Consider the following 111,882-nt stretch of genomic DNA (forward strand, 5'->3'; position numbering starts at 1 on the left):
AGATCTTTTCTTTTTGTATGTCTGTCTGATTTTGCATATTAGTGTGTGTATCTGTGGAGTTGATGCATATTTGTGTCTGTAACTTTGTATCTGAATATCTATACTGTTGTGCTGATTACAATTGTCTGTGTTGTTTGTGTATGGAAGGTACCCTATGCAAGTATTTATACCTTTCCATATATGTCAGTGTGAATCTGTAGACATACACTTAGTGGCCACTTTATTAGGTACAGGAATGGAACCTGGTGTGGTCTTCTGCTGTTCTAACCTATCCACTTCAAGGTTTGACATATTGCTCATTCAGAGATGCTCCTCTGCACACCACTGTGGTTATTTGCGTTACTGTCACCGTGAACCAGTCAGGCCGTTCTCCTCTGACCTCTCTCATTTTTCACCCACTGAACTCCTACCCACTGTATGTTTTTTTTTGTTTCTCGCACCATTTTCTCTAAACTCTAGAGACTGTTATGGGTGAAAATCTCAGGCGATCATCAATTTCTGAGATACTCAAACCATCCATCTGACACCATGTTCACATTTCTTCCCCCATTTTGATGTTTGGTCTGAACAACAACTGAACCCCTTGACCATGTCTGCATGCTTTTATGTGTTGAGTTGCTGCCACATGATTGGCTGATTAGATATTTGTATTAAGGAGCAAATATAGCTAATAAAGTGGCCACTGAGTGCATGTGTGTGTATTTGTATCTATATACAAACGTCTGTGTTAAGACTTGTGCCTGTACAAGTATTTCAGAGTGTGGGTGGGAGTTTGTTTTTAGTACAGTATGCCTGTGTCATGATAATAGAAAGATAGACTTTAACCCTCTTTCACCAACAAAGCGATCAAAGTAAAATCGCACCAGAAGTACACTAGCTTTGTTTTAATTTAAATCTATAAACAGCCGTCATCTCTCCATTCTGCTCCCAAACATTTTGTACAAAAATACACTTGTTGATTTCCGATTAGTTATAAACGGAGCGGGCGGGAGCGAACACCCAAGAAATGTTTGCTCTTCCTTTTGTCCATTGGGGGATTTCACAAGCCAATCCTTGTTGGGGAATGTTCAGAAGGAAGGAGCACCTGGGTTAGCGCTTACAGCCAATTGAAGAGTTCTTTCCCTTATTCTACGCTTGACTGAGGTAGGGGTCGGCTTTGTAAGAACATTGTTTTAGGAGCAGTTCCAAAAGCAAGGACGGAGTAACCCCCGAAGGAGACGCAATCAAAGTAGGGAGACTCGTGTGAATGCACTCGTCTGTGGCAGGGATAATTTGCCAGGTAAATGTGGATTAAAAACTAAAACTTTTTGTAAGGGGGGGGGAGTTAATTATTCACATGATTATCTCTCGTGGTTTCATTCCAGCGCACGAAATGTATCAAATCGAAAATCCAGCAGGTCGAAGTTTTGGGACAGAGATAAACTTCTGGCCAGTCGCAAGCTTTTTCTCTCTCTCTCTCTCTTTAAACATTCGTTTCAAGCCCACTGGTATCTGTTGTTGGACCTCGTTTTGCATGGCGCTTGTTTTGTCAGTAAACCGAATTGTAAGTGCAGTTTTAAACTGGAGGTAGTTTGGAAGTGAGCGTAAGTCGGATTTCACATTCCCCACCCCCCTGACTGGACCCGCCAGTTAAAACTAAAGGCGGCATCTTGCTTCGATTCCATCCGGGAGTGTATCGACAGATCGTTTAGGATGTACTTGCCGTTCCGTTTTAGTTAGATAACAATAAGCGAACATTGTAGCAAACTTTGTTTTATTCGCCCACTCACACCCTCTCATAGAATCTCCTTTTCCTAATGTTGTCTCTAACCAAGACCTACCTAAAAGGATACCAAGGAGCTAGTTAGAGTGTAGAGAAAATTTACAAGGATGTTGCTAGGACTTGACATGAGTTATAGGGGAAAAGTTGAATAGGTTCGGACTTTATTTGCTGGAGCGCAGGAGAATAAGAGGAAATTTGAAAGAAGAACAGAAAACTAGGAGGTAAATGCAAGCGGGCTTTTTCCACTAAGGTTGGGTGAGACTGCAAGTAGAGGTCATGGGTTAAGGATGAAAAGTGAAATGTTTACGGGGTGGGGGGGTGCTCTTCACTCAGCGGGTGCCCGTGGAGATGTTGGATGCGAATTTGATTTAAACATGGGATGAAGGGGTGTGGAGGGCTATGGTCTGAGTGTGGGTACATGGGACCAAGCAGATCATGTTGGCATGGACTTGATGGGCCAAAAGGCCTGTTTCTGTGCTGTAGTATTTCGTCTCTGTAACTACATTGTTGTAATTCTGCTCTCATTCAGTCTCCACTATATCTTCAACAGCTGTTTCCTTTACTTTCTCTTGTGCTTTACTGCTTCTTTGGGCTAATGTTCTGGGTCATCTAACCTAAATATTATTTCCTGTGATTCATTTAATGGGCTTTGTTCTTTGAGATGGCTTTTTCCAATTTAAACTTTACTATTGGGGCAGCACTGTAAGGTAGTGGGGTAGTGGTTAACACGAGGCTTTACAGTACCAGCGACCCAGGTTCAATTCTTGCCACTGTCTGTAAGGTGTGTGTCCGTCTCCCCGGGGCCGCGTGGGTTTCCTCTGGGTGTTGTGGTTTCCTCACACAGTTCAAAGACTTACTGGTTGGTGGATTAATTGTAAATTGTCCAGTGATTAGGCTGGGATTAAATCGGGGGATTGTCTCAAAGGACTGAAAGGGCTTGTTCCCCGTTGTATCTCCATAAATAAAATTATTGAAACTGGTACCGAGGTGACAATAGGTGCAGAAGTAGACCATTCGGCCCTTTGAGCCTGCACTGCCATTCTGAGATCATGGCTGATCATCTACTATCAATACCCGGTTCCTGCCTTGTCCCCATAACCCTTGATTCCCCTATCCATAAGATACCTATCTAGCTCCTTCTTGAAAGCATCCAGAGAATTGGCCTCCACTGCCTTCTGAGGCAGCGTGTTCCACACCTCCACAACTCTCTGGGAGAAGAAGTTCCTCCTCAACAGTTGGAAAAAGTTGTGTAGTTTACCATCCAGCATTTCATTTCATTATGGCAATACAACGAGATAGTGTAAGTGCAGGTAGAAAATAAGATGCAAGGCCTTAATGAGGTAGATTTGTCTTATAGTCTTATAACAGCAGGTAGAACTTAGTGACATGATAAATTTCAATATTCTTCCTGAGAGCTTTAGCATTAGGCTATAGGTGCAACTCAAATGTTGTGATGATGCTGTATATTCTAAGTAGTAGAATTTTTGCTTCAACAGCCGTGTTCTGGAGCTGTTATTCCTCTTGAGGTACCTTCTGCTCATCCCATACAATGCCAGCTTCCTGTTTGTTTGTGCAGTTGTCTGCCTTGTGATTCTCATTAGTCATGTCACTACTCCTGTGGAGAGTTCCACACTGGTGTTCCCAGTAAAATTCCTTTCATTCTGCTGAATTCCCAACAGGCAATGTTAGTGACCCTTTATATAATTCAGAATGTTCTTTAGTTATTAATTCTCTTAATATGTAAACTCAATGTTCAAGTCTACATGTTCTTAAATACTTGTCTTTTTCTTTGCTATGTGTCTTGCTTTGTGCAAGAGATTCTACTGATACTGGAAATGCAAAGTAACACACCCAAAATGCTGCTGGACCTCATCAGGTCAGGTAGCATCTATGCAGAAAAATAAACAGTCAGCATTTTGGACCAAGACCTTCGTCAGTTCTGATGAAGGTTCTCGGCCTGAAATAGCGACTATTTGTTCCTCTCCATAGATGCTGCTCGACCCGCTGAATTCCCCCAGCATTTTGCCTTATTTTGCATAGTTTTTATATCATTGTATAATTTATATTCTATAATGCTGCAGGAAGCAAGTTTTATTGAATTTGTGCGTCACCATGTTTGTATTCCAGTACTTGATGTTAACACATCATCAATTATCCTTTATTAACGAGATTAAATACTTAATGGTTTCATTGTGATTCCTGGTTTTAACACAAGTATGTAGTCTCAGTGGCCACTTTATTAGGTATGTCTGTGTAACCATGTGTAAATATCTAGTCAGCCAATTGTGGCAGCGATTCAGTGCTTAACACATGCAGACATGGTGAAGAGGTTCAGTTTCTGTTCAGACCAAACATTAGAATGGGGAAGAAACGTGATCTGAGTGACGTTGCTCGTGGAATGATTGTCGGTGCCTGATGGGGTGATTTGAGTATCTCAGAAACTGATGATCTCCTGGGATTTTCTTGTACAACAATCTCCAGAGCAAGGGTTCCCAATTTTTTTCATGCCACGGACCCCTACTGTTAACCAAGGAGTCCATGGACCCCAAGTTGGGAACCCCTGCTGTAAAGTTTACAAAGAATGGTGTGTGAAACAAAAGACATCCAGTGAGCAGCAGTTCTGTGAGCAGAAACTGCTTGTTAATGAGAGAGGTCAGAGGAAAATGGCCAGACTGGTTCAAGCTGACAGGATCTCTCTCTCTCTCTCACACACATACACACACACACACACACACACACACACACACACACACACACACACTACAACAGTGGTGTGCAGAAGAGCATCCCTGAATGCACAACACGTCAAACCTTGAAGTGGATGAGCTACAACAGCAGACGGCCACACTGGGTTCTACTGTGCCTGATAAAGTGGCCACTGAGTGTATTTATTAGCTGGTGTCCTACCCCATAGAACCCCTTGTCTGTTATAGTGATTGCTGCCACTTTAAGAAGCTTTCTCAGCTGTTTCCCACTTTATTGCAACAGAATGTTTCTGAGAAACTCATCGCTAGCTGTGTCATGGAAGAGCTGCTCCACAAAGAATGCTGCCTCAACATTGTACACTAATCTTTACTAATTTACCCTGAATTCTTTCAGTATCCAGAGAGAATTGCTGAAATACTTGTTATTGGGTTTTTTTGGGGGGAGGGGGTTAATGGGAATCCCATAAAGCTTGGACAGACAGCTTCATTAAATTAACAATTCAAATGTTCAATTTTACTACTGCCTTTCATGATGGCTACTCTGAAGTTGACCTTGTAAATTATTTTCGTCTCTTCACTGTCACTGTAGCCTTTATTTGACTATAGGATCTAGAATTCTTCACAGTGAGCCTAGCATTGCACACTATTTACATTTCTAATCATCTTGGCAGCAACCTCTCTGCGTACTTTATCCTCTGGAAAGATTTTTTTACTGGCAATAAATTATGCCAAACCTTGAACCGGCCTCAAAAAGTTGTACAGCATGGTCATAGTTGTACTGCATGGAGACGGGCCCCTTGGCTTAATGTGTCCGTGCCAACCATGTTGCCTACCTGAGCCAGTCCTATTTGCCTGTTTGGCCCATTTCCCTCTGAGCCTCTTCTCTCTATGTACCTGTCCAAATCCCATTTTTTTTTTTTTTTTTTAAATTTGTGTTGCAATTTTTAAAAAATTTGATTTATGGGATGTGGGCATCACCAGCTAAGCCAGCATTTATTGCCCATCCCTAGTTGCCCTTGAGAAGGTGGTGTTGAGCTGCCTTCTTGAATTGTTGAGGTGTGGGAGCAATACCTCAGAAAAGTGGTGTCCATCACTAAGAATCCGCATCACCCAGGTCATGCCTTATTCTCGTTGCTGCCATCCGATTTCTGAACACTAGCTCACTACTTTTTCTATTTCTGTCTTGCACTACTTATCTAACTATTTTATATAATATGGTTAAAATGTGTAATTATTTCATGACATGCTGCTGATATTAATTTTGATTCTCTACCCACCTTTACAACTTCTGGTACTACATTATATCCACCCACCACCTTCAGTGTTTTTTTAAAAAAAAAGTTGCCCTTTCAGTCCAGTTTTAAATTTTCCCCAAATCCTCCGATTCTAAAACTAGTCAGGTTTATTATCACTGTCATGCGTCATGATATTTGTTTTTGTGGCAGCAGTACTGTGCAATACATAAAATATATTATAACTTACAATTTAATATGTATTTTAAAAATGACAGTGCAGAGAAAGAACAGAAATAGTGAGGCTGTGTTCCTTGTCCATTCAGAAACCCGGCAGAAACGAGAAGCTGTCCCTAAAACGTTTTTTCAGGCACCTGGCGGTAGTGATGAAAAGATGGCGTCTCCCCTTGATGATGGTGGAGTTTAATGGTGGATGCTGCCCTTTTGAGGCATCTCGTTTTGAAGATGTCCTTGATGCCGGGGAGACTAGTGCCCATGATGGAGCTGGCTGAGTTTACAACCCTCTTCAGCTTTTTTCCAATCCTGTGCCATGGCCCCAAGACGGTGATGTAACTAGTTAGAATGCCCCCCATGGTACATCCGTAGAAATTTGCTAGTCCTTTTGGTGACATACCATTGGGAAAACTCCTATCCCAGATCACGACCATTCACCTTATCTAGGCCCTGTGATATTATAAATCTGTAAGCTCCCTTGTTGGCCTTGTAGCTAGAGGAAGATGTCCTAGCCTGGCCGTGTAACTCAAGGCTTCCAATCCCAATAACATCCTTGTGAATCTTTTCTGCACCCTTCCTGGCTTAGTGACATTCTTGCTCTGGCTGGGTAAGCAGAACTGCACATGATATTCCAATAGGCTCTCCCATTGTCATGTACCGTTGTCAACTCCTGTACTCGGTGCTTTGACCGACAAAGATAGCATGCCAAATGTCGCCTTCACCATTCTGTGTACCTGCGTTGCCGTGTGCATGAGTTCTGGGCATATTTACTCTGCCTGGAGGGAAAATGGGAGACGTTTCCTCACCCCAGCAGTACACATGCAGTAAAATGCTAGAGGAAAAGGGACTCAAGCAGGATTGATGGAGGGGAATAAACAGTCCATGTTTCGAGCCACAGCCCTTCATCAGGAAGGAAGGGGTTGGGGACAGAACAAGAATGTGGGGGTGGGGTAGGAGATCAGTGAAACACGCGTGGCTGTGATGGTGACTGTGTGAGAACGTAGTCGAAGAGTCTGAGAGCAGCCGTGATCTGAAGAGAACAGTAAGAGAGGATCTTGGTGAACTCCACATTTGGTGGGACTGCTCCTGTGAGTTTGCCAACTGTGAGCCTGCCAGCAACTATTTTTTAATATATTATTCTGCTTAAGATTCTGAGTTTGGGTTTTGGAACAGTACTTTGAAGCTCATAAAATTTGGAATTACTATCATTTATGGCATGACCAAATATTTTAATGAATTCTATATTTTATAAATGAAGTATTTCTAAGGTCAATACTTAAGGGTGGACTCTAATCTGGTAGTTGCCAGATAGCACTGACAAATTGCTGCATTGTCTGCAGTACAGTGTCTATCATTGGTGCAAAGATGTGCAGGGCAAAGTTTTTTTTCTTGCACGGAGTAGTGGGTGCTGAGAATACACTGCTTGGTGGTGGTAGTAGCAGCAAGTATGAGAGGTGATGAAGAGGCTTTTGATAATCACATGAATAGGCAGACAATGGACAGATGTGGACCACATGCAGGCAGAAGGGATTAAGTGGCATTAGCTTAATTAGTTTGGCACAGCATCATGAGGTGAAGGGCCTGTTCCTGTGGTGTAGTGTTCCATCTTAAAGCAAATACTTTTGGGACTAACCTTTTCAAATGAGAGTGCAGCAACCGGGTCTGAGTATTGATATACTGAGAGCTGGTACAGTAAAACTGATAACGTATTATCCAACAGTTCAGCAACCCCAGTGATTTGGTGTCTGACTCACTGGATAATGGCTTCCTACGCTCCCCACTCACCAGAGACCCCAGGTCCCATGCTCCCTTTAAACTTGCCTCATTTGCTGGAAAGCCTATTGTAAAAACAAAGTACCGATGCAGAGTGTTGATAGGAAACGTTCCCCTCTACAGAAGGTGCTTGACTCTCAATTCCTCCAGCAGATTGTTTGGTGCTCCAGCTTTCAACCTGGAACAGAACTGTGCTGGAAGATACATCAGTATAGCACAGGAACAAGCCCTTCGGCCCATAATGTTGTGCTGACCCAATTAAATTACTATTCCAATGGCTAACTAAACTAACCTGTTCTGCCTACACAGTCCATATCCTTCCAGTTTCTTTACATTTAAATATATCTGATGTTTCTGCCTATACCACCACACCAGGAGGTGCATCCCAGGCCCCCACTGCCCTCTGAAAGAGGGTAGGAGGAAATTCCTTTGAAATTACCCACTCCCATCTTAAATGCATGCCCTCTAATTGACATTTCAACCCCTGGAAAAAGACATTGTCCTCATAATCTTATAAACCTCTCAGATCTCCCCCTCAGCCTCCATTGCTCCAGAGAAAGCACCTAAGTTTGTCCAACCATTATAGCTCATGCCCTCTAATCCAGGCAAAATCCTGGTAAATCTCTTCTGCACCCTCTAAAGCCTAGGCATCCTTCCTGTGATGGAGTGACCAGAGCTATGCAATACTCCAAATATGGCCTAACTAGAGTTTTATAAAGCTGCAATATAACTTCCTGTCTTTTGAACTCAAAATCTCAACGTATAAGGGCAAGCATGCCATATGCCACCTTAGCCATCCTATCACCCTGTGTAGCCACTTTCAAGAAGTTACGAACTTTAACTCCAGGATCCCTCTGCTCATCACCACTGAGCATCTTGTAATATCTCTTTGTATCTGACCCAGCAAGATGCAACCCTTCACGTTTGGCTGGGTTAAACTTTATCTGCCATTCGGGACATAGAAATCTACAGCTCGTTACAGGCTCTTTGGCCCACAATGTTGTGCTGACCATGTAAACTATTCCAGAAACTGCCTACAATTTCACTACCACATAGCCCTCTATTTTTCTAAACTCCATGTACCTATCTAAGAGTCTCTTAAAATGACCCTATTGTATCCGTGCCCACCACTGTCGCTGGCAGTGCATTCCACGCACCCACCACTCTGTGTGGAAAAACTTGCCTCTGACAACCCCCTCCCCCCCGCCCCTGTACCTACTTCCAAGCACCATAAAACTATGCACCCTCGTGTTAGCCATTTCAGCCCGGGGGGGGGGGGGGCGGGGGAGAAAGCCTCTAGCTATCCACACGATCAAAGCCTCGCATCATCTGATACATCTCTATCAGGTCACCTCTCGTCCTCCATTGCTCCAAGGAGAAAAGGCCATTTCTCTGCACATACCTGCTACTGATCAATTTCCTGTTGTATTCTTTGCCAGTCTTCTACACTATCCACAACACAACCAATTTTCATATCATCTGCAAACTTTCTAACCCATCCATCCACATTTTAATTCAGGTCATTTATATACATCCTGGTATGGATCCCTGTGGAGCACCATTAATCATAGACCTCCAGGTAGAATAAGTCCCTTTGACCACTAACCTTCGTCCCACAAAACTGAGCTGAAACTAGGCAACACACACAAAATGCTGGAGGAACTCAGCAGTCCAGATAACATCTATGGAAAAGAGTAACCAGTCAAGGTTTCAGGCCTAGACCCTTCATCAGGACTGGAAAAAATGAGAAGTCAGAGAAAAAGGGTAGAAGGAGGGGGAGGAGGAAGAACAGGGTGGTAGGTGATAGGTGAAACCGAGAAAGGGGAAGAGATGAAGTAAAGAACTGTGAAGCTAATAAAAGGTGAAGAGCTGGAGAAGGTGGAAGACCATGGAAGAAAGGGAAAGGGGGAGGAGCACCAGAGGGGGGTGATGGGCAGGCAAGGAGGTGAGGTGTGAGGGGGGGAATGAGAATGGTGAAGGGCTGGGCAACCACCAGAAGTTCAAGAACGCAAACGTGAGGAAATCTGCAGATGCTGGAATTTCAAGCAACACACATAAAAGTTGCCGGTGAACGCAGCAGGCCAGGCAGCATCTCTGGGAAGAGGTACAGTCGACTTTTCGGGCTGAGACCCTTCGTCAGGAATAACTGAAAGAAGGGATAGTAAATCTTACTATCTCTTCTTTCAGTTAGTCCTGACGAAGGGTCTCGGACGGAAACGTCGACTGTACCTCTTCCTAGAAATGCTGCCTGGCCAGAAGTTCAAGAAATTGTCTTTCTTGCCTTTGTGCTGAACTAGTTAATTAGTAATCAAGTGGCCATGTAAACTAATCCCTTCTTCCTACACATTACCTATTTCCTTCCATTTCCTTCCATCTTCTTTGAACTTGTGCCCTCTCACCTTAAATGCATGTCCTCTGGTGTTAGACATTTCAAGTTTGCCGGGTGGGGGAGAAGATGCTGGCTGTATACTCTTATCTATGCCTCTAATATTATAAACCTCTGTCATATCTTCTTGGCTTCCACTACTTCTGAGAAAGCAGCCCAACCTCTCGTCATAGCACATGATCTCTTATCCAGGCAGCATCCTGGTAAACCTCTTCTGCACCTTCTCCAAAGCAACACTGGGGTGACCAGAACTTAATGCAATACTCCAGTTGCAACCTAGCTAGAGCTTTATAAACCTGCAACAAAACTTTCCGACACTTGGACTCAGTTCCTTAACTAATAAAAGCAAGCATGCCATATGTCACCTTTACCATTTTACCAATCTGTGTAGCCACTTTCAGGAAGTATCTGTAATCTTTTGTCTCAAAGACAAGTAAGAATGTGTTAGAGTATTAAGACCATAAGATGTAGGAGCAGAATTGGGCCATTTGACCCATTGAGTAAGCTCCACTATTTCATTATGGCTGATCCATTTTCCCTCTCAGCCCCACTCTCTTTGCCTCCTCCCTGTATCCCTTCATGCCTTGACTAATTAGGAATCTATCAACCTCTGACTTAATAGAAAGAACATCCAATTGCCTGGAAACATGTGTTCATCCAGCAGTCCTGTGTGTGCCAGATGATCAGAATTTTATTGTGCAAGCTGAACCACTATAAAGTTGCAAACTTCTGTTTTTTGTAAATTTGGCTTTTGACCAAGTTGTTGTCCGCCTGTTGTGTATTTCCTGCACAGGAGGGTGATGTGTTTTGTCCAACACACCTTATGTTTTTGGTACAATTAATCTTTCATACCTCAGGACTTATCTGAATTGTGGGTGCCTCCTCATTAACTAAGTTATGGCTGTACACTTTAAGGAAGCTTCTCCATCAGAGGTTTATATCTGACCACCTGCACTCGGCCAGTTGTGATTTACCATTTCATTTTGGGGAGATTGTATTTCAATTTGACCTTTTCAGGGGGCCATTTGCAATTCAACAAGGCAATAATTTAATGTGTCCACAGGGAGAAGGCTATTTGTAAACTGGTTTGCCTTTATCTTGATAAGCCTGTGTAACTGGTCTCAAATGGAAATATTTGTACAGGAATTTGAAGAATGTCCTCAAACTTTCAAAAAGGTTGCACAATGATCTCTGGTGACAAGAAATTTGTTATTTCAGAATTCAGTTAGCAATCCTGTGGTCTTCAGATGGTATAGACAACTTAATAGACTCTGTTACACAGTTTATTATGACCTCTGCCTGTCCTAGTGGTCTCTAACTGGTGAATAACAAGTTGATGTATTATAAAAATATAATATGATTCAAAAATCCTGAGAAGTGCAGTGAAAGAGTTACATATTTTGTGATTAGATCCAAATTTGCCAGTAGGTTTTAATGTCTTCATAGAAAGAAACGATGGACTTCCAGATTTTAGCATGTAACCTCCATTTCATCATGGTTGATACATTGTCCCTCTCAGCCCCAGTCTCCTGCTTTCACCCTGTATCATGCGCTGACCAATCAAAAATTAGAAGCACAACCATCAATAATAAAAATCACAATTAAGGAAGATTAGATGAGATAAAATTAGCTTTATTTGTCACATTTACATAGAAACATACAGTGTAATATGTTTGCATCAAATCAGCAAGGATTGTGCTGGGGAATCCCACTAGTGTTGCCCTTGTCCTGGAATCTCTGACGTTTCTTGATACCATGGAGAGTGAATAGAATTGGCTGAAGACTGACATCTAGGACAGTGGGGATCTCAGGAGAATGTTGAACCCTATGTAGTCAGGGATAAGCCCCTTACAGACAATGGTGGAGGTAAACCCTGATCTCGTAGCTGGTTTTGCAAAGCATTCACTAACCACTGCATTACCATGCTGCCCTTTCTCTGGGTCAGCATTGACTAGATGAGCCAAATGGCCTGTTTCTGTGCTGTAAAAATCCATGACTGTAATGTGCTCAATGATAAGAATAACATCAGTTTGGTGATGAAAGTGGTGGGAGGGGGAGCTGTCTGAACCACCACTAAAGAAAGAAGTGAAGGGAATCTCACGACCATCTTGGTGTGGGATGAAAGTGCAGAGGGATTGGATGTCCATTGTGGAACTGAACTGTTTGGGACCAGGGAACTTTGTCAAAGGAGATGTCACAGATGTAAGTGTGATTGGATTCAACAAGGCGGAAAAAAAAAAAAAGTCTGAGTCAAATTAGAGGTGTCTGGATATCTTCAGTTGTTTGATGTCTCTGAGCTTGTCATCACTGATGTTTAAAAGAATTGGGGGGGTAGAGGGGGGAAATCTCATTGAAACCTATCAGATTTTGAAAACCCCAGAGAGAGTGGATGTGGCGAGGATGTTTCCTATAGTGGGGAGTCAAGGACCAGAGGGCACAGCTCAGAATAGAGGGACATTCTTTTAGAACAGAGATGAGGAATTTCCTTAGTGGGAGGGTGGTAAATCTGTGCAATTCATTGCCATGGATGGCTGTGGATGTCAAGTCATTGAGTGTATCAGAAGTGAAGGTTGATAGGTTCTTGAGAAGAAAGTGCATCAAAGGTTATGGGGGAGAAAGGGCAGGAGAATGGGGTTGAGGGGAGTAATAAATCAGTCCTGATGGAATGACTCAATGGGCTGAATGGCCAAATGGTTTATTTGGAGATGCAGTGTGCAACAGGACCTTCTGCTCCAACAAGCCACGCTGCTCAGCACCCCGCCTGTTTAACACCAGCCTAATCACAGACCAATTTAAATGACCGATTAACTTCCCAACTGGTGTGCCTTTGAACTGTGTGAAGAAACTCCATGTAAACTCCTTGCAGATGGTGCCAAAATTGATTTGTTCCCGTGACTTGTGTCTTGTCTCCTGTGTTCAGTCCATTGGGTCAATCAGTCCTTGCAACCCAGAGCAACAAGTGGTGCCTTGAAGGTCTGTACAGGTTGAATGGCATATGTGTTGTGATGGAGCGGGTGGTAAGGAAGGAACTACCTTGTAGGTTCTACACTTAGTGATCACTTTGAGTTACCTCCTGTACCTAATAAACTGGCCAGTGGGTACCTTTGTTCTCTTCTGCTGCCGTAGCCCATCTGCTTGAAAGTTCAACGTGTTGTGCTTTCAGAGATACTTTTCTGCACATCACTCTTGTAATGTATGGTTATCTGAATTACTGCTGTCTTCCTGTCAGCTTAAATCAGTCTGGTCACTCCCCTCTGACCTTTCTAACAAGACATTTTCAACTACAGAACCACAGCTCGCTGAATGTTGTTGTTTTTTGTTTTCCACACCATTCTCTGTAAACTCTAGAACTTGTTCTGTGCAAAAATTCCAAGAGGTCAACAGTTTTTGAGATACTCAAACCACCCCATCTGACACCAACTATCATGTCATGGTCAAAGTCACTTAGATCTTTTTATCCGCCCATTCTGGTGCTCGATTTGAACAACAACTGAACCTCTTGACCATGTCTGCATGCATTTATGCATTGAGTTGCTGCCACATGATTGGCTGATTAGATATTTGCTTTAACGAGCAGGTGTACTTAATAAAGTGGCCATTGAGTGCACAGAAATGCTCACAACTCTCAGCCCCCTCCCTAGTCATTTATGAACAAGCCTTTTAAGGGAGTGTTATACTTCAAAGTAGATTGTACCTGGCACTACAAAGACATTACTGAATGCAATGTGCCTTTTGTCATTTTTTTTATATGAAGTCCCATTAACCCAGGTTGGATTACAGATGTCTGAAGTCTTGCATATCCGTGCCAGTCTTCACTGACATTTCATTTCTGGTGCCAGCTGAATTGACGTAGCTTCAAGCCTTCTCACATTCCTTCTCAGGGAGTCATGGAGTCTGAATCCGAATCAGGTTTATGATTGCTGGCATTTTGTAACATTTGTTGTTTAACGGCTGCAGTGCAATACATAAAATACCCTATAAATTACAATAAGAAGTATAATGGTAAAAGTTAGTACAGACAAGAGAGCAAAACCAGTGAGCTGGTGTCACAGGTTTATTGTCTGTCAGGAAATCTGATGGTGAGAAGAAGCTGTTCCTAAGCGGCTGAGTCTTTGGGCTCCTGTATCACCTCTCTGGCAGTGGATGAGAAGAGGGCTTGTCCCAGGTGGTGGGGTCCTCAATGATTGACGCTGCCTTTGTGAGGCATCGCCTTTTAAAGAAGGCCATGATGGTGAGGAGGGCAGGCTCTCTCATTTCTACCATCAAGGGGGAGGTATAGGAGCCTGAAGACACACCCAGCTTTTCAGAAGCAGTTTCCTCCATCCCACCATCAGATTTCTAAACAGTCAATGGGACCCATGAACTTCACCTTGCTACTTTTCCTGTCGTTATGCACTTTATATTTCTTATATACTGTGTTTCTTGTGATTTTATAGTATATTTTGTCTTGCATTGTGCTGCTGCCACAAAACATAAAACAAAACCGTGACATGCAGTGTGTCAGTGATGATGAACTCCATTCTCATTCTGACCTCCAGATAGAGTAGAGAGAGCCTGGGGAGCGAGGGAGAGAGATGAGTGGGCCAGGGGCTTGCAGAGAGAGTGGTTCCCATGGATACGGATAGGAAGGGGATGATGTGGCTGGTGCTGGGATCACGTTGAAACCGGTGGACGTTAGAAACCTAGAAAACCTACAGCACATTACCAGCCCTTCGCCCCACAAAGCTGTGCTGAACATGTCCTTACCTTGGAAATTACCTAGGGTTACCCATAGCCCTCTATTTTTCTGAGCTCCGTATACCTGTCCAGGAGTCTCTTAAAAGACCCTATTATGATCATGTCCGCATCCACCACCATCGCTGGCAGCCTACTCCACGCACTCACCACTCTCTGCGTATATTAAAAAAAAACTTACCCCTGACATCTCCTCTGTACCTACTTCCAAACACCTTCAAACTGTGCCTTCTCGTGCTGGCCATTTCAGACCTGGGAAAAAGCCTCTGACTATCCACATGATCAATGCCTCTCATCATCTTATACACCTCTATCAGGTCACTTCTCATCCTCTGTTGTCCCAAGGAAAAAAGGCAGAGTTCACTCAACCTTTTCTCATAAGGCATGCTCCCCAATCCAGGCAACATCCTTGTAAATCTCCTCTGCACCCTTTCTATGGTTTCCACATCCTTCCTGTAGTGAGGCGACCAGAACTGAGCACAGTACTCCAAGTGGGGTCTGACCAGGGTCCTATATAGCTGCAACATTACTTCTCGGCTCCTAAACTCAATCCCACGATTGGTGAAGGTCAATCCACCATATGCTTTCTTAACCACAAGAGTCTTGCCATTGATACTATATTCTGTCATCATATTTGACCAAAATGAACCACCTCACACTTATCTGAGTTGAACTCAATCTGCCACTTCTCAGCCCACTTTTGTGTCCTATTAGTGTCCTGCTGTAACCCCTGACAGCCCTCCACACTATCCAAAACACCCCCAACCTTTGTGTCATCAGCAAATTTACTAACCCATCCCTCCACTTCCTCATCCAGGTCATTTATAAAAATCACAAAGAGTAGGGGTTCCAGAACAGATCGCTGAGGCACACCACTGGTGACTGTCCTCCATGCAGAATATGACCTGTCTATAACCACCCTTTGCCTTCTGTGGGCAAGCCAGTTCTGGATCCACAAAGCAACGTCCCCTTGGATCCCATGCCTCCTTACTTTCTCAACAAGCCTTGCATGGGGTACCTTATCAAATGCCTTGTTGAAATTCATATGCGCTACATCTACTGCCCTATCATCATCAATGTGTTCAGTCACATCCTCAAAAAATTCAATCAGGCATGACCTGCCATTCGCAAAGCCATGCTGGCTATTCCTAATCATAGTGTATTGCAAATAGATAAGACCTCTTGGTCATCTGTGATTGCTTTCAACACAGATTCGTGTGGTGATGAACTAGCAATGGTTGCACTGTTGCCTGTGCATTTACACAGCATGAATCTGTAGATGCTAGGATCATCGAGGGACCTTGCAGCTATTAATTTGCAACCTTCATGGTTAAGGTTGTTTACTTTCCAGCGCGTTCCTTTTCATTTCATCTGTAACATTTTGGTCTTGATTTAATCGGATTTGTCTTTGGAAGAAAGAACCCAAGTGTTAAAAGAAAATTGGAGGAGGTTGGCAAGACTTGGGAAAAGCTTGTAAACGCACTTGTGGGAAATGGGATATTTGGCCTGCTCGCAGCCAGCTCCTGTGGTCTGAATGCAAGTCCCAAAGAATCATAATTTTTTGTCTTGGGTTGCTAGCTTCACTTCACTTGAGCAAGGAAGTGTAATCTGATGAAATGCTGAGATTTTAATAAGATGTTTGGCAAGCCACACTTGGAGTATTGTGTGCAGTTTTGGGCCCCTCGTCTAAGAAAGGATGTGCTAGCATTGGAGAGACTGCGGAGGAGGTTCATAAGAATGATCTTGGGAATGAAAGGGTTAATGAGCATTTGCTGACTCTGGACCTGTACTCCCTGGAGTGTGGAATAATGACCGGGGGGGGGGGGGGGTGAAATCTCATTGAAACCTATTCCATATTGAATGGCCTAGAGTGCACATGGAGAGGATGTTTCCTATAGTCTGGGACCAGATGACACAGCCTCAGAATACAAGGATGTTTCTTTACTACAGAGAAGAGGATTAATTTCTTCAAGGAGAAGGTGAATTTATGGAATTTATTGCCACGGATGGCTGTGGAGACCAAGTTGTTGGGTGTACTTAAAGCAAATGTTGATAGGTTCATGATTAGAAAGGACATCAAAAGGAATAGGGAGAAGGCAGGAGAATGAGATTGAGAGGGAATAATAAATTGGCCATGATGGAATGGCAGAGCAGACTCGATGGGCTGAATGACCTGTATATTTTCCTATGTCTTGTGGTCTAATCTGTGTGCGTCTGTTGTGCAGTTTTTGCCACTTCGCATACCAAGAGGATTAGACCGCATTCTGGCTAAGCATGGAGCAGTTGAAGAAAGGATAATTGTCGACTGCACCTCTTCCTACAGATGCTGCCTGGCCTGCTGCGTTCACCAGCAACTTTGATGTGTGTTGCTTGAGTTTCCAGCATCTGCAGAATTCCTGTTGTTTGTCCTCCTCTTCTCTTTTAGCTTAATGACCATTCCTCCTTACCACCATTCTGCGATTTGATGAATCTTTACTTAAGGCAAAGGTCACTTGGCAAGGAAGGAGGAAGATGGAGCGTGGTTTTAATCAGTTTATTGCACCGAGCTAGTGAGGAGCTTCGATTGCATCAGCCTGAATTTTGTTAAGCAGTAGAGCAGAGCTGAGGGGCCAAATGGCCATATGCAACTCTTTGCCTCATGTATGAGAATTGCCTATGCCAGTCTCCACCTCTTTTCACACACCAGGAGGTCTTGGAGTGTTTGCGTGAACACAAGAAAGTGCGCTTATTAAACATGTATCCTCTGTGAAATGTTTGTTAGTGCGCTTTGGGTTCGTTCAAACACCCTGACACCTCCGGGTATGTGGAAAGAGAAGAACACCGGCCATCTGCTTGGCGGACTCTCTCCAGCTCACCACTTCCTCAGTTAACACGGAGCCAGTTAGCAGGGACATCAAGCCAGACCCCAAGAGAACAAACGGACTCTATTATTTGAGAACTACTACCACTACTTTTTAGTTGAAGTTTATTTTCTCTCTCCTAATATAGCATTTTAATTTTGGCCTAGCCTATAACTACTGGACTTGGGTTTGGCCTATAATTGTTGGTCTGCAGTGTGGGTTTTTATTGCAAAGTCTTTTGAATCCAATGCTTTAGAATCCACAGGCAGCTTTGCTGTATTACCAGCCAAGTTGTGTTGCCTTTACAATGGTGTTTTGTTAATGTACTTTGTTTTTTTTTAAAAAAAATCTTAGTGAAATATGAATTTTTGGTTTTCTTTCATGCAGCCTACTGTGAAAGAGAAACTTTTTCTGTTTCCGTGGTTTTTCTAACTTGAACTGTGACTGACCATTTGTTTTCCTTCTCCTACCCTTCCCCCCCCCCAAGTGTAAACCAGCTTGAAGCTCGTCCCAGAGGTATTAAACACGAGTAGGTGGTGCCGAGAAATCCATTCATCAAAGCAAGCTTGTGTAGTGTGGAACACTGGTGCTGCTGATCTGGATTACTGCGCAAGGGGCTCGGAGCAACAAGGTACCCGAGTTTTAAGCTACAACAGCGCAAAGATCATAACCACGTTGTGCACGGTTACCGGCCGAGCAACAAACTCACAATGGACTCCATGAAGGAATCTTTCTCCACTGAAGAAAAAGACTATATGGATTATTCCAACTGGTACATTGATGACAGTTTGGATCCCACTCCCCCTCCTGAGGAGTAAGCTTCACTTTTGGGTTCTGTTGTTAAACAAGTTTATTTTCATGAATGGATTTGTTTTCAGTTCTTTAGTGTTTTCTTTTGTTTTGCTCTGTAGGTTAATACCGTGCAATCCAGTTATCCAGGTTGATTTATTTCATATTTGTGCAGCGGGAGTCTCTGTAAGTTTTCTACCCCACTTATAACATATTTCTGAAGCTTATTGTATTAAGTGCATGTTTTCTAGCCTGATTAACTGGTTTTGACTATCCCCTGTAAAGTTTCTCTCCTGGTGAAAGTGAAGGCTGAGATGTATTGTCACTCAGTAATCCTGAACCAGGGAAGGGGTTAAAAGCTATAGTAGGTCAAATAGATATGATTACTTCTCAAAGATTTTGTACACTTCATCATAAAGCACCCCTGATGTGTTGCAGGGCATTTTCACCTGTTTTAGTGCTGTAGCAAGATCCTTAAGACCATAAAGACATAGGAGCAGTATTAGGCTATTCAACCCATCGAGTCTGCTTTGCCATTTCATCATGGCTGATTTATTTTCCCCCTCAACCCCATTCTCCTGCCTTCTCACTGTAATCTTTGACACCCTTACTAATCAAGAACTTTATTAACCTCCACTTTAAATATACCCATTGACTTGGTCTGCACTGCCTTGTGTGCAATGAACGCCACAGATTTAACACCCTCTGGCTAAAGAAATTCCTGTAGCCAGACATGGAGTGGTAAGTTATGGAGGTGCTGCTTTGTCAAAGGAAACACTTAAGACAGATCTTTACCTGTACCTCAGATTCCTTTCAAAAACCATGTGACACTATTTTGGAGAAATGTTCTATCCAGGATAGTGTTTATCTTGCATCTGCCACTTGAATTTATCACACACAAAATGCTGGAGGAAAGAAGGGTTGAACTATTGACTGTTTATTCCCCTCAGACGCTGCCTGATCTGCTGAGTTCCTCCAGCATTTTGTGAGTGTTGCTCCAAATACACTCCGGCTTTTGTGTGAAGAAGCCAACCTAATGCCCTGTTAAGTCCCTCCCGTCTGATTTTTAAACCTAAGCCCAACACAGCAAAGCAGGTAGCAAGTACGGAGAAGAATAAGCAATTTTTTTTCTGCTGGACTTGCTGATTTTTCTGCAGCATTGTGTGTGTGTGTTGCTCAGAATTTCCAGCATCGGCAGAATTTTGTGTTCTTGTCCCATTGCCATATGTGGGACCTCGTAGTCAAGCCTACTTCAATGCAATCGACGTAATAGATGGTTCCGCTAGCGGTATGCTTGTTTCTACTCTAGATGTGGCTAACTATTAATAGCAAGTGGTGATGTTTTTCTCAAAGATTTTGTGTCCAGCCCTGCAATCCTGTGATTGAAATTCAAAATTGTTAGTAGCAGCTTTTCTTGGAGATTCTGCACAGAGACCATTGAATAACTTTGGTTAACACATCAACCTCCTCAGCAAACTCAAAAGCGGAGTGTGGTAATACAGGTGGAAAAGTTGTTGTTTATGTCCAAAGTATTTATTTGCTTCAGTAACTGGCAAACTAAAAGTAAGTCAAGAGGAGCTACTAGAGTATACAAAATTGAACGGTATAGATAGAGTCAGTGCAAATGGGCTTCTTCCATTGGGTAAGACTAGAGTGAGAGGTCATAGGTTAAGGGTGAAAGGTGAAATATTTAAGAGGGATCTTCACTCGGGGTAGTGTGAGTGTGGAACAAGTTGCCAGTGGAATTGGTGGATGCAGGTTCGATCGCAACATTTGATGGGTATATGGATGGGAGGGGTATGGAGGACTATGGTCCGGATGCAGGTCAATGGGACTAGGCAGAGTAACAGTTCAGCATGGTTGGGGCGAAGAACCTGTGTCTGCTGTAGTGCTCAGAGTGTGAGACTTGCAAATGGACCTCAAATGCTAGAACTAAGTATGAAGTTCCAAACTATTTCAGCATTATTTTAAATAAAGGATGTTCTCCTGGCACTCAGCCAGCCTTTCCTTGTGACCAGTACTGAAGGGGACATGGATCACAAAGCCATGAGAACGTGAATGACTGGAGGATGTAATGGGTCAGAAAGTTGCATTATGTGAAATTTTTTTTAAAAACCTGCAAATACTGGATATCTTAAGAAGTTGGAAGCAATCCCAACCGCACCTCCCTCCACTGCCTGCAAGTAGCAACTGATGCCAGCTTGTTTGTTTCATCTTTCTAAATCCAGGGATTTAGCCAGCTGAAGTAATTGCAGAATGTGAATCATGAGACATTGAAACAGAACAAGCCAGTTCAGCCCATTGATCCTGCTCCATTCTATCATGGCTGATTTATTATCCTTCTCAACCTCATTCAACCTTCTCCCTATAACCCTCGATGCCCTTCCCTATCAATCTCTGCTTTAAACATACCCAGTGACTTGGCCTCTGCAATCATCTGTGGCAATGAATTCCAGATTCACCACTCTCTGGCTAAAGCAATTCCTCCTCATCTCCATTCTAAGGAGCAGCTTCTGTAATACCTTAACATGTCCATTTCTGAAGTACTCCCCAAAGCACTTTGCATCCAATGAATGATTTTGAAGGCGTGATCTTGTTCTGTCACAAACATAATGGTTGTGATGGTTGGTGAGAGTGTGGAATGAGCTTCTGGTGGAAGTGGCAGTTCTGGTTTGCCTTCAACATTTCATAGAAGTTTGGGTAAGTACGTAGATGGAATACATAGGGGTATGGAGGGCTGTGGTCCAGGTGCAGGTTGATGGGACTAGACAGAATAATTTAGCATGAGCTAGGTGGATTGAATGGCCTGTTAACATAGAACATAGAACATAAAATAGTACAGCACAGTACAGGCCCTTCGGCCCACAATGTTGTGCCGACCCTCAAACCCTGCCTCCCATATAAGCCCCCACCTTAGATTCCTCCATATACCTGTCTAGTAGTCTCTTAAACTTCACTAGTGTATCTGTCTCCACCACTGACTCAGGCAGTGCATTCCACGCACCAACCACTCTCTGAGTAAAAAAACCTTCCTCTAATATCCCTCTTGAACTTCCCACCCCTTACCTTAAAGCCATGTCCTCTTGTATTGAGCAGTGGTGCCCTGGGGAAGAGGCGCTGGCTATCCACTCTATCTATTCCTCTTATTACCTTGTACACCTCTATCATGTCTCCTCTCATCCTCCTTCTCTCCAAAGAGTAAAGCCCTAGCTCCCTTAATCTCTGATCATAATGCATATTCTCTAAACCATGCAGCATCCTGGTAAATCTCCTCTGTACCCTTTCCAATGCTTCCATATCCTTCCTATAGTGAGGCGACCAGAACTGGACACAGTACTCCAAGTGTGGCCTAACCGGAGTTTTATAGAGCTGCATCATTACATCGCGACTGTTAAACTCTATCCCTCGACTTATGAAAGCTAACACCCCATAAGCTTTCTTAACTACTCTATCCACCTGTGAGGCAACTTTCAGGGATCTGTGGACATGTACCCCGAGATCTCTCTGCTCCTCCACACTACCAAGTATCCTGCCATTTACTTTGTACTCTGCCTTGGAGTTTGTCCTTCCAAAGTGTACCACCTCACACTTCTCTGGGTTGAACTCCATCTGCCACTTCTCAACCGACTTCTGCATCGTATCAATGTCTCTCTGCAATCTTTGACAATCCTCTACACTATCTACAACACCACCAACCTTTGTGTCGTCTGCAAACTTGCCAACCCACCCTTCTACCCCCACATCCAGGTCGTTAATAAAAATCATGAAAAGTAGAGGTCCCAGAACAGATCCTTGTGGGACACCACTGGTCACAATCCTCCAATCTGAATGTACTCCCTCCACCACCACCCTCTGCCTTCTGTAGGCAAGCCAATTCTGAATCCACCTGGCCAAACTTCCCTGGATCCCATGCCTTCTAACTTTCTGAATAAGCCTACCGTGTGGAACCTTGTCAGATGCCTTACTAAAATCCATATAGATCACATCCAGTACACTACCCTCATCTATATGCCTGGTCACCTCCTCAAAGAACTCTATCAGACTTGTTAGACACCATCTACCCTTCACAAAGCCATGCTGACTGTCCCTGATCAGACCATGATTCTCTAAGTGCCTATAGATCCTATCTCTAAGAATCTTTTCCAACAGCTTTCCCACCACAGACGTAAGGCTCACTGGTCTATAATTACCTGGACTATCCCTATTACCTTTTTTGAACAAGGGAACAACATTCGCCTCCCTCCAATCCTCCGGTACTATTCCCGTGGACAACGAGGACATAAAGATCCTAGCCAGAGGCTCAGCAATCTCTTCTCTCGCCTCGTGGAGCAGCCTGGGGAATATTCCGTCAGGCCCTGGGGACTTACCTGTCCTAATGTATTTTAACAACTCCAACACCTCCTTTCCCTTAATATCAGCATGCTCCAGAACATCAACCTCACCATCATCAAGTTCCCTCTCATTGGTGAACACCGAAGAGAAGTATTCATTGAGGACCTCGCTCTCTTCCACAGCCTCCAGGCACATCTTCTCACCTTTATCTCTAATCGGTCCTACCTTCACTCCTGTCATCCTTTTTTTCTTCACATAATCGAAGAATGCCTTGGGGTTTTCCTTTACCCTACTGCCAAGGTCTTCTCATGCCCCCTTCTTGCTCTTCACAGCCCCTTCTTAAGCTCCTTTCTTGCTTCCCTATATTCCTCAATAGACCCATCTGATCCCTGCTTCCTAAACCTCATGTATGCTGCCTTCTTCCACCTGACTAGATTTTCCACCTCACTTGTCACCCATGGTTCCTTCACCCTACCATCCTTTATCTTCCTCACCGGGACAAATCTATCCCTTACATCCCGCAAGAGATCTCTAAACATCGACCACGTGTCCATAGTACATTTCCCTGCAAAAACATCATCCCAATTCACACCTGCAAGTTCTAGCCTTATAGCCTCATAATTTGCCTTTTCCCCAATTAAAAATTTTCCTGTCCTCTTTGATTCTATCCTTTTCCATGATAATTATAAAGACCAGGGAGCGGTGGTCACTGTCCCCCAGATGCTCACCCACTGAGAGATCTGTGACCTGACCCGGTTCATTACCTAGTACTAGATCTAGTATGGCATTCCCCCTGGTCGGCTTGTCCACATACTGTGACAGGAATCTGTCCTGGACACACTTAACAAACTCTGCCCCATCTAAACCCTTGGAACTAATCAGGTGCCAATCAATATTAGGGAAGTGTTGCTGTGCTGAGGTGCTCTATGACTCTGACTGTAATATGGCAGTGATCTCCCATAGATAGGATGATAATGTCGACAATGACTGATATTCTGATCTCTTGATTTATTTGAGGTACAAATGCTGTGAGGTTGTATAAAACACAAGATGTGTTAGCGCTGTCACATGAACATTGAAACATCCATTGAAATGCCCTGTTTGTGTCAAATTAAGCTGGCGAGGATTGTGCCGGAGCTTCGCTGTGCTTCCGGTGGAGACATGGCATACCCACAACCTACTGATCCTAAACGTACATCTTTGAAATGCAGGAGGAATCTGGAGCAGCCACCGGAAACCCACGTGTTCGTAGAGGAGAATGTGCAAGCTCCTTACTGACAGTGGTGGGAATCGAACCCTGATCTCGCAGTTGGTGCTGTGAAGCCTTGTGCTACCATGCTGCCCTTGATGGTCACTTTGCCCCACACCGTCCATGCAGCCCCAGTACCTACCCATGTTTATCTCATTTATCAAGACCTTCCATGCCTTGTCAATTTCAAATGCTTGTCTAAGTACACTCTGCCTCCATCACCCCTTCAGGCAGTGTTTTCCAAATGCTTATAGCTTCCCCCTCTAAAGTATTCCCCCTTCACATTTTAAGCCCCATGTGCTCTGGTTATAGACACCTCCCAGGCCAACGGGAGGTGTGGGTTCCAGCATGGAATAGTGGCTGGTGCAGCGCTCTACAACACCAGCTTGAAAATCACTTCGGCTTCCATTCCTGACATTGTCTGTAAGAAGCTTCTACGATCTCTCTGTGACTGTGTGGATTTTCTCAGAGTGCTCCAGTTTCTCCCCTCATTTGAAAAGGAGGGGGTAAGGGTTAGTAAGTTGCCAACATACTATGTTGGAGCCGGAAGCATGAAGACACTTGTGGGTTTCTCTGGCAAATCCCCAGACTCTGGTCATTGACACAACTGATACATTTCAGTACGTTTCAATGTACCTAATTTTATAATAATCTAATCTTGCTGCCCTGTGGGTAATGTTACGGGGCAAGTGAGGAAGTCTTAATGTCTGAAAGGTGGTGTCTCTGATGCTGCATTTAGCTATTGCACCTTTTGCATTTTAGTTCAACGCGTAAAGTGGGACTCGAACCCACACCTTCCAATTGTTGGAAGACTGTGTGTGACCAGTGAGCCCCTGGCTGATTAGAGGGCCGAGTGGCCTCCTCCCAGTCTTGGTGTTTCAGATAATTGTTTGTCAGGATTGCAAAAGGTGTTCAGTTTCCAGTTGGTTTGGTAAGTAGGGACACAGTGAGTCCTTTACACAAATTCTCTCTTTCAGGTTCTGGTACTGGTGTTCCTGTCCCTGTTTGTCAAGCGGAGACGGCTGTGCAGGGACTGCTGCGCTGGAGTTCCGGGCCTGTTACAGTTAAGTTGCCACTTGAACCCTGGTTGAACTAAGCAGTCAAATTCCTGAGGTCAGAACCTTGACATTTAGTGTAGGTTCACCGCCTGCCCAGTACCCTGGGAGCACCAAGACCTCGTCACCTCAGTAATGTTTATGCAAGAAAGTTCCTTTTGATGCCTGATCAAAAGCACTGCCTGAATTCACTCTTAAACTTTTAACTCCTGACTTTAAACTAGAATCAGAATCGTGTTTATTATCACTGACATGAAATGTGTTTTTGCAGCAGTACAATGCAATACCAAATATACTGTAAATTATAAGAAATGTATAAAAAATTAAATTGTGTAAAGATACTGAGACAGTACTCATGAGTTTGGCCATTCAGAAAAATGGAGAGAAAATAACTGTTCCCAAAATATTGACTGTTCCTAAAATATTGACCCTTTCCAACATTTTGGTCCATGGCCACCTCTTGTGCCAAGGTGAGGCCACCCTCAGGATGGAGAATCAGCACGTTGTATTCCATCTGGGTAGCCTCCAATCTGATGGCATGAATATCGATTTCTCCTTCTGTTAAAAATATTTTCCCTCCCCGCCCCTCCTTTTATTCCCCACTCTGGACTCTTGCCTCTTCTCGCCTGCCTGTTGACTCCCCTGGGGTCCCTTCCTCCATCCCTTTCTCCTACACATCACTTCTTTCTCTCTAGTCCATTATCTATCCTTTCCACTTGGCTTCACTATCATCTTCTAGCTATCCTCCTTCCCCTCCTCTCCCCCTTTTTATTCTGGCATCTTCTCCCTCCCTTTCCCGTCCTGAAGAAGGATCTCTGTCTGAAAGGTTGACTGTTTATTCATTTCCAGAAAGGCTGCCTGACTCTACTGAGTTTCTTCAGCATTTTGTGTGTGTTGCGTAGGACTTCCTGCATCTGCACTCTTTCTCTTGTTTAACATTTATTGTGTGTATTCCCTCCGGTGTCTCCTTCCTGATGTTAGTATTGCGAAGAGGACATGTCCTGGGTAGTGGATTGGTCGGTTCCTTAATGAAGGATGCCACACTTTTTATTTGAGGCATCGCATTTTGAAGATGTCCTCGATGTTGGGGAGGCTGGTGTCCATGATAGAGCTGACTGAGTTTACAACCCTCTGCAGCTTTTTCCAAGCCCAGGTAGTGGCTCCTCCATGCCAAGTGATGATGCAACCACTCAGAATGCTCTCCATGGTACATCTGTAAACAATTTTCTAGAGTCTTGGATGACATGCCAAATTTCCTGAGATTCCAAGTGAAATATAGCCACTGGTGTGTCTTCAATAATTGCTTCAATATGTTGAGCTAAGAATAGACCTTCAGAGATGTTGATACCCAGGAACTCGAAACTGCTCATTCTTTCCGCTGCTGACACCTAGATGAGCGTTGGTGTGTGGTGTGGAGGTGTATCATCTCCCAAAGTATAGCTCAACTTTTTTCCTCATTATGCAAAGTCATATTTTGTTCCTCATTTGTGTGACCAGGCTTCAGTTCCAATTACTTTTTCTCCTGTCAGTGTCCTTTGAAAATCTCTCCTGTCCTCCCTCAGAAGTTTTAAATTCACTGAAGTAGGAGTTCTGCTGTTTTTGTTGTTTAACTAGGTTGATTGCAATTTAAGTATTGGGCCTCCATTGATGAGGGTCAGCGGCGGTTGTTGTGTCCTAGCTGTCTACGCAAGTTGGTGCACAGGCCGGGGTAGTACAGTGTGGAGAGCAAGCTGTTGCCCGTGCAATAGGCTCCCCCTCTTCGCGCAGCTGAAGATTCTAAAGGAACGGCAGAGACCGATACAGTTTGGCACCAGCTGCATCGCAGGAGTTGCCAGTCAGCATTGAACTTGATGTAGGACTGCCTTGGGGGCTCCAGCTCCACATTTCCCATCAGGGTTTACTCCCAAGCCTTCCCCCTGAGTGGGTATAGCTGCAAGGCAGCAGGGGTTTGAGGTTAGTTGTCCTTCTAGATGAGCTGTCAATCACGGCTGATAAGCCTCAACTGCCTGAAACGACTGGCTTTAAGATGCCAGTAACTGGCCTTTGCCCCTTCTTGTGTCAGTAGAAACAGTTCCAACAGGCTCAGTAGCTAAGCCACATGTGAAAGCCGGGACCTGGACAAGGTTGTCAGGGGCTATTTGACACACATGGGATTAGGAATATTTAATAGATAGTGAGAGCCTATCCCCAATTCTTTCTTTTCTCCCCACCCCCCTCAAATATGACAGCCTTAAGGAACCAACTTGAGCACGTGTGACTAAATTCCGTAATGATCCTTGCAACTGAAACTCATTCAGAGCACTCACTATTCAATAAGCTACGCAAGGCTTTTATTTCCTCCTTTTGTTCCCCTCAAATCTGCAGTTCTGTAACCACAAGTAGTATTTGGTCTGTCTAAGCTTCATTTTGTTGTGAAGTGCTTTATCCTGGCATCGAACTTTGGCATTCCAAAGGCTCCTTGGCAATTTGGATTTAAATGCTAGCCAGTGCCAAGTCAGGAGCACAAAGCACTGAGAGTGAGATTTTTTAAGGAGCTTAGACTTATTTGTGATATGTAAGAGGAGAAATTGCTGAGGGTGCGGACCAGTTCTGCCAGAACAGAGGGTGGTGGTGCCGGGGAACTACTTGAGAGAGATGCGGAGGTCTTTAAGGCCTTCTCGATGGGGAATAGGGACTGCACATCTATGGTGAAAGTGAGGCAGTTAGGGCCAAGGAATTGAAAGTTGTTGAGCTCGCTTGTGAAGTTCTGCAGGAGATAGGAAGGGACTGAACCAAGGGGGAAAGAATGGAGTTGAGGTATATAGACAAGAGTTCAGTGAAGAAGGAGCAGGCAGAGACAACTGGTCCTCTCAATTTTCCCTTCGGCTTCCCCCACTTTCTCCGTACTAGGATTAGCCATGGGCATCCACATGGGCTCTAGTTACGCCTGCCTTTTTGTTGGCTATGTGGAGCAGTCCATGTTCCACCCTTGCCTGGTAATGCTCCCTAACTCTACCTACACTAAATTGACCGATTGGTGCAGCTTCGTGCACCCACCTTGCGATTGTCAGTTTCATCATATCAACCTCCAACTTTGCTCTTAAATTCACTTTGTCCATTTCTGACACTTCCCTCCCCTTTCTTGCTATCTCTCGGTGTCCCCAACTCTGGAGACAAACTGTCCACTGACATCCGTTATAAACCTAACTATTTCCGTTGGCTTGCTTGACTATACCTCTTCCCACCCTGTCAACTGTGAAAATGCTATTCCCTTTTCTCAGCTTCTTCGTCTCTGCCACATCTGTTCTTGGGATGGGACTTTCCTTCCAGGTCATCTGAGATGTCGTCCTCCTCCTTTTGAAGAACGGGGTTTCCCTTCCTCCAACATTGATGCTGCTCTCACAGGTACTCATCCATTTCCCAGACATCCACGCTCAAACCATCTTCCCACCACCTTAGCAGGGATAGATTTCCTCTTGTCCTCACCCACTGCTCCACGAGCCTCCACATCCAACATATCCTCTGCAGCTCCCATTATCTTCAACAGGGATCCTACTGTCAAACACATCTTTGCCTTTCCACACCCCCCACCTCTGCTTTTTGCAAGGATCGATCGCTCCCTCCATGATTCCCTGGTCACTTCATCACTCCCCATAACCTCCCTCCAGCACTTATCCCCGCAAGTGACAGAAATGCTACACCTGCCCTTTCACCTCCTCCCTCACCTCCATTCAGGGCCCCAAACAATGAGACAAGCACTTTGCCTGCAAATCTGTAGGTCTGTCTATTGAACCTTATCCAATACAGTCTCCTCTATAATAGTGAGACCCAGTGTAAATTGGTGGGGGGGTGGGGGGAGGAGGCTGCTTTGTTGAGTACCTCTGCTCCATTTGTCAAAAACAGAATTTCCCAGTGACCAACCATCTCAATTCCTCTCCCCGTTCCCATTCAGACATGTTGGCCCATGTCCTCTTTTTGCTATGATAGGGCCCCTCTCAGGGTGGAGGAACAAGACCTCATATCCCATTTAGGTAGCCTCCAATGTGATGTCATGAACATCGATTTCTCCTAGTTTAAAAAAAATAAAAAGTTCCCTCCCCTTCCCTCTTCTATTCCCCTCCACTCTAGCCTCTTGCCTCTTCTCCTCACCTGCCTATCACCTTCCTTCTTCCCTTTCTCCCATTTTTCACTCCCCTTTCCTATTAGATTCTTTCCTCCTCAGACCTTTATCCTTTCCCTCCCACCTGGCTTCACCTATCACCTAGCTATCCTCCTTCCCCTCCATCCACCTTTTTATCTTCCCCCTTTCCAATCCTGAAGAAGGGTCTTGACTCGAAACATTGACTGTTTATTGTTACGTACTGCGTAACTGGGTTGCCAAACCAGCAGAAATGGATCACTCAGTTGGAGTCTGGATTACTAGAACTAAGAAAGTTTTATTAAAGAAACAAGCAACACAGTACTCTAATCAAAAGGATAATGAATGCAACAGTTCAACAATGATAAACACACATGTACACAGAATTAAGATAACAGGATCAATCAAGCTCTATCATTGTCTAGGGGTAAATGACCAGTTTAAAAGTAACGCAAAGTTCAGTTTAAGTTAGTTCAGTTCAGTTCGCAGTAATTGCTGCCGTGGCGATGGACTGTGGGGGGGGGGAGGGGGAGGAGAGAGAGAGCAAAAACGAATGAATATTCAGGGCTTCCACACAGACCTTCGCAGTCAGCTTTCGGACAAGTTCTTTGTGATGTCATCTGAGGTCACCGACCGTGACCCCTCCATTTCCAGATACGATCGTTTCCCTGTGCTGAACCTGGCACCCAGGCAAGGGTGGACACACACCAGGTTCCCGCCGATCGTGCCTTTCCACCCTGTGCGTTTATGGCCCGGTACTTCCCACCGACTTGTGAGAGACGCACCGCTTCCAGGGTCTTGTTACCTCGGGTGTTGTGTGTGTCCTTAGCGAGCCTGTCCCTTTTTATCCCCCTGCTGGGGTATCGCCTGTCCATCACTTCAAACAGTTCAGGGTTCAAGGGGGGAGCCACTCTTGCCAGCTCTCCTTCCTTCATTAACATCTCCACATGCTGCTCCATTGTTTTCCTTATCTCCCTCTCTCCTGAAGACAGGTGGCAGACCAACTGCTGATCCCACCGGTGCCAGCACAGGACAGCTACATCTTAATCTATGTGTATTCTTGTCACACTTCCCCCCGCTTTAAGGATTTTTACTGGGGGGGGGGTAAAAATTACAAACATGAATACATTATTTGATACACACACAAATATACATCTTTATCAGCTATTTGGCTAATACAGCGAGTTTGAAGTTGTTAACACCTTGACAGACAGTCAGCCATCACATTTTCTGTTCCTTTTATATGTGTTATTAATAATCCCTTAGACCAGGCTCCAACTTAGCAAACTTCATAGTGGCCAAAAACATTGATGAATTGTGATCAATGTAACCTCTCATTTGGTTTTGTCCCGGACCACAATAACAAGGGTTGTCCCATTCCGACTTAGTTTTCTCTCGCAAGGGCTTAGTAGGAGGGGGAGGGGTAGTAACCGCAGAGTTATTGCAAAACTTCCTACAGTACCCCACCATCTCCAAGAGCCTTCTGAGGGCCCTCTTGTCTGTCGGGGTTGGGAGGTCAGCGATAGCCTGCACTGTAGCTTGCATCGCTGCCAGCTGCCCCTGTGTCACCACAATTCCCAGGTAAGTGACCTTCGTGTGGCCGAACTCATTTTTTTCAAGGTTCACTATCAAGCTGGCTTCAGACAGCCGTATTAAATTGCCAATACACACCTCTGTGTTCGTCAGCCCTTTAGTCACTTTATTACTCATTCTATATGGCTGTTGCTCGCTAGGCTGACCTAGTGTAACAGACACCACCCAACGTCCCAGTTCTTTGCATCGCCTTGGGACAATCAAACACACGTGTGCGAGTCGTTTAATTACTTCTCCTAAAGAGTCGCTTTGTTCGGGGATTAAGGGAGAGACCTTATCAGCAGAGCTGGCCAAAACAATAGCCTTCTCCCATCTGGTCGATACCATACTCATCTTTTCAAAATGGTTTTTTTCTCTTATTAGGGGGACCCTAGCTTCATTGATTTCTGCGCTAACACCGACTAGATTTGTTAGCATATCAAAAGCCTGTGACCGTGTCAGTTCGCGTCGGCCATAATCAATAACATCCTTCCCCCTGGGCAGCCGGTAAACCACTTTCATGATTCCACCAACTGTTTCCTCCAGCACCGCAAAATGTCCACCGGGGGGTACCTTATGGGCCAGGTTAAAAATCTCATCCCCATAACTCTTTTGCACCACCCCCCATTCCTCATCTGCGGGTACGGTACTTGGTCTCCCTTTCTTCCTTAGCACTTCCTCCTCCACCAAAACCATCAGCCCCTCGTCTCGCTCCTGCGCCTGCATAAATTCTTTCCTGGCTAATGCTAATTCTGTCTCAGCTCCCTCACTACCTCTTGTTTCACTACACTCCTTCTTTTCACTTTCTACCCCCTTCTTGTACAAGGCTGGCAGAAACGCCTCAGCTAAATTTACTACCGCGGTCCCGTGATGAACCTGTGAGTCCATGGGCAGGGCCTCAATGCTGGCAGGCTGACCTGTCAATCTCACTGCTTCGAACACGATTCCCCCCGGTGACGTCATTACCGAGCAAGACTTCCACGCCTTTCATCGGTAATTCGGACCTCACCCCGATCGTGACTAGTCCAGAGACCAGGTTGCTTTGTAAGTGTACCTGGTGCAAAGGGACTGTCTCTGTCCCTTCTCCAATACCTTTGACCTTGACCTCCCCAGTCTGGGTCTCTGAGCTAAACTCTAATACACTCTTCAGTATTAGTGGCTGACACGCTCCCGTGTCTCTCCAGATCCGCACCGGAACTGGTTTTAACCCCTCCTTCACTGACACCAATCCAGCCAAGATAAACTTCTCGCGCCCTTCCTGAACTTTGGCAGACCTGTCCTTCCCTAGCGGTTCGTTTACCAGCTCGATACAGCCAGTCAAAATCGCCGTTTTTCCTTTTCCCGTCTCCTCCTTTGGGGCAAAGCACCTGGACACAAAGTGTCCGACTTTCCTGCAATTATAACAGACGACCCCAGGAGACTTCCTACCAGACTGCTCCCGGTCTACCTTATCCTTCTCTCTAGTCCCCGGCTTACTTTCTGACTTTTCCAGCGGACTCTCCCCGCCATCCTGACTACCCTTATGGTAGCCTTTACTCGGGGCAAACTTCATTTTATGCGTCAACGCATACTGATCTGCTAACTTAGCAGTTGCGGCTAACGTGGCTGCCTCTTTCTCATCTAGGTAGGGTCTCATACCCTCAGGGACACAACCTTTAAACTGCTCAATCAGGATCAGCTGCAGCACTCTGTCATAATCCCCCTCTACCCCCTTCGAGGCACACCAACGCTCACAATATGTCTGCATCTCATGGGCAAACTCTAAATACGTGCGGTCCCACTGCTTCCTCACATTCCGGAACCTCTGCCGGTATGCCTCCGGGACCAACTCATAAATCCTGAGTATGGCCTCTTTCACCACCTCATACCTCTGGGCATCTTCTGCGGACAAAGCTGAGTAAGCTTGTTGGGCTTTCCCTTTCAGTACACTCTGAAGCAAAACAGCCCACTTATCCCTCGGCCAGTCCTGACTTGTAGCAACTTTTTCGAAATGGAGAAAGTACCGATCCACGTCGGTATCGTCAAATGGGGGAACCAGCCTAACCTCCTGGGTCGCCCGGAACCCTCCACCTTGGTTCGGCACAAGCCCCTGCTCTGCCCTTAACCTTAACTTCTCCAATTCGAATTCCCTTTCCCTCTGTTTCTCCTCTCGCTCCAGCTGTGTGTGTGTGTGTGTGTGTGTCTCTCCCTCTCTCCCCCTCCCTCTCTCCCCCTCCCTCTCTCCCCCTCCCTCTCTCCCCCTCCCTCTCTCCCCCTCCCTCTCTCCCCCTCCCTCTCTCCCCCTCCCTCCCCCTTCTAACTGCTTCTCTTCGTGTTCTAACTGCCGTACCCGGAACTCGTTCTTCAAGCTGCACCTGTACCGCGTCTCCGGCAGGTTTTTCAATAGACACCACCTCCAGCTCGCCTTGGGGAAACACACCTTTAGATACATAGTGCTCTACAATAGCTCTGTGTATCTCCTCTCTCCTCATTGTCAACTTCCCCTTAGCAAGATTCAACCGTCTGGCCACAGCTACCAATTCCGATTTCCTGGCATCCTCTGATGCCTCCAAGGTCGGCGCCTTTATAATTTCCTCAGCCTCCATTTCTGCTGTTTGTCTTTTCTTTCTTTTGGGAATTTTGACCCAATCAATTTACTCTGTCCCAAATTTAGCGTTCAAAATCGCGGACGAGAACCCCACTTATGTTACATACCCCGTAACTGGGTTGCCAAACCAGCAGAAATGGATCACTCAGTTGGAGTCTGGATTACTAGAACTAAGAAAGTTTTATTAAAGAAACAAGCAACACAGTACTCTAATCAAAAGGATAATGAATGCAACAGTTCAGCAATGATAAACACACATGTACACAGAATTAAGATAACAGGATCAATCAAGCTCTATTGTTGTCTAGGGGTAAATGACCAGTTTCAAAGTAACGCAAAGTTCAGTTTAAGTTAGTTCAGTTCAGTTTGCAGTAATCGCTGCCGTGGCGATAGACAGTGGGGGGGGGGGGGGGGAGGAGAGACCAAAAACAAATGAATATTCAGGGCTTCCAGACACGGACCTTCGCAGTCAGCTTTCGGACGAGTTCTTTGTGATGTCATCTGAGGTCACCGACCGTGACCCCTCCGTTTCCAGATACGATCATTTCCCTGCGCTGAACCTGGCACCCAGGCAAGGGTGGACACACACCAGGTTCCCGCCGATCGTGCCTTTCCACCCTGTGCGTTTGTGGCCCGGTACTTCCCACCGACTTGTGAGAGACGCACCGCTTCCAGGGTCTTGTTACCTCGGGTGTTGTGTGTGTCCTTAGCGAACCTGTCCCTTTTTATCCCCCTGCTGGGGTATCGCCTGTCCATCACTTCAAACAGTTCAGGGTTCAAAGGGGGAGCTGCTCTTGCCAGCTCTCTTTCCTTCATTAACATCTCCACATGCTGCTCCATTGTTTTCCTTATCTCCCTCTCTCCTGAAGACAGGTGGCAGACCAACTACTGATCCCATCGGTGCCAGCACAGGACAGCTACATCTTAATCTATGTGTATTCTTGTCACATTATTCATTTCCATAGATGCTGCCTGACCTGCTGAGTTCCTCTAGCATTTTGTGTGTGTGTGGCAACAAATTTCATTGAATTTTTATTTTATTTTAGAAGTTTTGTTTTTATTGAGTTCCTGCTTTGTTCAGTGCTTGTTTGGGACTTCGCCAATAGTGACTTGATACCTGTAAATGCAAAAATAATTCTTAAATATCTATCTATTTGAAATGGAGTTCCATTTATTTCTTCAACAAATTTCCTTGCCAATCACACAACTGTACTTCAAAAATGGTCCAAGTGCAAATATTTGATCGGAGTATCGCGTATACAGAAGGAATACATTAGTCAATGTTATTTCTACTTCATTCTAATTTGGGCCATATGCTGCATTTTCAGTCCAGCTGGTTTCCTTGAAAGTGACTGCCACCGAGGCATTGCTGCTGCTGTGTTTGGGGTGCTCTTCTCCTCCCTGTGTGTTGTCGTCATTGATAGCAATCCTTTACCCATTGGCCTGGACTTCTCCAAGGACACCAAAGGTAAGTGAGCAAAATTTGTCTCCACCCTCCTCCCAAAGTGCGGAAACTCCTTCCAGCAAAGAATCAGAAAACTATGCACTGAAGGTTACCTTTATAATTTTGAGATCATGTATAGAGGACTGACAGATGAAATGAGCAACGTCTGCAATAAATCAAAAATTGATGACATAATGTTAATTTTTTTCTCATTCCACAGATGTTGACCAGCTTGCTAAGTATTCCCACCATCCTGTTTTTTTTTAAATTTCTGGTTAACCAACATTTGCAATGTTGCTAAGTAATCTCTCAGATTGCGGTGATCTTTTGGTGATCCAGGTGTTAATTTCATGTATTCCAATTTGTGAAATGACTGGTGAACTGAGCATTATCCTACGTAGCTTTGCAAGCCAGCAATTCGTTTAACTGCACCCTGATGCAGAGATCTAGTCCTTGCAAAGTAACGTTCATCATTGAAATCAAAGTACTGGATGGGCAATAGTCCTGACCATGATCATTTCAAAATATTTGCACGAGACTGCATCTTCTGCCCTTCAGGCAATTGATTTATATTTCTCTATGCGACTAGACAGATTCAGATTTTATTTTGAAAATGAGCAGTTTGAAATCTGTATTGGGTCACTTCCTGTGCAGTCAGGAAATATTAAGTAGGAAAACACATTAGCTGACAGAAGGCCAGAGGTTTATGTTGGGCGCTAAAGAAGCTCCTATCTAAAGCCATCCTGTTGTTTCCCCAACAGAAGCATTGCTTTTTTTTCATTCCTTGTTTACTATGCCATGCCATTGAGTCTACGATAAAACCAAGGAGATGGAACACTATATGTTGACCCTCTTGTCATATTTGAATGGATTTTGTCTAGTTGATGTTACAATTCCTCAGCAAGGGAAGTACGCTGCAGATTCTGTGGAGAGAAACGGGCATTCGACGTTTCAGGTCCATCAGACATGGCAGCAGAATTAGCCCATTCGGTCCATCGAATGCTCTGCCATTTGATCATGGCTGGTTTGTTTTCCCTCTCAGCCGCATTCTCATGCCCTCTCCCCGTGACCTATAACACCCCTATTAATCAAGAACCGATCAACATCCGCTTTAAATGCACCCAATGACTTCATCTCTACAGCCGTCTGTGGCAATGAATTCCACAGATTCACCACCCTTTGGTTAAAGAAATTCCTCCACCTTTCTGTTCTAAAGGGACATCTTCTATTCTGAGGCCGTGGTCTCTGGTTCTAGATTTCCCACAGTAGGAAACATCCAATCTGTCTGGGTCTGGCATGTTGACTGTTCATTTTCCTGCCAATGCTTCCCGACCCACTGAGTTCCTTTGGTGCTTTGTGTGTTAATTCAATTTGTAGATTAAACTAGTTTTGACTCTAACATTATGAAATAGAATTTATCATATGATAAATGGCATAAAGGCCAAGTTTTAATCGAGAAGTCTATAGAGTTTCAGTGCTTATCTCCAGAGATAAGAATGCAAAACCAACTACTGCCAGGAAATTATAAATCAATTTTATTTTTGAGGGAAAAAAAAATTAGTTATACACTTATTTCCAAGTACATCATCCACATTATGTGCCATGTCATATGACGTGGACAATTATGATCATTCCATGACCATGATGGTTCTTGGCAATTTTTTTCTACAAAAGTGGTTTGCCATTGCCTTCTGGGCAGTGTCTTTACAAGATGGGTGATCCTAGCAGTTATCAATACTCCAGGGATTGCCTAGTGTCAGTGGTCGCATAACCAGGACATGCGATATGCACCAGCTGCTCGTACGACCATCCAGCACCTGCTCCAGTGGCTTCACGTGACCCTTATCGGGGAGGGGGTGTGGGAAGAGCATGTCAGCAGTTGCTACACCTTTCCCCAAGGGTGACCCTGCAAGCCAGCAGAGGAAAGGAGTGCCTTGCACCTCCCTTTGGTAGATTGGCATCTCCACCCCGCCATCATTGCTGGCACAGCACATGCTGCTTGCAAAACGTATTGCTTTTCTTTTTTAAAAAAAACACTTTGGTTCTGTCCTTCTGGTGCATTTGAGATTCTAAGACCGCAGCAGTGTGGTTGGTGCTTCAACACTGGAATGATTATGTAACCTTACATGTCAGTGTCAAAATAAGACAACTGCATTGTCCCTGAAAGCTTCACAGATTGCAGCAGCTCGGGTGGCTGTCCTTAATGGAGTTTTGGGATCATCGATGGCCCACTAACACCCAGAACTTGTGTGAATAATTAAAGATTTAGTATCATTATCCTGTATGATGTGGAATTTTTGTGGGAGCAGCATGGTGCAAAGATATAAAATGATTATAAATTATAAAACAGTGCAATAAAAAGGGAATAAATAGGTGGTGTTCATGGACCATTCAGAAATCTGACGATAGAGGGGAAGAAGCTTCCTGAACTGTTGTGAGTCTTCAAGCTCCTGATGGTAACAAGAATAGGATGTGTCCTGGATGAGGAGGGTCATTGGTGACGGATGGGGGCTTCCTGAGGCACCATCTTTTGAAGATGTCTTTGATACTGGGGAGGGTGTGTGCATGATGGAGCTGCTGAGTCTATGACCCTCAGCTGCCTCTGGCACTGGCGGTTCCATACCAGGCTATGATGCAACCAGTCACAACACTCTCCACCTTCCATCTACAGAAGCTTGTAGGAGATGTTTCTCTTGGAGATAAAACTTGCAACAGGCCCTTCGAGCCCTACAAGCCTTACTGCCCAGCTACCCTTCTATTTAACACTAGCCCTATCACAGGACAACTTGCAATGACCTACCAGCTACTACATCTTTGGACCATGGGAGGAAACTGGAGCAGCTGATGGAAATCCACACGGTTACGGGGAGAATGTACATGCAAACTCCTTACAGCTGGCACCAGAATTGAACGCTGCACTCCAGAACACCCTGAGCAGTAATATAAATTACAAGATAAAGAGTCCCTAAAGTGAGACCGTCGGTTGTAGAAACACCAGAAGTAGAATGTGTAGTTATCCCTTTTTGTTCAAAAGCCTGTTGGCTGAGGGGTGGTAACTGTTCTTGAACCCGGTGATGTGAGTCCTGAGGCTCTTGTACCTTCTGCCTGATGGCAGCAGTGAGAAAAGAGCATGGCCTGGGTCATAAGAATGTTTGATGGACGCTGCTTTTCTATGGCAGCATTTCATGTAGAAGTCCTCGAAGTCTGGGAGGGATTTTTTGAGATGTACCAGGGCGAATCCAGTTCCTTTTATAGGATTATTTTGTAGGGATATTCTGAATATTCCTGAAGAATCTCAGCCAAAAATGTCAACTGTTTACTCTTTTCCATAGATGCTGCCCGACCTGTTGAGTTCCTCCAGTGTTTTTTTTTTTGTGTGTTGCTTTGGATTTCCAGCATCTGCAGATTTTCTGGTGTTTGTAACTATTATCTCTGTTGGGTACACTGCTGTAACGGGTTGTGCTCTCTTATATTCCCCCACAGAATACTTGAAGATTGCTGCATTGCTTTACTACCTTGCTCTGTACTACCCTCTCCTTGCTTGTGCCACAGTAAAAAACAAAGCAGGTTACCTTCTTGGAAGCCTCCTGTCCTGGCTGCACTGTGGCGTTCTCACCTGGCAGAAATTCGAATGCCCTTTATCGGCAGAGGTAATTATTTATGCTTATGCAACCTTCTTAAGTTTAAATTGGGGATTTTGCTTCAGCCCTAAGGAGTGCATGAACAGTATGACTGTTGTTGCAGCTCGAAAGTGATTTATACTAAAACCAGGACAATAGTCCTTTTCTCTTTGTTATATGAAGTAGTAATCCATTTGGCTTCAGTGCTGAGAACCAGCAAGGAGAATACATCTCCTCCTGCTTGACTTGGTTTTCATAAAATGCTGACTGAATTCTTGTTCAGATAGTTGTTTGCATGATGTAACAAGGGTTGCTGTATTCTGGCTCAACCTTCAGCATTTCTGTAGCTGCCTTTGCATCCTTTCCGCAGTTTTCTAAAACTTAACCCAGCGGATAAGTTACTGTTAAGAGTGACACTGTGATGCAGTAAACACCCCTGCCTCTTTGTACACAGCAAGCTCCCACAAATGATGTGTGACAATGACCTTTCAATAAATGTTTAGACCTTTCAGGAAAACTTCACTGCGAAGGAAGATGAGAGATGACTCGATAAGAGATGTACAAGATGATAAGAGGCATTGATAGGGTGGACAGTCAGAGACTTTTCCTAGGGTAGAAATGGCTAATACAAGGGGGCATAATTTTTAAGTAATTGGAGGAGAGTATAGGGGTGATGTCAGATGTGTTTTCACCCAGAGAGTGGTGGGTGCATGGAACTCCCTGCCAGGGGTGGTGGTAGAGACAGATGTATTAGGGGCATTTCAGAGGCTCTTAGACAGGTACATGGATGATAGAAAAATGGAGGGAAAGGTTAGATTGATCTTGGAGTAGGTTAAAAGGTTATCACAACATCATTGGTCAAAGGGTCTGATACTGTTCTAGGTTCTTTGAAATGTGCCATGGGATCTTTGAAATTAGCATGAGCCTTGGATGGAGTAGCCAGCGGCTACCTTTTTCCCGTGGGGTTAAAATGTCTAACAAAAGAGGGGAATGCATTTAAGTTGAGTAGGAGAAAGTTGAAAGGAGATGAGTGGGCCAAGTTGTTTTCTTTTAAAACATGGTGGATGCCTCAAATGGTGAAATGCCTGCTTCGCTGCCGCTGCTACTGTGTGATCGAAATCTCTGGAGGGGAAGGCCACGAGTCCTTGGCTTTGCCTGTTGCTTGGCGGCCAGGGCCAGGGTCGAAGTGCTCGGCAGAGATGGTGCTCAGTGTCGGAGGCCTGGTCAGAGGCTCGAAGTTTTCGGACAGACTCAGAGTCGGGCTGTGGTCGGGTGCTTCCAGGATGCTGCGTCGGCAAGTTTGCGGCTCTGGAAGCTCATGGTAGGGAGAGTTTCTCCCTTCTACCGTCTGTGTGAGATGATGGGCTATTGGGACTTTGAGATTTTTTTTACCATGCCCATGGTTTGCTCTTATCAAATTACGGTATTGCTTTGCACTGTTGTAACTATATGTTATAATTACGTGTTTTTTGTCAGTTTTAGTCTTGGTCTGTCTTGTGTTTCTGTGATATCATACCGGAGGAACATTGTATCATTTTTTAATGCATGCATTTCTAAATGACAATAAACGAGGACTGAGTGTCCTCATAATCTAATCTAATCTTAAAAAAAAAAAAAAAAATGTGCTGCCAGGCTTTTGGGTAGGCAGCTGCATATGCAGAGAATGGTGGCTGTGGACTATATGTAGGCAGATGGGATTGGATGTCATTAGTTTAATTCAGCACAAACATTGGGGGCTGAGGGGCTGACCTGTGCTGTACTGTTCTGTTCTGTGCTTTGCATCTACATGAAGAAACAGGATTTTGAGTTGCATTGCTGCTAGAGTTATAGTTGCCTCCAAAGACGGCAAAATTAGTTTGACCCTCCTAAAGCCACACTCAGTGCTGCTGCCTTTCTGCGTGACCGAAGTCCCAGGGTATGATCACGATGACCTGGTCTGTTCTCTTTATTTGATTCAGAATCTGGTTTAATGTCATTGGCGTATGCCTTGAAATTTGTTTTGTGGTAGCAGTACAGTGCAAGGCATAAAGTAAATATATAATGCCATAAATTGAAATGTATTTATTGCAAAAATAGTGAGGTAGTGGTTCGTGAACCCTTCAGAAATCTGATGGAGAGTGAATGTGCCTCTTCAGGCTCCTGTACCCTTCTCCCTGATGATAGTAATGAGAAGGGTGCGTGTCCTGGATGGTGAGTGTCCTTAATGATGGATGCTGCCTTTTTGAGACATCGCCTTTTGAAGACGTCTTCAGTGTGGGGAAGCTAGTTCCTCTTCTGAAGCTGGCCGAGTTTACAACCTTCTGCAGCTTTTTCCAATCCAGTGATCTGATTGATCGTTTCTGGATATCAGGGGATTCGTCGATTAGAAATGATGAGTTCTGTGAAACAAAGTCAGAAGTTTGTGCACTTTGCAACTAATTCAGGTACTGAATCTTTTTACCTATTTGTTTGCCTTTGCAATCCAGGTCTATAAATACTATTCCTTGCTGCGAAGCCTCCCCCAACTCCTATGCCTCGTGTTTCTAAGCATCATATACCCTGTCTTGCTTATGAGGAATGGCAAGACCTCAGGAAATCTGACCTCGCACTTGGTGAGTGCCTGCATTTCAGAGGGCAGTGTGGGGATTGGTTGGGGACTTGCCATCAAGTGGTTATCTTTCTGGCCAATTTAAAAAATTATTTGAAAAGAAGCAACCAGCTATGGGAATGGGGGTCTATCACTACCAAACAAATGAATAGAAGGGTTTGTAAGTCCATGAGAAGAAGAAAAATACTTTTTTGGACTTGGAGTTTGGGCCTTGCTGCTGGAAAGGATGGCAGAGGAAGAAGCTGTAATCATGTCTAAATGCTGCGGTGGAAGGTGAGATGAGTTCCTTATTCCTCATTGACCTGGTTGGCAAGCAGGGTAAAATAGCACTTGTCATACATTGTGATAAAGTCAAGAAACTATCATACTCGCATGCTGGCAGGTAATATTGGTCACCAGGAATTGCAAGTCCATCTTAGTCTCAGCCAGTCATTGTGCTTTCCTGAGTCTTGACAGACCATTAGATCAGGAGTTACCAACCGTCTTTATGCCATGGACCTCTACCATTAACAGAGGGGTCAATGGACCTCGGGTTGGGAACCCCTGCATTAGATCAATCTTCCTGTTGAGTAGTCAATAGTTTTGTTGCTTGCATGCTCACCCAGGTCTTGTAAGTTTTCTCTTTTCAACAATGATGTTGCCTTGACTTGAGGACCTGAGTCCCAGTGGTAGGTTGAATAAGTTAGGGGTTGTCCAAATGTAGAGTGAAATGCATTGTTTATGTTAACAACCAATACACCCTAGGGTGTGCTGGGGGCAGCCGGCAAGTGTCACCACACATTCTGGAACCAACATAACATGCCCACACACACACAGAAGCGCAATGCAGATCATATCAAGCAAAAAATAACCAAAACAAGCCCCAACCCTCCCTCCCTCCCACCCACCCACATACGCAGTCCTTTAACCTCAGGGCAGGCCTCCAGCAGGCACTGACACAGGCCTGCGGCCACCGAGCTTCAATATTGGTAGAGTTGTACCACGTTGAGGGGTGTAGGGTAGGGTGAATGCATGTAAACTTTTCCCTTCAGCTTGGGTGAGACTAGAATTAGAGGTCATGGGTTTAGGGTGAAAGGTAAAATATTAAGGGGAACCCGAGGGGGAACTTCATTCAGTGGGTGGTGTCAGTGCAGAACGAGCTGTCAACAGAAGTGGTAGATGCTGATTCAATTTTAATATCTGGGGCAAGTATGGATAAGTACATGGATGGGGGGATGTGGTCCGAGTGAATGTAGGTGGCACTAGGAAGAAGATTGGATCAACATGGACTTGATGGGCCAAAGGGCCTGTTTCTGTGCTTGTACTGTGCAGTTAGTTGTATTAACTGTCCAAAACTAATGGGCTGTAAATCCCAGGGTTGTGCTGTTGGATCTTGGTACCTACTGGTCACCAAACTTTTTTTTTCTTCTTCCCTCCCGCCCCCCTTCAGTGTCAAGCTGATGAATACTACATAGATTACCTGAAACTCTTGCTGAGGAAAAGAACATCCAAGAGCAGGTTTGGGATTTGCCACCACTGGAGCTGATTTTAACTCTTCTCATGTGACTTCAATGTTTTTCAAGAGCTCAATATGTTTTTTTTTTTTGCCTCCCACCTACCTCATTAGAGCCTGCACAGATGAGCGAAGTCTCTCATCCAAAATTTGGACTTCAATGCGATCTTACATCTACATACCAATGAAAGGTAAAGTTGGTTTCTTTTGAACTCTCAGCAGTCTACTCGCATGAGGGCACCAATAATTGGATGCATTTCAATGAAGTTGTCTCTATTTTTCTTAAGTACAACTGAAAAAGCCATTTGGCCTATTGGATATGTTCCAGCTCTGACCTGCTTATCATGTCATGCATATTTCCAGTCCCCTTTGTAAATTTGCAATTAAATCTCCTACAATTGTGCATTTAGATAGCAGCACTTCCTTCCCTAAACTAAAACCCAACTAACTTCACAGCTTAGAGCACTTCATAAGTGGCCCCGGATCCCAGCTCTCATTTTGAAAAGGTGGAACTCATTGGGGTATTTGTCTTCATCCAGTTTGAAGGAATTAGTGTCAAATGACTTTTGTGCTGGTTTTAAACTTGGTCAATCAGAGGTTCTGACTTCCTGCCTGGTGCAGCTTTGGTGTAGATGTTTGGAAGCTTGGCCTTCTGCGTTACTTCCACACCCCTTGAAAGCTTAGGTTGCATTTCCCTCTATATATAATAGTGAAATATTTTTGGCAGCAGCAGTGGTATTGTCTCAGTCAGTGTCTTTGCCTGTTTCCTATGATTAAACAAGGAGCTGCTGGTATTGCAAATGGAGTCTCCAGGGTCCCTCATACTTGAATGTTTTGAATGCAATATCTTTAGTTTGAGCTGGGAGGTCATTAGGTGAATGAAGTTGAATTTTTTTCTTTACACTCTGAAAATGACTATAAATAATCTTGATGGGTGCATTTTCTCGTTTTCAACTCTTGATCCCTGTCTACTTGGTCATGGTGCTTGCACCTTATTTGTCTACCTGCACAACATTTTACCTGTTGTTCTAGCTCCATATTCTGCATTCCTTCACTGTTCTCCTCTTGCCCTACTTTAATGTCTGGAATGAACTGTCTGGATGGCACGCAAACAAAAGCCTTTTACTGTATCTCAGTACATGTGACAATATAAACCAAATGCTTTTCTTTCTTTAATGCAGGATTCCAAATTCCACCAAAGCTAATTGTGGCGATGGTGGTGGCTCTGGTTACTGTCTATCAGGTAATTATCTTGATTCCACTGTGGGTTTCATAGTCAGTCCAGTTAAATATCACTGACATATGTCGTGAAATTTGTTTTGCAGTACATTGCCATACGTAATTTTTTAACGTATTTCTTATTGCAATTTATAGTTTTTTTAATTAAATAAGTAGAACAAAAATAATAAATAAAAATAGTGAGGGATTGTACATTGGCGATTCAGAAATCGGGTGATGATGGAGAACAAGCTGTTCCTAAAATGTTGAGTGTGTATGATGGTGGCATTGAGAAGACAGCATGTCCTGGGTGGTGCCATCTTGAATCTGCACCACCTGTGAATCTTCATTCATCCCATGGAATATTTCAGATATTCTGCTCTCATTATTTTTTACCAAGGTCATTAGTAGAGCCAGTCCCACCAACATAATGTCTGTGTAGGTAGTCAGCTTTGTGTGCACATGTGCCTTAAGAAGAGACGTCAGTCTTTCTGCATTTGCCCTTCAATAGCATCACTTGAGCAGGTTATCTATTTTTATTATGAATGTGCACAGGCTTCCCCCACCCCCAGGGAAAGGGAATCAAATATTAAAGGGCTTTGAGTTAAGGGTAGGGGATTTTAAAGGATTTAAAAGGGGCATGAGGGGTAATTTCAGAGTGGTCTGTAAATGAAACAAATTGCCAAAGGAAGTGATTGAGACAGGAACAACAACCCCATCACACCTCCCCAACACCCTCAACTCACTGCTTTATCATTTCCTGTCAGTCCCCTCGTGTACCTCGGTCTCCGGTACCTAGTGTCACTTTATGGACATGCAATCAATCTATATAAGCTGCTTGTGTATGTATTTATATTTATCATGCTTTATTATTGAACTCTTTATCTTGGCTTTTTTTTTGGCTGCATCGGATCCAGAATAACAATTATTTCATTCCCTTTTACACTTGTGTACTGGAAATGACTTTAACCAATCTTGAATTTAAAAGTCTCTTGGACGGGTAGATGGGTAGAAAAGGTTTAGAGCAGAGGTTCCCAACCTGGTGTCCATGGATCCCTCTGTTACTGGTAGGGATCCATGGCCTGAAAAAGGCTGGGAACCCCTGGTTTAGAGGAATATGGGACCAGTTTAGTTGAGCACCTTGGTTGGCAACGATGGGCCCAATGGCCTGTTTTCATGCTGTATCTCGGACTCTATTGCATTTGTTGTTGGTGTGTACAAATGTTTTTGCCTTGCTAATACTTTGCAGCCATGAGACTGCAATGGAGACGGCAAGACTTCATACGGCTTCTCAGTAGCCAGGCACTCTAACAGGGTTGTCTCAATGAACTAGAACGGAACTCAACACAAGCACCAGAGAGCACAGCCTCAGAATAGGAGTACATCCCTTCAGAACAGATGAGGAGGAATGTCTTTAACCAGAGGCTGATGAATTTGTGGAATTTTTTGCCACAGATGGCTGGGGAGGCTAGGTCTTTGGGTATATCTAAAGTGGAGATTGATAGGTTCTTGATTAGTAAGGGCATTAAAATTTGCAAGGAGAAGGCAGGATAATGGGGTTGAGAGGGAAAGTAAATCGGCCAGGATCAAATGGAGGTGCAGACTAGATAGGCTGAATGACTTGCTTCTCTCGCTCTCTCTCTTCCTGAAAGTTGCTTTTAAATTCTCACTGATGACTACTAGCTACTATAACACAAACTACTGGAAAATATAGTGAAATCAAACTGCTGGCCTCGCACTTGGGTCAGGCAACATCTGCCACACATTGATGACTTTTTGGGTTGATTAACCTTTATTTACAGTGGGATGGTGGGGGGACTGACCTCCAGATTCTGCAGATGCTGGAAATCTTGAGACGCACGCGCACGCACACACCTCGAGGAACTCAGCAGGTCAGGCTGCATGTATGAAGGAAGGTTTCAGGTCAAGATCCTTCATCTTAAAGGTCGTGATGAAGTCTCTCGGCCTGAAATGTAGACTGTTTATTCCCCTCTGTAGATGCTACGTGACCTGCTGAGTTCCCTCAGCATTTTTTGCTCAAAACACTTTTTCATTTCCTAGTTTTTAAAGACTGATCTTTGACCTTCTCTCTCTTCCCAAGTGCAACCTCACCTGCAGAGTGTCTCCAGCAACCTGCTTTTTATTTCCGTTCTCTTTTGCCTGTAATGTTGATTGGGTCAGTCACCATGTTAAGGGTTGTGGACGGATTTGAATCTTGCATAAGAACTGTCAACGGCCTCTCTCCTGGATGCATTTAATAGTCAGGCTTTTTAAAGATTAGCTTTATGTCACATGTGCATCAAAACGTGCAGGTGAAAAGCATCATTATGACAATGACCGACTTAGTCTGAGGATATGCAGGGGGCATCTTGAAAATTTTGCCCCCACACTTCCAGCGCCAAAGTGGTATGTCCTCAACTTACTACGTCTAACCTGTACGTCTTGGGAATGTGGGAGGAATCTGGATGAAGCCCACGCGGTGAGAGGGGGAGAGAGGGTGAGAGAGAGGGGGGGAGAGGGGGAGGGGGGGAGAGAGAGAGAAAACGAATGAGAACTCCTTACCGACAGCAGCAGAAATTAAACTCTGATCGCTGCTACTGTAATAGCTTTGTGCCAACTACTACACTATCGTGCGTCTCCGATTTATATTTTTATTGGGCATTGGCGTTGTCATATTCCTCTTTATGTAGCTCTGTTCCTTTCTCCTCTGGTAGGTTGCCCTTCTGCTTGTGGTCACCGTTGTCCCAAGCCTACAGAAGATGCGAGCTGGAGTCCGTGAAGAGATATCCTATGTGCTTGAGGGGTTTGGGATCAAACTTTCCGATAAGAGGAGTGAAACTCTCAAAATTGTCAAATATTTCTTTTGGATCTTTGAAGGTATCATCTGGATTTCTACTTGGAGTCCTGTGTTTTTTTTCTTAAATAAGAGAAATAGTCATCAATACTCTCTTAGTTGTCCCGCATGGGAGTTAAATCTAATAGCAAGCTTTATAGTTAATGGAAATATCTTGGATACACTGTGTGGGGGGGGGGGGGGAACAACTAAACTCTAAAGTTGATGGCAGCTAACATTCAAAGAAATGTATCTGCTGAAATATAATGTGTTGACTGAATATCTTTACACTTCCTTTCAGAATGATGTCAGGTAGATTTGGTGAATAAACTCATTTCTTTCTCTTACAGTCTGCTACGTGTCTGCCGTCACTGTGTCCTGTTGCATCGTCCTCCTAATGTTAATGAGGTCAATGGTTTTGCACAGGTAACACTTTTTTTTAAATACTTAGGTGTTTGTCATTTCCTTGTGATCGGTGGGTTTGCTAATGTTTTTTTGAAAGTGTTTAGAAATTTATTTTAAGCAGAGAATTAAGATTTTTTTAAAATAATAAAAACTCCTGAAGAATTTGGAAAATTGAATTTTCACCATTATAAATTCCTGTGCCTAGTTGTGAAGCAGACAATTTTCACAACAATATACTGTAAATTTCCCTCCCTTGACATGTCTGTGGGTAGCATGGTGTTACAGAGCATAATAGGCTCTTTAGCCCACGCTAATTTTTATCATATTGCCTACTGAATTGCAATTGGCTTTTTTTTAGTTGGGAGATGATGGCAGCACTGTGAGGATCACATTTTTTGATTTCTCAAATGCCTGCAATACCATCCAGCCCTCATTGCTGGGGAAAAGCTCCGATCAATGCAGGTTGGCACTTTCATTGTATCCTAGATAATGGACTACCTGACTGGCAGTCTACAGTTCGTGTGGCTTCAGAGCTGTGTGTCAGACATGGCTATAAGCAGCACTGGGGGCCACAGCGGTCTGTATTGCCTGCCTTCCTGTATACCTTGGACTTTAGATACAACACTGAGTCATGTCATCTGCAGAAATTCTGATGACTCAGCAATAGTTGGGTGTATAAAAGAAGGACAGGAGGATGAATACAGGGCCCTGATGGAGAACTTTGTCAAATGGTGCAAGCTGAATCATCTGCAGCTCAACATCAGTAAGACAAAGGAGATGGTGATGGACTTTAGGAAGACTAAGCCTGCACTGCTCCCTGTCACTATTGGTGGTGTGGATGTGGTGAGGACCAACAAGTACCTGGAGCTGCACCTGAATGACAGACTTGAGTGGAGCACCAGCACAGAGGCAGTGTACAAGAAGGTCCAGAGTCACCTCTGCTTCCTGAGGAGACTGAGGTACTCTGGAGTATGCAGGCCTCTCCTTCAAGTGTTCTACCAGTCTGTTGTTGCTGGTACAATCTTCTATGCGGTGGTGTGCTGGGGCAATGGCATCAACACATGATGCCAACAGGCTCAATAAACTGATCAGAAAGGCTGGCTCTGTTATAAGAGTCAAACTAGATACACTGGAGGCTGTGGTAGAACAAAGGACTGTCCAGAAAATCCTGCCGATTCTGGGCAATGTTCCTCACCCTCTGCATGCCACCTTGGCTGAACAGAGGAGTACTTTTAGTAATAGACTCAGACAACTCTGCACCTCTCCAAAAAGTGCTGTATGAGGTTGTTCTTGCCCTTGGCCAATAGACACCATAATGAGTCAATTTATAGCCGGGGAAGTGATGAGTCCCTCCTGTTAGACTGTTTGAGGTAACATGTTTTTATTTATTTTTCCCGTCTATTATTTGTACATCTGTGAACTTGTAATGCTACTGTGACACTGTAATTTCCCTGGGATCAATAAAGTATCTATGATCTTCTAATTATTCCAACAATAACTAGAAGATGCACTTATACACAGTATTCCTCTTCAACATCTATTTGTTGAACCAACCAGCATAACCCCACTCTCTCTAGTTAATAACACTGACTACTTTCCACTAAAAGTTTTTTTCTACTTGCGCTCTTTATTGAAAAACATTGTGTAAAATATGTTTAGTTTACATTTTTTTGTGATTGTTGCTTATAAGATATGTACCTGCGCTGCAAAAAAAGGTCCAAATTCTCAAACTTCTAGGAATTGTTCACCACCCCCTCCCCACCATACCCCATTCCAGTTTCCCCCTCACCCTATCTCCTTGCCAGCCCATCAGCTCCATCTGGTATTCCTCCCCCTTCCCTTTCTTCCCTGGTTTTCTGTCCTCTCCTATCAGATTCTCCCTTCAACAGCCCTTTATCTCTTTCACCAATCAACTTCCCAGCTCTTTACTCCATCCCTCCCCCACCCCTCCTGGTTTCACCTATCACCTACTATCTTATACTACTTCTCCTCCCCCAGCTTCTCACTCTAACTTCTCCTCTTCCTTTCCAGCCCGAAGCATTGACTGTTTGCTCCTTTCCGTAGATGCTGCCTGACTTGCTAAGTTCCTCTGTCATTTTGTGCATGTTGCTTTGGACTTCCAGCATCTGCAGATTTTCTCCTGTTTGTGAACCTCTTCATTGTACCCACGTATATGACGATAAACTCAACTTTGATTTCAACTGGTAAACCAACCGAAGGTGCTTCAAAAGTTCTGTCTGCTTCCTCATAAAACGCCCCTTATGAACCAGCCTCTGAAAACTTTCAGGGAAGAGAATTCAAGATTCACCAATACCTCTGAAAATATGTCCCTGCATGCCTCCATTTTAAATGACAGCTTCATAATTTTTGTGGCAAGTCCACTTGTCTCACATTCTTCTGGTGTTGGATATAGCTTGATATCTACCTTGGGTGCATTTCAAGGTCCACCCCTCATTCTCTTGAACTGCAAATGGTATAGATCTATTTATATAGCTGCTTCTGATAGAAAAGTGCTTTGCCTATTTTCTATAGAGTGTCACTGTCTACTTGTGTTGAAGTTAACCACTAAATTCCTTCGTTAATAGAGAAAATCTGAAGGCCCTCTATCAAGGAGATTCACGCAAAGTCTTCAACGTCCAAAAGCGCACCAGACCCTCTCGGTCTGCCATTGTCAGTTGGATGAGCTTCACCAGTTACCAGGCTGCGTACATCTCTTTAGGTAACCGGTTTGGAAGGATTCAAATTGGTCGTTTCCATGTTGAAACTAAAAGAATTTGGGTCAGAGCCAAGTGCAAGCCTAGGTTAGATATCACTCCGACGTGGTGGACTTGTGTTCCCCTTTAGATATTAGGTGCCTGTATAGAGTCAAGTACAGTGCATCAACAGACCATTTGGCCTATCTACCTTAATGCTTGCTAATGTCTTGAAGAAACTTGCAACTTAGTCAAGGAACACTATACCCTTCCTTTCTAATCATGGCCAGAGAATTCCATTGCCCTGTTCCTGCAACTTTACCTCCATATTGGAATTTTGAGGGTCCAGCATCTTATGGTGGCTGATCCAAAATGAGCCGTTTAAGTTATTTTTTTATTTGTAGGTATTTTTTGTTTTAATTTTGAGTGTATGAGAACCTTTTAGAAAACCACACACAGAAATTGAACATTCACCTAGTAAGTTTTAAGGTATTATAATATTGGGGTTCATAATTCCAAATGGTTGTGCTTTCCAGGCGTACTGTTATGACTAGAACTTGCCCCACCAACATCTACACGTCTCTGGTCTTCTACTAATTTTTATTCCGGACTCTGTAATATTTCCATATCTCAGAATCAGTTTTATTATCACCAGCATGTGTCGTGAAATTTGTTAACTTAGCAGCAGCAGTTCAATGCAATACATAATCTAGCAGAGAGGGAAAAAATAATAAATAAAATAAAACATAAACAAGTAAATCAATTATGTAGGTTGAATAGATTTTTTAAAAATGAGCAAAAAATTTTTTTTTAAATGTGAGGTAGTGTCCAAGGGTTCAATGTCCATTTAGGAATCAGATGGCAGAGGGGAAGAAGCTGTTCCTGAATCGCTGAGTGTGTGCCTTCAGGTTTCTGTATCTTGGTAACAGTGAGAAAAGGGCATGCCCTGGGTGCTGGAGGTCCTTAATAATGGACGCTGCCTTTCTGAGACACCGCTCCCTAAGATGTCCTGGGTGCTTTGTAGGCTGGTGCCCAAGATGGAGCTGACTAGATTTACAACCTTCTGCAGCTTCTTTCGGTCCTGTGCAGTAGCCCCTCCATACCAGTGATACAGCCTGTCAGAATGCTCTCCATGGTACAGCTATAGAAGTTTTTGAGGGTATTTGTTGACATGCCAAATCTCTTCAATCTCCTAATAAAGTATAGCCGCTGTCTTGCCTTCTTTATGACTACATCAATATGTTGGGACCAGGTTAGATCCTCAGAGATCTTGACACCCAGGAACTTGAAGCTGCTCACTCTGTCCACCTGTCTTTTTAATTTAGCCTTGGATTGATTTATTGCTATTAAGGCCTCCTTTACTCTCCATCCCCAGTTCTCTGAGGGGTTGTTAACCGCTCTGTCAAACCACTGCAGGCTCTTCATCTGTAATGTTTTGAAGTGAGTTCCAGGACTAGGACCAAGCAATGATATGAGGCAAGATGTGAGCTGGGGAGACTATGCAGTGGTGTTCCCATACAATTGCCGCCCTCTCTTTGGTAGAGGTACCTTTTTATCACCGGTGAGATGGCTCTGCTACAGAGAGGGAGAATGTTGCCCAGATTTCTGCATTATGGATGTGGACTCGGACTGTGGACCTTTTTCAGTCTTAGGTATTTTTGTACTGTTTTTTGCACAATCTTGCTTTTTTTGTGAGGGGAAAGGAGATGGGGGTCAATGTACTTGTTCTATTTTTTTTGGTGCGGGGAGGAGGGATTTCAGGGTTGATGATTGCTGCCTTTCTGGCTGCATGGCTATCTGGAGAAGAAGAATTTCAGAGTTGGATCCTTTAATAATAAATAAACCTGTGGTAGAGAACCTCCTCTCGCAATGTACAAAACCTAGAGCAAACTGCCAGGAAAGGTCATTGGCTGCAATCCACCATCCCTGCTGGACTTTGTTTTTTGTGTGTCAACAGAAAAAAATAATTGCAGACTCTACCCACCCTGTAAAAACTGCCTTTTCCGAAAGTTCCCTTCCGGAAAATGCTATAGGGCTATTAAAACAAAAACGTTGTGCCTTCTTAAAAGTTTCTTCTCCCAGGCAGTTAATCTCAACAATCATTCTAGTTGCTCCCCCCACCCCCCAACCCCTTCTCTTACCTCAGGCTGTAAACACTGTAAACACTTTCAACAATGTAAACATTATAAATAATTGTTTAATGTTGGTTTTTGCATGTAGTGCCAACACACCACAGCAATTTCCTAATGTGTTTAAATTTACAAATTTGATCTTTTATCCTTGAAGGATTTGAAAACTGCTACCGAAGTAGCCTAGCAGAGCAACCACAGTGTGATCTTAGACCACAACGCAGCCCCTGGTAGTGGAGAGAGTGAATGAATAATGGGGAGCCCATCGCACTGAGTACTTTATCCTGCATGAGCTTGTTAGAGCTGAACATGGAATCAGGTTTAATATCACTGACATGAAATTTGCTTTGGCTTGCAGCAGGATATGTATGTATGTGGTGCAAAAATAGTAGGGTAGTGTTCACGTGTTAGTTTGTCTGTTCAGAAATCTGATGATGGAGGGGAAGAGGCTGTTTCTAAAAAGATCGAGTGTGGTTCTGCAGGCTTCTGTACCTCTTCCCTGATGGTGGTAATGAGAAAAGGGCATGCCCTGGGTGATGGGCATCACCTTTTGAAGATGTCCGTGACACTGGCAGGCTATTGCCCATGCTGGAGCAGGCCAACTCTGCAGCCCTCGGCCGCAGTTTCAGATTCTGTCCAGTGGTTCCTCCATATCCAACGGTGATGCAACCAGTAAGGAAGAGAATATTATATCACTCCAGGTCTAAGACTTGAGGACAGGTGAAGCTCTTGAGAGAGAATTGGTTACTGAAGAATACCTAGTCTCTGACTAGTGTCAAAGTGGCCCCGTCTGTGATTATGCGACTAATCCGGTGAGGATTCCTGGCCGGTTGAACCTCCTGACGGCTTATGGCGGTGGTAGAACTTGTCAATGAGATTGAACATTGGTGTTTATTGCAACGCTCAGCACATAAGGTTGATTAACCAATAAAAGGAGAACTTGAATATTGATCTTATTGAAATTGTAATTACATTACTTGTGAATCTTCTATGCAGGTCTCGTCATACAAGTCGTGGTGTTATACTTGTGTTTCCTCCTGTTTTCCTTTCTCGTTGTCGTCCCATTGCTCAACAGACAAAAGCTGCTTCTCTTCAAGGTCCTAGAGAACATGTGGTGAGTGTACATGTTCCTAATTTCCTGTTCCTAAAAGATTAAGATTAAAATGTTCTATAGGTGACTGGCGAAAGGAAAATACTGCATGCTTTGTCTTTGAATGCAAGATGAAGGGTATAGGGCTGAAATGTCGACTGTTTATTCCCCTCCATAGATCCTCCTTGACATGCTGAGTTCCTCCAGCATCTTGTGGGTGTTGTTTTGAGTTTGATATTAGTCATAAGGCACAACTAGGCACTTTGGCCCATCTAGTCTATGCAGAACTATTAACCTGCCCTAGTCATGCTGATCTGGACCACAGACCTCCATATCCCCTCCCATCCCCGTACTTATCCAACTCCTCTTAAATGCTGAATCATTTTGGTCTTTTTATTTACCTTTTAGTGGGCTACAACCTCTAAGTGACACCAGTAAACTCTTGATTCTGATTCTACTATGAACCCATGAATAGTACCTCACTATTTTGTTTTCTTTCTACACTACCAAGTTATTTTTTTGTATTCCTTTTTGTAACTTGTGGTTACTATTTTATGCCTTGCCTGTACTGCTGCCGCAAAACAATTTTCATGATGCACCTCGGTGATAATAAACCTGATTCCGAAAGTGTCGGCTTTAGCGAAGCCACTGATGGACACACTACCTCCTGAAGATTTGCAGTTTCCTCCCCAACATTTCCTGTGCATACAGCTCAGTACATGTTTAGGATATCACTTAACAGTTCAAATTCAGGTTTATTTATCGCATGTACATTGAAACGTGCAGTGACATGCATTGTTTGGGTTAACCAACATGTGTAGGGGTGTGCAGGGGGCAACTCGCAAGTGTTGCCACGCATTGTGGTACCAACATCGTTTGCCCACCCACCAGAACATAAACAGCAGCAAAATAAGCCTCTTTCCACCCACACATGTGGACAGTCCATCATCTCCAGGGCAGGCCTCTAAGCCCCAGGGTTCAGCCATTCAGCTTCAACTTCCAGGCTCCCAATCAAGCTTTGACCCCTGGATGAGCTGATGACAGGACTCCAAACTCCAAATACGCTGACTCACTTGCCCCCATGCCTCCTGCTCACTTGGACATCTGATCCCAAAACCCATGTTCCTGGGACAGCCCAACATCCATGGATGTCCTTTGTCACCCATCCATATCATTGACTTTTGGGCATGGAATAGAGGCCTGGCCTCTAACTCCCCCCACATTCCAGTCCTTAAACCCTAACTCCCCTCCCTAATTGTCCCTCTGGGGCAGGGGTTCCCAACCTTTTTATGCCATGGACCGCTACCATTAAAGAAGGGGTCCACGACTACAAGTTTGGAACCCCTGCTCTAGGAAGCCATTGGACTCTGTGCATACTCTCCACTTCAGTCAGACTATGGCTAATTTGCATCTTAGACCTCTGGATCGGTGTTGCTTTTGCACAGCAAAGTTTAATGTTTTGAAGTTATTTCAACTGGCTTGTGCCCTCACCTCATTTGGAAAAAAAAAATCACTTCTCTCTGATGTGTGGCTTGATTTCTCTGAGGTTTGGTTACTGATCAGTATCTACCCATCTGAAGAAACAAGACCAAATTAGGTCATTCAGCTCATCAAGTCTCCACCATTCAATCATGGCTGATTTATTATCCTCTCAACCCCATTCTTCTGCCTTCTCCCCACAACCTTTTGACACCCTCACTAATCAAGAACCTATCAACCTCTGCTTTGAATATACCCAATAGCTTGGCCTCCACAGCCACCTGTGGCAATGAATTCACCACCATCTAGCTTATATTATAAAAAAAAATATTCCTCCTCATCTCTGTTCTAAAGGGATGTCCTTGTGTCCTGAGGCTGTGTCCTCTGGTCCTAGACATCTCCACTATAGGAAACATCCTCTCCACGTCCACTCTAAGCCTTTCAGGATTCAGTGAGGTCCCACATTTTTCTAAACTGCAGTGAGTACTGTCCCAGAGCCATCAAACACTCCTCATAAATTAACCCTTTCATTCCCACTGTCATTCTAAAGTACCTCCTCCAATGCCAGCACATCCCTTTATAGATAAGGGGCCCAAAATTCTAATTGTATTTGTCCTGAGGTCTGGATCCATAGGTGGTCCTTGGCTTTTTAATAAGAATTATTAAGTTAAGGATAACTTGATCTATTTAATTAATATTTCTTTCATTTCATTAAGGCCCTTTTGGTTGGCTTTGTGTGTGGTCCTGTCTGTTCAACACTTCTTGGCTCAGTTTTTCTTTCTGCAGAAGGATGGACGAAGCCTGAGCATCACTAACAGGTAGAGGAATCTTTGATTTACGTTAGTGTATTGTCATACACACCAGGTAGCAATGAAACTCTGCATGTGTGAAGAGTGAAAGGTATACACAGTAATTAAGAGATGGTGTTGAGTGCAAAACAAACTGGTGCAAAAATTATAGTGCATAAAAATCTTAGTGAAAGCAGAGATGAATTAGCTTTGATAGTTCAATTTAATATCAGAGAATGTATATATTATACAACCTGAAATTCTTGCTCTTCACAAACAACCACAAAACAGAACAAAAACCTGAAAGAATGAACATTATTTATCATGTGTACATTGAAACTTAGTGAAATCTGTCATTTTTGCGTGACCGACATAATCTCTGGATTGTGCTGGGGGCCATGCTTCCGTGCCAACAACTCGCTGACCCAAACTCGTACATCGTTTGGAACGTGGGGAGAAAACCAGAGCACCGAGAGGAAACCCATGCCGTCATGGGAACTTGCAAACTCCTTACAGACAGCAACAAGAATTGGTGATAACTGGCACTGCAATGGCATTATGCTAACTGCTACACCACTGTAGAGAAATAGTCAAGAGGTAGGTTAGAGAATCTGAGAATGTGTCTGCACCACCAGGAAGTTGTGAAAGAGGTGATTGGTTCAGGGACTTAATAATGGGAGGATTATGGAGGGGTTCTGTACATTAAAACTGGGGTTTCAGTTAATTCAGGAGTTCCTGGCCTGAGGTCCTTGCATAATTGTATTGGTACTTGCTGTCCATTAAGCTACTGGCATTGAGGACAATAGTGAAGGTCCTCCATCTCTGGTGGTGTTCAGAGCTTCCTTTGTCATGTCAGTAGCTTCCACTCAGTTTTCACTACTGTCAGTCATGTAGGACCCAGGTGGAGACTCAGGAATACTGTCGCTCTCAGGTGTAAAAAGAGTCTTCATTGCTGTTTCTGTAACAATATTGTTATACCATTCAGGGTTGTAAGCCCTGAGCTAAACCCTTTAACCTGGGTGACCAGTGGACCACTCTTAGTTTGGCCTCTAACCTTTGACCTGTTTGGCATGGGTGACACTAACAAGAGCCAAAGCATAAAGCCCTGCCTCCAGCCAATGTAGCTCTCGGGGTCATTGGGGCACACAAGACTCCAAACCCAGTGACAAGGTTGTAGTCCTCTTGGAGGTATGATATTGGTCCATGGCATTAAAAAAACCAGTTTGGGAACCCCTGTGTTGATTGAACAGTTGTAGTTGTGCCGCCATGGTTAACACTCTTCACCAGTTGTTCTGGTTCCAGACTCTGAGGTGTTGGGGTATATCATGGATCAGCTTGGTGAGAAAAGGTGTGACAGCAACACGCTCCTTGAACGGTAGTCAGTGTGACTGTTCGTGATATTTCCTGGCCCAGATTTCAGCTAGAAATCATGCAAGAGCTTCTAAAGTAGCACGCACACAAGATGCTGGAGGAACTCAGCAGGGTCAGGCAGCATCTATGGAAGTGAATAGACAGTTGATGTTTTGGGCCAGACCCTTCAGGACTGAGAAGGAAGTGGGAAGATGAAGATGACAGAATAAAAAAAGTGTGTGGGGGGGGGGGGAGAAGACTAGTTGAAAGGTGATAGGTGAAGCTGGGTGGGTGGGGAAATGTCAAGGTCTGGAGAAGAGGGAATCTGATTGGAGAGGAGAGTGAATCATATGAGAAGGGGAGGACCCAAAGGGAAGTAATATGCAGGTGAGAAGAGGTAAACGGTCAGAGTGGAGAATAGAAGCGGGGTGGATTTGTTTACCAGAAGGAGAAATTGATGTTTGTGTCATCAGGTTGGTTGCCACCGAGGCAGAATATCAGGTGTTGTTCCTCCACAGCCTTTTGATGTGAACCGTGCACCTCATCCGACGTACTTTCTGCTCGCTGGCTTGCTCTACTTTGCAGACAGCTGTGAAGCCCTGGAGCCAGTTGGTGACTGTTTCTCCCTCTCCTACACGGGGATCCTTTGTTTCATCAGTACAGTCGGTACACCACTTGCAGGAGTGAGGCTGGGGCTTTCAAAATGACAAAGCTGCCACCTCCATTGAGTCATCTCTCAGATTTGGTTGCTTTTAATTTTTGTTATTTTGGGACTGTAAGGATGGTTTTGGGGACAGGGGAGTTGGGGTCAGGCTAAGGTTTAGGGACAGGGAAGTAGAAGGCATTAGAGGTCAGGCTGGAGTCTGGAAGACAAGGCCTCCCCCCACCCACTAGTCAGCAAGCAGTCTGCTGTTCTGGAGTCAGAATTCCATGCAGACAGGAGGATGAATTCCAACAAACCCCCTAAGTTTGCAAATTGGTGAGATTTGTAGATCAAGGCCTAGTGTTTGGTTGTCAAGCACAGAGTTCTAGGTCTAGTGTTCGGTGATCAACATGCCCTAGGATCTGCGTGGAGGATTGAGGCCTCCAGGTCAACTTGGATGTCAAGGCCTGTTAACTGGAGCAGAGTGTGTGCATCTCTATGACCCCATGGGGGAAGGGGAAGCTCACTGACGGAAGGCCTGAGTCAATCTACTGGAGGTCAAAGGTGGAGGCCAGTCCTGGTGTTAGAGAACTCTGTATGTGCGTGGGTAGGAGGAAGGAATGGGGCTTGTTTTGCTGTTGCTGTTGTTTGTGGTGTTCTGTGTTGTCCTGCCAAACATTGTGACATGCTGTGTTGGTGCCTGAATGTGTGGCAATACTTACAGGCTATCCCAGCATACACTTGGGTGTGTTTGTTGTTGATACAAACAATGCACTTCATTATATGTTTTTTCTTGTTGTGCATGTATAAATCTTGGATTTGGGTGTCCAAGAAGAGTAAATTCTCGTGAGTATGGTGCAATAGAAAAGTGGGGTCACAGGGTACGATGCAATGGAAAAGCGGGTCACCGGCATGTACAATTTTTACAAGGCAGTGAAGAGAAAGGACAACAAAAAGTGAGAGAAACAAAGCTTTAGTACAAAACAAAGACACAGACAAGTCCATGGTAGTGCAAGAGATGGTCGGTGGTGTTCCATTGCTGAGCTGGGGTTCAGGTTGTGCAGGTCAGTTCAAGAACCTGATGACTGTTCTTGAACCTGATGGTTTGGGACCCCTGACCTCTGCCTCTCCTGGTGGTTTAAAAACTTGAGACTGGATCACAAATCTGCCTATATCTTAAAGAGGGAGGGAGGAGAAGATGGCGGCATGATGCAGCGCGCGTGGCCGTTCCGAATGAATATCGGTATGTGTAACTAGGATGCCGTGCACAATCCGGAGTGATGGGGACAGCCGTGAGAAGCGCAGAGGAACATCTGGAGTAACTTCTGAAATGCCTGCTTCGCTGCTGCTGCTACTGTGCGATCGAGAATCTCCAGAGACGAAGGCCCCAAATCCTCGGCTTTGCCTATTGCCTGTTGCCGGGGTCGAAACACTCAGCAGAGATGGTGCTCGGTGTCGGAGGGCTGGTCGGAGGCTCGGAGTTTTTTAGGCGGACTTGGGAGTCCGACTGTGGTCGGATGCTTCCAGTATGCTGCATCGGCAAATTGGCGGCGCTGGAGGTTTACCATCTGTGTGAGATAATGGGACTTTCAAGAGACTCTGAGACTTTTACTGTGCCATGGTCTGTTCTCATCAAATTACGCTATTGCTTTGCACTGTTGTAACTATATGTTATAATTATGTGGTTTTTGTTAGTTTTTAAGTCAGTTTGTCATGTGGTTTCGTGATATCATTCTGGAAAATCATTTTTTTATCATTTAATGCATGCATTACTAAATGACAATAAAAGGGGACTGCGTGACCTCATAATCATAATAAAAGCTGGTTAAGGAGGCAATTGCACATGGAGAATAAAAGTTAATTTTAAATAAAACCTCAAAAACCTTTCTTTTGTAGACGAAGCCTATACATCATCACATACCTGTTGTTTATGTTCAATGTCTTGATTGGGTGTATTGCTGGAGTGTGGAGGATAATCCTTACAGAGACCTTCAACATCATTCACTTCTGTAGGCTGGATCTGAGCCTTCTAAACCGTAGTGTGGAATCATTTGACCCAGGTAATTTAGTTCATTTCTATTTGATTGTGATTGTGTTTCACTGTAAATGTAATGCAATTGGCGTTGTTTGTCCAAAGTGACTTTTAAGATTTTGGGAGGATACAGAGGAGACTTACCAGAATGCTGGATGCATGTCTTGAGGCTGAGCAAGCTAGGATTTGTCTCCTTGGAAGAAAAGAGGATGAGAGGTGACTTGATAGAGGTGTGTCAGATGATAAGTGGCAAAGATCGAGTGGACAGCGGAGATTTTTTGCCTGGGTGGAAATGGCTAATACAAAGGGGCATAATTTTAAGCTGATTGTGTGAAGAACTTACCTCTGTCATCCCCTTTATTCACTCCTCCAGAGTTGTGGGTGCATGAATGCCCTGCTGGGGGTGGGAATAGAGGCAGATGTAATAAGGATATTTGGGCACATGGATGAAAGAAAAATAAAGGGCTATGTGGGATGGAAGAGTTAGATTGATCTTAGTGGGTTAAAAGGTCAGTACAACAATGTGGGCTGAAAGGCCTGTGCTATGCTGTAATGTTATGTGCTAGTCTGGTCAAAGTTTTTTTCTGGATGCCTAATGCAATGCAAACTCTTTCTTGTAAATTTTCCATTTTTTAAAAAAATTGCAGAAGCTGGTAATGGTCATTACTTGTAAACATTGTTGCAAAATGCTGGAGGAACTCAGCAGGCCAGGCAGCACCTATGGGGAAAAGAGTAAACAGTCGAAGTTTTGGGCTGAAGCCCGACTCAGCTGCCTGGCCTGCTGAGTTCCTCCACCATTTTGTGGGTCGCTTGGATTTCCAGCATCTGCAGATTTTTCTCATCTTTGTAAACATCTTTTTCTGTTTCTATCTCGGATGCTGCCTGGATTGCTAATTGTCTCCCCCCCACCCCACCCTCGTGTGCTTGTTTAGTGCAGCATTTTACTTTTCCTGCTGATTCCAATGCTTGTGAGTCTGTGAGTGTCACACACTCTGCACTAGGGGGACAGAAGGGTGCCAGAGACCACATGCCGGGTTCCTTGTCTCCACCTCCGCGATCAGAACATGCCTCATATCTGTGCACCGGTGTAGTCTGTAATGCCTAGTTGACCGTGAGCTGATGCACTTCATCAGTACTTTTTGTTGCTGGCAGGCTATCGATGTTACACAGGCTTCCTGCTGGTCGAGGTCAGCCAGTCCCATCCGCTGATGAAAGCCTTCTGCGCTCTCCTCCTTCAGTCCAGGAGCCTGCCGTTAAGTGGAGGTGACAAGAGAAAAAATGAGGAGGAAGGTCAGTCGCTTGTGGTGTTGGGTGAATGGGACTTGTAGAAACGTTAGTGCTGACTAACTCTGTGCAAAGGCAAACAGTTTCAGGCCATTGGACTGGATTTTGTGAATGTGAAACTTGCTGATGGTCCCTGGGAAGAGCCTTTTCCATCTAGATTATGCCAACTTCAAGTCCCACTCAAAGCACAAACCGGGACAGAGTTTAACTTCCACTCTGGATGGGACTGTATTGTTTCCACCAGCAACAATGGGCCTAAACCTTTCGAACATAGAACAAGTCCTACAGCTCCCAATGTCTGCGTGGAACATGATACTGAACTAAACTCAATCTCTTCCATATCTGCCCGGTGATGCATACCCCTCCATTCCCTACATATTCCTCTCTCTTAAACACCAGTATCAATCTGTTTCCACCAAAATTCAAAGTAAATTTATGTGACCATGTACCACCCTGAGATTCATTTTCTTGCAGGCATTCACAGTAGAACAAAGAAATACAATAGAATCAATTTTTTAAAAACTACACACAAAGGCAGCAGCTATATTTCATTAGAAGTTTGAGGAGATTTGGTTTGTCACGTGAAACACAAACTTCTACAGGTGAACTGTGGAGAGCATTCTGACTGGCTGCATCACCGTCTGGTGGGCTGAGGGGGATGCTACTGTGCTGGATCGAAAGAAGCTACAGAAATATGTAAAATTAATCAGCTTCATTATGAGTACTAGCCTCTGTAGTATCCAAGATTTCTTCAAGGGGTGGCGCCTCAGAAAGGTGGCATCCAATATTAATGACCATCATCACTGAGAGCATACCCTCTTCTCATTGTTACCATCACGAAGGAGGTACAGAAACCTGAAGGCACACACTCATTGATGTAGGAACAGCTTCTTCCCCTCTGCCATCTGATTTTCTGAATGGATATTGAACCCATGAACCCGATTCACTTGTTATTCTGTTTTAGCAATTTTTAATTTAACTATTTAATATGCATACTGTAATTGATATTTTTTCTATATTTATCATGTATTGCATTGTACTGCTTTCATGACATGCCAGCGATATTAAATCTAATTCTGACAAAGACTGACAAACAGCCAGTGGCAAAAGACCATCTGTACAAATACCCCCCAAAAAAACTCTGCTACTACTTGTCTACATCTCCTTATCGTCCACCTACTCGCAGCCCGTTCCAGGCACCACCACTCTGTATTCTTATTTTATATTTTTTACAAAAACTGCTTTGCATGTCTCATTCTTGAACTTTCCTCCCTCACATTTAAACGCATGTTCTCTAGTATTTGGCTTTCCCACCCTGAAAAGAGGGTGGCCAGTGAGGATACTTCTCCACCAAATGAGGTAAAAGGCACTCCTTCCCTCTGCTAGCCTGCAGGTCATCCTTGGGAATGGTGTACTATCTGTTTAGCCGCCCTGATCGGGGTCACGTGAAGCTATGGGAACAGGTGTTGGATGGTTGTTTGAGCAGCTGGTGCATATCACAAGTCCTGGTTACGTGACCACTGACACCAGTCCGATAATCTCTCAGTACTATTGATAATGGCTGGTTTCACCCATCTCGTAAAGACACCACCTAGAAGGGGTCAATGGCAAGCCACTTTGAAAGAAAAAATTTGCCAAGGACGATCATGGTCATAGAAAGACCGTAATCTCCCACGTCAGATGACACATGACGAATGGATGAACCCAGAGAAAAAGGCTAATTAGACAGAAACAACAGGAATTCTGCAGATGCTGGAAATTCAAGCAACACACATCAAAGTTGCTGGTGAACGCAGCAGGCCAGGCAGCATCTCTAGGAAGAGGTGCAGTCGATGTTTCAGGCCAAGACCCTTCGTCAGGGTCTAATTGGACAGAAGTGTTTCCATTTTATAAACCTATCGGGTCTCTTCTCAGCCTCAGCTCCTGAGGAAACAATCCCAGTCTGATTTCCAGCATCTGCAGGTTTCTCTCTTGTTTGTGTTCCAAGTCTGTCCAACCTCTCCTTGTATCATGATTAAAGACTACATCTTGGTAAATGCCTCTGCACCCTCTTGAAAGTCTCCACATCCTTCCAGGTGACCACAACTGCACTGAATGCTCAAGTGTAGCCTAACCAAAGTTTTAACCAGTCCTGACCCGAAACATCAACTGTTTATTCCTCTCTGTGGATGCTGCCTGACCTGCTGAGTTCCTCCAGCATTTTGTGTGTGTTACTCTGTATTTCCAGTAACTATAGAATCCCTTGCTTATGATTTTCTAACCAAACTTTTAATGGCTTTCAACAAACCCTTTTTTTATAATTGCTGGTTGTGCTCAGTTTTACGGACCATTTACTCCAAGAGAAGTGTTGTGATGAGGGTGCAGAGTGGGTCACTAACAGCCCCTGGGATGGAGAGATTTGAGTGCATGAAAGAGCCGTGCTTCTCCTTGGAGTAGAAGAGGTTGCCATTGCTTCAGAGTGAAAATCAGTTTCTTCTGCAGTTGGGCCAGTTACGCAATAGTTTTATCGATAATGAACCGAGAAATGTTTCACAGGGGTTGTTGGTGGTCTGTGATGTGCTGCTTGAACGGATGGTGGAAGTGGACTCGAACTTTCCAAAGATATTCAAATAAAAAGTGACACCAGCATAGTTCTGTTAGACGTGGCACTGTTTTCTATGCATTAAATCATTAAGTTCCATTGCTGCTTTTAATTAAGCCATCAGACATTTATAATTTGAACAGTGCAACACGGAATGGAGCAGTTTGGGGTTCTAGGAATAGAACAGTATAGCATAGTACAGACCATTCAGCCCACAATGTTGTGCTGATCTTTAAGCATACCCCACAATCAATCTAACCCTTCCCTCCTGTGTGGCCCATAACCCTCCATTTTTCTTGCATCCATGCGCCTATCTAAGGGTGTCTTAAATATCCTTAATGTATCAGCCTCTACCAGCAGCAATGGCAGTGTGTTCCAGACACTTTCTGTGGATATTTTTTTAAAAAACAGAACAAAACCCATCTCTAACATCTGGAACACGATAGCAGAGCAGGGGAAGGGGTGTCACGACTGGTAGTGTAGTGGTTGACATAAAGCTATTTGTTAAATGATTGGAGTTCAATTCCTGCCATTGTCCATAAGGAGTTTGTATGTTATCCCTGTGACTTTGGTTTCCTCCCACATTTGAAAGACATCAGTCAGAGTTGGTGAGTTGTGGGCCTGCCATGTTGGCGCCGAAATATGTCGATGCTAGCGGATGTGGTAACACTAGTGGGCTGTCCAGATGAAGGGTCTCGGCCCAAAACGCCGACTGTTTACGCTTTTCCATTGATAATGCCTGGCCTACTGAATTCCTCCAGCATTTTGTGTGTGTGTTGCTACCCAGCACCATCCGCACTGATTTGATGCAAACAACGCATTTCACTCTGTTTTAATGTACATGCGACAAATAAACCTAATCTTTAAAACTCTTTATATCTTGAAAATGCGTAACTCCAGCTGTGTGCATGAGAATGTGAAGAGTGTTCACTGTTCAGGTCTAACATCCTCATTCTGCCAAAAATATCAAATGGAAATGTATCTGTGTGTCTGGTGTCGGTCCTGCTGGAGTTTGCTTTGCCATTCACTGAACAAGCCTTGGGATTTCATTGTGGCTTTCAGCCACCATGGCCCCCCCCCCCCCCATCATTGGTCTGTGTAACAGAAAGGCACCAGAAAAGGACCAGTAACATCATGAAGGATCCCATCCACCCTGCTCATGGACTATTTGTTCCACTCCCTTCAGTTACTTTTCCCAAGAAGTAAGACTGATCAACAACTTCACCCACTACATCCCCAACCACTACTACTTTGTGCATAAGGTGACTGACAGAATGATAGAGTCCTGCACCTAGATTTGCCTTGTGTACGTACAATCAATGAATGTATTGCATACAAGCTATCTTGCATATTTTTAATTGATTATTTTATTATTGTTCCTTTTTTTTTGTGCTGCATTGGATCCAGAGTAGCAATTATTTTACACTTTACAGTTGTGTACTGGACATTAAACAATCTTGCAGCTGGACTTGTCCTTGCATCACACTCTTCCCAAACCAATCGAAAAGCAAACATTTGGAGCATCTAACTGGGATATGCTTCACTGTAGTTACTTTTCATTACCATTTGGTTTTGAAGTTGGGTTCAGGAATTTTTAAGGATGTCAAAGGTTACAGGGAGAAGACGGGCGAATAGGGTTTAGAGGAATAATAAGTTAGCCATGATTGGATGGGAGAACATACTCGATGGGCCGAATGGTGTAATTCTGCTCCTATGTCTTATGGTGTGGTTTCTCTTTGCGATGAAGCCTGAAAGAATTAGAAAATTCCAGTCCATGAAATTAAGCTCCATCTTTCTCTTCACAACCACCATCTCAACTTTTAATGAGATTCAAACCATTCTGATCTGAGTCTGCTGTCCACCAGGTACTTTCATGTCCTGAGCATTTTTAGGACACTTTCTTAAATATTGTGTATCTATACCAATTCTATAGGGTTGATGGCAAAATTCTCAATAGTGTGGAGGTACAGAGGGAACGTGGGGTCCACATCTATCATGCAAGTTAATAGAGTGGTTAAGAAGGTGTATGCTGTTCATTTATTGGGGGTTTGAGCTCAAGAGACACAAAGTAATGTTGCAGCCCTATGAAACTCCCTGATTTACTATTATCTGATTTGAGTTAATTAATATGGTGTCCTTCTGATTTTTTTTTTTTTTTTGTTTAAATGGATTTGAGTTGACGGATTGATATTTTTCTTTTATGGAAGCTTGTATGATGTACAGTTCCGGATTGTGCTCCCAATGGAGTTTTTTCTGCTTGTTTTTTTTTTTAGTTAGTAGGGGTTTTTTTCTCTTATGGTTTTTTTTCTTCAAAAAAGTATTCTTAACATTTTATTTTTTATCATTATTGATATATTGCTTAGCTTTGTTAATCAGTTATTTGCTAATTTAATTCTTCATTGTACATATTGATATATTGACTTGATTACCTTAATGTATTTTTTGTTCTTTAATTAATAAAAAAGATTTTTAAAATGAAAAATGAAACTCTGATTAGACAATCACTTGGGGTATTGTGTTTAGTTCTGGTCACCTCATAAAAGAAAGGATGAAGAAGCTTTAGAGGGCGCAGAGGAGATTTACCAGGATGCTGCCTAGACGAGAGCATGTCTTATGAGGATAGGTTGAAAGAGCTAGGGCTTTTCTCTTTGAATTATAGGAGAATGAAGGGTGACTTGTTGAAAGGCATAAATAGAATGTATCGCCAGAGATGACTTTTCCCACCCAGGATGGAAATCGTAATGCAAGGGAGCATAAACTTTAAGGTGATAGAAGAAAAGTATGGAAGGCGCTGGGGAGAGGTAGTCAGTGGTAATTTTTTTTCAAATACTCAGTGGTGGGTGCATTGGGTGGCGGGGTGAGATATGGTGTTACCAAAAGAGGTGTAAGATGCTCTTTCCCTCTGCTGGCCTGCAGGTCACTCTTGGGCAAGGTGTATCACCTGCTTAGCCCTTCTGCCCCCCCCACCAAAGATCAGGGTCACATGAAGCCATTGGAGGGGGTCATATGAATAGCTGGGTCATATAACAAGTCCTGGTTATGTGACCACTGATGCCAGGCAGACAATCTCTGAAGAGTATTCATAATGGCTGGGGTCGCCCATCTTGTGAAGACACTGTCTAGAAGAAGGCAATGGCAAACCACTTCTGTAGAAAAATTTGCCATGTACAATCATGGTCAAGACAGATTGGAAGACCAGCATCACCCATATCATATGACAGAACATGCAATGATGATGATCGGTGTGTGTGTGAAGTGATACCAGGGGTGGTGGTGGAGGCAGATGTGTCAGGGAGATTAAGGGACTCTCAGGCACGTAGATGAAATAAAAATGGAGGGACGTGGGAGAGAGGGGTTAGATTGATCTTTGAGTAGTTTAAATGGTCAGCACAACATTGTGAATCAAAGGGACTGTACTATGTTCTGTGGTCTGATTTGTTTATGCCAGTGCATCATTTTGTCTTTAAATTTAATGCAGTCAGTCTCCTGCCTTTGATGAAGTGCCAGTCTAGTATTTACCACAGAAACACTTGGGCTCCATCCAACCGATTGCTGCTTAAACCATTGGAGGTTTTGCAGGTTGTTATGTAGTTGCTTGGACCATTGAGGTAATGCCTTTGTTTTGATGCTCTTTGCAGGGATTCAGTTGGTGCCCCATCAGATGTCCATGAAGACGGCAAAGTCCAAACGCATTCGAGCAAGATGGTCCCTGATGTTCACCCTCCTGAACAATCCTGTGTTGATTAGTTCCCGGAGGGCCCCAGTTTGCACATCCACTGATCTGGTTACCAATGGGGAACTTAACTCTGCCTCCAAGCAGGCTCCAGATGACCTTGTTAAAACTGAGCTATGCCAGAAGGAATAGGCTCATGTAAGAACCCGGTGGTGCAAATAATCTAGACCAGCAAGTTGGTTAAAAATCTTGTGTATAGGCTGCGAACTTGTTTATCGGGGGCCACTATTTCCTGTTACAACTTCTGGTCTGATTTCCTGACAATGGTTGGTGTAATTGCAGGGACAGGCCACTAGGTAGCTCAGTGGGCTGTTTCTGAACTTCCTCAAATCTGCCATATTCAATATTGTAAGGAACAATATGTTGTCATTTACTGACCAATTTGTCAATATTAGGGTGATTTATTAGTGGTTACAAATTTCCAGTATACCTTTAATTTAAATGAGAGCAGTAAATGCTGGAAGTACTCAACAGGTCACGTCACACCCAAGGGAAGAAATATTAACTCTTTCTCTTCCCACTGATGTGGCCTGACCTGAGTATTTCACCATTCTTAAATTTCAAACATCTGCAGTTGTTTTAATTTGTTTCTAGCTGTCAGATTTTGTGAATTAAAGTGGGCCAGTTTGAAGTTGTTTACAATGATGTTGCCAATAAGGTATATCAAACTGTGCCATTGTTGCCTCTTAGAGGTATACTTATTTTAAAATATAAAGCTACATTTTATTTTTGAATCTGATAATGTACAAAATTGAAATCTTTTTAAAGTACCAAAAATGATGAAAAATTTGGTGTGAATTTCTCACTGTTAGTCTTAATTTTTAAAATAAATGAGTTTAATCCACATACATTTTTGAACAAGTACATACAATATGCACTGCATTTGTAGGCTGATTCTTTCAATGTTGGGTGATGTTTTTAGAAGAATCTCTGCCAAAGATCAACGTGACGTGCAGTCTGTCTCTGCCTCCAGAAATGCATCGATCTGATTTGTTTTATTTAGTGGGTAAACTGGCATGTGGAGATAAGTTTAATCCCTATATCTGTTGCCAATGATATGGTCTCCTGTCCCATTCAACACTTAAAACAATTTAGTTCCTGTAAATTGTTCTTCTTACAGTGAGAATTGATGCACGTGGATTGTCCACGATATGTGACTTGTCTCGGGTGTATTTAATTTAGAGATGTCACTAAGCGTTCTTTCCAAAAACTTTATACTGTTTGCATGTAACAGCAACCACACCCCAGTACTCCCCTTTGACAGGCTAAGCCAGGTGAGAATTGCCAGAAGCCTTGGACCCTGGTGAGATGGGGACAAGTCAGCTCTGGGGGACTGGACAGCTGAGATTAACAGTGAGATCCAACAGTCAGGAAGGCAGCTCTGCAATGCACCATAGAGAGTGAAGGGCATGAGGAGGCACAGAAGAAGACGTGGCCATCCACTGCAGCCAAGGAAGACCCCAAATGTGATGACTACTCATACCACTGGACCCAGACTTCTGAGTTTGAGAGTGAAACTGTCCCAATGCTTTCCCCTTTTTTTAAAAAAAAAATACCTATCCTGCTCACGTTTCCCGTCATTGTCATATCTGACGGACAACCAATGGCAAATGTAGTTCGAGGTACAAAACACCATTGCTTAAAGGTGGGAACAATCCCAGCTAACTCTCTTTTGCTGGGCCTGGAGCTGGATCTGAAAGAATATCAGAGGGTTTAAGCATTGCATTTAGCATGGCCTCATCTGCTGCTGATATTTAAGTTCCAAAAGCTGATGCTGCTTGAAACCCCGCCAATAGGTTTGCTTCCTGGAATGGTGATTTGTTCTTGTTCCTGTGCTAAATGGCTGATTTAAATTTTCCTGTACTTCAGATCTATTGACTTCATTTGGAATTGTACTTCAGAAACTGGAGCTGTGTATTATGTGTTAGTGCACACCTTTGGTACTTTCCAAGGAAGGGGTTTGGTGAAAATTAGGTTTGACTGTTTTATGGCTGCAAAGATTTGACAAATGAGAACTCTTTCAATCAACATAATCTTCTGTGAAGTTGTGAAAACCTACAGAATGTTTTAATATAATGACTAGCCAAGGATTGTATGCCATATCTCATTGTTGAATAATAGGGCAGCATAAGTTAGTGTAATGCTTACAGTGCCAGCAATTGGGGTTCAAATCCCACTGCAGCTGGTAGGGAGTTTGTGTTCGCCCTGTGACCACATGGGTTTCCTCTGACTGCTCCAGCTCCCTCACACATTCCAAATTAGTATGTTGTGGGAATATCTTGTTGGTGCCAGAAACATGACCACTCTTCAAGTCAGCCCCCAGAACATCCTTACTGTTGGTCGTGGATGCACACAACACATTTCACTGTTTTGATGTACCTGTGATGTAAAGTTAATCTTTATAACATTAAACTCTGCAGATGTGTGAACACTTGTAGAACCAGGCAGGGTATAAAGATATAATATTTTATCATGTGAGGAATTTAAAGTCCTCCTCCAGTCAGATGTGTGGCATTTGTTCTGGAGAGCAACATTTTTGTAGTTATCTGCCAAACGTTCATTCCTCCCAGGCCAATTTCCATTTACAACTAAAATTCAGGTTCTGTGAAGCAAAAAGAACAAAAAAGACTGCAGGAAAGGGAAGGGGAAGTGGGATTACTGTGCCCTTCAATTCCAAATTAAGTGTTTGTACAATGAATGGTTAATGTCAGCTCATGTTGATAGGGGAGGGTTCAGTGCTTGAATTCTCAGTTTGGGAAGTGTTGAGAGTTTAGGACCAATCTGGTTCATTTGCCAAATAAATGTAAAAGCAGTTGTTCCATTTGTTTATGTACAGTCCTGCCACTTAATGTCATCTAAGGTTAATGGCTTAAATTGTTTACTTTATCACTTAAGCTGTTACTCATAATTTTCTTCGGAGACGAACTGCAATGGGCACAGTGGGAGTAAGACATAAAATCAGAGAGGACCTCGGTGGGTAACTCAATATCTGTGGAGGGAAATGGACTGTCAAAACCTTTCATCTGGCCCTACAGTTTGGGGGGAGGGAGGGATGGACAGATAGAAAGCATAAAAAGAAAGATGGAAGTGGGTGGAACAAGAGCTGGGAGGAGAGGGGTGGAAGGGGGTTTGGTGGGCAGATGGATGAGGAGTGTAAGTGGGAATGATAGAAGCTGGGAAGTGAGAAAAGGTGGAAGATAGAATCTGATAGAGGAAGGTGGAGGATTGATTAAAGAGGGGGAATTTGGAAGGTGTGTGTGTGGGTGGGGGAGGAAAGGATGATGAGGGGAGGGGGGCAAGATGGATCATAGTCATAGAAAAGTACAGCACAGAAACAGATCCAGTCTATGCCGATCTATTCAAACGGCCTGCTCCTATTGACCTGCACTAAGACTATAAACCTCCGTACCCCTGACATCCGTGTACCCATGATCAGGAAGAGAGAGGCAGCAGTTACTAGAAGATTTTGTATTTTTGTTTCCTCTTGCTATTCTACAATCAAAAATGAGATTTATGTGCAATTGGCATTGACTAAAAGATTAACTTCATTTGTCATGTACATCGAAACACATATAGTGAAATGTGTTTGGATCAAATCAGTCCGCAAGTGTTGCCATAGTTCTCGTGCCAACATGCCATTTCCGCATCTCACTAGCTCAAACCCATACGTCTTTGCGATGTGGGGAGAAACAGGAACAGCTGGAGGCAATCCATGCCGTCACGGGGAGAATGTACGGACAGCCGCGGGAATCGAACCAGGATCAGACACTGCTGTAAAGCGACCTGCTAACCCCTACACTACTCTGCCTCCTACCATTAAAACTCATTCTTTCAGCCCCAATAGGAGAAATTGGGCTTCACAATCTCTTATCTTACCGCTGCCTTAAACTCAATGAATTCACTGCATGAGCTTTTAACCGAGTTGAAGGTTCCTTGTTCTGGCTCCGCACATACCTGCACATTTCCCTAACTTAATGTGGGTTCTTCTTGGTGATCCTGCGGGTCTTTGGTGGCAAGGTGAGGAGGACCAGCTGTGTATAATTCAGCGGTTTGGAATGTTGCTTCACCCACTCAGTTCTTCCAGCAGAAAGACCCAAAGCGATGAGACCAGAGGTAGAAGCCCGGGAAATGGAGAACTCGAGGTTGGAAGCCAATGTCTCTGCCTGAAGGCTGTTCGTGTGACGTCCCGGGCAACATCCCTCCTTGAGTCCATTTCATACTGAAGTCACCATTACGAAAAGTACGAAAAATGTTACGGTTCTTTAACTAGGACAACGTTAACCCAGCCCCAGGCTGTTAGATGTTTTACAAACGGACTGGGGCCCCGAGGGAGCCTGTTTCAATATGCATGTGGCAAATAAAACTAATCTTTCCAAATCGTGTTTTTTTTATATTTCATCTATGTCTAGGTCTCTTAAATGTCTCCGAGGTACCTGACTTCACCACGCCGGCAGTACTCCCCACGTATCAACCATTCTCCGTATGTATGTTTAAAAAAGGCGGCATAGTACCGTAGTGGTTAGCACTAGGCTTTACGGTACAGGTGACCCAGGTTTAATTCCCGCCTCTGCCCGTGAGGAGTGTGTACGTTCTCCCCGTGAACGCGCGGATTTTCTCTGGGTACTCCGTTGTAAATTGTAAATTGTCCCGTGATTTGGCTCAGATGAAATCGTGGGCTTGCTGGGCGTGGCTTGAAAGGCCGGAAGGGTCTATTTTGGACTCTGTCTCAATAAATAAAAACTACCTCTGACATCGCCCTTCCTCAGCCCACACACCCCAATCCCCGCCTAGCACTTCTCGCGGGCGAGCCCTAACCATGTTCTCAGAATAATATAATTCTGATGGTTCTGACCTGCTGCATTTAAATCCTTGTAGAGAATCTTTCAAACCTATTTAAATGGAAATGACTGGTCACGCCAGCTCTCCTCTGACTCGCGGCAACACTCCGCACAGTCGGGTGGGGCACTGCATACATTTAGAGAAGTCACTGAATGCATTTAGTGAAGCCATTAGTACGGTCAACTGGCGAGCTGTCTTTACTGTACATGGGTTAATTGAAGCCTTGCTCTCTGTTCTCCTGTGGTGACGAATTAAACCCATTCCAACCATCAGCCTCCAGAACTAGCGCGGATAACTTCACTCACCTCAGTCCTGAGCTCATTCCACAGACTCCCGAGGACTCATGTTCTCGATATTATTTATTTATATAAGTATTTGTTTGTCTGTTTGTATTTACACAGTTTTGTCTCCCATTCATTGTATGCCAGTAGTTTTTCATTGATTCTGTTGTATTTGTTGTTCTATCGTGAATGCCCACAACAAAATGAACTTCGGGGTAGTATATGGTGACATATATGTACTTGCATACTAAATTTACTTTGAACCATGTGCAGTTACGTAGGGCGGTGATTCAGTGTAATACAGAGATGGTGGTGATTGAATAGTGGAGAGACCAGTACTATGCTGAAAGGGGTTGATTTTCATTTTGGGGGCTGAGCGGTCACGGCCACTGGCGAAGGGACAGGGTTTTCTTTCTGTATCTCTGTAGTTTGATAATCAGCCGAGGCCAAACGCCCTACTTTGTCAGCAGGAAGAGGTTATAAAGTTAAGAAGATGGGTGGTGCAGGGCTACGGCAGCGTCAGCGGGTTCAGTTCCTGCCACCGTCTAAAAGGAGTTTCCCCGTCACCCAGTGGGTTTCCTCCGGGCGCTCCCGTTTCCTCCCACAGTCCAAAGACGTACGGGGGTTAGGCGGTTAATTAGTCCCATCGGTGTCATTGGTCTCGATGTGCTGGGAAGGCCTGTCACCGTGCTGTATCTCTAAATAAGGAAATAAATAAATCCGGACACCAGTCGCGTGTTAATTGGCTGCTGTAAATTTCTCCCCTGGTGTGTAGCTGTGGGTAGAATCGGGGAGAATTGATTGGGAATATGGGGATGTTGATGGTCGGTTCGGTGTAGTTGGGCCGAAGGACCAGTTTCTTTGCAATACCTCTCATACCCCGATTTTGCTCGGCAGTCCTGAATGCTTCTGCGTTTCTCCCGCCGGGAGGCTGGGATAAATCTAACTTGCAGTGAAGCCTGGGTGGAGGAGACCGCACAGAGACCAGCGGCGGGCGAAAGGCACATGGCCGCCGCTCCTGAGCACTGACTGCAACTGTCCTTAAAGGCTTTTAATCTACTCTCCATAAGGATCCTGTGTGTGACGCCCCATCCAACATTTCTCCTTTAATCTATTTCGCACTCAAGTCACCATCAAGTAATGTACTAAAATTTTTTCCGGTTCCTTAACTGGGATAATGTTAGCCCAGTCCCCGGCTTTTGGATGCTTTATAAATGGTAGGCGACAAGTAAAATGCTGAAAAATGAAATCCACCTTGAAATGCATACCGTAAATACAGTAATTTTATATTGATGCCAAATATTACTACTTCTGTTAATTTAGGTGGGACTTAATGCAAATTTCACCGTCAAAGTTTTTTAGAAACTCCTTCCCTTTGGCCATCAAATGTATGAACGGTCCATGAACGCTGCACACTTTTGAACTATTTATTTTAGTTATGACTATATAGTAATTTTGTTTATTTCGCACTGTACTATCACAAAACGACAATTTTCACGACATGGGTCGGTGACCTTGATCCTGATTCTAAACGAGGGTGATCGTGAACCCATCGGTACCAACAGATAGTGTCCGCGCTGGTAAAAAAAAATACTTAAATGGTTAGCTGTGACCCAGTATGGAACGAGCTGCCAGACGAAGTGAACATCAACAACGCGTAAAAGGCATTTGAATAGGTACGTGGATAGGAAAAGGTTGCAGGTAACACGCGGGTAAACGGGGCTTGGAGGAGCATCTTGGTGCGGCAATGACCGGTTGAGCAGAAGGACCTGCTTCCGTATTGTATTGCTCTGTCACTCCAAACTCCCAGACTACAATGTGATCGTTAAACGGAATGCACATCTTCGGGAAGCGGAATGTTTCCAAGCCGCAATTCTGTGGAAGGACATGCCGGGACTGAGTGAAGCCCCTTACAGGGAATAGAAAGAGGGAGAGCGCGCTTGGACCCAGAGAGGTTGGAGTCGATTAGAAAGGAACAGGGAGGTAGTACAGAGGACTTGACGTGAGGAGTTGTCAGGCTCCACGGCTTAATCCCAATAAGACTCGCACTCAGGAACAAACTCAATTTCTTTCTGTCAAGGAAAATTTCCAACTAGTTCCAAATAAACTTTTATGTTTTTGTTTTAATGTATTGAATACAGAGATAAAGCATATCGAAGGGTGAGTCAAAGGCGGGCAGGACAGGTGGTTGGCCGGGGTTTCAAAATCTCTCAATCTCAATCTCAATCTCAATCTCAATCTCAATCTCAATCTCAATCTCAATCTCTCTCTCTCTCTCTCTCTCTCTTTCTCTCATACACACACCAATGGCCCCACAGCTCGACAGCGACACCGAAGACGATACCCTCGTACACCCCAGGGAGTGGCCGGTCCCATTAATGCACTCCGTATACACACCAAACACTACTTCCATTTACACAGACTAATTTCCGAACATAACACGGGGGCCGGGAGCTGTTGGCATGGAGTGTGCTATCTGCAGTGGACGGTGTAGTGGACGGACATTGCACTGGTAAACACCGAGAGATACACACATTAGCGTCACTACATCAATGCAGGAGGAGGGAGGGTCGTAGTGAAGACATACAGTACTTCCCAAGGAACTGTACAAGGGTCGACAATGGAGTATTAACCAAGCACCTTATGTTTTTCTCTGACAAAGACTAGTTCACGAAAGCTGATCGTACGTATTCTCCATTACCCCCGCATCCTTGAACTGGGAATTGGACCTAACTGCTCCTAATTCCCGAACAGTGTTGTGTGTGTGTGCTTTTTTAAAAAAAAATCAACAGCAGGATTCTGATATCGTAACAAAAACCACGGCCGTTCGGCCATGTGGAGGTCCAGAGTTTTGTAGAGGAAACGGGGGCTTTTAAAATATTATTTCGGCTGGAGTTGGTTGGACTCGGGGCGTCTGCTCCTCTGCCTCGAGGGTCAGCGCATGGGCCGCCTATAATTCCCGTTGATCTCCTGATTTATGTCCACAGCTTCGGCGCCGAGCGGCAGACGGTCGCTGTACTCGGAGCAGATCTCAAATTCGTCCTGGTTGCCTTTGGCGTGAGACTCGGCCTCCAGGCTCGCCCCGCCTGCCTCGCTGGGCTCGTAGTCCTGGGCCGAAGCATGCAGAGAGGAGGCGGCGGCCTCGAACGGGCTGGTCGCATCCTTCCCCACTTTCCCCGGCGCCTGTGCCTTCATGATCAACTTGTAGGTCTTGCCCTGGTATTTGTACATGAGGTGACAACAGGTCGCTCCCAGCAAAGGGACGGTGGCCAAGCCTAGGAGGAAACAACTGACCACGATCATGATCAGCAGCGATGGAATCTTCCTCCTGGTGGTAAAGATCACCTGAACTTGGCAATCCAGGCCCGTGTAGGTAAAGCAGAGGGTGTAGTTGGAACCCGGCCTCAGGTTCTGGAAGCGGTAGGAGTTGACCCCAGTCTCGATCATGGACCACTGGACCACAGACGCGCCGTCCGCTCCCTGGCCCCTGCACAGGTACAGCATCTGCGGCCTTCTGACTGTCGGCGAGCTCTGAAAGGGGGTCAGTTGTACCCTGGCGTCGTTCTCGCTCACCTCCAGGGCGATCACTCCGAAGTCGAAAGTGTGCTGCTTCATTTGGGAGCTCTGGTTGAAGGCGTGGTTGGAGATGTAACGGCTTCCCTCTCTCCTCACGCAGCTCTGGGCGTCCGGCGTGCTTGGCGCGGGTGCCCAGGTCGGAGGGGTGCCCATGGTCGGGTCCGGGCTCCCGACCATCCCTTGCAGGCTGGGCAGACCGGCGGCGCTGACTTTGACATGCGGCCTCTGGGTGGTGCTGGGGCTCAGAGCGGGCTCCTTAGTGTAAACGGGGCCACGCTTCGATGTGGGACTGAGGACCACTTCCAGAGAGGACTCGTTGTTCCCCACGAGGTTTGTGGCCAGGCAGGTGTAGAGTCCTTCTTCGTACTTGGTCAGGCGGGGGATAACGAGGGTACCATTCTTAAGGACCACCAGCCGCCCCTGGTCTTCCTTCCCAGCCACCAACTCCCTCCCCTCCTCTCTCACCTTCGCCTCGTTCAGCTCGACCTCTCTGTTGGCCGTCTGCACCTTCCACCTGATCTGGGGAAGGGGGTTGCCCGTGGAGTTACAATGCACGGTGAGCGTCTGGCCCTCGAAGAAGCCCGCCTTGTCCTTGCTGCCCTGGTAGCTGAGGTAGACCGAGGGCGCCGAGCACTGCAGCGGGGGTAGGTCCATCACCGCCGTCCCTTTCAGCTCGGGCGGCTCCGAGCACTTGATGTCCTGCTTCTCCGGGATGGAGATAAGCGCCTGCTGGATCCAGTCCTTAAGCCACTCCAGTCGGCAGTTACAGGAGAAGGGGTTACTGTAGATCTGTAGGTGGGACAGCGAGGTGAGCGAATCGAAGGTGCCCTCCTCGAAGGTGCGGAAACGGTTACTGTTGATGCGGAGGGAGCGCAGGTCCCTCAGGGTGGACAAAGCGTCCCTGGGCAGCCCGAACAGGAGGTTATTGTTCATCTTCAGGAGCTGCAGATCGGTGAGGTTATACAAGTCCTGCCAGGGGAACCGCGCGATCTGGTTGTGGCTGATGTCCAGGTTTCTGAGCTGCGACAGTGGCGCCAGCGTTCCCTCCTCGATAGTGGAGATTTCATTGTGCGCCAGCCAGAGGGAAGTGACTTGAGGCACCTGGACGAAGGAATTCCGGAGCAGCGACTTGATCTTGTTTGCCGAGAGGCTGAGGGTGGTCACGTTCTGGGGCAAGCCGTCGGGAACGGAAGCGAAGTTCTTGTAGGCGCAGTCGGCGAACTGGTGAGAGTATTTGTCCTGGCAAACGCACAGCTCGGGACAGGCGTGGACCGGGCTCCAGAAGCCAGCCAGGCACCAGGCTCCCAGCAACACCAATCCGTCTGCCATCATCTCCTCCCTGGGAAAAGAAATCACACAAACACACACAGACGGCGACAACGTGTTTTTTCAATGCACATCTCGCCCCAACCCTAAAACCAAAACACGGGGACTGGACATCTGGAATAGAAACAGGTGGTGTTGGAAATACTCACCAGGTCAGGCAGCGTTGGAGGAGAGAGAAGGAGACACAATGTTTCAGGATTAAAAGTCACTATGCTAGAATATTAACACTTTCCCTCTCTCTCTCCATTGACGCTGACTGCCCTGTTCAATACTTCCTCTGCTTGTCGGCCATTCGGTCCATCTGGGGCGTTCCCTCCATGGGCCCTCTCTGATTAGTCCCACATCCATCCCGCCCATACACCCACACACTGATTTCCGCATTAATTTCCCTCATGCCTCCCGCCGCCCTCTCTAACAATTCCCCTTCGCCAAACTGGTTACCTTAAATCCGTGGACCCCGGCCCGTGGGATACAGTCTCCTTATTTCACTCCATCAAAATTTAATTCGGATATTTCCTTCAGCCTGTGGTGTTTTTTTTTCTGAAGGAGGCTGTCCCACGTCTCTCCGAGGAACTGGAGCCAAGAAGCAGCCGGTTCCCGGGAAGCATCTCATCAGCCCGGCAATAATAGGTGATGACATCTAATTAAAACACACGCGACGTCCCGTGCTCAACACGGGTTCTGCGCACGCACGCACACACCACACACACACACACACACACACACACACACACACACTTATAGTCAGACACATACACAGACACACACGCACACATACTTACAGACACACACACACATGCACAGAGACACAGACACATACACAGACACGCACACATACTTACAGACATACACACACACGCACACAGACACTTACAGACATGCACAGACACACACACTTACAGACACACAGACACACATACACACACACGCAGACACACACACACACACACACACACACACAGACATATATAGTCAGACACATACACAGACACACATACTTACAGACACACACACACACATGCACACACACACACACACACACAGTCAGACACATACACAGACACACACGCACACATACTTACAGACACACACACACACACACACACACACCGCACAGGAATTCTCACACTCCGAAAGCTATTCACTCGCAACTATAGAAATTCTATAGAAACTCGCAGTATAGAAACTTGATTCTAACTTTATTAAATCAAACTAATCTATTTACCCATTCATTGAAATGTAAGCTTTGAATTTAGATGTTCTAAACATTCTCAAAATTAGCATGCAATAAATTCAATCTTCTGACCCAACAAACTACAAGAATCAAATATTTTTTATACTGCATTCCTTTCCCCATCGGGAAATAAAAATAAATGCCAAGTGAGGAATTCGGCCATGTTAATCCGAGAATCAAAGTTCTTTAACAATTACAGCCAGGGTTGTTAATACAAATTTTGTCTCTGCAACAGTATTCATATTTGGAACTATGAGCTAGACTGCTTGCATTTTCAGTTAGGGAACTCTGATTTGCAACTCCGCGTGTTTTGAAGAGAATGCGATTTCAAACAATCTAGCATTTCGTGTAAGGAATGAGAGTTATCAAAGGGAGATTGACAGACTGTTAAATTACATCGCGCTCCATTCCAAAATGAAACGGCCTCCGTGCCGGCTGCGTCAGATAATTGCAATCGAGGTAATGTTTGGCATCTAATTCTGAGGATCTTAAAGATTTACGATCCCGATTTTGAGGATTTACGATGCATTTCTGATTTATCAGACGCCGGCATTAAACCGAATTCATTCCACAATCGAGACATTTCGTTGATAATTCTGATTTAGACGTGTGGATTATTTGCAGCATAAAATATTAATTAAAACGTCGTTTTGAGATGCGTATATGCATTTCAGATGTCTGCATCTCTGTGGGAGAGATTGCTGTAAGCACAATGATATTCTAAATTGCAAAACTGAATTCCAGCCGACTTTCCCCCTTGGTTCTATTTACATTAATAAGGGCTTGTGTTTTGTAAACTCTTGCATGTATATTATAGTTGGTGTTACTATTACCCATGAGTTAAACGGGAATTAATTTAATTTTTATCTTACCTTTTAGATGATGAGATTGATAATCTATAGTTGCTTTGGAAGTCCGAACACACCCGAACGCCGTTGGACTTTGGCCCCGTAATTTACACGTTTCTGGATAAAAGTGGCGAGACGTTGGCGGAAGGTTCCAGCTGCTCTAGACCGGAGAGTGGGAGCTCGCTTCTTGCAGGGGTCGTGTCGGGTCCAAACAGCATTTTCGCCGCTTTTTTTTTTGGGAGGGGAGGTTTGCAGATGGACGCACGCCCGTGCTTGAGCTGACAGATTTTGCCAGGGATGTCCGAGCGCGCTCCCGACAATCACGAGGACGCGCAACTTCTCCCAGGTACCGCGCCTCCTCTTTAGAGCAAAAGCATTCAGGAGTGATGGAGACAGACAGAAGGAATGCGCGAGGGTGAAAGGCTGTGTGGGGAGAGGTGAGCGAGAGGAAAGGGGAGGAATGTGAGATAGCGGGGCTGCGTGTGGGAGAATAAACCGGTGAAAGGGAGAGAGTGTGAGAGAGAGTTTGAAAAGGAGTGTCAAAGGTGTAAGATGGCGAGAGTGTGAGAGAGAGAGGTTGAAAGGGTGACGGTGTAAAAGGGGGTGTGAAACGTGTGAGGGGAGAGTGCGCAAGGGTGTAAGAGGGAGAGAGTGTGAAAGTGAGAGGAGAGAATGTGAGAGAGAGTGTGAAAGGGTGTGAGAGCGAGAGAGAGTGAGAGAGAGAGTGTGAAAGGGTGTGAGAGGGAGAGAGTGGGAGAGGGAGAGAGCGTGAGAGGGAGAGCGTGTGAAAGTGAGAGGAGAGAATGTGAGAGAGTATGTGAAAGGGAGAGAGTGTGAGAGAGAGTGTGAAAGGGTGTGAGAGGGAGAGTGTGAAAGGCTGACAGCGAGAGAGCGTGAGAGGGAGAGAGCGTGAAAGTGAGAAGGAGAGCGTGTAAATGGGCGTGACAGGGTGAGTGTGTGAAAGGAAGAGAGTGTGAATAGTGTGAGATGTAGAAACTGTGAACTTGTGAGAGGAGGAGAGTATGGAAGGAGTGAGAGAGCAGCGTGAAGGGAAGACTGAGTGATGGAGAGAGTATAAATGCTCGTGAGAAGCTGTAACTGTGAGGGATGGACAAGCATCATCTCGCGGATGAACAGAAAACCCGATGTAATACCTTAATGCAGAGGCAGGTCCTGACGTCCGAGTTCTATAATCTACTCCCCGTGGGCGATCTGCTCAATATTTAACACAACAGCATGATTTTAAAACCCCATTTGTTGCACGCCCGCAAAAAATAGTTGAAGTTTTCCCATTATCGGGACTCCGAGAGCCGAGTCGGAGCTGAGAGAAGGTCAGGGGACAGAAAGGGACAGAAGGCACCCCACACGACGCCGACACCCACGGCAGTGCGACCGACCACGCCGGCCTCTCGCAGCCGGTATGTGCACGGCAAATCCAGGTTCATTAGATCGACAGGTAGAGGATAGAGATCATTTATGCAGATAGCTGAATCTTACATACGATCAGAAATAGTGTAAGTGCTTGGAGGAATATATAGATAGAGAGGGCAGATATTTTGATGGAGAGAGGGATAAATAGATGGATAGAGATACAGTGAAAGAGAGAGGGGTGCAAGTTTAGAAATAGAGAGACCGACACAGATACGTAAGTGTTTAAAGAGTTTATATGTATGTATGTGTGTGTATATATATATATATATATATATAATTGGCTCCAATATAATTTATAAAATGTCCGCCTTGTTTCGGACAATGTCACCGTATTCTTACTTCGAAATCTGCTGAAAGGATGGGGGAGAAGTTAGGGGGGTAGTTGATTGTAGACATGCCCTCTTTCCCCGGTTCGATGCCGGAATTTCACCGTCGCTCGGGTTGGGCCGCCCGTCCCCGCCCTCCTACCCCTCCGGGTGACCAGCGGCGTCCCGCGACCGATCGGCGGCCGGAATTTGACAACTTGTTCGGGAGAAGTGGGGCGGGGAAGAGGGGGACAAGTGTGAATAAAATTGGCCGGGTGCCAGCTTTCTTCTTGTTAAACTAAATCCGAGGCTCGGTCCATTGTTAGTACCCCGGGGCAGCCGGACACACCCACTGGGAACCGACACAATCTCGCTGCGTTTCTTCTGAACAATCTCAGTACCACACGCGTATTTAAGGGAATACTTAGGCGAAAGGCTAAAGATGAATTAATCTAATACAACCCATCAGTACTTCAAAGACTGAAGCATTCGGAGTTACAATAAAATGTTACTGTGAGGAATTTTCGCCTCCATTTTGGCATAATCGATAAAGGCTTAACAAAAAGGTAACTCGATGATAGCGGTATTAAAGGGGACATTTCTAAAGTTAAGACTAATTTATCTCTGGGATTAGGGGATGAGTTTTGAGCCTGTTTTTGCTTTCCTTGGGAAGATTAGGAAACTGAATTGAAATGTCTGAACCTGTTTGAAACCCACCTCCGAACGAAATTAAAGAGTTAATTCAAACCATTGCATGCGTGCTTTAGATGTAATGGTGTTCATGAGTTAATTGAGGGAACGTTTTGCCATCTCACCAGCCAAATGAGATGCATGCAACAGTTCCGAGCAGTGACGCCCTGTTTCTCTCTAGTCGTTGTATCCAGTTAGAAATACAAATGTGCCCTATCAGCCAAATATTAACACTATTGTCTGCAGGTAAAATGAAGGCAAAGTAGAGAGGGAAAAGAAACTAGACTGAACCCGGGAGCTGGCTGCGTGTTTATGATGAAATGTGAGTATTTTCCCCCCGAGAATGTCAATTTATTCAAACCTGCTTTCGAAGAGGAAAATGTTTAATTCTCGACATTCCGATCCCAAATCTTCACTTATAATAAAATGCGGCTTTCAATTCAATCCACCGACTCGATTTGGAGCACGTCCGAGTTGGCCGCTGGGATCTGGGTATAAAATCTGTTACAAATCGGAGGTCTAATTGCTATCCGACCCGGTGAAACGTGGTCATGGACGATAAACAAAAAGGAGCCGGTACGGCAACTAGCTGCTTAAATACATAAAACAGACGCTCAGATTAAATGTATCGTACATAGCCAAATTCTACCCACCTACAGATACATTTTTGTACATGTTCATTAACACGTATCAAAATCTAAACGTGCACACAAATACACAGACATATAAATGCACCGCCATCTAGAATTTTAAGTACATGTATTCTGTAAAGAGATCACACACGCACACACATGTTGAGTTTATATAGATCAAACTTTAATATTTTAATGCAAAAATAATTTGCCGTAGATTCCAGCATCCGCATTCTCTTCCGTGTTCACTTAATATTTTAATCTTCGTAACATATATTCAAAACGGTTTATAAAATCCAATCGAAGCAAATTTTACTCCGGGGGATATCGAAATACCTTCTATTTTAAGCGAATGAGCGAAGAAAATGAAATCAAACACACTGGTATGTAATTGTCCTTTTTAATCGCGAAATCGTTTGAAATACTGTAAATGTTATTATCCAGTGCTGTGTAAGATAAAAGAAAAATTTTATTCAACTGTGTTCACCCTCCTCCTCGACCATTTTATCTGAAGATGTCTGGGCAAAAAATTCTTTGTGTCCAATTGCTATCCATTCCCAACTACTGTGAAATCAACCTGGTTCGGGGCTGCATAAGATTACTGAAAAAAATCAGTTGACACAAAACATATGGTGGAGAAATACTTATATTGACACTTTAATATTTTTTAATCCTCAGCGACATACACTGTTTGTGTTTATTTGTGGTCTTCCGTTGCTATAGCCAATCCTCTTCAAGGTACGACGTGGTGCGCGTTCAGAGATGCTCTTCAGCACACCACTGTTGGTTATTGTAGTTATTTGAGTTATTATCACCTTCCTGTCAGCTTCAACCAGTCTGGTCATTCTCCTCTGACCTCTCTCATTAACAAGACATTTTCGCCACAGACTGCCTCTCTCTGGATTTTTTTTAAAATTTTCGCACCATTCTCTATAAAGTCTAAAGGTTGTTGTGTATGTCAAAGTCCCAGGAGACCAGCAGTTTCTGAGATATTCTGACACAATCATTCTACGGTTAAAGTCACTTAGATCACATTACTTCCCCATTTTGATGTTTGGTCTGAACAACAACTGAACTTCTTGACCATGTCTAGATGCTTTTATGCATTGAGTTGCTGTCAAATGATTGGCCGATTAGATATTGCACTAACAAACAAAATTACAGGTGTACCTACTAATAAAGTGGCCACTGGGTGTAAATTCAAATACAGTTCAGCTTTTCTAACACAGTTAAAGGATTGCCAGGTCACCATTTTCGAATTCAATTCCTCCCTTCCACACTCTTCTGCCAAAATTAGTGCAAAGATTAAGGTATGATACAGTGCAAAAGTTTTTTGAAAATTAAAAAAAAACTTGCAGATGCTGGAAACCTGAAATAAAGTCAGAATGTATTGAAAATACTCAGCAGGCCAGGCAGCATTGGCGTGCTGGAAGGAAGTCCTCAACCTGAAAGGAGAAGCCTATTTCTCTCTCCACAGACGCTACCCAATCTGCCGAGTGTCCCTGCATTTTCTTTTCGATATGTAAATGATTTTATTGTTTAAAGTTGTTTTCATTTTCTCTCTCGACTTCTGATTTTCATCTTCAAAAGGGTTTGAATGAATTCTTCAGGCCATGACACTCGGGGAATTGTACTATTATTATTTCGTGACTGTAGTGCTATCATAGCAATACATATGAAGTGTGCCGCATGTGACTGTCTATGCTGTTTTACACTTGGAGGAACACTTTTTCGTTTAGCTGTATGCACATGAATGACAATCAAATTTACACTTGAACTTGAAACCGAATTCCTTATTTTTGTCCGCCTCCAGCTCCGATGCTCAGGAATTACCGAAGATCTGAAGCATTAAAATGCAGATGGATTTTTAACACAGATGCAAGAAACCTCCAATAAAAACAGAAAGCCCAGCAGATCAGGCAGCATGTGTGGAGAGAGAAACAGAGTTAAGGTTTCAGGTCGGGACTCGTATGCCGTGACTTACTTTTTACGTGAGAGGCCATTGTAATTTGTGTCTCAAACACCCACTCTCTCCTTTTCTGAAATTTGCAATCGATACAGTGTAACTACAATGCTCAAACAGAATTCATTGAATCGGAGTCACGGATGTGGAAGGATATTCTGCCCAGCCGGCCCCTGCTAGCTCTACGGAAACTGCTCTCTTGCTAATTCCTCTTCGCCTCGATCGCGTCCAGTTTTATTGTGAACTATAGAGAGTCAGTGCCTGACAAGCTTATGAGATCTTGAACCAACTTAGGGTAGTGAAGATTGCTACGGAAATGCAAAATGCGGTGAATTATGTTTCTGCACGCTTTCAGATAACCGAAGGTTTTCTCCCCCCTAAATTATTCGCACACATCTGATGGAGTGAGATGTGGGGTCATTCCTATCGGGGCTGCGTCGCATTCGTTTCCAAACACAGCTGCTCTATCTTCCACTAAAAAGCTGTTTGTTGGCATGATTTGTTAAAAGTTTGTATTTTCAACGCTTTAACCCCAAGCGCCGGAAAAAGCAACAACAGATTCTCCCGCCAGCTGTTCATCCACAACTCATTTAATTTGCTTAGAGATGTTTATGTACCCTTAAACTTGGAAGTGGCTGGGGCGGGCGGTAATGGAAAACTGGCTGCTCTTCAGTCGTAACCTAGTGAACGTGTGTAAAATCACGAGGGGCATAGAAAAGGTGAACATGCACAGTCTTTCCCCCAGGGTTGGGGAATCAAGAACTACACGGTTTAACGTGGGAGGAGAGAGACTTAATAGGGACTTGAGAGGCAACATTTACACACAGATGATGATCAGTATAGACCAGAGAAAAAGGCCCTTCGGCCGGTCTAGTCCCTGCGGAACTGCACCTGGAATGAGCTCTCAAAGAAATGGTTTAGGCAGGTGCAGTAAGGACATTCAAAAGGCACTTGGACAAGTACAGGAATAGGGAAGGGGTTAGAGGGACCAGCTGAAGTCTGTTGTATTGCTTCATGAATGTGCTGGTAAATGGGATTAGAGTAGAAAGGTATTTGTTAGTCATCATAGACACGATGGGCTGAATGGCCTGTTTCTGTGCTGTAAGTAACCATAGCTGATTTAACTGACAACTATTCCCCCATAATTGTGCTGAGAAACCGAAATGGGTCACATGCAGACGGATGAGAGTAGCCCAGGTAAATATCTTGGCTGGCACGGCTGAGTTGGGCTGAGGGGCCTGGGTTGGTGCTGAATGGCTCTATCACTCCATTAGTTAACTTTACAATTAGTGTACATGATCATAGGTGGTGGGGTGGAGACACCTATCTACCAAAGGAGGTGTAAGGTGCTGTTCTCCCCCCACCCAGCCTGCAGGACACCTTTGGAGGAGATGTAGCACCTGCTAAGGTCGCCCACACCCCTCCCCCCTAATCAGGGTCACGTGAACACCCCTCTCCGCCGCCCCCCCCCCCCGGTCAGGGTCACGTGAATCCATGAGAGCAGCTGCTGGCGCTCCATTGGCTGAAGGGTATTGAATCACAGATTTCATGTGAACAGGAAGTGTTTGACAGGGAACAGAATAAGTAGCCTTTCCTTTCCCTTCGTTCCCTTTCTCCCATGGTCTACAGTTCTCTCCCATCAGATTCCCTCTTCTTCAGCCCTTTACCTTTTTTACCTATCACCTCCCAGCTTCTTAATACAACCCCCTCCCCCACCCACCTACCTTCCATCTCACCTGGTCTCACCTATCGCCCGCAGTTTTCACTCCCTACCTTCTTATTCTCACTCCTTCCCGCTTCCTTTCCAATCCTGGTGAAGTAACTCAGCCCAAAATGCCCGACTGTTTATTCCTCTCCAAAGATGCTGCCTGACCTGCTGAGTTCCTCCAACATTTTGTATATGTTGCTCTGGATTTCTAGCATCTGTATTCTTATGGATTGGCTGGTGCTAACTAATTCAATCTTGGCATGTATCAAAGAACTGAGTAGAAGTAGGGGAGATCTTAAATGGATTTTCTGCATCTGTATTTTCTTGGAAGATGGACACAGAGTCTTTAGGTGTGAGGCAAAGCAGCAGTGAGGGCATGGACTGTATATAGATTGCAGAGGAGGAGGTGCAAAGTATAACAAACTGTGGAAATACACAAAGAAAGAAATAATAAGTAAGCAATAAATATTGAGAACATGAGATGAAGAGTCCTTGAAAATGAGTGCACAGGTTTTGGGGAAGTTTCAATGATGGGGCAAGTGAAGTTGGGTGAAGTTATCCCCTTTGGTTCAAGAGCCTGATGGTTGAGGGGTGTAACTGTTCCTGAACCTGGTGGTGTGAGTCCTGAGGCGCCTGCACCTTCATCCTGATGGCAGCAGTGAGACCTGTGTGGTGATGGATGTGCTTTCCTGTGACAGCATTTTCGTGTAGATGTGCTCAATGGTGGGGAGGGCTTTACCTATGATAGACTGGGCTGTATCTATTAACTTTTGTAAGACTTTCTGTTCAAGGACATTGTTGTTTCCATACCAAGCTATGATGCAGCCAGTCAATATATCCTCCACTACACATTTATAGAAGTTTGCCAAAGTTTTAGATGTCATGCCAAATCTTCACAAGCTCCTTAGGGACTAGAGGTGCTGCCAGTCCTCTGAAATAATAACACTCAGGAATTTAAAGTTGCTGACCCTGTCCACCTCTGATCCTCCAGTGAGGACTGGCTCATGGACTTGTGATTTCCTCCTCCTGAAGTCAATAAACAGCTCGTTGGTCTTGCTGACATTGAGTATGAGCTTGTTGCTGTGGCACCGCTCAGCCAGATTGTCAATTTCCCTTCTATATGCTGATTTATCACCACCATTGATTTGGCTGACAACAGCAAACCTGAAGATGGCAATGGAGCTGTGAGTAGAGCAGGGAGCTAAGCACACAGCCTTGTGGTGCAACTGTGCTGATGGAGATGGTGGAGGAGATCTTGTGGCCATACAAACTGACTGGGGTCTGCAAGTGAGGAAATCAAGGATCCACTTGCACAAGGAGGCATTGAGGCCAAGGTCTTGAAGCTTATTGATTAGTTTTGGGGGGGATGCTGGTATTGAATGCTGAGCTGTAATCAATGAGGAGCATCTCGATGTTCCAGGGTTGAACGAAGAGCCATGAGCTGGAATCTGCTGTGGACCTGTTGCTCCAGTAGGCAAATTGGAGCAGATCCAGGCCGCTTCTCTGACAGGAGTTGCTGGAGGCAGCCTGCAAGTGTCGCTATATATTTAAGCTGACGTGGCATACCTACAATATTCAGTAGAACAACACAAACAACAATGAAAAAGCAAAAAACAACAGCAAAACAAACTCCTTTCCCACCCACTCACACACCCCCTTACACACACCAACAGACCTCCAGAAAAGGCCTCAGCCCCGGCCCTGGATTTGTCAGTATTGACGCTGGCATGGTGAAAACCCCATTATAGGAATAACATGTCAAACTCTCGAGAAATTCTAAGTCCCAACCCAGCTCAGTTTCCAAGCAAGATTCTAAGTCAATCCAGCAGCCATGTTGAGTTAAGGTACTTCACCTTGGCCATTGATATGAAAGTGAGCACAATATTTATTGTTCTGTGGTCAGGTGGAAGAAACCAAGCCAACCTCTACTGCTGGGAAACAAAGTGCCACAGTTGTTGAAAATCCAAAACAAGAACAGCCATTGCTGGAAAGACTCAGAAGGCTGGGCAGCAATTGTGCAAAGAGAAACACAGTTAGTATTTCAGGTCAGCACACACAAAATGTGGAGAAACGCAGCAGGTCAGGCAGCATCTATGGAGAGGAATAAACAGTTGATATTTCAGGCCCAGACCCTTCATCAGGACTGGAGAGGAAGGGGGCAGTAGTCAAAATGAGAAGGTGGGGAAGGCGAAGGAATACAAGCTGGTGGGTGATGGGTGAGACCAGGTGAGGGTGGGGGAAGGTGATGGAGTGAGAAGCTGGGGGGTGGTAGATTGAAAGGGTAAAGGGCTGAAGAAGAAGGAATCTGATTGGATAGGACAGGAGACCATGGGAGAAAGGGAAGGAAGGGGTGCAGCAGAGGGAGGTGATGAGCAGGTGAGGAGAAGAGGTAAGGGGGGGTGTGGTCTAAAATGGGGAATTGAAGAAGAGGGCAGGGGAGAGTGGGAAAAATGCTGGAAAGTGGAGAAATCAGTGTTTATGCCATCAGGTTGGGGGCTACCCAGATGGAATATGACACAGAACAGCACAACACTGAACTCATTCCACAACCTACAGACTCTTTATGGACTCATGGACTCTTTACAATTCATGCTCTCGGTATTATTTTGATTTTGCACAGTTTGCCTTCATTTGCACATTTTTTTCTTTTTGTAACGCACACAAACTGCTGCAGGGACTAAGCAGGTCCAGTAGAATCCTCCAGCATTTTGTGCGCATTGCTCAACATTTCCAGCATCTGCAGAATCACTTGTGTTTATGATTTGTAAACACAAAATAATCTGCAGATGCTGTGATCAAAGCAACACTTTCAGTACGCTGGATGAACTCAGCAGGTCGGGCAGCATCAGTTAGAAACGATGAGTCGACCTTTCGGGCCGGAACCCTTCATCAGGGCTGAAGAATGAAAGTTGGGAAGGACTTGAAGAATGCTTGTAGCTTCAGTTGGAAGACCAGTAATTTGAAAGACAAAGGGGTGGGGGAGGGGAAGCATTGACGTCATAGCCCTGAAAACAATTGGTTGTAGAAGGAGGAGGCGGAACCATGAGGGAGCTGGGGGAGGGGTAGAGTGAAATAGGGATAGAGGAAGGGAGGGGGAGGGAATTAACGGAAGTTGGAGAATTCTATGTTCATATCAAGGGGCTGGAGACTACCTAGACGGTATATGAAGTGTTGCTCCACCAACCTGAGTTTAGCCTCATCATGGCAGTAGAGGAGGCCATGTATGGACATATCTGAATGGGAATGGGAAGCTGAGTTGAAGTGGGTGGCTTCTGATTTGCTGTTTATATATAGTTTCCGATAAAATTCTATTGTATTTCCTTTTATCCGTAAATGCCCGCAGAAAAATGAATGGATGGCGTGCAGTACATGTACTTTGATAAAAAATTGAGTTTGAACTTTGAACTTAAAAAAGTAATGCTTATAGATTTAGATGAGGAATGATGGGTAGAGGTTTAAGTGGAAGATACATACTGGCGGGGATTAGATGGCCCAAGTGGACATTTCCTGCACTATCCACACTTTCCCTTCTGTATCTCTCCTACCGTGACCTAGTCATCTAAAAACACACAACAGCCTAGACTCATGAACACCAGGTTGTTACATTGAACAAAGGCTTCCTTCAAAATGTTTTTTACACACTTTGGTTCTTTGATCTCTCGAATTCTCTTCGGCCTCGCTTGTCTCTTCATTGTTTACACAATTTCACTTCAAAAAAATGTGTTATTAGTAATGTTTCAAATCAAATTTCTTTTGCTTTCGACCTACCAGCAGGCTGCCGCATGCCTTCGGTAGTGGCATCTTAAACATTGAAACTGCTTGTTCGAGATTTACCCTTCTGTGCTATGGACACAGCAGGGAAAAGTTACCATGGGTGTTAGACTAAGCACGGACATCTGGTATAGTTTCAGCTAGTTGCTTCTTTCTCTGCGGATATTCTTCTTGGATTTAAATAAAAAGTTCAAGGCTTACTGGCTGTGGAATGAAAGTATGTGTATTGTTATCCCAATGAATGTGTGGCATTGAACAAAACTGACGACAATCAGTGAAGCATGTTGCTCAGCAAGCAGAGAATTGTTTTTTTGTAGTCATATATACAAAGGCACAGTGAAAAGCTATTGTTGGCATTCCATCCAGATACTTCACTCCATAAATAAGAATATCAAGGTAGGACAAAAGGGATAAAAAAAACAGAGTAGAATACAGTGATACAGTTGCAGAGGATGTACAGTGTAGGTAGAGAGTGAGATAGACTAAGTGTTCATCCTTAGCATATAAAAAGTTTGTTCCTGAGTTGTATAACAGCATAGCAGGGTGAGGCTAAACACAAACTAGAGGAACAGCATCTCATGTTCTGCTGGGGCCATCTACAACCCAACAGCATGAGCATTGAATTCTCCATTTCCAGTAAAGAGCTCCCCCTCTGTCCCTTTTCTCCCTCCTTGCCAATCTGCCCAGTCCTTCTGACACCCAGAGGCCGGATGCTTTTACCTCTTCCATCCACCCATCTGCCCATCCCACCTGTCCTCCTACCTCCTCTATCAGATTCCATCATCGCCAGCCCTTTGTCATCTCCATCCATTACCTCCCAGCCTCTGTCGCTACCCCCTCTCTCCCCTCCCACATCCGCCTATCGCCCCTCCTCTCCAGGATCCACCCATCACCTGCCGGCTCCTGCTCCACCTCTCAGTTAAAACAACCGGATCATAAATATGCTTTGGTACTGGATCCTGAAACATGTAAGAGATGTATTGAAACCAAAACTAAATATGATCTTCTTTTAACGTACCCAACTGAAAGCCAGCTTTTAAAAGATAGAAGTCAATTTTATATTCACGGAGATAAAACTGGTAAGCTCCACCCCTCTCCACATGTCTTTGAACAGGCTATCCCCCCTCTATCCAGACGAAGGGTCTGGACCCAAAACGCCAACTCTTATTTATACCGCATCTGGTGCTCCCGATGCGGCCTTCTATATATTGGCGAGACCCGGCGCAGACTGGGATACCGCTTTGCTGAACACCTACACTCTGTCCGCCAGAGATAGCAGGATCTCCCCCAGTGGCCACACATTTTAATTCCACGTCCCATTCCCATTCCGGTACGTCAATCCACGGCCTCCTCTACTGTAAAGATGAAGCTACACTCGGGTTGGAGGAACAACACTTTATATTCCGTCTGGGTAGCCTCCAACCTGATGGCATGAACATTGGCTTCTCAAACTTCCACTAATGCCTCATCTCCCCCTCGTACCCCATCCGTTATTTATTTATTTATATACAAACATTCTTTTTCTCTCTCTCCTTTTCCTCCATCTGTCCTTCTCACTATACCCCTTGCCCATCCTCTGGGTTTTCCCCCCCTCCCCCTTTTCTTTCTCCCTAGGCCTGTCCCATGATCCTCTCATATTCCTTTTGCCAATCACCTGTCCAGCTCTTGGCTCCATCCCTCCCCCTCCTGTCTTCTCCTATCATTTAGGATCTCCCCCTCCCCCTCCCACTTTCAAATCTCTTACTATCTCTTCTTTCAGTTAGTCCTGACGAAGGGTCTCATCCTGAAACATCGACTGTACTTCTTCCTAGAGATGCTGCCTGGCCTGCTGCGTTCACCAGCAACTTTTATGTGTGTTGCTTGAAGTTCCAGCATCTGCAGATTTCCTCGTGTTTGTGAACTCTTATTTCACTCCAGAGACGCAGCCTAACCCCAACCCGTTGAGCTCCCCCAGCAGACTGCCTGTTGCTCCAGGTTCCAGCCTTTCTAGTCTCCTGTGTCCGGACCAAGTCTCATGTCGTGGTTCAAGAATGTGACCAGGTCAGTGCTGGCGAGACCCGGGCTGAACTTAACCGCAGTGTTCCATGTCTGGGCCACCAACGAGTGACAGATCAGCACCAACTCCATTGTCACGGTGATGTGGGGCCTGGCCATCAGCGTGCAGGCCAGTAACGCAGAGTGACACAATTAAAGATGTTGTGACATATCAAAAGGTGAAAATCAAGATTGATTAAATTGTGTACAAACAGAGCCGGTACCAGGCAAGGAGGACACTGGCCCACCTCCTGTGGCTCATTCCGTGCCAGTGTCAGCGGGAATCAGCCTCGGAACTCAAGCTGCAGTTCCTCGGAAGGCTGGTTGGCTCGGCACAGAATGCCTGTGGTTTCCCTGCGGTTCCTTCCTGCCTGGACAATCTGGATCTCAGCTACTGACATTGGAATCAGTGACAGAGGACAGCGTCTGAGAAAAACATTCAGCTCATGGGACGTCTGTATCAAATCCTCGCTCGGTGGAAAATAAAACAGTTTGCAGGCACTGGAAGTCTGGAATAAAACCGGGAAACGAGTGACAGTCCACTCCCCAGGTTATGAACACCCATCTTTACAGATGCTGTACCCCAACAATCAATCCTGCTCCCTTAATATCAGCATCAGATTTAGGTTAAATCACTGGGGTGTTGTCATGAAATTTGTCGTTTTGTGGCAGCAGTACATTGCAATACATAGTCATAAAAATTATTACAATGAGTACAGTATATACAAAAAAATGAAGTATTGCAAGATAAAAAATTGCTGATGCTCAGGGTTTCACTGTTCATGCAGAAATCTGATGGTGCAGGGGAAGAAGTTGTTCTGGATATGTTGAGTGTGTATCGTCAGGCTCCTGTACCTCCACGTTGATGGTGGCAACGAGGAGAGGGCCTGTCCCGGTTGGTGGGTGTCCGTAATGAGGGATGCTCCCTTTCTGAGGCAATGCCTTTTGAAGATAACCTCAGTGCTAGGGAGGCTGGTGCTCATGATGCGGCTGGCTGGTCTACAAATTTCTGCGGCTTTTTCCGATCCTGTGCAGTGGCCCCTCCATGCCCGACGGTGAATGATCTCCACGGTACATCTGTAGAAATTTGTCTCTTTGGTGACATACTAAGTCTCTTCAAACTCCTAATGAAATATAACTGCTGTCATGCCTTCTTTGAAATTGCATCAGTATGTTGGGCCCAGGATAGATCCTCAGAGCTTTAAACACCCAGGAACTTAAAACTTCTCACTGTTTAAAGGTTCAAAGGTTTAATTTAATGTCAGAGAAATGTATACAATATACATCCTGAAATGTTTTTTTTCTTCGCAAGCATCCATGAAAACAGAGTAGTACCCCAAAGAATGAATGACAGTTAAATGTTAGAACCCCAAAGTCTCCCCCCCCCAGCTCCCGCGCATAAACTGCAGCGAGCAACAACCCCCCCTCCCCCCACCGGCAAAAAAGAGCTCCGGCACCCGCCACCAAGCACTCAAGTGAGCAAAGCAACAGCAAAGACTCAGACTTGCAGTTACCCCAAAGACTTCATGTTTCACCCGGTATACAACATACCGCAGGCTCTCTCTCGCCCCCTGATAAGAGAGAAAAAAGAGTCTCCATTTTCTCAGCGGGCAGGGAGGCATAACAAATAACCCACTGGTTTACGATGTCTGTTACATCACTTTTTTCGAGCTCTGTGCCCAAAGATCTCGGGTCTCTGAGCACACAGCTGTAGGTATTTTGACTCCCCAGATGACACGCGGGTCTCCTGCCGTGACACCGACCTTCAATCTGCCCATCTCCAGAGCCCTGAGATCCTAGGCTTCCAAATCCGAGCTGAAATCTTAGGCTGAACCCTCGGCGTGCCGAACAACAATGGCCTGTTATGAAACCTTGAGAGCGGGTCCCATTCCCGCGAAGAACCAAGGTCAGCGTGTAACTCCGGATTGGGGTCTTCAAAAGAACCTTGAAAGGGAAAAATAAAGATATTAAAGATGGAAGTAGAGCTGTTTCCGAAGATGCAAGGAGTCACCGTTTAGTGCCATCATTACCCCACTCTGCCTCCAATACTGATTCCACCACTGATCCCGCGATGAGGACTGGTGTATGTTCCCTCGATTTCTCCTTCCTGAAGTACACAATCAATTTCTTGGTCTTACCGATATTGAGTGCAAGATTACTGTTGCCACACCACTCAACCAGCTGATTTATCTCACTCCTGTACGTCTCCTTGTCAAGATCTGAAATTCTGCCAAAAATAGTTGTGTTACTGACAAATTTATAGATGGGGTTTGAGCTGTGCCTAGCCACAGGGTCGTGGATGTAGCGAGAGAAGAGCAGTGGGTTGAGCACACATCCTTGAGGTGCACCAGTGTTGATTGTCAGTGAGGTGGAGATGTTCTTTCCAATCCACACAGACTGTGGTCTCCCAGTGAAGAAGTCAAGGATCCAGTTGCAGATGGAAGTACAGAGGCCCAGGTTTTGGAGCTTATTGATTAGAACTGAGGGTATGATGGTGTTGAACATTGAGCTGTAGTCAATAAAGAACAGCCTGATATACTGTAGGTATTGCTATTGTTCAAGTGATCGAAGACCGAGTGGAAAGCCAGTGAGAATGCATCCGATGTAGACCTTTCGTTACAATAGGTAAATTGCAGTGGCTTTAGGTCCTTGCTTAGGTAGGAGTTGATTCTAGCCATGACCAATCTTTCAAAGCATTAAATTCAAAAGTACAATGTACGCACACTTGTTCCTACAAAGGGCAGAACTACTTTCCTCCCTCTCTCCACTTTTAGTAATTGTTTTTGTGAGTCTTGGAACATAGAACTTAGAACACTATAGCACAGAAAAGACCTGTCAGCCCACAATGTTGTGCTGACCTTTTAACCTACTCTAAGGTCAATATAACCCTCCCCTCTACATAACCCTCCATTTTTATTTCATACATATGCCTTAAATGTCCCTAATTTATCTGCCTTCATCACGATCCTTGGCAACACATTCTGTGATGGATATTCACTCCTTGTTTTATGCAAAGCTTGCTTTCTAAATACAGCAGCTGCCACTTGTAAGATAAAAACAAATGTAAGTAAACTTCCAACTATTATTGCTTTGCTTAGTTCCTGGTCATAAATGGGAGTCAGTCTTCAGTTCTTAAAATGTGAATAGAAAGCTTAACTTCAGTTTGAATTTTAAAAAATGTATTGTCTATAGAGCAGCTTTGAAGTTGTTCTGTTGGTAGAAGCAGATGTAGGTCACATCTGCTTTATCGCGGAAGTGTAGTGTAAAACAATGGGTTATTTAATTTCACTTGTTTGAAACAGACAAACTGACTCTAAATTGCTTAGTTCTAGGAAGCTTGCAGACCAGATGGATAATATCAAATAACTGATCTATTACTGTTGAGAGGTTTATAATCTCAGAGAAGTTAGCTTTACAGATCTGTGAGCATTAAGCTAAGATGTCTCCAAGATTCTTTTAGACCGTAATTATAAAAAGGGTATTTGAGGAAATATCACAGTCATGTGAAGTCACCCAACTAGAAGAAAAAGGGTATAAATGTAGAGAGCAGTTCAGGCTTACTAGGAACATCAAGAAACTTGGAAGAAACACATGGTGAACTAGAGTCCATTCCTCTTGTTTCCGTTTCTGTGACAGACTACTTGATCGTCCACATTGTTGGTATGTCTCTTTAGTTTACAGGAATTGTACCATTGGAAATCCTTTGTCCTCTATGTTTAAGAAATGCTTTATGTTTTGAAAATTATTTGTGTTTTAGAAATGGTTGTAATTTGGAAATGTTTAAGGTAGAAATCCTCTGTGAGTTTTAAACATGCTTTCAGAGTGTTGTTTGGAGTTAAGCATGTATTACTAAAAATAAATGAACTGTTTTAAACTACTTTTTAACTGAAGGTATTTCCCCCTTAGTGGGGGGTGGGGGATAACCCTCTGCTCGAATAGTGGGTATTGACAACTAAACTTACCATGGAGAATAAACAGGGAAGTGAAGCAGCCTTCGAAGATTGAGTAGTAACTGTATAACATCCCTTTAGTAACAGTACTCATGGCTATTTATATCTGATAGAGCTTAAGGTCTTCAGCTGAGTTTTGAACTTTGCAATCAGCAAACCCAAAACCATCACAATTCCATGCACCCACCACTCTGTGTAAAATACCTACCTCTGACATCCACCTTATACTTTCTTAAAATTATGTATGTCCTCTCGTATTAGCCATTACTGCCTGGGAAAATTTCTCCAGCTGTGCCTCTTATCATGTTGTACACCTCTATCAAGTCACTTCTCATCCTCCTTCACTCCAAAAAGAAAAGTGCTAGCTGATTAACTTATCCTCATAAGACATGATCTCTAGTCCAGGCAGGATCCTGGTAAATCTCCTCTGCACCATCTCTAGAACTTCCACATCCTTCTCCCTGTCTATTCAGCTGAAATTACTCCTGCTGTCCCCTCTCCAGAATTCACCCACCACCGGTTTGGTCCCCATTTCACCAGCCATCTGCCCCCTCCACACCATTGGTCAGGCGCAACCAATCACCTCAACCTTGACCTGTCAATCACCTCAGTGGGATTCTGTTCATGGCAAGGTAGCCTAGCTGTTAGCACAATCGCTGTTAGGGTTCAATTCCCACCACTGTCTCTAGGGAGTTTGTACATTCTCCCCATGACCATGTGGGTTTCCTCTGGGTGCTCCAATTCCCTCCCACATTCCAATGATGTATGGGTTGGGGCTAGTGAGTTGTGAACATGCTATGTTATCCTTGGAAATGTGATGGCATTTACAGCTGCCCCCAGCACAATCCTCACTGATTTGCTTTGACGCAAATGACTCATTTCACTGTATGTTTTGATGTACATGGTTGACAAGTACAGCTTTCTTTTATCTGCCCAACCTGAATTAAAGCTTTTGGTCATAAGTATTCTAAGGGCGGATGCGGCTGACAAGGGAAGTCAAAGACAGCATAAAAGCAAAAGAGAGGGAATACAATAGAGCTAAAATTAGTGGCAGTTTAGAGGATTAGGAAGCTTTTAAAAGCCAACTGAAGGCAACTAAAAAAGCCATAAAGAGTCAAAAGATGAAATAAGAAGGTAAGCTGGCCAACAATATAAAAGAGGATACAAAAAGATTTTTCTGATGTATGAAGAGTGAAAAAAATGTGAGGGTGGATATTGGACCGCTGGAAAATAATACTGGAGAGGTAGTAACGAGGGACAAAGGAATGGTGAAGGAACTTAATAAGTATTTTGCATCATTCTTCACTGTAGAATGGCAGAGCAGACCCGATGGGCCAAATTCTGCTCCTATGAATTGTAGTCTTATGGTACTATGGCTTGTCCTTCCACAGGTCTGAAAATCGGCCTGGTTTTTGTGAGGAATATTACCTGGTTCAGTTATCTCTCCACTGCATCAGGCCCTGAGCTGTGTGGACTCTTTGTTTCCTGACCTCATTGTTCAGCTGACCCACTGTATGGGTTTGAAGCAATCATTTTCACTTTCAGTAACTCGGTCTCTCCGCCTTTGCCTTTGCAAACTGAAACATTTCAATGCAGATCTCCAGAAATTGTCTATTTACAGGTGATCATAAACGCAAGAGATTCTGCAGTTGCTGGGAATCCAGAGCAACAAAATGCTGGGGGGAACTCAGCAGGCCAGGCAGCATCTGTAGAGATAATGGATTTTGTTGGGCAAAGTATAAATCAAATTGCGGCACTTTTTAAACTTTCCAAATTTTTGATACAGTTTAAAACTGATGTCAACACGAAAGGTCAATGGCAGATGCAATCTCAATGGGTCTCCACATGGCTTTAGACCACCTGGACAACACAAACACCCATGTCAGGATGCTGTTCATCGACTATAGCTCAGCATTTAATACCATCATTCCCACAATCCTGATTGAGAAGTTACAGAACCTGAGCCTCTGTACCTCCCTCTGCAATTGGATCCTCAAATTCCTTACTGGAAAACCACAATCTGTGCGGATTGGTGATAACATCTCCTCCTTGTTCTGGGCTGAGACCTTTCATTGGGACTTTCATCCTTTCTGTAGATGCTGTCTGACCTACTCAGTTCCTCCAGCATTTTGTGTGTGTGTGTTTTTTTTACAGTTGACATCAAGATGTGTGGCTCCAAACAACAAAACCAAGAACTGCAATCTTCAACTCTTTTTCCATGGTTCCTCGTGTCATAGTGGGAGGCCATTCAGCCCATTGTCTATACCAGATCAGGAGAAATCCTCTTGCCCTACCCACACAAAATGCAGGTGGAACTCATCAGGTCAGGCAGCGTCAATGGAAGGAAATGAACAGCTGACATTTTGGGCCAAGAGCATTTATCAGGACTGGAAAGGAAGGGGACAGGAGGGGACATAAGAAGGTGGGGCTGGCTCATGATGGGTGAGGGGGAAGTAAGATGCTGGTGGTGGGTGGGTGGGGGGGGAATAGGTGGAAGAGGTAAAGGGCTGATGAAGCGGGATTCTGAAAGGAGAGGTCAGTGGACCAGTGAATAGAGGGAAGGAGGTGAGAAACCAAAGGATGCTGAGGAGGGTGAGGAGGAGAAGAGGAATGGTGAGAGGGGCCACCAAACTGGGGGAGAAACAAAAATGGGCAGGAGAGGAGGGGTGTGCTTAACATAAGCTAGTGAAATCCAGAAGACTAGAATATAAAAGCAATCTGTAATGCTGAGGTTTTTATAAGTCAGACCCCATTTGGAATATTGTGAACAGTTCTTCTGGGTCTTGGCAAAATCCGAGGGACATCAGTGGATAGGTTATTGGTGAGTGCCACCACTTTACTCATGACTGGGGGTAACTAGATTGGATTTGGGGACTAGAATCTGGAGCAACATACAAAGTGCTGGAGGAACTTGTCAGGCAGCATCTGTGGAGGGAAATGATTAGTTCATGTCAAAAGAAGGATCTCAATCTGGAACATCAACTATCCATTTCCCTTCATAGATGCCGCCTGATCCTCTGAGCTCCTCCAGCACTGTTTGTGTTGGATTTTTTAAAGAATTTGCTGAGAGGATATTCCTGGCCAATTTCCCACCTGTCAGATGGATACCAGTGCTCCAGGCTTATGAGATGCTCCAGGGTTGTTTTGAGGTGACAGACTGGCAGGCACTCTGTGAGCCACATGGAGAGGATATTGATGGGCTCACAGAGTGCATCACTGATTACATCAACTTCTGTGTGGACTGCAATGTTCTGACAAGAGCTGTCCTTTGTTATTCAAATAGCAAGTCATGGGTAACAAAGGACATTAAGGACATCCTGAACGCTAAAAAGTGGGCGTTTAGAGATGGAAACAGGGAGGAGCTGAGGGCAATACAGAGGGACCTGAAAGCCAGAATCAGGGAGGCTAAAGACAGGTACAGGAGGAAGCTTGAGTGGAAACTCCAGCAGAACAACATGAGAGAGGTCTGGAGAGGGATGAGGACCATCACTGGGTTCCGGCAAACTAGCAACAGAGTTGCAGAAGGCAGTGTGGACAGGGCCAACGAACTTAACCTGTTCTTTAACAGATTTGACATTGTGGCCCCTGCCCATCCCCCACATGAGCCATCTGTTGTTGGCCCCCAACCAACACATATTCCCCTCTCCCCTCCTACCCCTCCTCACAGTCCCCCACCCTGCTCTCATGACTATACCCCTTCCCCACACGAAACCACCACGGTGGGCTTCATAGCTGAACAGGTGAGAAGACAGCTGAAATGTCTCAACTCAAGCAAGGCTGCAGGACCGGATGGTGTCAGTACCAGGGTGCTCAAAGCCTGTGCCCCTCAGCTATGTGGAGTACTTCTCCATGTCTTCAACCTGAGCCTGAGGCTCCAGAGGGTTCCTGTGCTGTAGAAGACATCCTGCCTCATCCCTGTGCCGAAGACGCTGCGCCCCAGCGGCCTCAATGACTACAGACCGGTGGCATTGATCTCCCACATCATGAAGACCCTGGAGAGACTTGTTCTGGAGCTGCTCCGGCTTATGGTCAGGCCACACTTAGATCCCCTCCAGTTCACCTACCAGCCCCAACTAGGAGTTCAGGATGCCATCGTCTACCTGCTGAAACGTGTCTACGCACACCTGGACAAGCCAGCGAGCACTGTGAGGGTCATGTTTTTTGATTTCTCCAGTGCGTTCAACACCATCCGCCCTGCTCTGCTGGGGGAGAAGCTGACAGTGATGCAGTTGGATGCTTCCCTGATATCATAGATTCTTGATTACCTGACTGGCAGACCACAGTACGTGTGCTTGCAACACTGTGTGTCCGACAGAGTGATCAGCAGCACTGGGGCTCCACAGGGGACTGTCTTGTCTCCCTTTCTCTTCACCATTTACACCTTGGACTTCAACTACTGCACAGAATCTTGTCATCTTCAGAAGTTTTCTGATGACTCTGCCATAGTTGGATGCATCAGCAAGGGAGATGAGGCTGAGTACAGGGCCACGATAGGAAACTTTGTCACATGGTGTGAGCAGAATTATCTGCAGCTTAATGTGAAAAAGACTAAGGAGCTGGTGGTGGACCTGAGGAGAGCTAAGGTAATGGTGACCCCTGTTTCCATCCAGGGGGTCAGTGTGGACATGGTGGAGGATTACAAGTACCTGGGGATACGAATTGACAATAAACTGGACTGGTCAAAGAACACTGAGGCTGTCTACAAGAAGGGTCAGAGCCGTCTCTATTTCCTGAGGAGACTGAGGTCCTTTAACATCTGCCGGATGATGCTGAGGATGTTCTACGAGTCTGTGGTGGCCAGTGCTATCATTTTTGCTGTTGTGTGCTGGGGCAGCAGGCTGAGGGTAGCAGACACCAACAGAATCAACAAACTCATTCGTAAGGTCAGTGATGTTGTGGGGATGGAACTGGACTCTCTCACGGTGGTGCCTGAAAAGAGGATGCTGTCCAAGTTGCATGCCATCTTGGACAATGTCTCCCATCCACTACATAATGTACTGTTGGGCACAGGAGTACATTCAGCCAGAGACTCATTCCACCGAGATGCAACACAGAGCGTCATAGGAAGTCATTCCTGCCTGTGGCCATCAAACTTTACAACTCCTCCCTTGGAGGGTCAGACACCCTGAGCCAATAGGCTGGTCCTGCACTTATTTCATAATTTACTGGCATAACTTACATATTATTATTTAACTATTATGGTTCTATTACTATTTATTATTTATGGTGCAACTGTAACGAAAACCAATTTCCCCCAGGATCAATAAAGTATGACTATGACTACTACTACTACATCCAAACTCAATTACGGGTAAGGACAGCAGATTTTGTGTACAGTTCTGGTCACCTCATTATAGGAAGGACGTGGCAGCTTTAGAGAGAGTGCAGAGGAGATTTTCCAGGATGCTGCCTGGCTTAGAGAGCATCTGAGGATAGGTTGAGTGACCAAGTACTTTTCTCCTCAGAGCGAAAGAGGATGAGAGGTGACGTGATAGAGATGTGCATGATGATAAGAGGCATTGATAGAGTGGACAGCCTGACTTTTACCCAGGGCAGAAACGACTAATACAGGGGACCAGAAATTCAAGGTAACTGGAAGAAAGAATAGGGAGAATGTCAGAAGTAAATTTTTTTATACAGGGAGTGGTGGGTGCATGATATGGTGGTAGAGGTAGAAACATTAGGGACATTTAAGAGACTCTTAGATAGACACGTAAATGATAGAAAAATGGAGACTATGTAAGATAGAAGGCTTAGATTGATCTTACAGTAGGTTAAAAGGTTGACACAACATTGTGGGCCAAAGGGCCTGTACTATACTGTACTGCCCTATGATCTATTTCATTCCCTGAAGGAAACAAGTGAAACAGATGGCTTTTAATAGCAAAAAACATAGTTTCTGTATTGAGACCAGCTTCTCCTTTTTAAGTAAGTCAAATATGATGACAGAATATAGTATTAATGGTAAGACTCTTGGCAGTGTGGAGGATCAGAGGGATCTTGGGGTCAGAGTCCATAGGACACTCAAAGCTGCTGCACAGGTTGACTCTGTGGTTAAGAAGGCAAACGGTGCATTGGCCTTCATCAATCGTGGGATTGAGTTTAGGAGCCGAGAGGTAATGTTGCAGCTATATAGGACCCTGGTCAGACCTCACTTGGAGTACTGTGCTCAGTTCTGGTTGCCTCATTATAGGAAGGATGTGGAAACTATAGAAAGGATGCAGAGGAGATTTACAAGGATGTTGCCTGGATTGGGGAGCATGCCTTATGAGAATAGGTTGAGTGAACTTGGCCTTTTCTCCTCGGAGTGATGGAGGATGAGAGGTGACCTGATAGAGGTGTATAAGATGATGAGAGGCATTGATCGTGTGGATATTCAGAGACTTTTCCCCAGGGCTGAAATGGGCTAGCACAAGAGGGCACAGTTTTAAGGCGCTTGGAAGTAGGAACAGAGGAGATATCAGGAATAAGTTTTTTACACAGAGAGTGGTGAGTGCATGGAATAGGCTGCCGGCGACGGTGGTGAAAGCGGATATGATAGGGTCTTTTAAGAGACTCCTGGACAGTTACATGGAGCTCAGAAAAATAGAGGGCAATGGGTAACCCTGGGTAATTTCTCAGGCAAGGACATGTTCGGTACAGCTTTGTAGGCTGAAGGGCCTGTATTATGCTGTAGGTTTTCTATGTTTCTAAGTTAATTGCATGAATTTAATTTCTTTAGCCACAGTGGCGAGATCTGTACTCATTTCTCTGGATCGGTGGGCAGACAGTCTGGCCGCTCACCTCACCTGGCTGGTAACGCAACCATCAGTCTGCTGTAACCCAGGTGAATGTGAGGGTAGTTGTGCAGCCCCCTCATCGGAAGCAACCATTGTTCTGCAATTGTGTCATGTGAATGTTACTTGCCCTTATCAGCCCCAGCCTCATGCTGAGAACTGCCTGCAAATTGGATTTAAAATTGCTTCAAATTGCTAGATCTTGTTAATATTCATTCAATTGCTGTAGCGCTGATTGTATTCCCTAATAAACGATTATTCCAGTAAGATATATTGACCCTGGGTTTTTTTTCTCACCTAATATCATAATAAACAGAGATTGGTATTAACTGTTGCCTGCATAATTGATAAAATATTTCTGGAATGAAACATTCTTCTTCATAACTGAAGATAAAGGAATTCTACTAAATCTCTTGGCTAAAAGGTTGATGGGATGTATTCTGGCTGGAGAACCGTAACTACTGGGTGTTCTGCAGACATCTGCACCAAGACCTCAGCTGTTTGTGATATATATATGTGTGTGTGTGACCTGGATGAACATGGAGATGAATGGGTTAATAAGACAGGAAGATCGGTGGTGTTGTAGATAGTGTATGAGACTGGCAAAGGAGATAGCAGGATATAGATCAGTTGCAGATATAGGTGGACAATGGCAGATGGAGGTTAACCAGGCCAAATGTAAAGTTAGGTGGCAGGGAGGAGGTACGTCTCTACCAAAGGAGGTGTGTGGCGTTCCTTCCCTCCTTTTGCCTGCAGGTCACCCTCGGGCAAGGTGTAGGACCTTCTTAGCTACCCCATCAGGGCCTCGTGTAGCCATGGGAGCAGCTGGTGGATGGTTGTATGAGCAGCTGGTGCATGTCACAAGTCATTGTTATTTGCCCACTGACACCAGGCAGACAGTCTCTGAAGTGTATTGATAATGGCTGGAGTCACCCGTCTTGTAAAGACACTGCCCAGAAGAAGGCAATGGCAAACCTCTTCTGAAGGAAAATATGAATAGAATAATCATGGTCATGGAAAGACCATAATCACCCACATCATGCGACATGGCACATAGTGAATGAACGAATGTAAAGTGTTGCACTTTAGGATATCAGATGCACTGTTAATGGTGAGACTTGATGAGCAGAGGGATCTTGGGGTCCAAGCCCATAGCTCCCTGAAAGAGGCAACACAGGTTGATAGTGTTTTAAAGAAGGCATGTGGCATGCTTGGCTTTATTAGTTGAGGAAATGAGTTCAAGAGTTGGGAAGTTCTATTGCAGCTTTATAAAACTCTAGTTAAGGCATCTGGAGTATTGTATTCAATTGCTCCATTATACGACGGATGTGGAGGCTTTGGAGAGGGTGCAGAATTTTATCAGGATGCTGCCTGGATTGGAGGGTATGTGATGCAAGAAGGGGTCGGACAGTTTATGCTATGTTGATGTTATACAAGTCGTTGGTGAAGCCTAATGTGTAGTATTGTGTATGGTTTTGGTCACCTACCTACAGGAAAGAGGCTGAAAAAGTGCAGAGAAAATTTACAAGGATGTTGCCAGGTCTGGAGGAGCTGAGTTATGAGGACAGATTGAATAGGTTAGGACTTTATTCCTTAGGATGCAGAAGATTGAGAAGAAATTTGATAGAGGTATACTAAATTATGAGGGGTATAGAGAGGATAAATGTAAGCAGGTTTTTTTCCATTGAAGAGGGGTCATGGGTTAAAGGTGAAAGGTGAAAAGTTTAAGGGGAACTCAAGAGCGCTGTGAGAATGTGGAATGAGCTGCCAGCACAAGTGGCACATTTAAGCTTGATTTCAACGTTAAGCAAACTCTGGAAAGGTACAGGGATGGAAGGGGTGTGGAGGGCTATGGTCCCGGAGCAGGTCAATGGGACTAGACAGTTTAAATGGTTTGGTATGGCCTAGATGGGCTGAAGAGGCTATTTCAATGCTGTACTTTTCTCTGACTCTCTGAGTTTAGGGTTGTTTTCTCTGGAGTGGTGGAGGCCGAAGGGATAGATGTTAATACGACTACGAGAAGCATAGGGAGAATAGACAGCCAGTATCTCTTCCCAGGGTCAAAATGTCTAATGCCAGAGAGCATGCATTTAGGGTGTGAGGAGGTAAATTTAAAGGAGAAAGGGCAAATGTTTTAATGCAGAGAGTGGTGGCTGCCTGGAGTACATTCTCTGGGATGGTGGTAGAGAAGATATGATAGAGACATTCAAAGTTCAAAGTAAATTAATTATCAAAGAAAAGATACGTTACCATCTACAACCCTGAGATTCATTTTCTTGCAGGTATTCACAGTAAATACAAGAAACACAATAGAATCAATGAAAGACCACACCCTACAGGACAAACAAGCAACGTGCAATGTACTCTTCACCACACATCTGCAGAAGTTTGTCGAAGTGAGTAGAGCAGGGAGCTAAGCACGCCACCTTGTGGTGCACCGGTGTTAATGGTAATTATGGAGGAGATGTTGCCAATCCAAATTGACTGGAGACTACAAGAGGAAATCGAGGATCCAGTTGCACAAAGAGGTATTGAGGCCTAGGACTTGAAGTTTATTCATTAGTTTTTAGGGGATGATAGTACTGAATGCCGAACTGTAGTCAATGAAGAGCATCCTGATGTACACATCTTTGCTGTCCAGATGTTCCAGGATTGGGTGAAGAGCCAATGAAGTGGCAACTATTATTGACCTGTTGTGACGGTAGGCTAAATGGAGTGGATCCAAGTCACTTCTCAGGCAGGAGGTGATACGTTTCATCACCGACCTCTCAAAGCTCTTCATCACAGTGGATATAAATGCTACTGGATGACAGGCACTGAGGCAGGTTACCACCTTCTTCTTAGGCTCCAGTATAATTGAAGCCTGCTTGAAGCAGGTGGGTTCCTCAGACTGCCTAAGCGAGAGGTTAAAGATAATTGGTGAATACTCCAACCAGTTCACCATTAGTAGGGCAGATTCCCCACCTGGGCCAGATGCTTTCTGTGCGTTCATCCTCCTGAAGGATGCTCTCACATCAGCCTCAGAGACTGAAATCACAGGGTCATTGGTGGCTGTGGGAGTTCACGAAGTTTCCTTCATGTTTTGATGGTCAAAGGCAGCATAAAAGACATGAGCTCACATGGGAGGGAAGCCTTGTCCTCACCTATGTCACCTGGTTTCTACTTTGTAGGAGGTGATAGCATTCAAGCCCTGCCACACCTGTCGCGCATCCTTCAGTGATTCAAGTTTGGTCTGGAATTGCCGTTTCACACGTAGATGGCTTTCTGGAGAGTACCTGGAACTCTTAATATTTAACTTGGATGCCTGACCTGAATGCCCCTGATCTGGCCCTCAGCAGATTGTGAATTTCACGGTTCATCGAGGACTTCTGGTTAGGAGAGCTCTAAATGATTTTGCGGGGACCCACTTGCCTACGTTTAATTTATAAAGTCTGCGTTAACTGTATTGTATTTGTTCAGATCCTCATATGAGTCCTCGAACATGGCTCAGTCTACCGATTCAAAGCAATACCCGTAGCCGCTCCTTTCATTCCTCAGCGTTTCAGTCTGGCTTGGAGTACTCCTCTCTTCCATCTCCTTCGGCCGTGACGATGTGCTTAAAGGTGACGTCCATACATGCTTGAGAGTTAAATCAGCCGAGTCCTTGTTCGTTAAGAGGGTTCAAAAGTACAAGGAGTCTCTTAGATAGGGACATGAATGTGAGGATATGGACATTGTGTATGTAGACGGGATTATTTTAGTTGTGCATTTGATCACTAGTTTAATTATTTGCCACAGCGTAATAGAATAACACAGAACATGATTGTGTTCTGTAGTGTATGGTCTAATAGGAAGCCTCTTCAATTTCATGTAGTTTAGCACCATCTGGTGGCTGACAGCTCAACTACACCTAGAGGTCCCTCATTCTCAAACAGACGCTGCAGACGCTGAAATAATCATAGTCATACAGCACAGAAACAGATCCTTTGGCCCAAATGGCCAGTGCTGGCTAACAGCTACACCCATTTGCCGGCGTTTGGCCCATATCCCTCTAAACCTGTCCTATCCATGACCCTGCCCAAGTCCCTTTTAAATGTTCTTAATGTACCCATCGCAACCACCACTTCTGGCATTTCATTCCATATACTAATCACTCTCTGGGTGAAAAAGTTGCCCCTCAGTTCCTGTTAAATCTCTCCCCTCTCACCTTATATGTATGCCCTCTTTTTGGTTCTCCAACCCTGTGGAAAAGAAGTGCCTTATAAATTTTATCTCTAAGATCACTCCTCATTCTCCTATGCTCCAATGAAAAAGTTCCAACCTACTCAATCATAACTCAGTCCTCTGAATCCTGGCAACATCCTTGTTGATCTCATCTGCACTCTTTTCAGCAAATGGCATCTTTCCTACAGCAGGGTGACCAACACTGAACACAATATTCCAAATACAGCCCTGAAGAGATTTTGTTTCTCACCTAGAACATACAAACACTTCTGCAGATATACCAAGGAGAGCATTCTGACAGGCTGCATCACTGTTCGGTATTGGTGGTGGTGGTGGGGGGGCAGGCTACTGCACAGGACTGATAGAAGCTACAGAAAGTTGTAAAATTAGTCAGCTCTGTCTTGGGCACTATCATCCAAAGAATCCAAATCTTCAAGGGGTGGTGGCTCAGAGAGGACCCCCAGCACCCAGGGCATGCCCCCTTCTCACTGTTACCATCAGGAAGGAGATACAGAAGCCTGAAGGCACACACTCAACAATGCAGGAACAGCTTCTTCCCCTCTGCCATAGGATTCCTAAATGGTCATTGAACCCTTGAACACTACCCCATTTTTTAAAAATACTTATTACTTGTTTTTGCACTATTTAAAACTCTTTAATATACATGTATATTCTTTCTGTAATTTATTTACTTTTTTCTTTCAATATTATCATGTATTGCATTGTACTGCTGTTGCTAAGTTAACAAATTTCACAACACATGCTGATAATAATAAACCTGATTCTGATTCTGATGCTAACATCTCATACAACTGCAACATTCAGTGCGTTGAGTCTGGAGAACACACAGAAAGCTGGAGGAACTTGGGCAACACCTAAAGAGGAAAACGGACAGTCGATGTTTCAGGTCGAGACCATCATCTCAAACTGAGGCAGAGCAAGCACTGGAAATGTGAACCCATACCTGCAGAGATAACTCAAACCCTTCACAAGTGTCCGTGTTACATATTTGCAGTTTATTCACCATAACACCGAGGGGTGACATTTAAATTTTTGTGACAATGTTATTATTATATTATTGTATAATATTATTAGCATATAATTATTTATTGACATACAGTGTGGAATAGGTCATTCTGGCCCTTCGAGCCATGTAACCCAGCAATCCTCCAATTAGTACTAGCCTAATTACAGGACAATTTATAATGATCAACTAACCTACCAATTCATATGCCTTTGGACTGTGGGAGCACATGGAGGAAACCCATACGGTCACGGGGAAACGTACAGACTCCTTACAGGTAGCGGTGGTAATTGAACCCATGTTGCCCGTACTGTAAATCAACGTGCTAACCACCACACTACTGTGCTGCCCCCGCTTGACGTCTTGCAAACAAACTAAAAGTCACTGAGCGGCTAAGTGAGGGAGTATCGCACTGTATGAGGTGCCTCCAACTAACTGAATTCCAAGTCGAGACTGTATGTTTAATCCTTTATTACAAACCAATAAAATCATTTGACTCTTTCATAATTCATGTAAAACAAGAAATGAGCAAGACAAGCATAACTGGATCAAATTCAAATAAAAGATATGCACTCTCTAGTCATCCCCTCCCTACACTGCCATGCAGGTGAACAGGTGACTATATTCATATATTTCTACCAGCAACCAAACCAATTACCTTAAACCAGAATGAGGATGCACTTCACAGATACAATGCCAGGATAGAATATAAAAGCAAGGATGTAATGTTGAGACCTTACAAGGCACTGGTAAGGCTTCACCTGGAGCATTGTGACCAGTTTTGGGCCCCTTATCTCAAAAAGGATTGGGAGGGTTCAAAGGAGGTTCCCGGAAATCATTCTGGGATTGGAAGGCTTGTCATATGGGGAGCAATTGATGACTCTGGACCTGTACTCACCAGAATTCGGAAGAACGAGAGGGGATCTCATTGAAACCTACTGAATTTTGAAAGGACTCTACAGAGTGGATGTGGAGAGGATGTTTCCTGTGGTGGGGGAGTCTAAGACCAGAGGACACAACCTCAATGGACATTGAACCCTTGAATAATACCTCACTTTTTAAATATATTATTTGTTTTTGAACAATATTTAATCTATTCAATATATATATTCTGTAATTGATTTACTTATTTATTATTATTTTACTTTTTCTATATTATGTATTGCATTGAACTGCTGCTGCTAAGTTAACAAATTTCACGACACATGCTGGTGATAATAAACCTGATCCTGATTCTGAGTAGAGGGGCGTCCTTTTAGAATGGAGATGAGGAGGAATTTCTTTAGCCAGAGAGTGCTGAATCTGTGGAATTCATTGCCACAGGTGGCTGTGGAGGCCAAGTTATTGGGTGTATTTAAGGCAGGGGTTAATAGATTCTTGATTAGTCAGGTCAGGTCACTCGTCTACTGTACTACACAGTGCTACTGGTACCATGTAACCCAGTACTACCTGTCGCATGGTCGGGTGGTCGGCGACTAAACTGGCTCCCCCACCAGGCTTGCCTGGTGAGGAGGGTGGCCAGACACCTTGCAGGATGAAAAACAAGACATGTCAAAGGGCAGATGAACCCTCCCGTAGGGTCAACGGCCATCTCACAAACACGTGCCGTGAAGCGTAGAAAGGGCATCCCTTGCATTGAAGCTTGGTCTGGCCATTCACTGCAACAGAACTTCCCCCAGCCGTCTTGGACCCCACCATGCCACTGCATCCGGGAGGAGATGTCAAGAGGGTGGGTCTGGACCTGTGCAAACCCCTATTCACCTAAAATCCACTCACGCACACGCTGTTCCTTTCTGAGGAGTGGGGTACCACCCCACTAACTGACTGAAAGGAACCATCATCATCCTGTGGGATGGATAGCCAGAGAGAGAGAGTCAGGACATGAAGGGATACAGGAAGAAGGCAGGAGATTGGGACTGAGAGGGAAAATGGTTCAGCCATGGTGAAATGGCATAGCAGACTTGATGGGCCGAATGGTTTCATCTGCACTTGTATCTTATGGTCTAATACAGACAGACAATAAATAGATACATGTCTCCTACAATGATATTTTTAGTATATGATATTATTATATATTATAAGGGCATTGTGTTGTTCTGCCAAGCATGGTGGGCATGTTATGCTGGTACGTGTGGCGACTGCCCCCAGCACCAACAGGGTGTGTTGGTTGTTAATTTAAACAACATGTTTCACTGTATGGCATGTGTTAAATAAACTTGAGTCTTGAAGTTAGTGTAAATTAATAATTCCTAAAATAACTCTGAACTGACAAAAATTACAAATTACTTGTAATTTTCTAAGAGAAGTAGGAATTTGTCTCTCATCTGCCGAGCATCACACGGGAAGTTTGGCTTGTATTTGGGGGTTCCTGTAAGGACAATTGCAGTGGCAGGGGAATTTGGCAACACGACATGCCGGGGAAATTCAATGGAAATTTGTTAGAGGTGGGCAAAGTCATGTTGGGTTTAGAAAGAAATGAACAAAGGAAAGATTTTTCTGGTGATGCATGGTTCAAGGATTAAGGGAACACAGATTTGAAGACAGGAACAAAGAGTTATGCAGCAGGAATATCATCAGTACTAACCCTCAAACATTCATTTACATTATGTACACATTTACATTTTTACTGGCCCTCAAACATTCATTTACTCTAAGTACATATTCCAAATTTCTTGCCCAGTTCTGATGGATAGTCTTCAAAGTTCAAAGGAAATTCATTATAAATGTACATACTGTATCTGTCACCATATATGTACTATCTTGAGAATTGTTTTCTTGCAGGCATTTACAGAAAAATGAAGTAGTATAATAGAATTTATGGAAAACTATACGAAACAAAGACTGACAAACAACCAGGGTGCAAAAGAAGACAAATTATGCCAATAATTTAAAAAATTGTAAATACATAATACTGAGTTGTGGAGTCCTTTAAAGTGAATCAATAGGTTGAGAAGTCAGTTCAGCGTTGAGACGAGTGAAGTTGTCCATTTGAATGTTTCTACCTCCGCAGACGCTGCCTGGTATCTGCAGTGTTTTTGGCATTTTCTGCTTTTGATCCATTTTAGTCATGTATGAGGACTGAACTGCTAGGGGAAGTGATTGAAGCAGGTACAGTGACAACTTTGGAAAGACAGTTGGACAGGTCCATAGATAGGAAAGTTTAGAAGGTTATGGGCCATGCGCTGGCAAATGAGACCACCTTGAATGGAAACAAGAGAAAATGTGCAGATGCTGGAAATCTAAGCATCACACACAAAACGCTGGAGGAATTTAAGCCTCTAGTGGACTCGTGGACTCGCAGACTTCAGGCTTTTGAATCTCAGTGGACTCGCTGACTCACTGACCAAGGCTCAGCCAATGGGCCTCAAATTCCCATCGATCTTCGGTATGAACCAGTTGAACCAAAGTGTCCGCTTCTGTACTGTATGGCTCTATATCATAATCTGAAGAAATTAATAGTGTTTGTGTGCCTTCTTTGTGAATATATCATGGGCTAGGCCTAGGCAAGTCTTAGGAGATATTAAATTCCAGGGAATTTAAAGCTATTAATTCTCAGGTGGAACCAGGTGGGTCCTGTGTTCAATTCTATTGTAAAGAAGGCATATGGTGTGCAAGTCTTCATTAGTTGAGGGACTGAGTTCAAGAGTTATGAGGTAATATTGTAGCCCTATAAAACCATGGTTAGACCACACTTGGAATATTGTGTTCAGTTCTGGTCACCTCATTATAGGAAGGATGAGGAAGCTTGAAAGAGGGTGAAGAGGAGATTTACCAGGATGATGCCCAGATTAGAGTACATGTCTTATGAAGATAACTTAAACCAGCTAGGGCTTTTCTCTTCAGAGCAAAGGAAGACAACAGATGATTTGATAGATGTATATAAGAAGATAGGATTCATAGATCAAATGGATAGGCAGAGACATTTTCCCAGAGCATAATATGAGAGGGCATAATTTTACAGTGATTGGAAAAGCGTAGGTGGGATATCAGAGGTAGTTTATTTACACAGAGAATGGTGGGTGCATGGAATGCGCTGACAGGGGTGGTGACAAAGGCAGATACATCAGGGACATTTAAGAGATGCATGGACTGGTACATGGACAATAGGAAAACGGAGGGCTAAGTAGAAGGGAGTGGTTAGATTGATCTTAGGGTAGGTTAAAAGGTCAGCACAATATCGTGGGTCAAAGGTCTTGTACTGTTCTATGATTCCAGCTGTTGCTTGCATTACACTAAACCATGTTACTTCTCATCACAGTCTAGAGCTCCAGCTTAACAGCTTCTTGCAACACATATGTGGAAGAAATCTCACTAAACTGTCATTCCATTTTGCACTGTGAGTATTTTATGTGCTGCGTTCCTAGGCAGTGTCGGAAAAGCTGACGGAACTCAAGCATATAAAAATGACAGCAGGATATTTGCTGCTTTGGGAGTATATTCCTTCCAGGAAGGTACAAGGTATCCGGGTGGCGGTGGGGGGGGGGGGGGGGGGAGGGTGGGCAAGGGGAGATCCAGCCATTCAG

At 44.5% G+C, this 111,882-nt stretch overlaps 2 protein-coding genes across 4 annotated transcripts; one reads left to right on the plus strand and one right to left on the minus strand.

Moving 5' to 3' along the window:
- The first annotated feature begins 1,065 nt into the window (after positions 1–1,065).
- Positions 1,066–67,555, plus strand: stra6 (signaling receptor and transporter of retinol STRA6). The gene is made up of 18 exons (XM_072282763.1): positions 1,066–1,279; positions 18,154–18,480; positions 18,578–18,641; positions 25,014–25,099; positions 34,696–34,835; positions 38,295–38,461; positions 40,897–41,022; positions 42,448–42,515; positions 42,625–42,701; positions 43,692–43,753; positions 46,443–46,605; positions 46,912–46,987; positions 49,552–49,685; positions 52,785–52,902; positions 55,074–55,175; positions 59,035–59,198; positions 60,323–60,460; positions 66,674–67,555. Exons 2-18 carry the CDS (start codon positions 18,377–18,379, stop codon positions 66,898–66,900), a joined length of 2,016 nt encoding a protein of 671 aa, XP_072138864.1. The 5' UTR covers positions 1,066–1,279; positions 18,154–18,376; the 3' UTR covers positions 66,901–67,555.
- Positions 67,556–73,855: 6,300 nt separating this feature from the next.
- islr2 (immunoglobulin superfamily containing leucine-rich repeat 2) lies at positions 73,856–79,649 on the minus strand. 3 transcript variants are annotated; one of them, XM_072282036.1, is made up of 2 exons: positions 78,897–79,649; positions 73,856–76,803 (listed from the first exon to the last, which is right to left on the minus strand). In XM_072282036.1, the coding sequence occupies exon 2, from the start codon at positions 76,794–76,796 to the stop codon at positions 74,823–74,825; it is 1,974 nt and encodes a 657-aa protein (XP_072138137.1). In that variant the 5' UTR covers positions 76,797–76,803; positions 78,897–79,649; the 3' UTR covers positions 73,856–74,822. The 3 variants fall into 3 exon arrangements, with proteins under 3 accessions (XP_072138137.1, XP_072138136.1, XP_072138138.1); XM_072282035.1 differs by having other exon boundaries at positions 73,856–77,363; XM_072282037.1 differs by lacking the exon at positions 78,897–79,649 and adding an exon at positions 77,232–78,686.
- Between the last annotated feature and the right edge of the window lie 32,233 nt (positions 79,650–111,882).

The sequence above is a fragment of the Mobula birostris genome, chromosome 18 (assembly GCF_030028105.1).
Source record: "Mobula birostris isolate sMobBir1 chromosome 18, sMobBir1.hap1, whole genome shotgun sequence".
Taxonomy (NCBI): Eukaryota; Metazoa; Chordata; class Chondrichthyes; order Myliobatiformes; family Myliobatidae; genus Mobula; species Mobula birostris.

Excerpts from the sequence above, each read along its gene's own strand:
- islr2 (XM_072282036.1), bottom strand. The coding sequence starts at position 76,796 with ATGATGGCAGACGGATTGGTGTTGCTGGGAGCCTGGTGCCTGGCTGGC.
- stra6 (XM_072282763.1), top strand. The coding sequence starts at position 18,377 with ATGGACTCCATGAAGGAATCTTTCTCCACTGAAGAAAAAGACTATATG. Across the intron at positions 34,836-38,294 it reads CTTCTCCAAGGACACCAAAG|AATACTTGAAGATTGCTGCA; the intron begins GTAAGTGAGCAA and ends ATTCCCCCACAG. Across the intron at positions 55,176-59,034 it reads AGCCTGAGCATCACTAACAG|ACGAAGCCTATACATCATCA; the intron begins GTAGAGGAATCT and ends TTTCTTTTGTAG.